The following is a 142,239-nucleotide window of genomic DNA, read 5'->3' as shown; positions in this document are numbered from 1 at the left end:
TCATTTATCTGCAATTTTCGGTTTAAAAAATTGGTCCCTTACTCAGGGCTGTCTGACCTCACACGTCTTCAAATATGGAGAATATGACCTCCCCGGCCAGAAATAACGAAGCACCTTACAGAGGCGTCGAATCAAGGCCTAATTCACGGGTTCAGTGTGGGGTGTCTAGAAAACTCAGACCTCAGACCTCAGACCTAGAAAACTCAGACCCCCCAATTCTGGAAAACTCAGACCTAGAAAACTCAGACCCCCTTCAAACAACAAAACTCGGAAAAAGAAATAAACGTGGTTGGAAAATGGAATTCATTTTTTTATACTGTACGCTATACAGTGTCTGCCTTTTATTATTGCAAGATAACGGGAAAGATAACAACACTCCGTTCCTGTCGTCTCTGACACGAAATTGGCTTTTTATTCGAAGAGAGAATAGAGCAAAATCCAAATCATGATACCCCTAAATATCTCAAGGACTAAAATTGTGTCAGTTTGGTGCTAACAAAAAAATCGATGTTAAGTGTTTGTAATCGACATATTGTGTTAAAAAATCATTTTACACTGTCATGTCGGCTGTGGCTTGAGCGGCGTTGTGTGACGGTCACGCGACATGAACAGCACATGATATTTTGGCGCGGTTTGGTGGTTTCATGTTTCTGTTTTTGCTTTATTCTCTCTTCACGTTTATTTATTTTTCTGAGTTTTGAAGGGGGTCTGAGTTTTCCAGAATTGGGGGGTCTGAGTTTTCTAGGTCTGAGTTTTCCAGAATTGGGGGGTCTGAGTTTTCTAGGTCTGAGGTCTGAGGTCTGAGTTTTCTAGGTCTGAGTTTTCTAGACACCCGTTCAGTGTGGGGAGGGGGGGGGGGGGGGGGGGGCGGCGAAGGGAGGAAATTAAACAGCACCAGAAACAACGCTTAACATTTCAGATTTTCTTGTCAGAATGTCGAGTCTACGGCAAATCGCAAATTTCGTCAATTATCCGGGAGATTACAGACATAAATCTGGGGAGCAGAAGATACGGCTCAAAATCTGGAGATTACAAGCATAAATATGGAGACCGGGAGATACAGTTCAAAATCTGGAGACTCCCGGATTATCCGGGAGAGTTGACAGCCCTGCTTACTGTGTACTTGGGAATATGCCAAGTTTGGTGTCTATATTCGAAACTTGATGAATATTTATTAGACTTGATGTACTCGCGTGCGAATCTTGATATGTGTATTTAAATCTTGTTGCAGACATATGCAAATCTTAACATACGCATACTAATCTTAACATTGACATATGAAAGTTCACACCATCTCGAAGGCGGCGACCTTGCCCTGGTGATGAGGTTTATAAAAAAAGCGAAGCGGCAAATACGTTTCAAAAGGAATGCGGTTTCAAGCCAGGTTTCAAGCCAAAACTCATATCATGAAAGGTGACCATATGAAAACGGCTGAGGGGACCCTGGGACCAAGAAGGAAGAATGGCGGAAGGTTTTGAAAGCGGCCTTTATTTTTAAAAGTTGTTCTCCAGGAACACACCTTTGATGTTCAACACTCTCCTGAAAATTTCTCAACATCATATTATTAAGATGGATGTAAGAGAGAGCGTCGTTTTGTCCGTTGGTCGCTTTATTTTCACCGGACGACCGGTGGGAAGTAAATGAACTGTCATGGCGGAGCAGAGCTTACTGACTCTCGAAGGTTAGTCTTTAATCCATGAAGCATTAATTTCACTATTACGCTTAATCTTCGCTTAAACGGGGGCAAAATTAACATGGCCCATTTTTCCCTTGCTCATTTGATAAGCTAACAAGATATTCGTACAGGCTTTTTAAACCTGCTTCTTTGCCCTGCTCTACACCCCTTAGATATTTATTAACCCCCCCCCCCCCCCGCTTCCGCCATTCAGCTATGCTAGTCATAATATTGTAATCATCTGATGTGTATAAATAGAAACATTATTTTAATCTCAATGACCTGGCATTGAAACTACAAAGTACAGTTCCAGGAAATATCCATACTCCCCACATGGAAGGTTTTTTGTTTTGCACCCCCCTTCCCCCAGGAAATTCCAGTTTAGCTCCATAGTTTGCTTCTAAAATTTTTTACTTTTAAGACCCCCTTCTCCAACGAATTTCAAATGACCTTCCATGGGGTGGGTATGGATTTTTGTATGGAACTGCATAATGCATACTTCAGCATTTTCTGACCTTTATAACATTAGGGCAAAATTACTGGATGCTGATTGGTTGAAACGGAGGGCATATTTTCTTAATTTTCCTTTCACCGAGGGCAAAATTACTTGCTCCTGATTGGTCAAGCAGCAGAAATACTTGCTCCTTATTGGCTTCGTATGCCATTTCAACATTTAGTCAGTTTCTTCATTTTGTGCAGTCGATCAATCACAACAACAACAACTTCTTTCAGTTTTTTTGGAGTTTGACTATTTAAACAGGATTGTTTGTGCCAAAAATACTTGGAAATCAGGTGCCACAGCTAGAAAGGAAATTCCTAAAGGGGAACTTTTGTTTCTTACAAGAAACAGCAAAAGATTATTTGGGACAAAAGCTAAAAACTTGATCGGATTTGTTTCGTTGAAAAACTGAAATCATTCATGGCTGCGACCAAGTACTTTCACCTCGCTATGGCTTTTTCCAACAAACGATAACCAAACAATAATAACAGTTCCCTTTTGATGGGAGGAAGGAGCAGGTTAAATTCAGTGGAAGAAATTACTCTGAAAGTTCCTCCTTTGAACCCACAGTTTGCTATTTTTATCCATCTGTGTTTGTGTGATTTTCAAGTGGTAGAAAGCTTCACAGTGCAGGTGAATCAATAAATTATTGATGCCTAACATTTGGTTTAGTTGTTGTTAGTTTGCTCATGAATTAAACTTGTATGTTCTCTTAATTACTTGTATATAACAATCGACTTTTCTCGTTTTGTCTGTTTTGTATGCTAAGAAACGGGTGAATTGTTTGACTGTTTGTTTTGCTTATGGATGAGTGTTTTTACTCTGGGAAGGGTGTGACTGTTAGTTTTAAGAAAATTTTGCCCTCTATGTTATAAAAACGTAATTGCAATGAGTCCTCGAGTCCTCATAGAATTAAAGATTAATTTTCACAAAGTTTTTGCAAATTGCCCTTATCACTGTGCGACTCAGGCAATTTGCGAAAACTTTGAAAATTGCGCAAAAATTAATCCTTAGTTCTAATTGGCCTCATACGATTGCATAATTTATACAAAGTCATATGGAAACACCACAGATATTCACCATGAGTACCGTATATCACCAAATATTTGGAGGCGATGTTGTTATGTTTAATTGATGACTTGCCAATAATTTATTTCCGAACAAACTAATAACTATTGGTTGCTTTTTTTGTTGCTGTAAGCTTTGAACAAAACAAAACTCACAAGCCATGAAGGTTGTTATAACATGAGAAGTTGGCTATAGTAGGCAATAAAATCTTATTAAATAAATTGACAGCATAATCGTGAACATGATTGATCATTGAAATAAATGTGATGGTCCAGGAATATTTTAAGCCTGGTGAATAAATGAGAATGATGTATTATTCAGTGAATGACACAGGCATACTTGTTTAAAAGGAAATCCGAGTGCTCCTATCAGGAGTCGAACCTTCTGATTACTAGTTTGGATGCTATAACACTGAGCTACAGGAGACTCGTGGGAGCTAAGGCCACTAAACTAGGTTCATGGGACAAACATTCTGCTTACTACTTCACACATTGACATTCCAATCCTAGCAGTATGCAGGATGTTTGTCACATGAACCTAGTTTAATGGCCTTAGCTCCCATGAGTCTCCTGTAGCTCAGTGGTAGAGCATCCGAACTAGTAATCGGAAGGTCTTAGGTTCAACTCCTGATAGGAGCACTCAGATTTCCTTTTTCCGAGTATGCCTGTCATTCACTGAATAATACATCATTATCATTTCTTCACCAGGCTTAAAATATTCCATCACATTAATTTACATGTATTTCATTGCACATATGGCACATATTGATATTTGAATCCTCGCAGTATGCAGGATGTGTGTCCCATGAACCTAGTTTAAAGGCCTTAGCTCCCATGAGTCTCCTGTAGCTTAGTGGTAGAGCATCCGAACTAGTAATCGGAAGGTCTTAGGTTCGACTCCTGATAGGAGCACTCAGATTTCCTTTTTCCGAGTATGCCTATTTTTTTTTTATTAGCTTTACGTGACACACAGAATACAATTATTAATAGTGAACACAGCTTACACTACATGCGATAAATTACACAGTTCTTACAATGTTTACAATAAATGCTTACTGTACTTGCAGTACTAACAATTACACTACTTACAATACTTGCATTATGTACAAAGCACTACAACGCTATCTTACATTACACTGCACCATCTCACTTCCATTTACTTAAAGGATTTCATACATGTAGCAGGGAATTAAATTTCAAGTCATAAATATGTTTGCAATAACTTTTTTTGCAGGTCTTTACAACATAGTTTAATAATTTCCAAAACATTGCATAAATTGCAACAATTCAGTCCTGTGAAAATAAGTTACAATGAGGTAGTTTTGTGATTCAAACCCATTTGTTGCTGGAGCCATGCAAACTCTATTCATACAAGTCATGTGCTTTCTAGTAAGAGCAACCCTAGTTTACCAGGCTTGTGATTGACTTGCACATAAGTTAACTTAATAACAGAAAAATAATGATCTTTCTTCTGTTTACTTTCTGTAGGTATTTGCTACTGGTCTGTACCTTGTGATGTGTGGAGCAGAATTTGGAGAGATTTGATCAATGAGGGAGGACTGTCGACATTACATCAAGACAGACAGGTAGAATTGGTTGCTGGTGTGTCAATCACCCGATGAAACTACTCAAACTGTTCGGTAATTGAACTTAATCGAACTCAATCAAACCGAATCAAACGACTGGGTTTGATTGAGTTCAGCAATCAAACACAATGGAGCCAAAAAAATTGTGTGAGAGTTCGATTGCATTCGATTTCAGAACCCAATTAAACCCAATTGAACTTAATCGAACAGTGCAAACCATCAGTCGAAATAAACAAGAGTTTTGAAAAGTCTTTTTTTATCATGCAAGAACAACAAAGAATTAGGTGAAACAAACATAGATTGATGTTGCTTTACTGAAACATCATTTTATGATCCACTACTGTTATCATTTTTAATCGGATGTATGCCAACTTAGGCTACCGAACTTAATCGAACTCAATCAAACTTCGATTGGGTTCGATCGCTCCAATTTTTTTGGGAGAGTTCTATTGTGTTGGATTGGTTCGAGTAGTTACGTTGGGTAATCAAAACACCTCTTTCTTTCCGAGTAAAGGTGAACAGTCCAAGCTAGTTATCAGGGGTATTTTCAGACTGGTAATTAAGCAATGCATTCCCCATTCCAGAAAACCTCAACAGTCATTTTTTGGGCATCACAGACCTAATGGAGCCCTTGACACAAAAACTGAAGTTTGTAAACTTGTATTGGTCTTCCAAATACCTTCATGTTTGTTGCCTAGTCTCTAATACCATCAGCTTTCTCAAAGAGCTTCGAGTTGGAAAACATACATGTATGTAAGGTGTGAGCATTTTGTTTTACTTCTGTTCTTTAATTACTTCAAATAACAGCAAGAAAGATATAAAAAAAGAATTGTGGTTAAGGATGGTGCCTACAGTACTAATACCGAAGTATTTTTGTGCGGTTTATGACTATGTGGGGTAAGTAGACCTTAGCAAGGGCTATTGGAATCCAAAAAAGAAAATTGGGGGTAACCACGCATTTTTCAGAGGTAATTAAGCAATAATATCTCTAAAAAGCGCCAAAATATAAAGCAATGTATGGGATTTTTTCCTAAATTGAAGCTTAATTATCTCTGAAAAATGCATGGTTACCTCCAATTTTCTTTTGAGATACCAAAAGCATTTGCTAAGTTCTGCTTTCTCCGCATAGTTTTAAACTGTGCAAAAATATTCCTGTATTAGCAGGCACTACCCATAGGAAACCCAAGTATCTCACGATGTGCAGAACGTATGCGCAGTACCAATAATAGGCACAGTCCTTTTAAAAATTCGGATTTAAGAAGCAATTGGAGGTTTTCTCATGGTTTCCGGGATTTTGGAGTTTGCCATCATAAGTTTGCCATGTGATGCCACCATTTGGTAGTGTATAGAGCCATTTCAATTAAGGTTGTCACATCAAAGCCTCAGGCTTATGTGACCAGACCAAAAGGTATTGTGGGGTAATTGCAAATTTGTTTTAGTTCAGAAAGAACTACTGTATTGATAAATTTTGTCATTCAAAGTGTGTGATAATGGACACCATCTGATTGTAAACAATTTTCAGTTGTTTACATGCAGCTCTTGTAACTACTGTACATGCAAATTAATGAGAAAAAAATTGTTTTGTATTTTATTTTTAAAGTGTACAGTGTATATGACAGAACTGTTTAATTTGCTTGATCAAGTCTTCATGTTGTCTTTGTACGAAAATAAAAAATTTCCTTATCAATTTTTCTTCCACTGTGTTTGAGGCATGTAAAGGTATCAAATTTCATTTCCTGTTAGGTGCAATACCTTGCAAGACTGGAGTCTGGCGATATTAGGGCTGCAACGTCAATACAGGAATTCTAGTCTTGCCATTTCTCCATTCCTCAGTTGTTTTTCGTGTGCAGAGGAAGAAAACTGTGTGGACGAAAATGTGAATGGGATTGTTGAATGCTCAGAACGAAACAACTGAGGAATAGAGAAACTGCAAAACTAAGCATTTCTGTATTAATGTCACAGCCCTACTATGCCCATTCTCCTATCTTGTGTGCGGTACCGTACCCAATTGAAAGTCAAATTTGATGTTTTTATACGCCTCAAACGCAGCGAAGAAAAATAATTATTGATAAAGAATTTTCTTTTTGTATACTATACTACTTTTTGTATACTATTACTGTGAAAATTATGCGAAAATCTTTATAGTGTATAGTATTAGGATGAAAATTAGGGCAGAAACTATAGTGTATATTATAAGCATGAAAATTAGTCCAAAAACCAAAGTGTATATTATTAGCATGAAAATTAGTGCAAAAACCATACTGAATAGTATCAGGATGAAAATTAGTCCAAAATCCATAGACAGTGTATAGTATTAGGATGGAAATAAGTCTCAGATCCACAGTGTATTGTATCACGATGAAAATTAGGCCAACATCTATAGCGTATAGTATTACGATTAAAATTAGGTCAAAATCCATAGTGTATAGTATTTTTATGGAAATTATGCCAAAATCTATTGTGTGTAGTATTATGATAAAAATTAGTCCAAAAATCACAGTGCATAGTATGTATTACGATGAAAATAACACCAAAATCCATAGAGTATAGTATTAGAATGAAAATTAGTTCAAAATCCATAGTGTATAGAATTATGATGAAAATTGGTCTAAAAACCGTAGTGTATAGTATCATCATGAAAATTAGGCCAAAATTTATAGTGTTTAGTATTACGATGAAAATTAGGCCAAAATCCAGTGTATAGTTTTAGGATAAAAATTAGTGCGAAATCCATAGTGTATAGTATTACGATGAAAATCAGGCCAAAATCCAGTGTATAGTATTATGATAAAAATTAGTCTAAATTCCATGGTGTATATAGTATTACGATGAAAATGTGTCCAAAATCCATAGTGTATAGTATTAGGATGAAAATTTTTATCCAAAGTGTATAGTATTACATAGTATTAGGATGAGAATTAGTCTAAAAACCATAGTGTATAGTTTTAGGATGAAAATTAGTCTAAAACCGTTCGGTAGTGTATAGTATTATGATGAAAATTAGGTCAAAATCCATAATGTATAGTATTTGCATGAAAATTACGAAAAAATCCATATATTATACTATTAGGATGAAAATAAGGCCAAAATCCATGGTGTAGAGTATTATCATGAAAGTTAGGCCAAAATCCATAGTGTATAAAATTACGATGAAAATTAGGCCAAAATCTATAGTGTATAGTATGACGATTTAAAATTGGTTCAAAAACCGTAGTGTATGGTATTATGATGAAAATAAGGCCAAAATCCATAGTGTAGAGTATTATCATGAAAGTTAGGCCAAAATCCAGTGGGTAGTTGTAGGATAAAAAATAGTGCTTAATCCATAGTGTATAGTACTACAATAAAAATCAGGTTAAAATCCATAGTGTATAGTATTACATAGTATTATGATAAGAATTAGTCTAAAATCCATAGTGTATAGTTTTAGGATGAAAATTAGTCCAAAATCGGTAGGGTATAATATTACGATGACAATGAGGTCAAAATCTATAATGTATAGTATTTGCATGAAAATTACGAAAAAATCCATAGAATATAGTATTAGGATGAAAATAATTGCATAATCCATAGTGTATAGTATTATGATAAAAGTAAGGCCAAAATCCATAGTGTATAGAATTATGATGAAAATTAGGCCAAAATCCATAGTGTATGGTATTGCGATGAAAATTAGTCCAAAAATCATAGTGTAAACTATAATGATGAAAATAGGGCTAAAATCTATAGTTTATAGTATTACAATCCAAATTAAGCCAAAATCCGTAGTGTATAGAATTATGATGAAAATTAGGCCAAAATCCATAGTGTATAGTATTAGGATGAAAATAAGTTCATAATTCATAGTGTAAAGCATTATGATGAGAGTAAGGCCAAAATTCATACTGCATATAATTATTAAGATGAAAATAAGGCCAAAATATACAGTGTATAATATTATGATCAAAATTGAGCCAAAATCCATAGTGTATAGTATAAGTATGAGAATTAGGCCAATATCTGTAGTGTATAGTATTACGATGACAATTAGGTCAAAATCCATAGTGTATAGAATAACAATGAAAATGAGGCCAAAGTCCATAGTGTAAAGTATTAGGATGAAAATTGGTTCAAAAACCATAGTGTATAGTTTTAGGATGAAAATTAGTCCAAAATCCATAGTGTATAGAATTATGATGAAAATTAGTCTAAAACCGAAGTGTATAGTATTATGATGAAAATTAGGCCAAAATTCAGTGTTTAGTATTACGACTAAAATTAGGCCAAAATCCAGTATATAGTTTTAGGATAAAAATTAGTACAAAATCCATAGTTTATGGTATTACGATGAAAATCAGGCGAAAATCCATAGTGTATAGTATTAGTATCAAAAATATTCTAAATTCCATAGTGTATAGTATTATGATGAAAATGTGTCGAAGGTCCATAGTGAGTGTTACGGGGGCTTTGGCAATTTTGGCAAGAAATGTTCGCACAGAATTTATTAGTCATAGTATAATCAAATATATAGCTTGCTTTAGATTTCCGCTAGTCGCCACGGGTAATTGTCCGTGAATCAACCATATTTAATCTTAAAAAGGGAAAAAGGAGTTGGGTCTTCTTGCAAATTATTTATTCGCTTTCGCTGCAAGAAGTTAGTTCGCTTTAAGATATTCACTGTTTCTTGTTCTCTGTAACTTTAGAAAACCAACGGAAGCAGAATGTAAACAACTTGTAGAGCTAAATTAGCATTTCTTTTGTCCCTTGAGGATTCGGAAGTATTGTACTAAACTTAAGCTAACAATCACTTTCTGTAGTTCATTAACTTAAAATTACTTTTATTGGAACTTGTTTCGGTTACTTTAGAAGTAGAGAGCTTCTACACGTTTAATTTAAAAAACTAGCAAATTCAGCTGGCCTGTCATTTCCTACTTGAATTGGTTCTCGTTAGTCGTGTTGATCTACTTAATGAAAAGTTCTTGTTATCTCCGGAAATATTCACTTGCAGCTGCTGTTAGCCGTAGGATTCATAAGATTTTCTAAGTTGTAATTTAGAGTATTCAGAAAGGCGTTTGCCGCCGAAATTAGTTTTTCAAGCTGGACTCACGATCTAGAATTCCGAGCGACAATTTTAATTTAGTTCTCTAGTTAAAAGACCGCGGTTCCGCTCTTAAGAATTTAGTTCGTTAGCTTACAAAGACGCTGTTCCGCTCTTAATAGTTTTTCATTTAGTTCTATTGACTCACGTATAGCACCTTGTAAACAACAATTAATGTACAAGCACATATAAGCCCTTGTTGTACAATGTTCTTTCGAATTACAAGTGAGTCAGAATAAAGCTCTGTTGGACCAAGTTCTCGTTTCCTTACTGAAGTTCTATCCAGTTCGTGGTTTGATCCCTGGTACCGCTTTGAGAAGTGACAGTCTCTCCCTGCGAGCGAGTGCTCCCGTTTGAGTGTAATTTCCCCCTGCGTTCCTGTTAAGGCTTCATTACAGTTCCGTGTATTTCCCGCGAAAGTTGGAAAATCTACTGTCACACTAGGACAATATCTGTAGTGTATAGTATATAGATGAAAATTGGTTCACAAGTCCATAGTTTATAGTATTAGGATGAAGATTATGCCAAAAGCCATAGTGTATAGTATTATGATGACAATTAGGTCAAAATCCATAATGTATAGAATTTGCATGAAAATTACGAAAAAATCCATAGAGTATAGTATTAGGATGAAAATCAGTGCATAATCCATAGTGTATAGTATTATGATGAAAGTAAGGCCAAAATCCATACTGTATATATTTACGGTGAAAATTAGGCCAAAATGTACAGTGTTTAGTATTACGATCAAAATTAAGCCAAAATTCATAGTGTATAGAATTATGATGAAAATTAGGCCAAAATCCATAGTGTATAGTATTAGGATGAAAATAAGTGCATAATTCTTAGTGTATAGTATTATGATGAAAGTAAGGCCAAAATTCATACTGTATATAATTACGATAAAAATAAGGCCAAAATATACAGTTTATAATATTATGATCAAAATTAAGCCAAAATCCATAGTGTATAGTATAAGAATGAAAATTAGGCCAATATCTGTAGTGTATAGCATATAGATGAAAACTAGTTTAAAAGTCCATAGTTTGTAGTATTAGGATGAAGATTATGCCAAAATTCATAGTGTATAATATTACATAGTATTAGGATGAAAATTTGTCTAAAAACCATAGTGTATAGTATTATACATTTTATTAAATCATAAATTATTAAATCATACATTTATAAAATGTATAAAACGTTTAAAAAAAAAATAGTGTATAGTATTACGATGACAATTAGGTCAAAATCCATAATGTATAGTATTTTGCATGAAAATTACAGCAAAATCCATAGACTATAGTATTAGGATGAAAATAAGTGCATAATCCATAGTGTTTAGTATTATGATGAAAGTAAGGCCAAAATCCATAGTGAAAATTAGGCCAAAATCTAAAGTGTATAGTATTACGATGACAATTAGGTCAAAATCCATAGTGTATAGAATTACGATGAAAATTAGGCCAAAGTCCATAGTGCATAGTATTGCGATGAAAATTAGTCCAAAAATCATAGTGTAAACTATAACGATAAAAATAAGACCAAAATCTATAGTGTGTAGAATTACGATGAAAATTGGTTAATAAACCATAGTATATAGTATTAGGATGAAAATTAGTCTAAAAACCATACTGTATAGTATTATGATGAAAATAAGGCCAAAGTCCATAGTGTATAGGATTATCATGAAAATTAGGCCAAAATTCATGGTGTTCAGTATTACGATGAAAACGTGTCCAAAATCTAAAGTGTATAGTATTACGATGACAATTAGGTCAAAATCCATAGTGTATAGAATTACGATGAAAATTAGGCCAAAATCCATAGTTTATAGTATTACGATGAAAATTAGTCTAAAAACCGTAGTGTATAGTATTGTGGTCAAAATTAGGCCAAATTCTATAGTGTATAGTATTGGGATGAAAATTAGTCCAAAAACCATAGGGAGTACAAGGGGCACTATTGCGTTCATTTCTGGACATCAGTGCTGCTAACAGCCAATGTTGGTCTTGAGTTTCCAAATTGTTCAGAGGCAAGGCAATTTTTCTTTAAATTGTGAAAAAATTTGTTTTGTCATTCCGGAAAAGATCTCTACAAGATGCAACCGGGATAGACAGTGCATTAATTTTTTATTAAACTGAACTTGTAATTTAATTGTCACTCTTAAAATGTTTATGTATATTGCTGTAACTATTGCCCAAGGATGAAGGGCTTGGAGGAAGAGGGATATGTGACGGTCTTTAATCTAAATTGTTTCAAATAATGTCCATTTTGGCTTGCACTCAAAGTCGAGGAATAGGCTCATTTCATGTTTAACTTGAGAAAACAAATCTTTTTAAAAATGTACTCTATTTAAAAACAGCTGTTTTGGAACAATTCAGATTTATTTCCTCTTCCACCAAACCCTTCAGTTGTTAATATTTACAAGCCCAAAATTGTGATCATTTTAAAAAGTCAATGTAAACTTGATATGGTATTTCCACAAATGTTGCACTTAACATTGAGTTGTAATATATTTTTTGCTGTTAATAAAAAATATTGCATTCAATACGATCAGTTTCTGGGTGTTGATATTAATTTTTGAGTTTTCTCATAAATACTCAGAGAGGGAATATATTAGGAAAAATCAGATGCATGGAATTATAAATATGCAGACATAAATATGCATGAATGTTGATGTCGTTTCATCAATTATGCATGAATGATGACATCATAACTCATTTACATTTATGAATATTCATTAGCATTAGACTCAGATTCAAACTTGATTTTGATACCGATTATGAATGTGATTCCGAGGATCCTGAGAGCAAACAGCCTAAGAATCAGATTCAGACTCTGTATTGGAGACGAATTTGAATCTGAATCTTATGCCAATGAATATTCATAAATGTAAATGAGTTATAATGTCATCATTCATGCATAATTGATGAATTGACGCCATTAATGAATTTAAAGTTATTCTGATATCATGCATATTTAATATTTTTCGAAAATAATGTATTCCAGAACCCACATCAGTACAGTATAGTAACCAACACCAGCTATAAAACACTTTGTAGTTTTAATTGAACTTTTCCATTGTTTACATGGTACCCTCTGTTTTTTAACTTATATACTACAATTCAGTAAACTCTACGAGGTGGACAACCTCACAACACTGATCTTTACATACGTTTAGAAATTGAAAAAAAGAAAAGATGTGACATTTTTAAATATCAGATAAAAATGAAGACAAGTTCAGAAATGTATTTGCCACATTAACAATTGGCAAAATTGAAACATTTCATAGAAACCTAATCCGATGGAAATGTAGGGCTGTCAACCACACATTTCTTTGGAAATACATTTCTTTGTAGAAAAAAATCACTGTTTCTCGGTTACTGTACTCCTTCCTAAAGTTCAAATCAGATCTCTAAGAAACTTTACATTTTGCTAACTTCAGCAAATTCTCATCTGAACTTACCTTTAAGCTTTATTTGATCAACCACAACCTGCTATTCTGATTTGTGCTCTTTTTGCAATTTTATAGGCTAATGGCAAAATTGCAATGAAATCCTTCAGATTGTAGTGAAAAGATGTCAAAATTTACTCTAAAAAACTTCTAAGGTAGCAACAAGTAATGGAAGGTAAAGCATCACAATTTCTTAAACAGTAAATAGACCTATTCGGCTAACGCAATGTTGTACCCAATTCAAATCCTTTGGGCATAAAACGTTTTGTTCTAAGCATTTCCAAATCATTTTAATGTGAATGCTACACTAAAATGCAAATGCAATAAACAAAGAATCTTAACCCCAGGGGATCTGAATTGGGTACAACACTGGGTTAGCCGAATAGGTCTATGGTTTGAACCCAGGAGTCATGTCATAAGTATGTAAATTACGGTCATCTGGGTGAGCATAGTCCAGAGAAGGACTGTTCTGTTTTAGTGACATTTGTCAGTTAAGCCATGATGTTATTGGCAGTGAAGACAGGTCAAAACGCACCAACCACTTTTTGCAGTCAAGATTCACAGCCAATAACATCACAGCTTAACTAACAAATGACCAATAACATCTTGACTTCGTTGATCAATCAGGTCAACAACCAGAGACATTTATACCACCTACTGACATTCCACAATCTACTTGACTCTGGAAATGACTTCTGCTCAGGTTGTGAAAACGTCAGTCAATGTCACCTCAAACAGTCCTCAGGACTACACTCACCAGGATGATCATAATTTGTGTACAGTACAGTGCAAAAAGAATGCAAACGAGTTTTGCCAACTTTCAGCTATTGTCCAACTGAAAAATCGGCGATATTTTGGGCGAAATTTCGTGATATTTCAGCCGAGATTTCGAACAGACTTTCAAGAGCCGCACAAAAATTTGAGTTAGTTAATCCAAGAACGATATTTTGAAGTAATTTTGTTTGAACCGAAACGAAATTTCGTATAACTAAACGAGAATTCTAAGCCTTGAAACAAAAATCTGCGAGACTTGGGAAGGTCCCTGTATTTCGGATAAAGAAAGTTGTTTACAAGCAAGTAAAGCTTACAGTTACATCGTCTCTGATAATTTGAACTTGCTATTGTGTGTCCACACAACTGGATCTGGAATGACAGAAAATATTTGGGAAGAGTTTTGCAAAAAGTACTGCCATGGGAATCAGCTTTGTCCTCTAAACTTTTGGTGTGGGAAATTGATCAATGATTGAGTAACATACTCGTCCTAATGGCTGTCTCAATATTTTGTGTAAAACGAGTTGCACAGGTAAATAGCTGCTGAAGTTTATCTTAGTGTTGGATGATTTATGTCGTAAATTTGTAAACTCACTCAGATGTGTTGCGATTGGTTTTATGTTGGTTTGTATCAAAGTTATCACCACACTTGCAGAGTTCCTTCGATCCCCAAGATATAAATTGATCTTTGACCGAAGGGAGTTCATAACTTGCAAGGAATACCCAAAAAGAAAGGAAAATTGATTTGGTGTCATTCTCATCACACAGCGCGGGTGACAAGTGAAAGCTGTTACAAGTTATTTATAGCCACCACTTGTGTGGCTTTAACAGCACTTCGAATATCCTGTGTCAAGAGTAAGAACCTGCTTTTGTTCAAAACTGAGATAAAAGACAAATGCTTTAAGCGACATTTTAAAGTAGGTAAAGGTGAAAAAATCTTTCGACCAAGTGAATCTTTGGAGACATGAATCGGATGTAAACACTTCACGACCTGCTTTATTTGCAGCTGAATGTTATCAGACCACCTTGTGTTCAGGTGTGTAAAACGTACCAAGTCTTGGCAAATGGGAACAAAACAGAAAACCAACAGTAAAATAAAAGCGAAGAATCAAGGAGCATAATAATTCCTGTCTTGATCTTTTCGTGTAAAAGTAAAATGAATAACTAATATATAATATTGCTGCTTTTGGTAGTGTTAATAAACAACAGCCTGCCGTACTTATGTAATTAATTTCCTCTGGAAATGTACCATTTTTGAACGTTCATTCAAGAGGCAAATTTTAACTTGAACTTTCAATAAGCAGTCATCGAAATTTCATGATTGTCAACAATATTTCGCTCAAATATTGACGCAGCTTTTCGAAGAGTCGTGCCAATTTTCGTTTTGACTGAGACAATAGATGCTTCGAAAATTTGAAATATTGTTTCACCCAAAATTTTGTTATATTTGGTTGAAAAGCACTGAAAAGTTGCCAAAAGCATAGAAGATCGTTTGCATTCTTTTTGCACAGTACTGTGTTTATGACAATTTCCTAAACAGTAGCCTGTAAGCAGATTTAACAATTATTAAGTTGATACAGTAATTTGGCAACTGTAAAGAGATTTGAATATGGATGTTTCAAGCATCAGCCCTCCATCAGAGCAATTCACTCACTATTTGAATCTCTTTAGGCAGGCCAAATTACCTTATCAACTGAAACGAAACATTTGTTTCTACCCCCTTATAATAATAATAATAATAATAATAATAATAATAATAATAATTTGACGCAGCACCAGTTTTTTCAGAAACTAACTCCCTTATCTGTAAGTAGATTTAGGTTAGTCTTGAAGTTCCTCATCTGTCGCCAAATTTCAGCTTCCTCCTCTGTTCACTTTCACCCAAGAGACATCATCGACTGATCTCATGATGAATCAATGGTAATTTGTGATTTACCGCTCCCTATTTTTATTGCAAAAACAACTGATGGAAACTTTGCTTAGTGATGGTGATAGTTTTATTTTCATCAGCTTTCTTGCTATAAAACAGGCAAACCCAAACATCACCAGATTTCTAAAATTGGATTAATTCTTCACATATCTCAATATGTATGTGACTCAATGAATGAAAACCAAGTCTTTAGGGCTCAAAACATGAGCAATGCAAATATTGGCAAACAACAGCCTAACTCAAAATTACTATCCTATGTTGGTGAGTGGTGAGTGATGTCCCCAATAGCATCAGTGCGAAAGAGATTCAGACATCTCTCTGCTGCCAGAATACATGTAAGTGATCAGCAGACAAGGCAGCTGAAATTCTTACTTGCATTTTAGAGATACAAATATTAAAATAAGGAAAAAAAAGTGCTGAGCTTTTGCACATCCAAAAATGTACTGTGCGTCAACTTGTGGAAAGTAAATAAAATTCAAATTTAATTAAGTACCAAGTTAAGTATGTTCTAGCATGTCAAACTAGCAGTCGGTGTTTGTAATACAATAAAAAGTATATTGATACACATACAACCACAAGGACATAACAATGAATGCAAAAACTCAGCAATTCTGAGCAATAACTTTAAGAAAAGCCTACCTCATGGTGGTCAAGATACAGTCACTTTCAACTTATATCTTACAACTGTAGCTTTCCTCACAATCAAGGTCAACACTTTCATACACAGAGATTTCAATTGAAAGGCCTGCTCAAAAAACTACTGTATGCTAAGTGGTAATCTGACCATGAAATAAGTTGTTCCAAAGAAGTTCTAGTTTGACATAGACTGATTTTCATGAAAGAATTTTAACCATTACAAGGCTTAAAGTTATTATGCTATGACTTAACATTGCTTCCACCTTTTTATTTAGCTAAGATAAGGAAAAAGCCACAGTCTCATTATTCAAATTTAAGCCTCGAAATAAATGAAAAAAAAATGTCACTGAACTATGTTTCTCATCCGATACTATAGTGAATCTGGGAACTTGGCCCAATTTGGAATTCTACAAAGAATTGTTTTTTAGCAAGCCCTTCAACTGAAAAAATGGTGCATAAAGAGCTTATGCCTACTGGTCAAATAAAATTGATCAAAAAGGCAACAACGGTTTACCTTTCTTCCGCTGATTGTAGTTATTATTCTCAAAATCCCATTCACTAGTTATGATCTCTCATTTCCCACTTTCAGTTTCCCATTTCCCTTTCCCTGTTTTGGTAACATCTGACAGATACTGAAAAAGATGATTTAAGCCCCAAAAGTGATGAGTAGCTATTTTCCTCTCACAACATCACCAACTGACCAAACATGTAAGTGATGAGAATAAAGCAAATGATCAACAAAGATGAAATGCAATGATATTTAAACAAATTCTCCCAACAAGTGCCATAAGGAATCATGGAGAGCGGTAAGGAGAGTCTGTATGTTGATACTGGTTACGAAACAACTGAAATCTGGGAAATGGGTTTTCAGGCCAAGTGCTTTGCCAATGTTGTCTGCGCATCTACTACTACTGTATGTGCAGTTGTAACTCTTTTGTTTGTTTGTTTGTTTCTGATTTGTCTTCTTTTTTACAGTGTAAACATTGTAATAAATGTATTCTAAATAAAAATTTAAAAACCATGTTATCTGTGCACATGCCTAATTTGATACATAACTGGTGTATCAATTTTAAGCCCTTGTATTTTCACTAACTGATCCATTTGATGTTTTTGTTAGATTCTTCATGAGGCTTGGTTCATTTTTCTTTGGTGAATTGAAAAGAAACTGCCTGAAAACTATGTTCAGGGCACGAAATTGCGCCTGATACAGTCGCCAATGCGCCTAAGTTTTCCGTGTTAGCGACCAAGATTCGAAAGTTAGTCGCCACATTGGCGACCAGAGCCCTTTGCTATATCCTACTTTTATGTATTGTGCAATAAAATAAAGCTCGAAAAAAAAATCGGTGCGAATGGCGAGGTTTATTTGTAGCAAAACCGTCACGAACTCACCGTCAACATCCACCATCTTGGATAATTTAGACTCTACGTTGTATATTGTGCATTCAAATGTCCCTTTTGCTAACAGTAGATATTGCGGGCTCAGAACATAACCGCATGAGACCTCTGAAATATCCAAGATGGCGGATTTCGTCGCTCGAACTTTCATTAATATTCATGTCGCCGAGTGATTTAAATTTAAAATGAGCGTCGACGAGGATCGGGAAAATTTATTTCAAATATTGGTGCGTGTACAACCGGGACCGAGGATGAGGTTTTGGAATTCGCACGGGTCGTGGAAGAAAAATATGCCGACAAGAAGAAGTTTTTTTGCACCTTGCCGCTCCATGGCCACCTGGGATTACCGAAAGACAAATTGGCAATGTCCCTGGTGCTAGAGGATATTCCTTTACAACAAGAAATAGCAGCCACAATTACTTCTGCTGATGGAAACTGCCTTTTCAATGTTGTTTCGTTGGTTTTGGTGGGCGATGAGACGAAAATGAGTCTTGCGTTTGCTCTTGGCTGTTGAGCTCATTTTGAACTGTGAATTTTGAATAATTTCCAAAAATAAAAATAAAAAACTTATCATGTGATGAAATGTTGGTGATGTTCATTTTTTACTGTGACCAGAATTGTCGTTTGCTATTCTTTAGACGTCAACAAAACGGTCCAGGCATTCCTAATGCTAGGAAAGCTTACAATTTGATATTGTCATCCATGAGAACGCATTTTCAATATTTTTTGTTTTCGTTTCGGAAAAAATGGCTACTAACTTTTTGGACTTGGCGACCACTTTGGAATATTTAGGAGCCAGATGTCTCCTTAAGAAAAAAGTTAATTTCGTGCCCTGATGTTTTAAAGTTTCACTGTTCTACAGGTCTGACCACTTTGAAAAAATCTGCATACTTTGAAATTTGATTTTGACAGATTATGAGACAAAATGTCGAAGTCAGTATTTTACACCCAGTCCACAATCTGTGAGGTCAATGAACACTAGTTAGTGGCATTAGTTGGGAGAATTTGTTAGAACATCAGGATATCTTTGTTGATCAATTTCCTCATTTCCATGTTTGATGAAGTAGTGATACTGTTAGGAGAAAATAGATGCTAATCACCATTAGGGCCCTGGGTGAAAAAAGCAAGCTGCCTGAAGCTCTCTGTGAAGTGTTCAAGTGGCCGATAAATTAATCTTTTATTTTCATTATTATTAACCCCACTAGCCTCGTTACCACATTAAAAATTCCATAGAATTTTAACATTAAGGACGATGCCTTCTTTTGTTACTGCGCATACGTTCTGCGCATCTCGAGATACTTGGGTTTCCTGTGGGTGGTGTCTACTAATACAGGGATATTTTTGCGTGGTTTAAAACTATGCTTAGTAGGAGAACGTAGCAAATGCTATTGGTATCCAAAAAGAAAATTTGGGGTAACCATGCATTTTGTGAAAAAGGCCTATTGAGACATTAGCTTTTCAGACATTGGCTATTTCTTTTTGTACATGTACTAAATTTGTTACACTTTGCACTTTGTTTGCCTTGAACCAGTCCAAAAGTAAAAACCAAAATGAACAAACCCAATAATGTCGATAATGTGAAACTGTAAAGCATCAATGCAATGGCATGGAGAAAGGCTTCAACAGTTCAGGGAATTGTACAACTAGGCCTCAGCCTCTGTACATTAATAATTACACTTTGTCTAGCTACTACTAAATAAACATGCATGTTACTTTCATTAGTACCTCACTTCTGCAATGGTTACCCTGATCCTCTTTATTCAAATGGTGACATAAGTCAGCCTCGACAGCCTTCCTCTGCCTGTACTGTAGTTGCTCTCAATGTGTTTCTTGATCTTACCTGCATCAAAATTAAAGAAAATAATTTATATAATAACAAGTCAATGATACATAAGATCTAAGGGCATTAATGACTGATAGAGACTACAGCATTCACTAACCCTAGGTTAGGGTACAGATGCAGAGGGACTGTACCCCTGGGCAGTGTAAACCTGTACCCACTAGTTAGTCTATGACTACCACAATGTAGCTACTACCCTGTACCTCCCGTCCTCTTAGTTTGGGAAGAGGGGTTGAAAGAAAGCCTGTGCTCATTCTTAACAAAGATGTTGTTCTGGTATACCCTCTTGCAAAGCTTCAACTTGGGAAAACAATGCCACACATCGTTATGCATTTGAATTACTTGCTTACTATTACCTCTGAAAAATGCATGATTACAACCCCAATGTGCAGTTCCAAAAAATATCCATACTCCCCCACGGAAGGTTTTTGTTTTGCACTCCCCCCCTTCACCCCCCGACCAGGAAATTCCAATTTAGCTTCATACTTTCCTGCTAAAATTTTGACTCTGAAGAGCCCCCTCCCCCCTAGGAATTTCTGATTGACCTTCCATAGAGTGGGTATGGATTTTTTCTGGAACTACACACTTTTAGTTTTGGAATTCAATAGCCTTTGATACTTGATAAGATCTGCTTTTCCTACAGTCATAAACTAGGCAAAGGTACCTTTGCATTTAAAGTCAGGCACTGTCTTTAAGAGGTTAAAATAGGACTGAAAAATGGCAGGAACCCACCTGTTCCTCAACAGAAAGTCTGCTGTTTAAGCTTAAATAGGCTTATACTTTATGTACCTATCAATGTGAACCCCAGGGGAAGGGGGAAGGGGAGTACAGGTAAGAAGTGAGGATTTGACCAAAAACAAAAATAATTGCCAAGTTACAATGGGTGGGGAAGCATGAAATGTTGTCTGAAGCCTTGATATAAATCTACCAAATCCAGTCTGATTCGGTATAAGATTATTTGTCAGTTTCGGCTATTTCACAATTCAGATGTACTAAAATAATACATATAAATATTATGGTTGGGATAGCAGGAAATAAGTAGCTACTTTAAGAAATAAAACTACACTTTTCATAAAAACATGATCTGATGTGGATCACATCATCGTCAGTTACAAAGAGATTTATGAAAAAACATTACAATATATGGCAGCAAATAATGCTTGCATAATTGACCAATAATTCAAATAATAGATTCTCCCTTGACCAGATTCCAGCAATAAGGCAGTGCACATAAGCTGGCCTTTCATTCCCTTGATATTATTCAGCAATTGTTATCTTTTTTTTAGTTTATTATGCATGTATTTCTTGTTGCTATATCTTCTAATGGCTTTTGATCACACCTTATGAAAAAGGGTCAGTCTCAACAATATAAGGAAGGAAGGAAGGTAGGAAGTCCAAATTTTAGAGAGCTGTTCCTTTTAACTCTCCATACAATCAATCAGTCTGCAGAGCATGGCAAGTGCACAAACAAGTTTTCAGAAAATTCTCTGTGTATCTCTTTAAGAAAATGTCTCTGTATGCACAAATTCTCATCAGGTTCTGCCACACTCTGCAGACCGGTCAATCAAATCACTTCAGCCAGGGCACAGACATTAATCATGCTTAATCTTGCAGCCAGTCTCTCTGTTGCCAAAATCGAAGAATCCAATACCTGAAGCCCTGAAAAGTTGCATAATCAAATGCTCTACAGAGGGGATGGGCCTTCTTATAAAATCCCCACCTGTTGTCGCAGACACTAACCCCGCCCCCCCCCCCCCCCTCCACTCCACCCCCAGTCCAATCCCTCTCCCACGGGATTTAATTGCTAGGTGCACTAGTAAGGCCTAAAATTTTGGTCAAAAATTGAATGGAAATTTATGCATTTCAATCTGATGCAAGAATTTCACGTAAATTCAAAATTTTTAAAATCGCATACCAATTCCAATAGTTTTAAAATAAAATCAATGGTACGCAAATACTGTGTGTTTTGGTTATGTGCACCGAGCCCCATAAGGCTACATATAAAATGTCCCTTCGTCAAGTAAGCCTCACTTTAACATCCATTTATTAAGGAAGCCATTAACCACGTTAAAATACAAAGCAGAAAGGCTAAACTTACCCGTTTAATAGCCATGCATCAGCATGTTTAGCTCCGTTTGATAGCCGCACTGTCTTGCAGTTCTCCAAACCGAGCTCTGCTAGCTTTCAGCCAACTACATGTACCAGCACACTGCAAGGCAAACTAGGTGTTTCAAGTTTATCCATAAATGTAAACGTACAAAAATATTCCTAACAACGGGAACATAAAATCCCAGTTGTAAAGTTTACTGACCTTGTCTCTGTCACCTCTGGACGAACCAAGCGGTTCCAACTTACAAAGATTCATGGGAAATGACACGCAACTCGCGCGTTGCTCGCGCGAGTGGCAATCACTAATTCGTTCCTATGCGTGAAAGCGCTACTTTATTTTAAGATTGGCCGAGGATTTGCAGGATTCCACATTTTATTTGCTCTAAATTTGTAGCTTGTGGTGATTGGAAGCCGGTCAGCCGTAAATCGTAAATCAGGTAAATCGTGGCCAATCAGTTCACTATGACTGCCGTTCGAAACGGTTGAAATACTTACAATTTGTGTTTACTAATCCTTGAAATCCCTTTCGTTTTGAACTTCTACTCGCTTCGCGATTACAACAAGAGTTATATGTTGCCGTTACAAGTTCAACTGTTATCTGAAAATCTTGTCACCTGGCCTGACTTTCCCGCCTCGCGAATTCGAGGCGATACTGAACAACTGACAACAATATGCAAATTCACGAAATTTTTCATTTCACGAACCGAAGTACAATTGAATCTCTGAATATATATATTTTTTTATTGTCTCTCTTTTACAGCATCGCTAAAAATTTTGGCCAGGTAGTTCCTGGAAATGCTCAAGTCACATTTGTTCTTCAACATCAGTTTACGAAAGTAAGTAGGTTTATTCTACGAAAAGATCAACAAATGATGACACATTAAGCACCAGAACCCTGAACTTTAATATGCATTTTCCATTTCTTTTTATAGCATGTATTTTTTCCATATCTTTCCTTTTTGTGTGGTTATAGGCGTCTGGGAGCGGTCCATGTGAGTGTTTTAAGTTCACCTTGGTTTCAGTATCGTTTTACGCCCCTGTGATTGGCTAGTAAATTTCGCGCCACTTTTTCAACCAATGAGAAGCAAACCCAAAACCAATCGTGCCTTGCTGACACGCAATTTCCCGCGCTTGGCGCCTGTTACAGTAATTTGCGTCGAGTTCTGATTGGTTCAATTTGTTCATTGCGATGTTTGCGTCTGTTGTGATTGGTCAGAGTAAGATTTGATTTATTCCTGTAGCTTGAATTAACGATGTGCGGAGGCACTGGAAATGCGACGTAAATTTAACGCGCCTAGCCATTAGATTTATAAGGCGGTTTTCATTTGAGTATCGTAAAACAAAACTAATTACTTCGGTTAATCAGAACAGACGAAAACAGCGCAATGAACCAATCAGGATTCAAAGCAAACACTCGTAACCGGTACCAAGCGCGGGAAAACGCGTGCTTTGATTTTGTTTCTCATTGGTTGAGAGAGTGACGCTAGTTTTGCGAACCAATCACAGAACGTAGTAGAATTAAACCAATACTCAATTGAGAACTGTCCTAGTAAAGGAGATTGTAAATACTAGAAAGTTTTCCCTTACACTGAGGGCAGATAACTTTCTTGCTACACTTGTGGTGGATAACACCGTCTAAGTATTCGTCTAAGTGGAAGACAAATATCACGTCCGTTTGATCTGGAAGAGTTCTCGCCGGTGACTACAGTGTTTTTACTAGTCACTTATAGGAACTTGACCTTACTAATATAGAATGTGCGGGCCACCTTCGTCAAGGCCCTCACCTGTAGACGAATCTGACCTAGCTAAACCCACGTAGAGTTTAAACGAAAAATGCCGACAATGGTTTTTATTGCACTATCCTTTTTTGTAACTATTGTACTACTTTTGGTACCTGGCAGATATATAATAAAATAATAGAACGGTTTCCAATTGAGTGTCGTAAAACCAGAACCAAATTAATTACTCTGGCCAATCTCAAGAGCATAACGAGTCAATCAGAATTCGAAACAAATACATATAACTGGCGCCAAGGGCGGGAATTAAAACGCGTGCGGCGAAAACACGATTGGTTTTGGTTTGGATTCCCATTGGTTGAGAAAGTGGCGCTAGTTTTGTTAAACAATCACAGAGCGCAGTAATGCAAAACCAAAGCAAACGAGAAATTATTTTCGACTGCTCAATAGAAAACCGTTCTATAGTGAAGATCCAAAATCCAAGGCGACAAAACTGATGCAGCTAACAGCTTTTATTTCTGCAGTGACAATTCCCTTGAAAAGACTTTCAGTCATTAAATACATTTTCAGACACGGCTTTAATACAGGTTTTACGTAAAGATTTATGAATATATCCAATGGAAATAAAAGACTAGTACTTTCCTATACCACGCTCTCTCAATCGCTAACTGCCATCGTCTCGACTCCAGGCGAGATAACCTAAGCCAGAGGACTTCAGAAAGATCCGCCGACCATCATCGCGTTTACACCACCTCTTATCTGCTAGCAGAACGGACGAAACTACGCGAACGTTGCGCATTTCGAACGCGTTCACACAGCCAAAACTTAGAACTAATCGTTTTAAGAACAGTTTCTCGCCGGCCATATTATTTGGAAATTACAACAACTAGATTTGATATTAAGAGTTTTATGCCAAGTTGTATACACACTATTGTAACCCAGTCTCCAATTAGTGATATGTACTTTTGAACATTTGAAAATCATGTTTACCACAATTCGCCTTTTTTTAATGCTATGGTATTTTTCGTTAATAAACCATTTTCGTATTTTCGAAAAATGAAATTCGCTATCAAAAACTTTACTTAGAAGTGGAAAGATAAATTAAACGACGTTTGAACTGTGATTATTTTAGAAACTACGGTGTTAAGTGAAAGATGATCGATGAAGCTTAGCTTTCAAAACCATAAATTCACAGTTCGTACTTTCCCCATGATAATTGCATTCATTGCAAGTCTTTTGAGAGTCTGCGTTGTTTCTTGTTATGTTAGAGTTGCCATCTTTGCAATTGTCTTCTGATGCAGTCACGGCAGACTTATTCCTGGATCTGTAACCTCGGAAATCACTCGCACACTCTTGTTGCAAAGCGAGGTGGTTATCGACTTGAATTTCTTTCGTTCTTGCACAGGGTCGGCACGCGGAATCCGGCACATTCTGCAACGAAGTGTCCTGTGGTTCACACTTTGCCTTTTGAGTTTCTCTCTCTCTTTTGTGAATTTTTTTTCTCTTTTTCCTTTCCTCCTCGTATACCACGGAAATAAAACTTCCAAACCGTATTCGTGGCAAGACGTCCTGGCGACTTTCATGCGAAGGTGTGAAACCCGACTTTATAGATTCACTGTTTTCCCTGCTGAGGTTTCTTGGCAACGAAATCAAAGGAAATGAGAATTTCGTTTCTTCTGACGAACTGTACTTAGAAAAAGATATGTTTCTTTGGTTTAGGTAAGTCAACTCATCCTGTCCATTCAAAATTGTGTCTGTATTAAAACTCTTCCCAACATTAAGTTGATCATTTTTAGGACTGCTCTGGGGAATCTTTCTTCTTGCTTCCCATCCAACATCTAAATTCTCTTTAACCCTCATCAGTGACGGTGAAACGACAAGTCTGCTTTGTTGATCCCTCTTGTTATTTAATCTCAAGAGAGCACTTGACTTCAAGTCCGCTTCCGATTCTTTGTTTTTAACTATGTTCATTTTGCTGGATGCATTGTTCTTTCTGTAGTATATTTTAGGATGAAGATTTAGAAATGGATTTTCCATCTTCTCCTTATCAGTCTGCCATGAAGTATTCAGCCTGCACGCGCTGTTTCTTTCCTGAGTTGTGACTTTGGAGGAACAAAACCTTGGCTCTATCGTTCCTAAAACAAATAAAAAGCAACACTGTTTATTCAGACAACTGCCACCCTTGGAACTTACAAATTCCTGGTAAAAGGTTTGGTAAAGCCTGATAAGCTCCGCTTACTCAGGACTTGGATAGGCTTAAAAATAAATAAATTGTCATAACTTGGCTTATTTGACCAGGGTTCAGGCTTGCTATAAGCCTCGTTCAAATTTTAATACCCGAAAAGAGCACGTTAAAGCTAGTTTAAGCACACAAATTGAAACTCGAAAAAGCTAGGTCAGTCGAGTTTTCTCAGGTGTCTAGGGGAAGCCTGGTTCAAAAACATGGCATTCAAAGTCGGATCATCCTTGTTTTCTTCGGGCAGAACTAACGTTACTTTTCAAAGCTACATGTTTTCGCAGATTCGATTATAAATCTGTCTGTCCCACTGACAGATTTAATTTGGAGATAGATTTATAACATACAGCTTGGATAGCTTTAATTGGTCATATACAGAAGGACGATATTGTTGATGAAGATTGCTGGAAAAAGGCCAAGATTCAGAGGATGGTCGGCAAACCTGGCCGTTCGCGAGGCGGTGTAAATAAGGACTGTTTTTAAAAGGCGATTTTCGCCTTCCAGTCAGCATTTTTTAATAAAACAATGCGTTATGGACAAACGTGAAAAAAATAAGTAGAAAAAAAAGGTCGGGAAAAATTTGCAAGCCAGAAAAAAAAAATAGTTTTGGTGTTGACGACAAGCAAGTTCAAAAAATTCTGAAACCTATTTGTACGCTAAATTTATTTATCACAAGGTACAAGGCTAGCTAAGCCAGTTTTGTAAATTGAGTTTTATAAGATCTTGCACAGCCAATCTGAAATTAATACGGACCAACTCACCGATTTAGTAGCCGATAAACAGCGTCAAGAAAAAAACAGACAAATTACTTTGCACCACGATGATTTTAATTAATTTCATTTCCTTTTCTTTAAGCAAACACCAAAATGTATTTGAACGCTTTAGTCGGCTGCTTTCCTCCCGAAAAGAACAAGAAAAGATTGCATTGTTTGTTGTGAAGAAAACTTTCGATGCTGCGCAAAAGGGAAACGCGGGCAATCCCGAGTGGTTGAGGCTAGACAGTTCCATCTTGCCCGCTCGAACAGTATGTTAGAGCGTGAATCAAAACGGGCCTGCGAACGACTGGCATTTAAAGATGACAAGAAATTAAAATATACAACCGGCTTAAAAAGACCTTAAACTGACTGAGAGAAAGATTTGATTTATTCTACGCGAATCAATTCAATTAACGCGGCACAAAGCTTCTGTGGCCTGAACTGTACACCATAACATGAAGTGAAATTACACTAGAGTAGTAATTGAACAGTTCAAATTAATATTTGTAATGTTTGTAGGTTAGGAAGTAATATAAGTACTATTTCGACGGACTACTTCTTCTTTTGCTTAAGAGAGCGTCATATTCGATTGCACTTGTCAATGATTCCAAAGAACCAACTTTTTATCGTGAATTTGCGAAAACTGAATCGACGATGGTTGGGCTAGAGGCAATCGTAATTATGAAATTAAAGCGGCAGTTGGTGTCGTAACAGTTTCTGACTAAACCCAAGAATTAAAATCCGTGCTTATAATATAGGATTAAACTTCATAAAGATTTCTCACCTTTTCGCATCGTGTTCGCTTCGAAAGAGCGGCGTAAACACTACTTTCGCCAAATATCAAACATGCAAAATTTGTGGGCTGTAGTTAAAATGTTTTGCCAACCAAATTAGTAGCTTGGAAACACCTCTTATGAGCCAAGGTGAGCAAATACGAGTCAACATTAAAATTTTTGATATTGAAATTAATCTGGCTACAGCGAGATTTTGACGATAAGGATGAATAATTACCAAAATAATATGTTCTATTTCAATTTTCGATTTATCGAGAAAATACCATCAGTTTAACGGAAGAAAAACTTAAAAGACATCGATACTTTGTGAATAATCGCGTGAAAGAGCGAAAAAACACGCGTTTAAGGTTTGCATGATTCATAAGTTCATGTTTTTATGATATAATACTGAGCGTATTTTAATCATAAGGATTCCGTATAAAATTAGAAAAATATTGGTTTTGTTTTTGTAAAGTCACCATGGTTTCGAGAGAAATATTTATATTCTTAAAATGGCAATCAAGCTAAGAATTGTCCTAGAAAGAATTTATAGAAAAAAATATATATTTTTTTAATTTTCAGAGAAATCAAAAGATGAAGAAATAGTTAATTTATTTGCACGCCAAATTAATCAGGAAATAAAATCAAGTGAAGTCTTGACAACTCATGGATACAAGAATAATTATACTATTTGGCGAAAACTTGTTGAAATTTCGAGTAGGATCAAGACAGAAATAAACATGATTCAATTGCTTAGGATATTAGTGACATATCTGTGAGTGGCTTTGGTATCCTGGAAACTTGTATTCTCGTGACAAAACCACACATTGTGTACTTCTCTTACCGTACTAGTAAATGCCCTAGAAGAGAACAGTTTGGAAACATATCATTGACGATGAACTTGAACTTTTTTTTAAGTGTCCTTGGTTGTATTCCTACGATTTAATTATTCACTTATTACAACATAAAAGTTAGTGCCAAGGAGCAAACGTCTTTCCGAAAAAATTTTTTCCCAGCGATCACGCACAGGCTTACCACCACTGTTTGCTTACCACTGTTTGAGTGGTAGACTGTGCGATACGTAATCAAACAAGCCTTTGCACAAGTTGCGTAACAATGTTTTACGGGTTTCTTTGCGCTTAAAAATATCAACGTGATGTTATATCCTGTTGTTCTTAACTTATTTTTGAATCGGTGACGTGAATTTCCATGATGCTAAAAATTTCTATGAGTGATAAATCTGTAATTCAACTTTGTTTAGAATAACCACTATAGCTTTTATCAAAAATCAGTTAAATACACGCAATGAGATAATTCCATACTGCTGAATTTCATGGGCACAAACAACAACTAAAAATCTAACCAAAGTTAGTTAAACGCGAATAAACTCACTCGCTGAAAGCAAAATATTACTTGTCTTACCTGAAATACTTTCAGTTTAAATTTCTACTTCGTCGTAAATTAAAGCTTCAAAAAGTTTGTTTTGTATTCAAAATACAAACACGACAGTAGGCGGAGCCACTCCAAGTGGATTCAAGACTTCAATGATTGACGTTTCTACGACACCTCAAAATGTAAAATTTTCCTTAGTAACAATGTGACCCGCTCGTGATATTTTCCTGGCGACCTTGGTGCGATTACGTCCTACATACTAATTGCTTTTTTATTATAATGAACAATATCCTTTGAAGTTGGTAGTTATCCGTGATCACGAAAGGGGGCGCTTTAGAAACATCGTACGAGTTGAGTGCGATATCTTCAAGCACCGAAATATTTTCTTGTTGATGATTTTCTTTCTTATAACCTGGCTGATTACAAATAACCATAAAACAAAACTGATTGTAAGATAACTGAAGAGAAAGATGGTTGAGCGCACGCATTTGGAGGGAACGAGGAAGGGTCAGTTTTGATTTACTAGTACAAAACTACAGCAAAGGACGTCCATTGTAGACTGAAATGATGCCGAATGTTCTTATTAAGGGAGTTTGAAGGCAAAACATGGTGCGCAGAAATAACATAAAATATCACTTCCGGAAGAGATGACGTCTGTGTTTGCAACTTCAACACAATTTCAACCAGTTTTCGGGTTCAATATAACAACAGGGATAATTTTTACTGTGTACTCTAAGCGTGCCTTTATTTCTCTTTTTAAAGCTTTGTTTCTGTAACAAGTTGCTAATCTTTGAACGTACCTTTTAAGTTGGTATGATAGTCTGTCGCTACTCTGTAACTATCCATACACAAACTACCGCAATTACGTCAAAAAGACAACACTTGACGCACTCTACTCATGAAACAATCCAGGCTGAACATAGCGGGCTAATATATTAATCAATTCTCCTCTATATTTATTTGTTAGCGGCTTTCTATTTATAATTGTCTAAAGTCATTGCAAAATTTTACTCTGGTTGCCCAGAAAATGCTGACATTCACGGTTTTTTAAATTTTGAACAAGACAAACTGGAATTTTCCTCGCGATATACACTACAACTGAGAACAGTGCCTTCCTTTGCTACGGCGCATATGTTCTGCGCATCTCTGGAGGGACCAAGAAACTTCAATTTCTTGACACGTACAGCGGTGCCTGCCGAAACCAAGATATTTTTTTGCAGTTCATAACTACGCGAGAAAAGCAGACGTTGGCAAGTGTTGTTGGAATCCGAGAAGAAAGTTAGGGGTAACTGGGGATTTTAGAGAGATCGTGAACTTGTTAAAATACAAAATCGAAAAGGCAAAAAAAAAAAAAAAAAACACAAACTAATCGATTAATTAATAGACATTGTGGCCTCTCATAAAAGACATCTTCCCTAAAGCGCTTTTAATAATCGGACTTATACAAAACTAAAAATATCGAGCTAAGAGCTCGTTTAAATGGTAGGAACTGTTAGCCCGGGTAGGTTTGTCACCCTGCTGCTTGCCCATCCAACGTTTACTATACTGAACATTCATATCCCAAAAGTTGTCGCCCTTGACTTAGTCCCCTACGTACTGAATTGTCTGGTAAAATTATTCTGCTTAATTATCCATAACCTCAGTACCCCTTCATGTCCTCTTTCCTACGGATTTCCTTTCTTACTTCACGTCACTGTTAATCCGTACAAATTTATCTTCTTTCATAGTTTAATCTTAGCCACACACGGAGTTTCCGTAGGCGGTCCAAAGTGTTCGATATGAAAAAAGTTGTTTCGCCTAACCGCGTCACCATGTCTTCAAAATAAGGGTGACCGCATAAGGCTGATGGCCTGGCTAACCGGGACAACTTTGAGGTAACGTTAATGTTCCTTTATGTAGATAGCTTGCAGCACTGTGTAAAGAAATGTATGTTCGCCTGGGGTAGGTCAGTTAGACAGGGCGGATCCGAGACAACTATATTCCATTATAAATAGGCCCTGTAGTAAAGCTCTCCTAAGCCCCCGGGGCTTAATTAATTAATTAATTTTAGACCTCACGAAAATAAAGGGGAAAAGAAAGTGGAGGGGCAAGGGGGGAGGAGAGCGTATTTTAATAAAGTACTTATGTTACTCACGAACAGGACAGTTTTGAGAAAATGAAGGATTATTTCAATTATAATATACGTATAATTAACCAGCTCACTATACTGATTCTCGAAATTAAAATTTCATTTTATTCAGTTATTCTCTCTTTGCCTCTCTCTGTCTCTGTTTCTTTCTCAGTACTTCTCATTATAAATATAAAACATTTAAATGCCGCTTTCGGTAGTATTCTAGCTCAAAGTACTGAATGCTAGCCTACAAAGGAAGAAACAGTGTCGCCAACAATGTTATGAACTCGATTGCGTTGGTGTGTTGTGCTAGAGCGAGACAAATCATCTGTTATGGAAACGCAGAATAAGTTACCCGCGCGTGGGAGCAATCTAAACGAAACACAAAGGAGCGGAAAGAGATGTCTTCAGAATGATAACAACAGTGACGTACATGTATTTACTGTATATGATCAAAAAGGTAGGTAGCTAGTGAAGAAGCTACTCGAGAAAATAAATATTTTGTTTCTGTAGATAAGAGTGATTTGCATACTGCGAAATCGGCATTCATTGTAAGTTTGCATTGTTCAGTCAGTATTGTGCCTTGCAAGCAACAATCAGTTGTATATTTAAAGTTATGTTTACCCTTAATTTTAATTATAGTTTGTTTCAAACAGAAAATGCTGAAATTAACTAAGCTTCTTCAATTGGGAAAGTTGAGAAGCGCTCTACGCGCGAGCAAGGTTTCCCTCTGTTAGCTGGTGTAATCGGTTCTCAATTTCCTCTATGACTGAGGCGGTAAACCATGGACATTGGGATCATTTGCTCGGTTAAAAGCAACATCCAATGTTCCATTTATAGCAAAAACAAAGGAAACAAAGAAACTTTAGGAGAAATGAAAATATCGAGAACAGTTCACAGTCGTTGTTTACAACTTCAATGCAAGAAATTCATAACCTGTTTCCACAACTGATTTGGCGCGTCATTTTGGCGAACATTTGATTTTCTAATTAGAATCTTTTTGTTTACAACTTGTCGGTTGATGACATGAAGTACCTTTTTGAAGTGCTCCGAATTTGCACTCGAATGGGTTACGATGGAAGTACAATATAGCATTTTTATTGAAACATAACCAAGATATTTTGTGCAGATATCTTTGGAAGAGAATTTTAATAAAAAAGGTTAACACTCCCAATAACGTAAGATTCACTACAGCCAACACTCGCCTGGCGGACACCTCGCTATTACGAACACCCCGATTATACGGACAGCAGCTAAATCCCAGGGAAAAATAAAGTACAGACGTTTGACTGAAGTAAATTCCCACTATTACGGACTTTCACTATTAAAGACACGTACTAACTCGAGGTCCCGCGGATGTCCGCAGTAAAGGAAGTTGACCGTTTTATCCGTCCATAGCGACTGTACAATTGACGCTAGAGACTGAGTATTACTGAACAATTTTTTTCCTGCCACATTTTAAATGGGATATTCGTTTTGCTGTTCAAGGACTTAAATCTCTTGAAAGGACGAGTACGAGGGCACCACAGCACTCATTCAAAAACAGCCAAACCTAAACAGATCGTTTAGATGTATCCTTTATCAAAAACCAAAGCTTGCAGTCGAAACAACTGAATTGCATATACAGTAGGATTAAAATTAGAATTACTGAACTGCGGAGTAGGTTAGATCGAAATGTTCGGAAAGCTATCCTGTTGCCCCATGCTATGAATGATAAGGAGCTGGTTTCTTTCGTAAAATGTCGTCGTGGACTTCAATAACATTAAACAATTGACTTGCAGTTTTAATTGCAGGGACAAAAATGTCACTTTGGTTAGTACTAAAACAGGGGGCTAGACCTTTAGGTAAGGCAACCGCAAAATCGGGAAAAATTAATGTTTTCAATGCCAAAGTTTTATGGAATCACTGAATAGTGAGCCAAGGAATGAAACGACCTTTTTAAAAGTCCAGGAAAACACAAGGGAAAGAAGTTTCAATGTGTCTTTGAGATAAGACGCTGTTGCTTTGGGGTATTTTTCTCTTGTCCGGCAGTATTGCGACACAAGTTGCACGGAACATTGCGTAGGCTAATACGCCCTGAAATAAACATGTCTAGCAGTTCAGTTTTCGCGCGTTCGAAATAGTTGCATTGTAGAAATCGGTTCTACTTCGTAAAAAAACTGACTCAAATAAAGTCGTTACTGACGAGACAAGTTCATTTCGACGCATTAGGCAAGGTTTCGCGCAATTCAGTTGTCTTGCAACGGCACGACAAGTTGTAAAAATAGCCGGGTTCCTGAGTTTTAGGCGCTTGATTTAATATAAATGTTTGATAAAAATCTCTGCTAGTATTACGAAATGACGTGTGGGGATACACTTGTCACAACAAAATCTTAGCTAGATAGATAAGCTTTTTTGCTAAGCGTACAAATATGGCTCCACTTTGGATAAACTGGATTGTAGGAACAGAAATTGTGGAAAAGGATTGAGAGTTACTCAACGCAGTTACAGCAAAACGAAAGCTGATGGGCCTACGCGAATGGGGACACGATTATATTTTGCTCAAAGTAAAGACGGAGCGCTTATAATTAAAAAGAAGGACTCATTTGTAAATAGAAATCTAATTTTAATTATAATTATATATAGTTTTAACTTCTTTCTTTGCTTATATGATTGTAATCCTCCAGTTCCGTTATATAAAGATACCACTTTTTGCAACGTTAACTTCTTAAAATAGTCGCCAGATGCGTTTATAAGAAGGCCATAAGTCTGGTAAATTCAACTAGCAGCTGGGTATAAATAACATACAAAGGACTTTTTCTAGAACTTGGAGAGGTCACAATTTGATTTCTATTTGTCTCCCCAGGTGGCGCCGCAGATAGTTCTGGATGAGTTTAGTTTCTATCGATACAAGTTAGAGAATAACTTCTTGAAAGTCGCGTAAATGCAAACAAACGTTGTTTTGAAAATTCTCCCATTGTTGGATACAACTTTCACTGATGATAAAAGTTGATTATGTACATATTTTAGCAAATTGTACGCTTTTTGACACCTTGCTTCACGTCAAGTAAACATCGAGAAAACAACCTTCTTTCTGCGAAACGCATCGCTTGTTTTTTGTCAATTTATAATATTATAATACATCTTCAAGTACTTATTTGCCGTTTTTCAATCTGCGCACATTAATAAACATTTTCAATGGTGGTAGGTCTTTAAAATGTCGGTTCTTGGCATAAGATCTTGACAAAACATTGCCGTTTCAAGCGAAAACTTCTATCCCGGCTTGCAAGCTTGACCCGAATTTGCCGCCAGCCTTCCAACCCCACACTCAGCTGTCAAATGTGTGTTATATATTAGATAAATCACAGTCAATGATGATCAATACCATTTTCTTTAACTACATCCTCTCTTACGTAATTTTGGTTTATGTCGGTAGTATCTCTCGGAAGTATTAGCAGCCCATTCCGGCGAACTGACGGAATACAGTTAGGTCTTTCAAATCGCTCCTTCGAGGACTCCAAAGGGGGAAGGTTATTCGACATTCGTCGCGTTCTTCCGTGAGTCAGAGTAACTGATGTATCGCTTGCAGGTGATCTCGAAGTCCGATCCCGCGGTGAGCGATTTCTAAGTTCAGTCAAAGGTGCGTCACTTAAGGATCTCCAGCGATGCGTCGGACTTGACTCGCCATCGTTGTTATTTAGTTCGGTAGGAAGGCTTCGTCTCTTCGGGCTTTGATGATTTTCATCAGAATCGCGATCAACCCGAATCGACGGGAGCGGTTCATTTGGTCGAGTAACCGAAGCTCGCCTCAACAGCGTTTCATCAAAATGAACATTCGAACTCTTCAAGTCCTCCTCCGCTCTCTTTCTAATGATCTCCAGTACTTCCTTAGTATGTTCTTCCGTTGGTCTGTTACGAAGAGCAGTGTTTTTTATCTCTTCCATATTTCTCATACTTGCCTTGTAATTTTTATATCTCGTAACCTCATAAACGATCCAGCATGACCGCACAAGCACAACGGATGACTCAGTGACCAGTCCAAAAGTCTTGTTTATGACCTAATGCCATGAATACACTTAGAAATTGCGTCAAAACACCTATTACTGGAATACGCTTGACTAACCTTCCGCGGTTGATAACGGCGTAGCCTTCACCGCAACGCCGTTTATTTCCTAGCGACGGTTCGGCTCAATTAGCGCCCCGGAAAAGCTGCGAAACGACTGGCAGCGCAAAGACTAATATCGCTAAACACGGCTAAAAAGGACAGGCCATTAGAACTTTAAAACTGCTAGTCCTAAAGTGTGGCCTCTTAAGCGGCTATTGTTTTGCGGCCTAAGGGGATTTGGTGTAATTAATCATCATTTGCGTACAGAATAAGGTCGATTAAGGGACACAGCACAAAAGACTTATCTCGGATTTGTTTAGCGCTCTACTCTGTAATTGTGACTCTAAGATGAGGTCCTTAATTTACCGGACCGTGCGACAGGAGAAGGAGGTGATCACGAGACTAGTTACCAATAGGCGTACTTTCCGACTGGGATGAAAAGTAGGAGTTAATGTAGGTCAATTATGGAAAAAAGTTGCATTTGACGTAAGCATCCGAGGCCTAGTTTCCGATACGGCTAAATTAGGTGAACTGTATACCGGAAACGATTTCAGCTGAAGGAGACATTGAATATGAAATAGCAATAACGGAAGGGAAAACATTTTGTCGATAGTGCTTAAACCTCCCGGTTTTTCATTGTTTATGGAATCTAGTTACAGTGATCGAGAACTGACGTAATCTGCATTTTTCGCATTTTCTTTTAATGTTTTGAATCTATGTTCAAGGACAATGACAATCCTAGAAAACAGCACCACAAGAATTATAAGAATCCTTTCCAATCGACTGAGCGTAATAACTTTAACAATAAATTGTAATAATTGTTGGTTATCTACTACTAGAGTACGCAACAAAACAAATTCTGCTGAAATATGTTCAAGAATAATGACAATTCTGGAAAACAGCACCACAAAATTATCAGAATCCTTTCAACTGAGCTCAGAATCTAGATTATGGTACTTCTTTCAGACCTTAGTGTCAAGAGTTTTAATTTCGAGTCAGTTTGAGTGAAATTTAACAAAAATTACGTAAGAGTGCCTGCATCAATTAGCGTTAATCAAGAGAAAAACAAAAAGCTGTCTATTGTAATTGAAATAGTTTAGAAGCAATTAGACACAAAAAGGGCAGGCAATGGTTCTGTCTCCTTTGTAAGGTAAAAGCTCCGGTTGTGACAGTTTTCTTTGTGTGATTAAATTTGAGGGCAAAATAGTGGCTCTTATTATTTTTCATTAACGGAAAGACTTGATTATATTCGAGGTGTGCAATCGAAAATCTAAAGTCGCTAACTAAAAGATATCTTTTCCGATCACTGGTTTTCATTCCGAAAGTTAAGTTAGTCATACACAAGGACATTTCAAATTAATCCACAGACTCAAAAGTCACTAGAACGATTGGACACGAAGTTTGACTCAAACAAACCGTCGGTGAATGTGCCAGAATTTTAAATTTTCACGTCAAAGCGTCTACGACCAGTCCTGTAAATTGGGGTCAACGAGTTTACTTTTCTAAATCCCTCGCTTGTTCCAACTCTAAGTGCTTCCATTCATGGATATGTCTACAGACAATGTTTAGATCAGACATCTTGTCTGTATAGAGTGCACGTTTATTATCTTTCTATTTGCAGCTTAGAGATTGTGCAACCGTAAATTGCAGAGAACTGTTACAGGGAATCTACCAAGACTGAAATTACTGAAATCGCTAATATATGCACATCCAGTCCATGCCATAATTGTTGGAGCGATGTGCTGGCGGTCAAAGAACTCGTTTCATTAGCCAGTTAGTGCCATAATTACGTGGACTTTTAGATGCAACTATCATCAAATCGTCTTAGATATAAAAGTTGAGAAAATAACTTGCTTAATGATTACCAGTTTAATCTTATGGTTACCGGTGAGAGTTTGTTGAACACGTTCTTCAACTCGGCTTATATGATGTTAAAATATAACTGGAACTGATCGAAATGACAATACCAGCAAAGAGACAAAATTATTCATCAACTGATTCCCTTTTCTTAGAATTACTTAGTCCTTAAATTTAAGATGACAATAACTCTTCTGTGATGTTGGGATAAACATGGCTGTTAATTGCTCTTTTCTCTTTGGGAAAAACCAGACAAAAAAGTACATTATTGTACTTAGTGAACGCGTTGAGTTAATTAACAAGGCGAATGCATAGTAAAGGACGAATATGAACTGAAGTAAACCTCGTTCCTAGGGAGACCCTAGGAACGAGGTTGGTAAGTCAGCAGCACCCGGCAACAAGACAATAGACCATTTCCGAGTTGCTTTGAACCTCATTATGAAAGCGAGGTTAAGTGCAAAGTTTTTGTTATGAAAATTAATTTTCATTCATTGGCAAACAAAACTAATTTTCATATGAAAAGCTTTCGGGAGGAGGTAATACGAGTCCCCTAAGACGACTTCGTGGGAGGCTACCATTTCTCAAGCTACCTTACCTTCTGTTATCTCTTTTTTTGATTAACTTTCCTTTTCTTTACTTTTCTTTTATTTTTTTTGTAATTAAGATTGCCTTTTTTAATTAAATTGCTTTCCAATATGTTTTGGAGAGTCCCTTCCGGTTCGGTCTCCTTCTTTACTTTTGGCGTCTGGCCATCTGTTATACTCCACAAAAAACCTTCGTTCGCCCTCCGGGGGGGTACTCCTCGGAATTTTTGCTGGTAGTGGTGGTGGGGGGGGGGGGGGGGAGGGTGCGGCTTGGTTCTCCAAACCCGTAACCCCAATTCTGACCAAAATATGTAATTTTTAGTACCCTATAACAGACGAAAACGACTCAGAAACCACACCCTTTGGCACCACAGATACCTATATAGCTTATACAGGGGAGTACACCCCCCCGGCTTTGCTTCAACTTTTCAGTTCCGCACTGAATTGATGTTGGTACCTTTAGAACTGCTTGCATGGTAGCAAACGGATTATCGGAAAATATGCGTACATCAAGTACGCATTTGTGTCAGTAGTTTTTCTCTCAACCAGTCAGTGCGTAGATCAAATGCTCATTCAAAAATATTCTAGTACCAGATGTTCTATCCAAAAGGACTGGGTTATCATGTTCGCTGAGTCCTTGGAAAGTACTTAAACAGGAGTTATACATGTTGAAAATGTTAAGGGCCAATTATTTTTTTCGATTCAGTAAATGTCTTCTAAGCTGGGCTTGCATTAATCGACGCCGAAACATTCTGGTTACACGTTTCAACTCAGTCTACGTAGGCCTGTCGGTTTTTTAAGCTTTTGACGATATCGTTTAACTAATCGATCGCCCCTCCGTAAAGTTTACAAATCCATAGTAAGGGAACCTTTGGTTTTCTTGTGGTCAGCTGGGCCGATTATTTCAGGTCAAAATTTGTAATCTCGGATGATTGCTTTCTGAAAAGGTTTATGAATGCTGAGTACATTTTTAATACACTGACACAGGAACACGGGTTGACCTTGATTCACCATAATAGTGATAAACACTGATTGTTGCTTAGCTACACGGAAACCGTTCTACAACTTCACTAAGCGAGTCGCAACATACCACGGATGTTTCAGGACACTTCATTAATTCAGGACAAAGTGAATTCACTAAGTAATTAACTTAATGATATGGCAACGTTGACGAAAATAGACTTCACCTTTTGTGAAAACTGCCCACATAACTCAGGAATTCTGCAAGACCGTGGTTTATCACCAAGGTTTTAAAGTGTTCTGTAGACGCAAGTCATGAGCGAACTCAAACAACTTAATTCAAACTGCACACTGATATAAGGCGGTGAACACTTATCTAGATCTAATGATGTCAAGGTGTAGACAACACAAATCAAGTCCTAAAGGTATGTGATTGAGTTAACGCGTTTAAAATTAATCCGATACAAACTGTTCCCAGTTTAAATTGTGTTACCGCATATTGTGACAAGAAATTGTAAATGTCGGGCGTTTTAAAGAGAAACGTAACATGAATTGTGTTTCGACCCTTTTTGTTGCTAATTTGAAAAAGTTCCAACTTGAGATAAGATATAAATTAGAAATGAGAGTCTCCTCCATTATGTAATAACAGTTTCAAAAGTTTTCAGAGGTAAACAAAACCATTTTTGTGGAATCCGTCACATATCACATTTTACTGCCTTGGGTAAAACATTTTCACCATGACTAATTAACTTTCACGTAGAATTCACTCGACGAAATTAAAATGCAGTCGCCAATTCTAGTTTCCTAGCCTGCCGGTGGATGAAATAGTTTAAAGTTAGAGCAAGCATCGAGCTCACTTTCCTGTGCATGGTGCCGTTTATTTCGCTGTTGATAGCGGTTTAGTTAAAAAGTGAAGCCGTGGGTGGAATCCTAAAGTATGAAAATTCAAATCATAGAAGGCCTTTATGTGGCAGTTCAGTTTATTACACCGTGGGGTCAAAACCCACAATAATCACAATTCAGACGCGTCAATCAAGCATGTTGTTGGTAAATACTTATCGTTAGTTGTTCATTTTCCAGACGGTTCTAAAATTATTACAATTGTTCTCCAATTTGTGCGCTCTAGTGAGTTTCAAACTTCGTCGTTTTTCGTGATTTTTGCCTAACTCTACGGCTTTGGTTTAGCCAAGAGGGAAGTAGTTGACTCTATGGGTCAGTTATTAAAAGACACTTTAGACGGTGTTTAACAAAACCACGTTCTAAGCCATGTCCAATTTTGCCAACAATCATATCTAAACATTGTCTACTGCCGACGGCAATAAGAAGGCTTGCATCCCAGACTAGAAAACTATTTATCTGCTTAAAATATACCACTTATAAACAGATTTGGAGGCCCACTGATTGTCGTAAGCCGCGTCCTAAGTAAGACTCTGTTTAAATAACTGGCCCTAATTTTTTCATTAAGCTAAATAAAAAAATAAAAAAATAAATAACCTTTGTTTACCCTCGGCAGTGTTTATAGCACAAGTGCTAGTGGGGCCGAGCATTAAACGTCACAAAGAAATCATTTAAATTGAAGCTATTCCACCTTTACTGCAAAACCTCATTGTGTAAATAACTTAACGCTGTTTGATAACATTGCTTACAACCTGGTTACAAGGCTAAAGCAAAAATGACAAACAAATTGCAACAATAAAGCATCACACCCCGCAACGCTCCCACACAACAATCAAACACCTTCAATATTTTGTGCCCTCTTTAATAACATTTTTGTTTCAAAGAGCTTCAGATCTTGGGTGCATTTTCAAAGTAGCTTTTAAAAGTTCTAAAGATAATTCTTTACCTTAAGGAACTGAAGACAGTATCGTTCAGAAACATTCCGCTTCGACAATCGACGCAGGTCAAATTAATCGGAGGCATACATTGCTTCACATTGAATACACACTGAAAAATCCAGAAACTACGGACTTTTGTTTTAAACTTCTCGTGCAAATTTTAACAATCGACTTGGACAGAAGCACTGAACACTGCAAGGGTGCCAGAAAGTTAATTTACTCAAGCTAAGCCTCGGAAATTTCAGCGGCAAATGGCGTTTAGTGAGATGATTCCAGCTTAAGTTTGCCATCATGAGCTGTCAGAAAATAACTTTTTATCTGTTTATATTGCTGCTTCAGATAGCACTTTTTCAATTTAAAACCGAAACAAACTCTAAATAATAGCTGATCAACTGTAAGTTAATATATACTGATAGGCAAAAAGGATTTTTAAACCACCAACAAAAATGTAGAACAATGCCAACGTTCAGCGTTTACTGAAGATCAGATTGTTTAAGTCGGATAGCAGAAACCTTCAAACATGCCGATGTTAGCGACCGTTCGATTTTCAACTTACGCTTGTAAAACTATGCGATAGAGTTCGTGTTCACTAGTATTTTAAAATGTTCAGAATTTCGAATTTAATCCCTGATTATCAACCTTCACTTACAGGTCTGAAATAAGGAATAGTTTGAGAATGATGTATATTATTCAGTAATGACACAGGCAAACTCGGAAAACTAAATTCCGAGTGCTCCTATCAGGAGCCGAACCTAAAACCTTCCGATTACTAGTTCGGATGCTCTACCACTGAGGTCAGTACAAGAGACTCGTGGGAGCTAAGGCCATTAAACTAGGTTCATAGGACAAACATTCTGCATACTGCTAGGATTGGAATGTCAATGTGTGGCATATGCGCAATGAAAGGAAATGTGATATAATATTTTAAGCCAGACAATTTTGGTCTGAAGGTCTGAAACTTGGTATGGATTCTAGAAACAAGGTCTGAAAATGGGTACGAATTGTAGAGGACATGCATGTTTGAAAAAGGTTACCGGAAAGTTACATATTTTGGTCTGAAACAGGGTCAGGGTTAAGAGAACCAATCCGCACACTCCAATCAGTATTTTTAAGTTTGAAATGACACCTAAAGTCGTGAAAATATGAGCCCATGACGAATTTTGTAGTTGTCTCTTTGAGTTCTTTCGAACTTTCAAGAGTGTCGCCACTAAACGTTCACCACATACAAATCTATTTACCCAAGTCAATTAGTACTGAAATATTGACCGAAGTGGGGGCGCACGGAAGGTGCTGAATGTCCGCGGCGAGGTAATTATCCACGCGGCTATTCGTCGAGACTGACTGAAGCGAATGATTGTTTTAGTATCATCCCTAAGTCAGTCAGGATAATCACTTTATTTCTGATAAACTGGGGGAAGAAACTCGCGTGAAATTCAGTGTCGGCAGGTAAAAAGCGGCTGTCATCCCGATTATGAGAAGCCAATTAGAGGGCCGCGAAAAACAGTAACTACGTAATACTAATTACTACATGGAGCGAATGCAACCAATCCCTAGAGGTTCAAATGGACAATGGCGTGGCGGCCATGTTGTGACGTCAAGCCGCACATACGCTGCATAAGGAACGAATGCGATTTACAAAGCTCGAGTAAGTAGTATCATGTTTATTTCATAACACTCAGTAGAAAATACACCAGGTGATCAAAAAAAAAAAGAAGAAAAATAGTTGCACAAACACAACCAGTATTGGGCGAATTTGTTTGAGTACTTTCAAGAAACATAACAAACACAAAATATAGCTTTATTTGGTAAATTCGTATGGGAACGTCGCTCATAGAAGGCCTATATCTCCCTCACTAAAATAAATATACCCATATTTGGCAATATCGCTGACCATTGACGTTTTTGAAAAACCACCCCAAGTGAAATGTGTGCCACAAACGGAGGCCGCGAATATGTGTTTACGTCGGCATGTCAGTTAAAGTGACAGCAAGAGTGTAATGGATATTTCAATTAAGGAGCGATATTTTTCTTAACTTTCATGTGCTCTGCCTAAAACCATGAGTCTTAGCCCTCCCAGAGAGTTTCAGCTCTCCTAATCTCACCCCGTTTCTCTTCCGCTAACATTTCATTCTCTCGTGAGCTTGCAGACCTTACAGAGCGTTTGAATTCAGTTGACATTCGTCCTGCACTTCGTCCGATCCTGCCTGCATGGACTCTCACGTTTTTAGTTTCATTTCTTTTTAATTTTTAATTCTTGCAATGATTATCATACTTAGTTGCAATTATTGTTTGTTTTTGTCTGAGTTGTGGACCGAGCCTGTCCTTCGCCACAAGATAAACCAATCGTTTTTAAGGTGCCTTACTAATTAGACTTTAATTTATGAACATAATAATTTGTCCATCGCTGCTGACTTTTTGTTATTAGTTGCTGCCAACTCAATTACAGCTTGTCGTGCCATTCTTTGTCGGAACACCTTCTCGAAAATGAAAGTCAATTTTTAATTCTTTGGTTTCAAAAGATCTTGGTTTGTTTTACCTCAGAAAACCATCGCAAAATTGGACAGTTTGTTGAAATTTCATACCAGGGCTCAAAAACTGATAAAAATTCTAATTAGAAGCAGAATATTTGAAATTAAAATTACTGGATCAAACTTTAATTACACCATTTTGTAACTTATCCAAAAAAGTTTAGTTACACGGTTGTCAAGGATACTTCTTATTGGTCACGTAACGTAATATACATTATCGCTGAGATCACGAAACTGCTGTATGTTTGCCTTAAAAAGCAACACAAATATCACAGATGGTTTAGTCTACGAAAGCGCAGTGTTGTGATGAGACGAAATCTATCGATGGAGAGTCACTTGGGATAAAAAGTGATAAATTGAAACAGTCATTTCGTCTTGACAACAAACAGTAAAGTTTAGGCGAGCATTTCAACTTGTACTGAAAGGTAAGCCATAATTTTTATTTGCTATGGTTTTTATTCCCCGCAAGCTTTAATTATCGCGACTGAATACTTTGACGACAACTCCGCTTGCTTGCGTGAGCGAGTGCTTCTCGTAATCAGTTTTGAACTGAGTCATGCTTATTCAAACATTTCTGTCAACTTTGTGGCACCAAAAGGTTGTTTCTACCCAAAGAAGTATCTACACATCTTCAGATATTCGGATTTGAATAATTATGCTTAAAAATGTGAAATATCAGCACTGCCTTTACAGCACGACAAGGAATTTTGTGGTTTTTGATTTCTTATACCAGTTCCGCGATTTTCAGGAAAGCAACTCTAGATCGTAATTTTAAATCGATATCGAACAGATTAAACTAGGTTACATCGATATCCTAAGGAATCTACTGTGCAGTCACCCCCAAAATTGAAAAGGATAGCCTGACCAATTTGATTTTATTGGCATGGAAGTCAATGGTAGAACTAATTTCTTTCGACTTCTCATTAATCCATCTATCCCTTCTAAAAAAAATTCCCTCCAGTTAATATTAATTCTGTACACTTCACACGCTGTGAATAATAGAAATGTATAACAAGTCTCGAGACTGCCTCGAGGCAGTCACTGATTAGAATTTCCATGAAAAATATGCAAAAATACCTCATATCAAAGGTTCGTCATATGAGGATTTAATTTCCAATAAAACTCGCTCTAGATCCAGGCTAGCTATTTGTTTGTTAGGCAATTTACGCGTGTGTCGATCGAAACGTAGAATCTGGCATGGAATATTTCAAAACACTCAACCACAAAAGCATTTTTCAGATATAATGAATCCTCAATCGCTGAATGAAACATTTGGCGTTGACAACAACACTGTTTTGATGACTAAGGAAAAACATAAACAGCTGCAAACAAATTTCACTTCAATATTATGTCATGGAGAAATATAGAATATGTTAGTCACGTTGTGTTGATATCAGAACTTTACATGTTCCCATAAGTAGTAAGTAAGTATAAGTCAAAAACAACGGGATGTTTTTTTTTTCTTGTAACTATGACTATACGTGGAAATGCTGTAGCCTTGTCAAAGTTATTCTGCTAGCAGGTGTATTTCGAGTCTATCTTCGGCTTTCAAAGGTCTATAATTTTCGTCCTTTTAGTGAATGTCGTGACTCGGCTAAAATCCGGTAATTAAAACCTCGTATAATGCAATCAATTTTAGTGATAAATTCTTGTTATGCCGGCCACAGGGGATCATTTATATCTATAAAATCATTTCTGTTGCTAATGGGAGACCACGCAATTTAAAACATCTTTTCAGAGAGACAAAAGGAATACTTCCAACATCTAGAAAGGCAACTGGTGACGTCTCGTCATGCGAACAGAACAACAATTTTGAAATTGGAACATGACATTTTACTGTTTTCCATATTTCGGACATCAGTAAATTTGGTGTAACCAGCTTTAAAAGTTTGATTAGCGATTCATGATCAATTTTACTCAAAGTGCAACTGAAGGCTTACTGGTTTCGAAATGTTTTTTTAAAGCATGCAGCTAAACGATTAAGAACAAATTAATTTCAAGAAACTGAAAAATCTACACGAAACCACACATGAAACATGATACCCCAAACTTATAAACACTTGTAAGAATTACGTTTGTGCAATTTTCAGACGTCATGGCTTACTCATTTGCAAGCAACAACAACAACAACAACAACAACACATCCTCTACTTTAAACACGATCTGATTTAAGGCATAAAATGCTTGTGGGATCGTGTAAACTATAAGATGAAAGCTACAAGATAAATTTTTTTATAATGCATATGGTGATATTTAGGCCAGTAAGAGGATAAAAGATAAAACTGTTGAAAACATTTGTGAATTAAATATTAAAACTTAATGTGATCTCACAGATTGGACGTTAAAGTCAAGCTCCTTAGAAAATTTGTCTTTATTCACCTTATTGTAGAAAACTTTAAACGTAAATCTACTGTTCGTTGAGACGGAGTTCCATAAAATAGCGCCTCTTTGGCTAATATAATTGTTTTAAAAATGTGTTTCAAACGGCGGCACACTAATCGTGTTATGGCTCTCGAAGCGTTTATTACCTCACATTATATAGTGTACCAATCTGGTAAAGTTACGTTTATTAAAGGCCACATAGCGTAAAATTGTTTTGTTCACATAAGACGAAAATATTAAAGTTGTTCTCACGGTATAACGATGTAAAAATTAAACTGTTCCAAATTCGCACAAGACCGTCCTGAGATTTTGACAAGGAATGTTTGGGTCCTATTTTCGTGGTTATATTTGGACTGTTTTGTTCTCATTTCGACGGTTTTCGGCATTTCGTATTAAAATCTCATTTCACTTACAGTGAAAAGTGCAAGGCGCCTTATGAGAAAATGGAAACAGTAAAAGATTAAAACAGGACAGACAAGAGAGTATAATTCCCCGAAAGTGTGGGATTTAATATTACTGAAGAGAAAATCGAGGTGATATTCTCTTTTTGTCGAGAAAAGAGCAAGATTTTGTGCAATCATATTTCTATTTTAAGTCTTTTTGTTTTGTTTTTAAAAATGGCCGCTTTATTTTCGATGCACGATACCTTTGCTATCTAAGACGTCAGAATTACTTTTTCGTGGTCTTTTATTTTGTTAAAAAGATATCTCACGGTATAGAACGGTAAGACTATAAAGTAGATTATAAACAATGTTGGCATGAAACAAGCCACGTATCCACCCGAAAGTTCATTAAAGTTAACTATACGACTCTCTTCAAATATTAGTGCGGTCAAAATCGGCACAAACGCAAACATGATTAAATAACGTTGCCGCTTTATCTTTGCAATATTTCATGACAAGCAATTGCCAGTGTGTGTCACGATTCAATATGCTAAATTATCACGCACACTCGCATATTCACTGTTCAAGCTCACTTCATTAAAATCTCGTTGGTTCAGAATATTTTTTAACCTTTTAATGCTAAAGTATTTCAGGGAATACTTGCAAGAAGGAAGTTTGTTTTCAGGCTTCGCGTTCGGAAATTACTTATGTATGCAAATTCAATTCAAAAACCCTTTCGTGGTCAAGTCATGGAAAGTCAAATCATCTTATGTCAATATAAAGCTCTTTTACTATGGGGCTTTTAAGAAAATAATTTGGCAGATACATATCCTGATGGAAAATAAACAGAACATGTTAAAGCCCGAGATTCAGAATTCTGAAAGTTCTCTCTCAAAAAAGCCCTAACAACAGGTTTCATTTATAAATATACAGATTTCTAAAATTCCTTTCAAAAGTCTCTAAATCGAAGGTCTACAAACGATCAGAAACTGTTAAACTGTAACGAATTCATGCTAAAACCTATGAGACGTTTTGACAAAAGAACATTTAAGTCTGTTTTTCCAGAAACGCCCTGCGGAAGCAACAGTATAGTATGTTTTTCTTTCAGGCAAGAAAGACTATTTTCATTGTGAAACCCACCGTCAATATAAATGCAAATATATTTAAGTTCCATGGCAACATGGCCACAACAGTTTCGGCCATATAAAATTTTCAGAAAGAACTCCATGACACCAAATTCAAGATTGAATCAGATACGGCTCCGGGAGATTTGAATCTCCCGACTGGCAAAGAAAAGATGTGGAATACAACTCGCAGTTGTATCTTTCGGAATAGCCAAGATAAAGAGACATACATACTTAATAAGCGAATTCATTAGGGAATTAGGCCAAGTTTATAACCATTAAAAAAAATGTTGCTATTTCACAGGATAAAAAATATTGCTACAGGACAGAAATAGTCGGCCGTGCGACCAGCGATGTTTTTCAACTTTGAACATTTCGACTTTCTCCCGAGAGCCACTTCGAAATAAAGGTGTTAAAAAAACTAATTTCGCGCAGGTGAAATTTTGCCCAGCTGTTTGCAACCGTATTATTCTCGCTGACACATGTCCTGAGGGGCAAATCTTCCCGAAACCATTTTACTTTTTAGCAATGTTTGTAAACAAAACTCCCGTTGCTAACGCGCAACGACTTTGCTATATTGATGACGGTGTAATTGGGGACGCTGTATTTTTGCATTCCTGATAGAAATACCAGAAGTCTATTTAAAAGCCACACAAGAGGAGACAATACTCGACTTTAGGGACATACGTACATGTGCTTGTTCATCTATAAAACGGATGCAGATAAACTATAGTCACGGTATACTTCGGGGAAAAAAAGAAATTAATAACAACAACATGATATCACAGCAAGGCTTAGAATGTCCCTGACTTTTAATAACTGTTGCCAAATGTCAAAAGACTTAAAACAAGGCTTAAACAACAAGCTTCTTAAACTCCCCACAAGGTGGAACCAATTGTGAAGCGAGAACGCGTGGCGAGTCGAAGCTAAAATTATCATATCTCGAGTGTCTCAGGGCTTGTCTGATTGTTTTCTTGAAATTACTACTTGCACGTTACGAAAGGTTAATCTTATGCGCACGTGTTTAGGCCCTTGTTACGAAAGGCTGGGGGGTCTTAGATGAATGCAAGCCTCTCTTTCATAAAGTCGTAATTAAATCACTCCACCGCAGTATTGAATTCATTATTTCCCGTTCCCGTATTGCGGTTAGAGCAACGTGGTCTTAACTGTTGAACGAAAGTGAAAATACACGAGACAGTTTTCTCTCCGGAAACAACTCGCTTGAAGGCGAGTTTATGCTTTTGACATAGAATTCTCTGGTAGGTTATATCCTCGAGGCAAAAACGCCACAAAGGCTTTTATTTTTGTATTTTCAAGCGGTGTTTTCGTAATATATCGTGATGTTACCATAACCACAATGGTGTGTTTGTTACGCTCCACAGGCGAGGCACAAAGTCTTGAAGACTTCTTCTCAATGAAGCAAATTGAAAGCCACGGCAGCGAGTCCAGCTTAAACGGTGCGATGGCGTCAGCAACGCAGAACTACCCGCGTGTTCCGAGAAAGAAAACCTTGGAGCAACAAGCCGTCGTAGACGAGATCCTTCAAGTGGTCGCGGACCAAGGACGGCGTCTTTCGCTTTCGCAGACGGACTATAGCGTTCAGAAGCGGATCGAGTTTGGCTTAAGGCGGGAAAAAAGACTAACCAGCGAGGGATCAAGTTTTGATGACTCAAGCTCCTGTACTAGTACTTCGGATCTTTCTTCGTCTCCACCGCCAACCCGACAAAGTAGTATATCAAGCTTCTCCGACGAAAGTAGCAAAATGTTTGAGTTTAGCAGTCGTCCACGGACTTTGCCTCCGTTAAACCGAAACAGAACACTACAACGGCCCTGTAGAGCAACACCTCCTAAATTCGATTTTGATGAAGAACGAGAAATGATGGACTCGGCAGGCAGATTATCAAGACCAAGGACGGCAAGGGGGCAGCGATCACGCCCCCAACGCGGTTTTACACTGTAGTTCCGCCTGGCCAGACATAGAAATGGTTTATGGAGAGAGATTGTATTTAATATATACTTCAGAAACGCTTCAACGTTGGAGCTGGATCATGTCCACAAAGGAAAAGTTTTAGAAAAATATTGTTCATCAAAACGCGTATGAAAAACACTTCGAAGATACAGGGAACACTCAAGGCAAGCCAACATACAAATGATGTTGCGATCTTTGATAAACACCGCGATGTAGCAAGAAGATTTCTTTCGATCCGAGTAGATTTGTTAACTTAGTGGCAACGTAGAAACAAAACTTGCCGGCCTAAGTCGGCTCAGCAATGAAGGAAAACGGAAAGGAAAAATATTTTGAATTCTGAATAATAAGATACCGATGCCGATGTTAAGAAAATCAATATCTGTGGTCAAAATATCTTTTTAAAATTTACGCCAACAAGAGAGTTAGTTAATGTGGCTAAGATGTTCTATTCACAGAGATCAGCGACTTTTTCTATGACCTCACAACAAAACTAACGAATGTTCGCACAAATCGGTTATTTAATAAATTAAGTAACAGAAAGCCGAGAGTAGAAATACAGGAGCCATAAGCGACGGCGGGTGAGCCGGTTGGCATCCTGAATAATGGTTTACCGTCGAACTCTGCATGAGAGCAATTCTTAATTGTGATCCTTACAAAAAGGGGGCTTATAATAAAAAATGAATTTATTCCAAAGGACAGATAAAAGACATCCGCCTATTACATTGAGAAAAATATATTTATCGATAAGAATAAAATTGTAAATAGCCGTAAGTTTTGATAAGTTCTTAATACTGAGCGAGCCAGAGGCGATATTTGGTAAACAAAAATAAACAGAAAAATGTTAATTTGCTTTGATATTAGAATTATTAGCTTTCCAGAATGTTTCATCAGCGCAATAAATATATAATTCAAACAGCCCATTTACGTGGCAAAATTTAGATAGCTATTGAGATCAATTCACAGCTAGCAAATTAAAATTTTTGGGTTAAAAGGGGCGAGAAGAATAACAACGTTGTGAATAAATTATGGAGAAAAATAAAAAATTGGGAACAAGAAGGAGTTGTGTGTGTTGCTAGCCAAATTTCCACTTATTTGAATATGCTAAATATTTGCTCCATCAAACTCAGACGCAAGTAATTGCTGATGTCTAGAATTTCATCAAAAAATTAACGCGGTTTGTCTGATTGAGCGCGGCGTAACTTGAAGTTCTTAACCTGATCAGTTTACAGTTTGCAGGGCGAGAAACTAGGTTAAGGGAAATATTTACAAACATACAAACCAGGTGCGCTTTTTAAAATTGCCATTATACAAGCTGTAAAAAAACACTTTTAAGCTAGCTGCAAAAAACACTTTAAGGGCGTATTAATGCTAACCTGTCTACACATTGTGGTGGCATAAAACATTGAATTATTAACAAGCTAGTGTTTTGGGCTAACTTGTCCTCTGGAAAAACTGACTCTGAAAAAGGCAATTCTTCACATTGGTTTTGTTAAGCTTTACCGAGAGGAAAATTATCAAAATAATTAAATAAGATTTGAACAGAGACACAATGTTTTAGCGATAAAATATATAACGATCGAGATGTTTCTGCAAGCGTTTACGAAACATTTTGTTTGATAAGGCTTAAAATATTTCGAACCTGTTTTCCATTAGGCTGGCCATCACCTACAAGAAACGGTTAAAGGTTTATTAAATTTTCTTAAAAACTAAAGCCTTTTTCTGCCTTTCTGCCATGAATATTAACTAAACAAAATTTTCACTCTCACAGACAAGTATTGAATAATTTCATTTGGGTTAATGCCATTCCATGTCCATTTACCGACAAATAAATGACAGCTCTTTGGATGAGCAGTATTTTACAAGCGTTTATTGTTTTTTTTCTTATGCTCGTTCTCCGGTACTTTACGAAATGGTTTTTGACAAATTTCTCCGGTTTTGAAATAGCTTGAGCGTGCAAGGATGTAAGAGGGTAATTTGTGCAGATTATTTAATTTACGAGGTATTAGAAATGACTTTTCCAAACCATTTACTTCAATGACAGTATATAAATATTCCAAATGAATGTTATGCCGCTGGTAATAAGGGCGCAGATGGTGAATCCGAGAACTCTCATATCTCAAAGTGACTCTCATATCTCAAAGTGAAACTATGAATTTCCCTCTGAGCGTTAGCCCCAGTAAGGAAGTGGGAAATTCTCGGGTTCACTTTAGCACTTAAACATACATTGGGAGTTAGATCCATCAATTATTGACATCCCAGCCGACTTAAGTATATTTTCGTTCGGAAACAACGAAACAGGAAAGATTCCAGTTTTCAAGACAAAAAATGGACAATGGTCAGTGTTATCGACGCTTTCAATTCCTATTTTGACCGGCCTTGGGCAATTTTCCCTCAAACAAATTAATTTCCCTTCTCCTTTCGAGTTTTGTCTATCACGAAAAAGGCCAATATTATAGAAGTGCTTGAATTTGTTCTTCAAATTAGGTTAAGTTCCGGGGCATATTTAATAATGGCTGATCATAATGAAACAGCATTCCAGTGGGAAGTAATGTTTTAGGCCTGCTATTATAAGATCGAATAAATTAGCCAAAAAGGAACAAAATTTCTGCAGATAACTTTCGGGGATCCGTATCTCAAACAAATTTGCATGAGGGAGGGGGGAGGGGTGACTACGGCGCAAAGTGCGCTCACCAACCCCACCCCCCTTCCCTTATGCGTTTGAAAATGCAGAGCATGTTTTTCTTTTTTCATACATTAACGCAAACAAAACAAAACTTTTTTGCGTCTTTTTCCTAAAATTTATCTAGCAAAATTTTGTTGAAATTTCATTGTTTACGTGACTTGATGTTTGCATAACGAACTGGTTTTGGCATCCATGATGTTTTTCGACATTTTTGTTTACCATACGTTTTTAAGAAAAATTCTGAGTTCCTGATCATTACTCATAATTCTATTTCTTTTAACTCCGCTCTAGCATTTCGTTGGTGGTTTTTGATTGTTTTTAAAGTAAATTTGAACATATTTCTGAGCCTTTGGATCTAAGACGATAGCTAGCTATGGATAAATTTCTACGTCACATGACGTAATAGTCCCATTTTGTGGACCTCAAAGGAAACAGTTTTAGTCGGACGGAATATACACTTTCCAAGTTTCATATCATAGCTTTAAAGCTCTTGACGTTACTGCAAATCAGTACGATTCTAGGTTTGTTCCACTACATTTGAGAAAGAATGGACAACAACAACAACAACAACAACAACAACAACACTTTATTAAAAGCTTCAGTTACAAGCTGGTTATACTACCTACCCGCAAATAGCTGAAGTTAGTTGAGGCGGGTAGGTATGTCTATACTAACCTAAATACAAATAAATTTGGTGTTTACAAATTGATTAAAATAAAAGTTAAATAAGTAGTAAACAAACAAGTGACGCAAAAAGGATTCGCTAGCTGATAGAAATTAAAGGATTGTTACAAATTTACAAGCTTTTCATTTTTTCAAGAATTGAAGAAAAAAACGAGTTTAAGAGCGTAAATTTTCTTTAGAAGTAATATTTTTCTTGGCCTTGTTGAGTTTGTTGCTAGGACAAAGTCCAACAGGTCCTAAGAATACCCTCATGGTGACGAGATCACACACTCACAACAAAGTGCAAATAACGTTGAAATCTATAATTTATACTTCAATTTTTCATATATTCGTTGCTAATGAGAGGATTGTTTCAACAAATAAACAAACGTAGTCAGAGGCATTTTTTTCTAATTTCAACTCACTATATTCCCCAATATTTACGAACTTCCTTGGGTCTTCCCCAGATATTGTTGGCCCCTGCAACCTCTGAGAAAGAGACGAGAACGAAAGGGCAAAGTCTGTGATCATATTTCCTGACAAAATTTACCTCATTTGATCCTGAAAAGGATGAAGGTCAACAGAAAGCTTCGTTTATAGTAAACTAACCCGACCTTCTGAATTTTCCCCTCGATCAAGCAGTAGTTATTTCGCTGTTTAAAGACAGTTCCATACCGAATAAAAGAGGCACTGTCATGGCCGGAGATTTTGCTGTATGTTGGTCAAGATTGCCGAATATCTGACCAAAAATCTCTTCTCTAACTTGAGATCGCTCTTATAGAACACCGGAAGCAAAAAAATGAAATGATTACTCCGAGCAAAACTAAGTTTTTAGCCACTTTTCCAAGATACAGAGGGGAAACTTGAAAAAATTTTCAAGTTGTAATCCATTTCCATCCTATCTATAGTCAGCCAAGGATAAATGATACTAGTTACTGTACACTAGTAGGGTTATTGTTGAAAAAACTGAACCATTATTTTGATGTTTACATCGATACCTGTATATTTTTTGCCTATTCAAAGTAACACTAAAAATAGGTTACACTGCCCCTTTAAATCTAACAAAGCTTGATCTGAAATCTTAAATACTCTACGTTCAGATTTCACCCTTTCAATACGTACGAATTGTAGATCTTTTTTCGTTTGATTCTATTTTTAATTTTACCCGCATGCATGTAAAATAACACGTAGTCGGGTTTAACGTGTGATGTAAGCAGTTAGTCAGTAACACAGAAATATCACAGGTACTGATATCAGAATTATTTTTACCACAAGGTTATAAACCAAATATTAGTTTCTAGGAACAACGGAAGAAAAACACAAAAACACCACCTTTTCCCAATATAATTTCTCCCGGAATGGAAATCTCTGGTAAATTCCTGTCGATTGAAAGAAAATGGAAAAGCAAAACGTTTTCTTTTCAGCATTTAACCCCCAAAGTTATAGCAAGCTTCGGGCTAGATGCCTCAGTAGAAAAACAATTTCTCCAGATTTTCTCGAGAAAAATGAGCCAAGTGTTTTCAGGCGAGGACAAGAATAGAAAGTTATGATGTAAAAGCATACTTGAACGCCTTAGAAACAAAGATGCACAAGAGAATTTCTTTCGTTTTCTTCAGTCACTCAGCTTTTCTATTTTTGTCCAGAAGAAACTATTATGACTATTTGTTTTAAATTCCTTAAAGAGATGGTTTCAAACTATTAAACAAATACTAGATAGTTTTAATTAAGCAGCACGTTGAAAAGCTATTGCACAACTAGAATTTTGTATTATTCAGTGAATGACACAGGCATCCTCGGAAAAAGGAAATCCGAGTGCTCCTACATGTATCAGGAGTCGAACCTAAGAACTTTTTAGTTCGGATGCTCTACCACTGAGCTACAGGAGACTCATGGGAGCTAAGACCATTAAACTAGGTTCATGGGACAAACATCCTGCATACTGCTAGGATTGGAATGCCAGTGAGTGGCATATGCGCAATGGAAATAATGTGATGGAGTGTGAGTGAATAAAAATAGTGTTACACAAAATGGTAGCGTATCTTAACTCGAAGCCATGAGAACTATGTCTCTCTCTTAAGGACACGGTTTCAGACAACCAATAGACCCTTGAATCTGTTTATTACTTTGACCAGATTAAATTCGGCATGTACCCAGTCACTGCTACATGCCCCAATTAAGTTGAATTAACTATAGCTAACCTTTAACAATTCGAGTTACATCTGGCAGTTCTGCTGGATAAGTGTAACGCGGGCTCTGGGAAAGAGTCGGCAAATAAATAGCTCAAATTCGCACAAAATTTGACACAATGTTTTCACCGCATAGCCCACCAAAAATGTTTACGAAAGATGACTATTCATAACTGAAACCGTTAAGAAACGCAACTCTGTTTGGCCATGGCGTAAAAGTGGTCTCACAACTAAGAACATAGCTGTTGGCACAGTTCTCGTTTTTAATACTTCGTTTGAATAACTAAGCTTGCATGCATATGACAAAGGTACACCGATGAGGCATAAAATGTAATTAATAACAAAACCATAATTGCTTGACCAAGGGAGCGAGGCTGTTTCTATCCAAAATTAGTATAAATCTACTGGTGTTCGATCACGAATGCCGTTCTCTGATTGGCTACGCTACTCGCTATCTATTCTGAGATAGATAGCGAGTAGCGGTTTTCAACGAAATGGCGGCCGCTTCGTCGCGTTTTCGACGTGTCTGCGATAAAGAAATTGATCATTTACTTGTTTAGTTTTGACCGACTAGCAGATTTATGCTAAAACAATTAGATAATTCGCTCTCGACCTCTATGCGTGATAGCTGATTCGGCTGCGCCCTCATCAGCTATCACGCGATAGAAATCTCGAGCTCATAATCTAATTGTTAAAGAGACAACAGAGCAATAAATGGCTCAGAAGAAGAGACGGCGTTTACACCATAACGCACTTTACAAACACTATTTTTGGAAAGCAACTACGGCGTGTTTTTAATTTAGCGGTAACACCATCGAACAACAAAACAACAGACGCTACTGCAGGGGTTTCTAAAATTAACTTCTTTTGTCCTTAGCTATTTTCTAGAAACCGCTAACTGCGGAAGAGGGCGTGTAGAATGCAATGACACGGAACAAGCACTTTGGTGATTATTTTGCGCCGCATGACTCAATATAGCGCTCAGTAAAGGCACGCGCGCGGTGTTAAGGTTGTTGTTCTATTTCTGACTGAATTGAACCAAAGGTACCAGTTCACCACAGCTTCTCTCAAACTATCAAGCCATTATTACCCCTGCCTCTGCCCCCTCCGCTTTCCACCCCTCCACTCCACCTTAATCCAGCAGAACAGACCAAAGTATTTGCTATTTTTGTTGACTTTAAGGTTTTCTTTCCGAGCCTTGATAAGACGGAAGTTCCGTCAAAAGTTCCGTGTTTTTAACACGTTATCTTTTGTGATCATTTCCTTTATTCACGTGACCTTTCTGTTTGATCATTGTGGTAATATTATAAGAAAAGCATTAGACACTGTGCATGCACTGCTGGAGCTGGCATTAATGGTTAAAGCAGAAAACAGCATTTCACACTTATTAACCATCCAGTGGCAAGGGAACTTGATTGAAATTGGTTTTTTGTTTCGTCCATATTATTCAGTTTTTTTTTATAGCGGTTTTCAATTGGGCGTCGAAAGTAATTCGCCTTTGCTTTGGGTTTGCACTACTATACGCTCTGTGATTGGTTAACAAAACTCGCGCCACTTTCTCAACCAATGGGGATCCAAACCAAAACCAATCGTGTTTTGTCCGCATGTGTTTTCCCGCGCTTGGCGCCAGTTACATGTATTTGCTTTGAATTCTGATTAGCTCGTTGTGTTGTTTATATCTGTTGCGATTGGCCAGAGTAATTACTTTGGTTTTGGTTTTACGACACTCAATTGGAAACCGCTCTATTTCACCCAGAACATTTTGCTTCTGGAAAGGTCCAAGAGGAGGGGGTTCTTACATTCTGAATTTACGGCGTACATCTATGAAAACAAGTTCAACTTGCGGTCAACAGAAATACTAGTTCTAGTACAATACGATATTAAAACGTCTTGGTTGTAAGACATTACGCAGACTGATCTTCGTATGAAACAGATTTTAAATAACATTTATGGCGCAGTTGCGGTATTGCGGAGTACCAGCTTGTAACTGGAGAGTACTATAAAGAAGTCTAAGGAAAGTAACATAGCTTCAGGTATACTTCAATACAATGCCCAAAGACAAATAAAACAGTCCAGGAAGTAAAATCGTTCCATGCTTTTCTTTAATCTCACAGAGATGTACTCGATATATATTAAGATTCTTACAAATATCCCCATGCATTTTATCAAATAACTAAGCCAGACCAAGGAACAAATACCATTTCGAGCAAAGCCTCTAAAACGAATCAATCAAACCAGGCTGCGTACCAACACCTTTTCCAAAAACCGTGGGTTCGAGCAAACCCATTGCAAACGAAAAGGGCATTTGCTCCCTTGCTACGTTGATAAGAACACACCATTGATCATTGAGATCAATTTGATCTATTTACAAACTTTTAAGGCAAATACTGGAATTCACCTTGCGTTTAATTTACAAAAGTTCCAATTTACATTCAACTGCATTTTCTCTTTTTGTCAGTACACATTTTGCTAAAAAAAACAACATTATTCATCTTGTACGACTTTTCTACTCGACTTAGTTCAAGTAAAATGTAACGTAAAAAACATCCTCTACGAATACTTATTTTCTCATCCGTTGTACACCATCATGAATGGAAAAATGAATGTTTATGAAGAGCGAAATTTGCGCTCGATGTTAAATTTTCATGTTTTCCCCTGTCGGTTGACAATGAACTTAAATAAATAAACAAATATGTGTAGCCCCTCTCAGCAATGATAAGTTGAAATTAACTTAATCGAGCCGAGTTTTCCCAAGATGAGTACACTATATTATAATAAATACCATGAATAAAAAATAAATAAAAAGTGTATAAAAATATTTCTTAAAAAAGAAATAAATTATAAACAACATATTGCGGACTATGATAAAGAAACATACAAAATGTGTAAGATTTTTATGGAAAAAGAATGATTCTGTGACGAAAACTTTCCAGGTAGAAGTTTTAATTGATAGAGCGAACGCCAAAAATTTCGGATTTTTTGAAGTTACTCAACTACTCTACAGAGACGGGTTAGGTAGATGTCAAAGTTACCAGTAAGGAAAGCCATTCAAGAAATGACGGCTTCTGTCAGCTGTTGATTAACTATAGATTTGTATTCATTTCACCATCGTTATTAATCATTTGGCTAAGGGAAATGAAAAGTCTTTTCTAGCAGGGCAGGCAAAGTGCTTCCAAACATTCAAATTCCTGGAAAAACACAAAAAGAAAACATTTTAAAATCAAGACAGTACACTTGTAAACATCCGACAGCATATACAATACGCATTGATGGACACATATTTTGGAGTTTTCAGGTGAGTCTAGGGTATTGACGGTTTCAGTGTCATATGAATGTTTAGTAAGGTAATTTGGCCCCCGTAGAGCTAGAGAGATGCGACTGAGTGTTGACGTTTCGTCATCTTTGAGCGTAACTACCATCCCCCCCCCTCCCCCGCCCCCTCATCAGTGAGTGACATATGACATTATTTAAGGTATTGTTTGCGTCGGGTTTGCATGCAAATTGACTCGCACATTGGAGGCACAAGATACAATCCACTCAGGTTTTATCAACTCTTCGTTTAATATTGGTCTGAATAGAGCATCGATCACCGAAAGAAGGGAACAAAAACACTGTAGCCTCGTCATCCCCAAGAGTGTCCATGATCACGAGGCTTGAAGAGAAATCCTAGTTTAGTTTTTAAAATTCCCAAAAAGGAAAACCACCCACATTAAAGTACTACACTGGTAAGCTCTTATTTGAATAGCCACACTTACAACTTTAATATCCACTGACTCAAACAAGAACCTCCTTTTACGGCATTATAAACAGCACCACAGGAAAGTACTGCTCAGTAGCTTTCATTTGAATGGTCATATCATAGGATTTTATCCACAGACTCAAAAGTTAAAACCACATTGTAAAGCATGATAAACAACACCACCGGAAAGTACTGCTCAGTAGCTTTCATTTGAATGGTTACACTTTAGGATTTCATCCACAGACTTAAAAGTTAGAATCACCGTTTACAGCATAGTAAACAGCACCACAGGAAAATAAGGCTCAGTAGCTTTCATTTGAGTGGTTACACCATAGAAAATTTTTCTATAGAACCACCTTGTACAGCATGATAATGTATGTGAATGATCACATCATGGGATTTTATCCACAGACTCAAAAGTGAGAACCGTCTTAAACATAATGAAAACTCACGTAATGGGACGGTTGTAACGTTTGGTCTGTGAAAGAATTCCAAAGTCTATTGAAAGGAAAGTTATTAAGCAGTTAAGCAGTACTTTCGAATGGTGATTTTTACCACGCTGTACGAGGTTGTTATAACTTAATCATCCGCCCGAACGAAATCCTACATTGTTACGTTTAATACGAACGCTGGAACAGTACTCTCCGGTGGTGCTGATTAAGTCATGCAACTTGGTGTGTGGTTTTTGCTTTGTAGTTTTAATCAGTAATTTCCAGCGGAACTTTGTACTTTAACGTTTCTCAAACCTTAAAAAAAATCTCGTTTTTCTACCTCTTGATGAACAATCCTTCCATCCTGTTCAACTGCTAGACGGCGCCGGCCCTTCACGACCAATAGGCGGCACATGCACCAAAGCGTAGGGCGCGCTTGAAGACGCCGCCGAGCTACTTCTGTAAAGCGGTATCTCAGAGGGATGGACTTGTTCCAACTCAAGAGGTCCTTCAAGTGATATCTGCGCATCAAGTCTGTTGAAATTAATATAAGTTCTGCGCCGAGAGCCCTTGTGCAGTTTCTTAGCGTACGACGGGGGCTTTGTAAGCGAGGAGGCATCACAAGTGATCCGGTCACATTCACTGGCAGACGATATTCTCGCAGATATGATTTCTTCTGGTCGAACGCGCTGAAAGCTTTGGCTCGATTGAGGTCGGAGAACTTCAGAGTGATCGTCGATGCCGGAAAAGTTTTCAACGGGAGATTGGTAATAGTACGCAGCGTCTCTACTCGCGAATCCCGAATGTTTCCGAAGAGGAATAAACAACTTTCTGGACAGACATTGTTGGGGCCAAGAAGCGTTCAAGTTCACCTCCGATTCTGGGCTATCGGTGTTAGTTGATGAGTTTAATTCTACACTTTCTCTAGATTCCTGCGCAATTAAATCCTGAGGGTTATAATGGTGGCGTTCACTTCCTCGTTCTTTGGAAACTTTCCGTTCGCCTGAGAATGCAACATTATCGACCGAAGATTTACGTTGTATATTTCTCGACAACGATATCCTACGGGAACTCAAGCTTCGAGTACGAGGGCGTCCCGAAGGCGGGCGAGGGGCAATGATAGCTTCTGCAAGGTTACTCGCTTTGTCAGCGTCCAGATTTATGCTCGATATTTGGCGCGATAAAGGACGATTGTTATTTTCGTCGCGTTTTCCCGCATCATCGGAGCTTGTAAGTTTTGTGTCTTCGCCCTTGACAACGAATGCTGAATCAATTAAGTCGAGGGTTTCGTCGTCAACGATTTTCAAATCAACTTGCGAAGTTTGGAGAGCTTCTTGATCTTTCACGAAACGTAAAACCAGGTCGCGTTTCGCTCTGGGTACATTCTCCGTAAAATCGTCCAAGACAGGATCATCCTTCGTAGTAGTCATCGTGAAAATATTTCCGTATACAACAACTATGAAAAAAATCCACACTCATCCAAATTCATGAATACAAACACGCTCTCGCAACACAAGTTGTCCCAGGTGCTGACCGATCGGCCAGCTTCGTTCACGTGTAAACAAACGATAAAAAACCTATTTAAGAGATTTCATTAAAAGCTGTTGTCTCTCGTCGTGTCCTTGCCATGCATTAAACAGCTACTCTGATTTCGTTTCCTCGCCGCGGCCGGTTTCCACTGACAGACACATGAATATTAAGACCCCGTTATTGTTCCGGATAGTTTAGAACTCCAACCCAAGAAAACACACGGAAGATACGAAGAGTTGAAGAGGTGAATCCGCTAAAAAGTCTGTCCATAAAAATCCGATACTTATTCCCACAGTTAAACTGGAAAACAAGCACTATAATTTCAGTAATTTTCCACGATGTCTTTCAATGTTTGTGCTTTTGTGTCCGTAGCTAACAAATACGGTCCACTGGCAGACGACTATTGGTTCACAGCGGTAAACAAATGGCTAATAAATATTCAACGACTTGACGATAAGATCAATTCCAAATGCAAACTAATTAGCCCATGTATATTTACTTCGAAAAAATAGTCATTCCAAGCCGAATCGATGTTGCGAAAGGCCAAAGCAAAATTTAAAGACATCATTCGAAAAAGCTGGGGCAACTACTCTTAAACTTTCGAATAGAATTGGCCAGCATAATGCTATCCAAATACGCCTCAATGTAAGCAAGTAATTAGCTTTTTTAATTCAACTTTCAGAATGTACACACTCTAGGCTGGTCTTTGTTTTCTTGAGTACACTCACGAATTGTGAGGCCGTCGGCCTAAACAGAAAAGTCGCACTTTTCAATGCTCTAACAAGCCGCAAATTGCTTAGAAATTGTTGGCGTATTTTAACTCCAACACCGCCAACTTCAACTCGAGAACTTGTTTTATCAAGAGATGGAATCCATTTAGTTTCGAGTTTAGACACAACGTTAAGTGGTTGTAAATTGAATTTGTTGAATCCCTAGTGGTTTTTGCAAACATATAATTATTTTTTCTGGCGCCCTCAGTGAACTGGGACTACGCCATTGACGTCATAAGCTATTGTGCAGCTAATCTCCTTGTACAAAAGTTTAAACCGTCATTGTAAAACCCACAAGAAAAAAAGAAAAAGAAGAACCAAACAGACATGGTTTTGCTCACAATTTACTTGGGAAGCAAGAGTGACAATACACAAAAGACACGGTTTTTTTTGCCGCTAAAGAGTAAAGCATCCGAACTATTGTGGACTTTCCCAACGTTTCAAAACCAGTTACATACAACCTTGCCTCCAGCAACCACATACAAGGAGATTAACAGAAGTATTTCAACTTGTTTACCAAATTATGAATTACACGGAAAAGTTATTTCGATTTGCTCTACTTGTAGTTTGGTGCTGGTAGATTTATTTTCCTTTTATCGCTAGGTTCCCCACGTCCTTCTGACGAAAGCTTGAACTTTTTGCTAAAAACAAAACAGTGCTCTTCCAATGAACGAAATGTTATTGATTTAAGAGCAGCTTGAAAGATAAAACATAAAAATTAATAAGTTACAGTTGTGGAACTAAAACATAAACCAACTGTGAAATAGGTTTTGCTTTGAGGCGCATGGGGTCAGCCCAGAACGAACTCCTTTACTTCAAAGAGATTCACCTCGCAAACAGCACTGCGGGAAACCACTGTACATGGTAGCTCACCCATAAATTGTCTTCGAAATCTGATTGGTTCCGTTTACCCTTTAAACCCTAATATCAAAGAGCAAATTCTCCTATCCTGTCCCCATACTTTCCTTATAAAAGCACTGGGGAGAACTGAAGTTATTAAAATATCAAGAAAATTCACCTTGGATGACCATATCCTTAACTCTCACGACCTCAGGGTTGAATAAGCATTGATGTTACAAGGAGAAACATCGAGAAGACAAGCGTCAATGGTTGCTTACATTCTAGTTTTAAGAGCATCAAACTTTTAATGGGCAACTATCCGACTGATAGTCCCGAGACTATTGTTTTTCTTGGTTGGATTTTTTAATAAACTTGATAAAATTAAACTTGAGTGAGGAAAATATGTGCGAAGTTTTTTGCTGGACGAGTTCTAACAATCCTTATATTTTATCCGCTAACAAACATTATTACCTCATGGGATCAATTTCGATCAATAAGACTTAGTAGTGAGCTTTAGCAGGCGTTTTCGCTCACCACTAAACTTACTCCGAGTCTGATTTGTTTAAGTTGATCATGTGATGCGATAGTGTCCTCCGCGGGGGAAAACTGTCTTATACAAGCAGATAAAAAAACCCTCGAAGCTTCGCTTCTTATGTTTGTTTTAAGAACATCAAATTCCCAGAGGCAACTATCAACCGATAGTTTCTCCAAAGAAACACAGCATTTCTTCCGTTTTATCTGCACTTTGTATGATTGTTTAATGTTCAGCTGTACTATGAAAATTGAGGTTTCTGTGAACTCAAAGCAAAGGAAAACAAAGAAAAGAAAAGATACGGAAAGGAAAGGAAAGGAAAGGAAAAGAAAAGCAAAAGAAATTTGAGAAGAGAAAAGAAATACGGTTCAGGCGTTATGCGCAAAGTACATCGGTGTCTGTTTGTCTTGCCTGCGGGAAAATTACTGACCCTCAAAATATCCTTTTGTTCTCCGAGTGTCTGCATTAAATCAACGATTTCAGCCTGAGCAGGCGTGTTATTCAGGTTTGTGAAAGTGTCTGAGGAAAGCGGAGGCGGCCCTTTTTGTAAGCTGGGAAATTATCAGGGGTAATTATAAACGAACTAAAAGAGTCAATATTGCACTGGACTGACTGCAATATCTCTCATAGCACCGACTACCTCAGTAATTATCTACTAAATACTGTAAAAATTTGCTTATGGGAACCCAGTAGGGTTTAGAGAACCTTCATCAGACAAGGAGCCCCAGAGATTTGAACTCGACTCACTCAGCTATGTAAGAATCAATGTTATATTGAAACATCGAGCTTTTTTCAAATTGCTTAAATGTCAGCTTGAATCTGAAGTGTAACTTTTTGAGGTTTGAAGTAAAACAACAGTTACTCTAAAACGATATCTAGCTGATCATGTCCGAAAGAACAAATATTCCATAAGAATGATGTATTGTTTAGTGAATGACACAGGCATACTCGGAAAAAGGAAATCCAAGTGCTTCTATCAGGAGTCGAACCTAAGACCTTCCGATTACTAGTTTGGATGCTCTACCACTGAGCTACAGGAGACTCGTGGGACTGAGCTAAAGCCATTAAACTAGGTTCATGGGACAAACATCCTGCGCACTGCTAGGATTGGAATGTCAATGTGTGGCATATGCGCAATGGAATAAATGTGATGGTATATTTTAAGCCTGGTGAATGAATGAGAATAATTAAAACTTTTTGTAATTGGACGATAAGCTACTCGGACGAGATCTGTGCATGCGACGTTTGACGCGTTTGTGTGCATTATAGGCGCCAATATACTCTAATTTGCGGTAATTCCATAATCCCGCAGCTCTAGAATTAACCCTTGGTCTGACGCATGCAGTTGTTTTTGTAAATAAAAGCACTAAACCCTTGCCAAAAGGTCCACGCAAAGACAATTAAGAAAAATTAAAAAAGACAAAAACAGAAAAAAAAAAGATGAAACGAAAAACGTCCCAAAAAACATGACAAAAAATTACTATCCCTTGACTAGAAACCGCCAGTCTAGAGACTCTGGATCGATGACCACTTAAACAAGCCGGCGGCACAAGAAATTGCTGCTGTTTTGTCAAGTTTCAAGAGCTCTTAACTGCATGACGTTCAGTAATAAGGAAAATTGCCGCTTCCTTTACAAAAATAAAATAGATAGAATAAAACGGATAAAGGGAACAGCAAAGATAAAATGAAAAAGTGCCTTAAAAACGTCATTTTCAACGTCACTTTAATCAATTTTTTTTTGTTTGATGTGAAAACTGATAAAACAAAATACGAGGGAAATAAAACACTTTTTACAATGGACCACCAGCTTGACCAACCTCCGGTATCGCAGCGGCGGCACCGAATATATTTAGCTCTTCTTCTTTGTAGAGAGGGCTATTAATTTTAACATACTATTTAATTGCAAAGCAGGTAAGCTTATATTTCATCCGCAAGGACGTAAAAACGGAAATTTACCCTTTCCTCAAAACAAGACAAACACAAAACAAAATAAAAAATTACAAACCGCAACAAAATTAATTCTGGAAGTTTCAAACAACTTTCGTGCCAACGTTCAAATATAGTTAACGACTCCCTTAACGGTCTCACTTGAAGCAAGTCCTTAGCTTTTTAATAATAAATAATGTTCTTTGAAATTTAAATTTCTCTGACAAGGAGCTCAGAATATATTTTCGCGGAACAACCAAACGACCTACATTAAGTGTGATATTGTTTGACACGAGATTTCAATTTAAATTGGTTACATCGCTCAAAGTACTAGAGTTTCCACAAAGAAAAATTTGTTCATCCTCCTTAGCTAATTTGTAACTCCTATCAGATGGATTTTTAATAAGAAAGATACCATCTAACATATTTCCACTAAAGGTCGAAAAGTTCTTATAATGCAGTAACCATTAAGTGACGCAGAACGCCTGTCAGTCCTTTTGTGGTTACAGCTGTCAAAATTTTTATGCGTAAACAACAGGAACCAATTTGGAAACGCCGACAGCTGCAGAACCTAGACTGAGTTGTGTCAACTCTAAATTGACCTGCTTTGAGAGAGGAGATTGGAGAATTAGAATGCTAAATCCGGATGGTGCGGATTAACAGTGCTTAAACACAAACTTAACTTGAATAACCGAGAAATTGGAAGAATCCAAGTAACATGTACGCGATTTCTGAAGAGGACAGCTTTCTGCCCGCCATTTTAAGCAGCAACCCAGTTAAGCAGCTCGAACAAGTTCGAGGATATTACGAGCGACAACGCGAGTTTAGTTTGGTACTCGACCGAAATCTCGAGGAGATTAGGATGGCGTACTGCACAAGGCTCTGCGCGGAAAGGAATCGATTGAGCAAATCCTTGTGGGAGTTGGAGGTTCGAAAAAGGCGGTTGCTTCATCAGATAATGGAACCACGAACGAAACGCACCTCTGACTGGAGAGGGAAGTCCGTGTCTGAATCTAAAAAGCAACGCTCGAAACAGAAAGAAAAACGCACATCGGAGAATAAACTGAAGGCTGCAAAGGGTGAGAAAAGGGGCCGGCATCCACACAGTTCGAAACAAAAACCAGAAGCAGATGACGGCGAAAAACAGGAGATTGAAAAGCTGGAAATACCAAAATTTCTACTGCGCTGAGATGCGATATCGATTTTGTATGTATTCTTATAGACCGACTGGGTTGCTAAGACACAGGGAGTGGAATATTCATTATGACAAGAGGTAAATAAGGAAGTTGACGCCTTGAGGAGGACATTCACTTGATAGTAATTCAAAGAAAGTAACTTAATCAGTATGGAGTTGATTCTAAGTACAGCAGTCGAAAAACACGGCGGATTTGAGTCGCCGATAATATGAACAAAATGATGTATTTAAAAATTTTCTTGCGTCGTTTTCAGCTGTTTAATCATTGAATATTTAAAATAGTGCCCACGCTGGGAAATATATTTAAAGACGGCAGGCAAATGTAAATGTAGATCGAAAAAGCCGCCAATTTTAATAAAAAAAAGTTTACTCCATTATTTAGAGTATAAAGGCAAAAAAGGATTTTATTTATTTAACTACCAGCATAAGATAATTGAAACAGAATACGTTGTAGACGGTCAAACAAAAAAAACAGTCCGCTTGTTATAGACGGTTTTTATCGTTAAAAACCATTTTATGACGATAGAATTACTTTGGAAACTACGCTACGAGGGTAGCAATGATCACAAAAAATACAAAATTATCTTGAAAATTGGAGAGCAATTGCCTAAAGTGACGAAAGCAAAGAAATATATACTTTATCAAATTGGTTGATAAGGTGATTTAATTTGACCACCGCAAGAGAGCTGGCGTTTAGCGGTAGCCCTTCGTCAGAGCGAATCCACCGCTCAAAACGTCAGCTCTGGCTTGAATCTCTTTGCGGCGGGGTGGCCAAACTACCAGAGAAGCTTTGGATTATTTCTCCCAGTTAAAGGACAATTCCGTCCTTTTTAAAAAACTTGGCGAATTCAATCACCGTCTCACAAGGAATTGTTCCGAAGAACGACAAAAAGCATCATTGTTTCCAGGCAATATGCGTTGTTTTTTTATTTAAAAAACAAAAAACAAAAACAAAGAAAGACTGCATCATAGCAGTGGAAATGCAATTCAAGAGTCTTGATTGACTTGGCAGTCATGGGATACTGAGCCATTATTAAAAACTGGATATTGTATAGTGCAATTCCAGGGATTTGATTGGCTTAGCGGCCATAGTATATGCGCCATTTTACCATGCCCAAGGAATAGCGACCATTCAATTGTCTTCTGGTTGTTCTTGCAAAACGAAATCAGCAAGATCAACGAATATTTCTTGAATGTTTTAAATGAAACAATTATTCCACTCGCGCTTGTTGGATATGAGATGATTATAGCCAACTTGGGGCTACGCGCCTCGTTGGCTATCTATCATCTCTTATCCAACGCACGCTCGTGGAATAATTGTTAATTATACTTCTCCCGAGAAATAGTAACCATTTTAAAAGTCGTTTTCTGGTCTTTCTCGGAAATGAAATCACCAAGAACTAGGTATGATTATTGCAAACTCCACGCTACGCGCCACAATGGTTATCTATCATGTCATATGCAACCTGCGCTCGAGGAATAATTATTAACTATTAGCAAAAGTGGCTTCAAGAAGCAATTCAAGGTTCGTTCCACAAACCTCAAAGTTAACGTGGAGTTCAATTTTTCTTTTAACGTATCATGCTATTTACCAGAGAAATTGAAAACAAATAGAGATTGCGACAAGATCTAGCAATATTTCTGGTTCTTGTCAATAAAACAATTATTCCACTCGCGCCTGTTGGATATGAGATGATTGTAGCCAACTCGACGCTACTCGCCTTATTGGCTATCTATCATCTCATATCCAACGCGCGCTCGTGGAATAATTGCTAAATATCATAAAAAGTGGTTTATATACATGCATACATGACTTTCATTTGTTTAGACCAGCCACTATAACACATGTAGATTTCCAAGTGGGGCGTAAGCATATTGTATGAAAATTAATAAAAATAAAAATGTCTATGCATAACTCAGAATCAGGAACAAATAGAGCAGACACTCTTCTTAAACTCCCGCAGAGACATCGCTCTTTTGGTCTCTTCAGGAAGGTTGTTCCATAACATAGCACCGTTGTACTTAAAGCTTCGCGTAAGACTAATAGATCTCGGCTTTGGAAGTGCTAGATCAGTTTCAAAATTTCTTAAATGATAACGTTTATTACAGTCTCTAATTCTTATGGAGGAATAACTCAAATTTGGGGCGGACTGTTTATTTAAGATTTTATACAGACTAATTTTAATTGTTTACGTCTGGTATCAACGGTTTTCCAACCTTCTAGGCAAAAATGTCAGTTGATCGAATGTCGTAGTTCGCACTGGTTACTGATCGCCCTGGTAGCTCGAGATTGTATGCGTTGCAGTTTATCCTTTAACGTTTTGCCGCTGGTATCCCAAAGTGGGGAACAATAGTCCAAATGTGGTTGGACTAATGTTGGATATCGTTCAATTTTACTTTTACATGTCACGCTATTGGAGCAATGGAAAAATAACTACAAATTGCGACAACAACACATCTTAAAACTGCAAGTCAGATGCTTTATTTTGTCAAAGGCAGAAGAGTCACTTACAAACAAACGACTTACAAAAAAACTTGGATAAATGAAGTCTTTTAGGACAAATATTTCACTTATGCAGCTAATGACAAACTTGGATAAATGACGTCTTTTGGAGACAAATTAATATTTCAAATAATATAAATGATGACACAGGCCATCAATTCTATGGACCCGAAGTTTCCTTCTCAATAAATACTTATTAGTATTATTTTGCTTTGTTTAATACGCACATCCCCATTCAAATTTTAGGCGCGGTTACATCATATTTGGCGCGGTTACAAAATAAATATAAATATATATAAAAAATATCCTTCTTATAAAGTCACATCGATGACGGCTAAAATACGTTCGCTTCTTCTTAAGTTCTTTTAAAGAGAATCTTTGTTTTAAGTTTTGGTTTTAAATCAAAAAGTTTTTTTCTACTTTAATATCTCCTAAACTAAAAAGAAGTCTGTTTGCAACTGAAAATAATTTACGTTTTAAAAACTTGTCTACAAAAATAACAATTTTACAATTTTCCTCCATGATCAACGAGAACTGAAGGAACAAGCAATAAAAGGTTTATCGTGGGGAAATTTCACTTGAATTAAAACAACATATTTAAGTAAAATGCCCAAATACTGATACCCAGACCACGTGATATACCTCAGCCAACCATGTGACACGATTTTCCGCAGCCAATAGGAGCCTCTGTTACATTATAAGGTGTTTAGAAGCTGTTGTGCTTGATCGTACGATTCTTTGTCCTGAATGACGCGTTAAAAAAAAGAAAAGAAGACAAAACCCTTGTCAATTTTCCACCAAGGCTGGTTGAAAAATACGACCGCCGTTAGCTAAAGCTTTGAGCCAGTGATTTAATCACTATCTACGACTTTTGGCGATCACTTCAGGTCATTTGGGGATCAAACGTATGAAGGGGAATGTACTTCTGAGGTCGGAATCAGGCACAAGAATAGCAAAAAATCGTATACTTTGGTCGTGGAAAACTAACGCAGGTGTTACAAACTGGAAGCAGGGAGCAGGGATGGTGCAGTGACGAGAGCACTCGCCTCCCACCAATGCGGCCCTGGTTCGATTACCGGACTCGGCGTCATCTGTGGGTTGAGTTTGTTGTTGGTTCTCGTCCTTGCTCCGAGAGGTTTATCTCCGGGTACACCGGTTTTCCCCTCTTTTCAAAAACCTACATTTCTATATTTCAGTTCGACCTGGAAAGTGTCCCCAACTAGTGCTCCGCGCAAAATACTGATTTATTTTATTTAGAAGAAATCATTCTGAATACTCACATCTTCCGAGGAAACGGGAGACGATATGGCTTTGTTCAACCACTCGACAGCTTTTGCTACATCGCCTTTTTGTTTGTAACACTGTCAAGGAAGAACAGAATTTCATTCGGACGAATGACGGTGACAGTTGACGAGAGGCGACACTCTCCGAGAACCATCGGGAGTGCACGAGCATAAGAGACCAAATGATAATGTGAGTAAGGATAGCACAGTGGTGAGAGCGCTTGCTTCCCACCAATGTAGCCCGGGTGCGATTCTCTGTCTTAGCTTAATATGTCGGTTGAGTCTATTGTTGGTTCCTTTTCCTTGTTCCGGGGGGTTTTTCACCGGGACACGTTTTCCAAATTCCAATTCCTTTGGAATCTGAGGGTTAATATACCCATAGAGGTGAACAGATGGAAGTGAAACAAATCTCTTTACCGCGGAATCCTCGGGTGTATAATACGAAATGAACATACAAAATTAACAATCCCAGTTGGCTTGATAGCTCAGTTGCTAGACCACTGCACCGGTATCGCAGAGGTCATGGGTTCGAATCCCGTTCAAGTCTGAATTTTTTCAGGCTTTCTTTTCGTAGCTTGGATGGTGTCTCATTTTATTTATTCTTTCATACGCAGTTCATAATATTATTTTCTGATGTTCACTTCCAGTTCATTATTACCTTGCCTATGGTCGAGAAAGCAGCATGCAAATGGATCGCGAATTTTAAAAAGATCACGATATTTTTTTAACTTGCAATACATGTTTCGATGTGACTCACATCTTCATCAGTCACAAAAAGTATTTGAAAAACAGTTTGAATTTATAACAATATATAAAAGCATGGATTGGATAATTAAACATAAATTAATAACAAAGAGAGATTGACAATGCTTAGAGCGTTTTAAGTAATTTCTCGTTTGCTTTGGTTTTGCATTACTACGCTCTGTGATTGGTTAACAAAACTCGCGCCACTTTCTCAACCAATGGGAATCCAAACCAAAACCAATCGTGTTTTGGCCGCACGCGTTTTCCCGCGCTTGGCGCCGGTTACATGCATTTGCTTCGAATTCTGATTGGCTCATTGTGTTGTCTACATCTGTTGCGATTTGTCAGAGTAATTACTTTGGTTTTGGTTTTACGACACTCAATTGGAAACCGCTCTAAAGCGTTAGTGTTAAGTTGATGTAATTAACCTGTTGATTGAGAATGGGCTTTTCCGCTTTTCCCTTTTTCCCTTTTCTCGCTTACCTTGCCTATCCAATATGAATTTGAAAGCCAAAATCCTGGTTTGATTTCTTCACCCTGTAGAAAGAGAACACGTTGAACTCAATTGAACTGTCAGGATGCAACTAACAGAAGCACATTTATCAACGCAAATATTTAGATCGGATTGACACGTTTTTACGGCGAGCCTATCGTTTTGGCTATACAAGTAAGATCAATTTGATATCCGATGTAATTACGAAAAGGGACAGTGATCTTTTCAATAGAATCACAAATGACACTGGTCATGTATGATATAACTTGCTCCCTTCCAAACGTACTAGGGTTCTTAGAGAAAGGGGACATGACTTTATACTTCCCAAAGTAAAACCAGAACGATTTAAACGGGCCTTTGTAAATATATGTCTTTTTAAATTTATTTCTTTATATCTTTAAGTTTAATCTTTTTCAATTTTGTAATGCATATGATTGGTTATTGATTGTAAAGACAAACGTATGTTGTGACTGATTTCTTAATAAGGACTTTATTATTTTTTTTTTCACTTTAAAATCTTTACCTTTAAAAAGTTCTGGAGTGCTTCGTCTATCGTTGATGTCGGTGGTTCAGCGAAAAGTGCTGACGCAGCTTTTCTTTGCCACCAGGCTAGCATAGCGATCTAAAAGTCAGATTTAGGAGAATAATTATAAAATAATGTTGGAATTCGGTACAGCGAACGAGGGATCTGCTGTAATTGGCTACGCTGTAGTGGTCTCCATGCCTAATTATTATATCTTTGGTATTTTTTTGTTTTTGTTTTTATTGTTTGTTTCCATTCTGTTTGTATTTAAGTTAGGCGAAGCTAAATAAATAATAATACTTTTGCTACTTTACAAAAAGTTTTCAATTCATTCCTCAGTTTGGCATCATTCATTCCGAATCAGGTTACATTTAAAGGGAGCAAATGAACGTAAAATTGTTGGAGGTAATGTCTAAATTCCAAATTTTAGTTTGAAAAGTAGAAATAAGATTCAAGTATGCTAAAAATTAGCTATAATTATCGTATATTTTCGCTTTTAAATTCCCGCGCCACCATTTTGGATTTTATGACGTCATACGGTTGCCGCAATCGTCAGTAAGTAGAAGTTCTTTTGTGTGAAACAGTTGAGCAACCGTGTTACGTCAGAAGGCCAACATGGCGGCGCCCGGGAAATTTAAAATCGTGCTTTGTCCAACACAGAAATATTATTTCCATGTTTTCCAGCAAAATTTTATCAGATTGTATTTTCAGCAATTTACTTCAAGAGTGGGGTTTTCCTCTAACACTTTCTGATGACTTTTGCTTCACTTATAAGAGGTGGAGGGTTCAAACTATCTGTTAAAAGGGACAGTATGCCACCTAAACATCACCCTGTTTCTTCCTTAATTTGCACGGTGGACATGTCGATATCATGATCCATTTTATTCTAGAGACAGATTATACATTGTATCCATCTGAGACAGATAATAAGGTGGAGAATCCATCTGTTAATTAATTTTGCTCCTACAGCTGTAAAATGGCTAATAGGCTATACCTCATTTTCAGATTATCATAACGTCTGGAAGACAAGCTTTCAGATGGATAAGCATTTATTCATCTCTAAATTTACACCTAAATGGATTAAATGGCACATTTTGCCAATAATTAATTTTTATTTTGAAGCTGAGGAATGTCGAAAACTTTATCAAGTGGTGGTGACGTTAAACTTCTCAAAAGTACATGTAAGTTATCACTCCCTTTGTGAGAAGAAAACTTAAAAGACGATGTAGTGGTCTCATGAGACGCCTCAATGAAAGCTTGATCATAGACAAATTTTTTAATAATTACTGATGTAACATAATTTTGTGTTCTTTTTGGTTTTGCTGCGCTCTATGATTTGCTAGCAAAACTCAACCACTGAGAAGGAAAACCAAAACCAATCATGCCTTTGTCCAATGCGTTTTTCTGCCCTTGGCGCCAGCTACATTTATTTGCTTCAAGTTTTGATTGGTTCATTGCACTGTTTATGTCCGTTGTGATTGGCCAGTGTAATTACTATGGTTTTGGTTTTACGGTACTCGATTGAAAACTGTTCTATATCATTGTAGATTAAGCAGTCTGTCTATTGTACCAAGGGTGCAACACAAATTTGGCAAAAAGCTAGCCTGTTAGCCTGTTAGCCTGTGAACAGGCTCCCAAGTGGGGTATAGAGCAAAGACAAAAGTTGAGCACGCCCCCATAACGCACTACACTCGCCCGGGAGCCTGTTCGCAGGCTACTAGCCTGTGAGCAAGCTCCCTTCAGGTCAGCCGCAGGAGGTTAGCCCCCACCCCAATCCTCTCATTCGCCGCTCGCACTAACCTCCTGTGGCTGACTGGAAGAGAGCTTGCTCGCAGGCTAGCAATTAACACCATTTAAACAGTACTTACAAATACTGAAGACCACAATCTGGCACATCCAAATAACAAAGTGTTGCAACTATCTACTTGTAGCTGTTTTGCAACTTTTGGATTGAACGCTAACCAAAGGTCAAATTCAAGAACTAATTTCACAAAGAAAAGCTGCTGAGAAACTACACATTGCCAAAAAAAAAATTGAGGTTTACCTCGTAGCACCACCTTCCTAAGAGATGATATGAAGCTGGATCATTCCTGTCTAGTTCAATGGCTTGCGTAATGTGATCCTAAAAAGATCATGCATGGAATATGTTAATCTGGGGTAACACTTTTAAATACAGCGGTACCCCGGTAAGGTGACCACCTACAGGCCGTGAAAACGCGGTCGGATTAACGAGGTTGAAAAACTAAGGAAACAACTGGAATTTCAATTGGTTCGGGGCAGAAAAAATTGTTCGTAATATAAGGTGGTCCTTAGGTGGGGTTTCACCGTAGTTGTTTATAAGATAAAAAAGAGTTATGATGGGAAAGGGACATGGGACAGCAGCATAGAAGGAAGGAGATAAGGAGGGAGGCAGGAGAAAGAGCGAAACAGGAGGGAGAGGGTGGGGGAAAGGGAGGGAGAAGGGGGGAGAGATAAGGAGGGAGGGATAGAGAGGGACAGAGGAAGAGAGAGGGGGAGGGAGGGAGGGAAGGGAAGGGGAGTATAGGAAGGGAGGAATGAAGAAGAGGAAGAGAGAAGGAAGGGAGAGATGGAACGAAGCAGGAAGTACATGTGCATGTAAGGGGTGTAAGAAGAGAGAAGGAGAAGGACAATGAGGAGGGAGAATTAAGAAAGGAAAGGAAGGCAAAGGAAACAAATAAAGGAACCTGGAAGGAGGGGGGAAAGGGGAGAGGAGGCGGAATGAAGGAAGGAAAGGAAGGCAAAGGGAACAAATAAAGAAACTTGGAAGGATGGGGGAAGGGGGGGGGGGGGGAAGGGGAGAGAAGGAAGAACTTGGAGAGGAAGGGGATCAAGCTGTACCTTGTATTTGAATCCAAGCAATATTTGGTTCTGTAAGCTTTCATAGTCTGTTGTACTTCCAAGAATTATTGCATACCTGTGGAACAAAATGGAAACAACATCAAATAAAAATGAATTGCAGAGAAGGAACTTACATGTAATGTACTCTAAATTTATAACATGTATGTTTGTTAATTAAAACTAAAACTACAGCTATAAAACATACAAATCCAATAATTATTGGATACTTTACCATAATTACTATTAGAATTACAACTACTTAATATACAATTGTTTTAATTTCAATGATTCCAGGAAAGCTATAGAAATAAATAAAGTCAATGTCAGAAATAGTTCGTTCACCAAAAAAATTAACGTAATGTCTGAATATATAATGTCACACAAATAGTTTACCATGAATTGAGTCTGATTAGACATTGAGAGATGGTGTTAACTCTCTAATTAGCAACATTTTGTAAACTAAGCAATCAAACTTATTCATGCAGTTATTAAGGACCTTAAGAACTGCATGAATAAGTTTGATTGCTTAGTTTACAAAATGTTGCTAATTAGAGAGTTAACACCATCTCCCAATGTCCAATCGGACTCAATTCATGCTGAACTATTCGTGTGACATTATATATTCTTACATTATCTAATGTTACTTTTTTTGGTGAACAAGCTATTTCTGACATTGACTTTATTTATTTCTATCACTTCGAACTTGACAATGGCGTCATGACGACTCCGAAACGTTGTTCAGTTTCATCATTTGTTTTCACTTGTTTATGTATAACTAAACCTTTACTTATCCAGGAAAGCTCTTCCAACAAAAACAGATTTCTGAATAATCTTACTAATGAGTGAAGTTAATTGTTTTATTAAGACAAAATTATAAATCACTATCCCTACCATACCATTTGTGTGCACTTGCACTTTTCCTGTCCATTTCAATTGCTTCCTCTGCTTTTCCTACACCTAAACATCAGTTGAACATCCACAGTTAGTACATTACAAGAACATAAATAAATGAAAATAACTCTCAATAACAGTTATAAAAAAGACAGCAAACAAAAAGTGTAAAAACTTGTCATTTGTACCTTTATATAACAGGCTCTTTTTGCCTTCCACATCTCCAGTTTTGCCTTTCAATGTGGCAATGTCATAACATGACCTTGCATATCTCCAAGTCAGTTCACAACTTTGTTGATGCTGTGTGAGTGATAAAAATCAGCAATTTGGTTATAACACAGCAGATGACAGACTAGCAAATAGTGTAAAAACAGAGAAATGAATATCTACCTTTTGTAAACACTCCTCTAGGATTCCATGTAGTTTATACTTGACTTCAGCATCATCACTATCGTGAAGTGCGTCCACCTTAGCGATTACTTCTTTGAGGGGGTCAATCTCTGGAGCACTATTTATAAATCAAAAGTACAAACTGTAGGTCAAAGGGTCACTCTCTCACTGATATAATAATAATAATAATAATAATAATAATAATAATAATAATAATAATAATAATGATAGATGAGTTAATCGTTTGTCTCACGATTGAGTCACAAAGATGTGGATCGCGACGTTTCGACCGCTATACTGCTGGTCTTCATCAGGCGATGGTGTCGACTGATTGCGTGACAGTATAAGTAGCACCTTGGTTTGTGTTGATTGGTGCGTTTCGATCCTCTCTTAGGCTGTTGTTGATTGGAGGATTTCGATCCTCGTCGTTCAGAGTAGAAATTGTTCCCTCGGCCGTCCGCCTTGGTACTGATCGGTTGCTGTGTAGTTTGATCGTGGGCATCCACGCTTCCGGAATTTCAATTCCATTATCCCTATTGATGTTGTCAGGGTGAAGTCTTATGTGAATAGCCTCTTTAACCCTACGGGTGTACCAATGTGGGTCTCGGTCAATAAACTTAACCTCATCCCAGAGCGGATAGTGGCCCGTCGCATTGCTGTGTTCTGAAACGGCGGAGGATTGGGTTCGAGCAAGCCGTATGTCTCTATCGTGTTCCTTAATCCTTTCATGCATAGATCTTCCCGTCTCTCCAATATAGACCTTGCCACACTCACAGGGAATCTTGTAGACTACTCCGTCTTGTTTTGCAGGGTTGACAGTGTCCTTAGGTCGCACTAGGTGTGATCTAAGTGTTGTGTCAGATCTGAAAACTGTCCGTATGCCTTGCTGTTGTAGGCAACGGCAAAGAGCCTCTGATAACCCTTTGACGTATGGTAGCACCGCAGTAGATTTAATTTCAGGCGCTGGTTCTTTTGTGGCTGTTTGTTTCTTTGTTTTCGTAATGTTTTTCACAAACGAAAACGGATAACCGTTAGAAACAAGAACTGATGAGAGGTGTTTCTTTTCTTGCGAGATAACTGATGGTTTAGTTATGAGGTGTTTCGATCTATCGTACAGGCACTTGACAATACCGCGTTTTACAGATTGCGGGTGGTGTGAATCATACGCTAGGTATTGGTCAGTGTGTGTAGGCTTTCTGTAAACACTGGTAGAGAGGTAGCCATCCGAATCTCTAGTTACCAACGTGTCAAGAAAGGGTATGGTGTTGTTGGTCTCAGTTTCCATAGTGAAGCGGATCGTTGGTTGTTGACTATTGAGGTGTTGCAGGAAAGTGTCAACTTTGTCTCGACTCAAGATGGTAAAGGTGTCATCCACATAGCGTTTCCAAATCTTAGGCATACAAGGCGTAGAAGTCAAAGCTTATTCTTCAAAATCCTCCATGTAGAGGTTAGCTATGACAGCGGATACTGGGCTCCCCATGGCTGCTCCCTCTTGTTGCTCGTAAATTAATCCATCATACTGGAAGTATGTGGATCTTAGAACGAAATCCAAGAGGTCCGCAATCTGTGCAGGTGTTAAAGTCGTGCGGTTAGCAAGACACGGGTCAGCTTCTAGTTTCCGTAACGCGGCCTGTACGGCGCCTTCGATAGGTATGTTTGTGAACAGTGATTCTACGTCAAAAGACACCATGATCTCGCTCTCTAGTACCCTCTCACCGTTGATAGTGGACACGAAATGAGCTGAGTTGTTAACTGTATACTCTGATTTCCCTGTTAAGGGAGATAACACATCGGCTAGGTGGGAAGACAGATCATAAGCAAAGGTGTTCACACAAGAAACTATAGGTCTCAGAGGTGTATTTACCTTGTGTATCTTAGGAAGGCCATAGATTCTAGGTGGTTGCTTATGTTTGGGCCTGATCTTATTATATACGGACTCTGTCAGGTGCCCACCTCGCTTCAGGTTCAGAAGCTTTTCAGTCAACTTTCGGCTCAAACGGTCCGTTGGGTCTTTATTAAGAAGTCAGTATGGACCCTTCTCAATCAGTGCTTTCAGTTTATCGTCATAGGTGTTTTTGTCTAGCACTACACTGGCACGACCTTTGTCTGCCGGGAGAATCATAATGTTCTTATCCTCTTTTAAACCTTTGAGAGCTTGTTTCATCTCCCTGGTGATATTAGGTTCAGGAGGCTTAGCCTTCTGGAGGATAGAGTTTACGTTTCTCCTGACAGTGTCTGCCTGTTCTGCGTCAAGAGGTCTTATTGCAGATTCAACCTTGGCAACTATCTCAGTGGCTGGGATGCTTGTAGGTGTTACAGCAAAATTTAACCCTTTCTGTAGTAAAGATACCTCAGCGTCGCTTAAGGACCTGGAGGATAAGTTGATAACCCATTTGGATTTGTCAACTTGAGGTGTTAATAATAATAATAATAAAGTCTCAAATCTGGATAGCCGAGCACAAGTGCCCTACTAATAATTGGGGAGACTAAAAAATATACATTATGCAGAAATCTTTTCTAACCCCCAAGCAAGAGGGTTAGGAAGCAAGATTTCTCATTTACTATTAACTTCAAAGCTTGATGGAACTCTTTGAAGTGCTTGGGAATGTTCATGTCAAAGTATATATAGCAAAATTCAATAATGAAAACAAACAAACAACAAACCTTGGCGAAATTTCGTCCTCTGACATTTCATAAAATTCATCTTCCGTCTCGACATCGCTTTCAAGAACAGAAGCTTGATTCCTTAGCGGAACTATTCGTTTAGTTTTGGTTTCGTTGAGGCAAACTTCAAGCCTTACCATGATACAACGAAGTTCCTTTATTTCGTTGGTAAGTTCAGTAAAGCGGACCACAAATTTTTGATCTTGAGCTTGTAAAGGAAACATTTTCCGTGATGCAGCCATTCCCGCACCTATACCTATCCCTAGTCCTAGTCCAATGGACACTCCAACGAGAACATTTCGTCCCAAAGAAAAGTTAAAATCAAATGACGGCAACCAAGACGCCATCTTGGTTTCTCGCGTGATTTACAATTAAGAAGTGATCTGGGAACTAATAAAGTAAAAGCCGCTGGTTGTGAATAAATAGCGGGCTCTGAAGGTTTTTGTTTGGGCAACGGAGTTAAAAATTTGGCATTATTATTCTTGCTTGAAGAAGCAATCGCTATGCCTTACATCCTGATAAGTACGCAGATACGTCTGGTAAGCACCTCACTTACGATTTTAGTCACTGATATTGCGACAAATTCCACATTTTCGCGTCAGCATGCATTCTCATCTATTGAGCTTTGGAAACACCTCAATATGTATTTCATTTTAGCTGCAGGGTTTACATAATTTATTATTTATTAAACGTTCATTTAGGCTATCGGACCAACTCTCTGTGGCGACGAATGGGCAGATCCAGAAGTGATGAAGTACCTGGGTGCAGAGTTGGTGCACACGTTTGGAAATAACTTGTAAGTTTATGATTGGCAATCATTTGTAATGAGTGATAAAAATCTGCGAGTCAGCGAGCCATGCGAGCCAAGGTGTGAGCCATGCGAGCCATGCGAGCCGTGCGAGCCATGCGAGTCACGCGAGTCATGCGAGCCACAGTATAAAATTTAAGAATTTTTATTTGTTGTATTTTAACATTCACATAAGAACAAGAACAAGAGCATCGGAACAAGATGAATAACATCGCAATATTTAATTCTTACAGTGGGACAACGCAAACCATCATATTTCAGTTTTTTGTTACAGTCAACCCAGGTCACGCGTGAACGATATTTTTGAAATTTGAACGGAGTTTTGAAATTTACATGTCAGTTTTGAAAATCGCCAACGAGATTTCAGAGTTCCCGTATAAATTTCCCTAGCTTATTGACGGTGTAAAGCTATGAATTTTTCTTTACACTGCAAAATTGAATATTTCAAGAATAACAATTGTTTCCCAAGTATTTTGAATCTTTTTTTTTTTTTTTCAGTTAATGCGTCTTTTTCGGAACGATTTCCAGAGAAATGTCCAACATTCCATTCACACGTCGGACATTACAAAGAGAAATTCGAATGTTCATTTCATTCTTGGAAATACTGTTCACGCGCGACCAGGGTTGACTGTAATTGACACGTCAGGACTGATTGTCAGTGTCATTCCAATCTTGTAGGGTATGATAAATGAGTGCTCAAAGATGAGCGAAGTCAATATTGTCGCACTAAATTCAATTTGAAAAGAATCAGCGTAACAGAAGCATTTGCCGTCAGCTGGTGGATCGAATGCTATCTCGAAACCAGCCTCTGCCACTCAAGTGGCGAGTTTTGAAGAAAGACTTGTCTAAGGGAAAGGACAACCACATGCAGCAGTCAGCCAACCGACAGAGTTCTGATAACTCTGATTCTCGACTAAAGACCAAACCTGTTAAAATGGCGCGATTTACTCACCATTCTTGACGCCAACACACGGAGATCGAGGTGCTGTTCTTTTCTTTTTTTTTTTTTTCTTGAATGAAGTTCCACGTGGATATCAATGAATGACATGTGTCAATAGATACCTATTCGAGTAGCGGTGCAGCCGTATGTTTTTCTCGGATTTTTTTTTCTGAAGTCTTGAACCTTAATAAATTTTTGCGTAATGTTTTTATTTTTTTGTGCATCTTGGGCGATTTTGAATGGGCAAAATTCTCTCCAAAATTATAACAAAAAAAAAAAAAAAAAAAAAAAACAAAGAAAAAAATTCGTCCAAAATTTTCTCACGCGAATGTAAATAAAACAAATAAAAATTCTTAACATTTGCACTGTGGCTCACATGACTCGCATGACTCGCGTGACTCGCATGGCTCGCACGGTGGCTCGCATGGCTCGCTGGCTCGCAGATTTCGCAGACCCATTTGTAATCCCTGGGGGGGGGGGGGGGTACTCCCATATGTGGGCTATATAGGTATGTGCCGCGGAATAGGCTATGGTTTTTGAGGTTCTCGGTCCTTACATATGGTATCTTTTTTTACCCTTTTGTTACGGTATTCCTGGCGGACCTGGTGTGGTCCTTAGATAGGGTAGCTAAATTGTATTATCTACATGTAATAATGGAGTGTGAAAATGCCCGCCTGGAAAAGGGTAGCAGTTTTCGCCTTCACAGCCCCTTTGCAGTCCTTAAATAGGGTTAGAGTTCAAGAAACTTTGCGGCACACCCCTATCCAAAATTCGCGGGAGTACCCCCCCCCCCCCCCTGGGTTTGTAATATGCAGTTTAAGACAAAAGTTCTTTCACTTACAGACGTCTGTATACGTCATACCCCCAGTCATACAAACGTCTGTAAATTTTTCATTTTTCAACTTACATTTTCTCAGCTGATATTACACCTGATATGCTGAGACTTTGTAGGGTTACTAAAGTAAAAATGCTCTTTCTAGTGCTGGTATACGTTTTTAATTTCAACTTATTTGAATTTTTGGCCGGCATTTTGGAGAAGGGTCTATTCAGTACTTAGAACTTGAAGACATTATTTTCTTTCATTTTAGCAAAGAATACATTTCAGAAGATCCACCTCGTGTTGTGCTGGACAAAATGGACCGGTTAGGTTACAAAGTCATAACAAGCACTGGTGTTGGCCAGACAATAATCTGGACACTATACAAACAAGATGAAGAGACACCAGATAAAGGGAAGGCAGACAGGTGAATAATTTCGTGATACTGTATTATCTCACCCCTTTCTTAAGAATGTCAAAAGCAAATTCACAAGCACACCAAGCTTGCATTATGAGAAAGCCAGGAGTGACCCTTCTCCAAAATGGCGGCAACAGATTTGAATGAGTTAAAATTGAACTGAATGAATAACTGATGCCAGCACTGGAAAGAGCACCTTTACTTAATTAGTAACCTTGCAAAGTTTCAGCGTATTAGGTGCTATATCAGCTCAGGAAATGTAAGATGAAATTTGACAAATTTACAGACGTACAAACGTCTGTAAATTTTTCATTTTTCAACTTGCATTTTCTCAGCTGATATTACACCTGATATGCTGAAACTTTGCAGGGTTACTAATTAAAGTAAAAGTGCTCTTTCTAGTGCTGGTATACGTTTTTAATTTAAACTAATTTGAATTTTCAGCCGCCATTTTTGAGAAGGGCCTGTTGAAGTGGTGCATGGAAAAAGGTCCTAAGTGAGTCACTCTTGATCTCACGTCAAACTCTCCCCTTGTTTGCAAGGAAATGCAAGGTAATTTGGAAGGAGAAGCTAGTAGTTTATCAAAGTCACTTGGGCTACTTTCCAGGCACCCCTTCGATTATTTTAAAGTCAGAAGGTGACCTTTGAGTGCAGGCATGGTATTTAGTTACAGGCAACCATTGAGAATTTTCAAGAGTGCTTAAATAGAAGACTTTGTAAGGGAATAAAATATCGTAGACTCTGAACATAAAAATGAAGCTAAAATCAATTTCAACAGTCCTTTGATAAAATGAATAAAACTTTCTTGTTTCTGGGATATTCTTAAATTGTTTGGGATTATTCCATCGTTTGGGGCTTTCTTTGACACCACCATGATTCCCTCTATAAGTAGTAATCCATCACAGTATTAGTGCTAGATAAGTACTGGAAACCAGTGCCAGCCACCTTAAAAACCTCAGAGGCCTTGAAGGTTGGCAGCTTTAACAACCCTTCATTGTGATTTTTGTAGTAAAAAAAATAACAACAACAAGAAAATCGAAATAAATTTGGCAGAAACACGACTCTAGTAGTGAGCATAAATTTATTGAAAACGCCCTCTTGTGATTGCACTTACTAACATTAATTAAATACAAATAACGCTAATTGACAAATAATAATTTTTAATGGTGACAGATATAATAACAATATCCCTATTAATTTCGTGGTTCCTATTACCATAAAGTTAACTAGCCAATTTAATTTGTCAACAGACAAATAATAACAACGTGATGTTTGGCATAGAGGGGGGATCGGCGTGACAGACGACTCCCATAACATGACCATAAAGCCTTACTTAGCTCCCCAGCGCTATTAACTGTATTAATGAACAACGCTGGATCGGACAAGTTGTAGGCAGGTCCAAAACTAAAGCAATCTAATAGCCTGACTCTCCATGGCACTACGAACTGAAACCTCCCGCCAGCATAGTGCAAAGAGTATTGGCATTTTTAAAACCAGCTCAAGCCTAATATTCCACAGCGCTACAAGCCGACTCTGCCGGCATGTGCTGGATAAAAGCAAATAACGAGCTTCAAGGTTATAGAGCTAAAAATAGCCTAAAAACAAAAAGCTTGGGGAAATCGCTGAGAGATTTAACTGAACGCGAACCTGAGAGGTGAACCCAAAATAATTTATTGGAAAACAACAACAAACCTTTAAAGGGAGGGAAGGGTGGGAATTACAAAATAGAGACACTAAAGGTAGACCTTACAGTAGGTAATACAGCAGGCGAGTGATACTCAGACTTTTACTAGACCTTTTATAGTTAGACATATGTCTTGGACTAAGCCAATGGCAAGTAAAGTACTATCAAATACAAGAGATTCGCGTAGCGCTGAACGAGACATGAATAGAGGTATTTATACCTTTTAGCCATACAAAACGAAGGATATAAATGTAACAGACAGTATTGCAACATGCTAGAAGAATAGGTATTGTACAAGAAGAGTAAAAGTACAATCATGACCAGTTTGCATTACATAATGCTAACTGTTGACACAGTAACAACTGAGCTCAAGAGCGTCACTCTCCATTAACTGCGTTTTACAATTATGTTGGAAAACTTTATTAAAACTATGTTACTTATCAATTTTTATCTCAACAGATGAAGCCTTCCCCTTAAAAGAGACAAAATTGCAAGACACTGCTGGTTTCATCTAAACATGGATATATCAGCTAAAACATGAACTGATTGTACATGTATATTATTTAAATTATTTTGGAATGACTGCTCATTCCATGAGGTTTGCATCCAATTAAGTGAGTGGTGTCTAAAAATTTGGTAAAATGTGGGCAAGATAAAACATTTTAAAAAAATACTGTCAGTAGTGATTAAAGGGGCAGGGCTGATTGACCAGGAGTGAGCTTGCTGTAATTATTATCTTAAAATGGAAAGGGAAAATTAACAATGGTGATGGAAGCAAACAAATATTAATTCAGAGACAAAATAATGGCTAAATACCGTGGACTTCTACAAGAACCATAAAATGTAAGCTGATATTTACTGTACATCATTCAAATCAAAGCTTCGAAAAGAAATATTTGAGCTTAGTCTTTCATTCTAATGGAGCATGGACAAAAACAAAGTCAAACTACCAGTTGGATTGGATTGGATTGGGTAACTATTAAACACTGTGAATTCATCAGTTGAGAATAAAATTTAAAGATATCTATCCTTTATCTTAAATTCATTCTGAGAAAAAATGCTTTGTACATCAATGCATGTCTGTTGGAATACAATAATTATCATTGAAAGAGGCTACAAGGGTATGCACTGTATTGAATGGTGAAAGGAAAGTTCCTTGGAGATGTGTGACACTTGAAAATGTTATCAGATAGGATTGATATTAAAATGAATATCAAAAAGTGTCAAAAATGGTTTTGAAAAAAAACACAGACATTTTGGGTATACCGTATTTTTTCGGCTATGAGGCGCACTCGGTTATAAGATGCACCTTTAACTTTAAAACACGTATGTAACAAGTTTGCAAAATAAAAATTTCACCTAAATACCCAGTTATAAGACGCAACCAGAACTACAGGAAATTTTTTGACCACGTTCACTGTAATTACAACAATCTGCTTCCAAATTTGCTAATTACGGTCGTTTGGTGCTTGTATAAAACAGAAGCGAAAAAGTAACACATTATGAACAACAGCAAAAAAAGTCACAGATGAACAAAAGCGAAAAAGTCACACTTTTTAATTCACTAAAAGTCATCCTTCTTAGGAAACAGTGTTTTACCTTTAGTTATGAATACTGATTGATCCGTTTTTACGTTTATAAACAACACTCAGCTGATGGAACTTTCATTCACCAGCTACAAAACTGCGTAATCTTACTCTGTGAGAATTCGTTCAGCAAACCGTAAATCAGTGATCATGCCAAGCACTCGTCGCCATTCTTATGATCTAAACTTTAAGTTGAAGATCGTAACCCTTCTTCAGTGTGGAGAAAACTGGTGGAGAAAACCACAGTTTTCTTCACGCTGAAGAAGGGTTACATACCCAAAACGTCTGACAGTGTGTTTTTTTTTTAAAAACCATTTTTGACACTTTTTGATATTTATCAATCCTATGCGATATACACTGTGTTGTAAGAGAGAAATCCTCTAGTCATTCTGCTGGCCGCCTCAAATCACAGGGTAAGCTTTTCCAAAGTACCATACTATAGCTATAAATTAAAGCTACTTTTCAGAAAGTTGGCTCAAGGGTATGGAACAGAAGTTTGTTTACAGAGTCTCAGAGAATTTAATTATTCAGTAATTGCACGGTTGAAATATGGGTGTAAGACTGTGACAAGATTTGAAGATCATTGTTATAGCATTTTGCATTGTCGTTGAGTATCAAGTTTTCTTCACCCAAATTTAATAAATCTCCAACATTAGAGTTGGAACTCAGTGGAAAAGGTTAGAACTTGAATGCTTGTTTATTTTGCATTTTTAATAAATGACTGTACATTTGCTTTAACCACTAACAGCGGTTGCAGCAAGGCTCCATCTGTCGTCAGTGTTTTACTTTAAATTTTTGTTTTTGTTTGTTCCTCGTTTTCTTTGCGGATGAAGTAACCATAAATTTCTGTTGAACCGCCAACCTCCAGCACTGCAGTGCACTACAGCCTAACCGCCTAACTTCGTTCGTCACTATCCAGCATCACCAAAGCATTATCGTCATCATCACCAACATTGACCTCAGTATCGTCATTTTCACCACCATCACTATCATGACTTACATCGTCGCTATGAGCATTGCCGTCACTATCATGATCACAAAGCGCATTTAGCCAATGTGTTCCTTCAATGCAGCTGCCACAAAGCTGATGATCCATACATGTATGATGGTATATCAACCCATGCATTGCCAGGAAGATTTAATCTGTGAACCAGGAACACTGAACGTCACTCTTTCACTGTTTTTCTTCTTCCTGCATTTCTCTTATCAGCCGTTTTCTTTCCTCAAACTGGCGAAGTTTCATGAGCACAACACTTTCGAAATCCTTATTGGATAGGTTGCTGTCTGATGAAAACGGTGGCTCCATGAGCTGAAAAGTAAGGTTACTGTGTCAAGAAAAATACCCTTGAGGTAAAAGGACAATAAATTACAGTTGAATCATGCTATCCTGTTAAACACTCAACATACAATCTTTTTACAGTTGACTCCCAATAACTTGAACCCTTGCTAACTCGAACCAATTTTCTTTTCCTTTCAGGTCGTTTTCTATAAAATTTCACCCTTGATAATTCGAACTCCCGATAACTGGAACCTTTTCCAATTTGCCTTGAAGGTTCAAGTTATCAGGAGTTGACTGTACTTCAATAAAATTAATGTTCATCACTTCAAGGCTATCTTACCTTTGATTCAACTGGTGTTCCTTCTGTTGCTGAATTTGAAGTCCCTGATACTGAGTCTGAGTTTGCATCAGCTGTTGGTGTCATGCCTTCTAACCAGGAAATTTGCAGAGGGTTATCAAGAAGACCCTGTTCATTCTCCCGAGCAACTTTCTGTAGCAAGGGAAACCAACATGTAAATTAAGCTGTTAAAAAGTTGTCAAACCTGAATCAAAACTTTCTATAATCATGAGCATATGTCTTAAAATAACTACTAAAAACCCAATTGGCACATAATACTGCTAACAGTAACTTTGTGAATTTACAGTGCATTTCAAAGGTTCTAGTTTTGCCAACACAAAATTCTCATAAAGATCTAGTCGTTGAGACATAAAATTGTAACTACCTTCTATCCACAACAAGTTTGATTGACCAAGCCTAACCTTTTTCAATTTTCTTTTAGCAAAATCTTTAAAATATGCAATAGTTTAGGGACTCACTTACTACCTTAGCAGATTTAAGGATATTTAGAAGTATTTCATATTTCTATGTTGAACTCACTTCTCTTGCCAGTAATCCTGGCAATGCTCATGTCATGTTTGAAATGTCATAATAATAGCACTCAAATGATATACAGCATACACAGCACAAAGTTTGTATTTACAGATTTGGAAACAAATTAATGTCATTCACCTTACGGTCTTAAGGGTTAACAGAATGCACTTCTTTACCAGCCACTGAAACTGGTTCATTCAATTTTCAGAAGCACTCATTCAATGTTTTTTTATTGGTATCTCTTTGGAAATGCCTTAATTAATCGCCTCAGAAATTTGGATTTACATGTAGTTGTGGTTTGTAACACTGTGTAATTCCTTTTGTTTTGCTTTAAAAGTTATCATTCAGACTGCCCCTTAGTTTTATCAAGCACTGAGTTAGGAAACCCCTCTGAAATCTTCACAGGTTAAGCTGTCTTTAGTTAAAGTGTATATGACAGATTTTTTTTTTTTTTATTTGCTTGATCAAATCTTCTCGTTGTTCTCGTATGAAAATCGAAAAAATAAATTCACTATCGATTTTTCTTCCCCTCGTTTGAGGCGGTCAAAGACGTGAAATTTCACTTCCGGGTGTGTACAAAACCGCGCAAGGCAGGAGACAAGGGATAATGGACCTGTGACGAAATAAGGTTGGATTAGATTACTTACTGCACTGGCTAATGACTTGAATTCAACAATGGCACTCCCTTTTTTCTTTGATGATACAATGACATAACTCACTTCACCATACTAGATAGAAAACACCAAACAAAAAACATTTCATGCAAAATTATTTATTTATTTATCATCTTATAATAACCTCAACCCTGGTCTAAGTTTTGCTTTAAACTAAAAACAAATGTCAAGCATTAAAATGTATGATTATGTAAAATAAATATGATTGTGTCACTTGAATAATTACATGTAAATAAATAATGACATCACTAATCCTTCAAATGGCTCAAATCCTCAGTCAGGAGGGTCCCTTGGATGTGGGTCTGAAAAATCTGCGCATATTTTTTTATGTATTTTTTTGGGTCTAAAATGTCCAGTCTTGTATTTTTTTGGGTGCACAATATAAGGTCCATGTATTTTTTTGGGTGCAAAATATTAGGCTCCGTCGGACCCCCCCGTCACGTTTATACTGGGGTAACCCACCTGGGACTTGTTGTAACTTGTCCCAGTGGACAAAAATGATATCTAAAAGTCTTCTTAAATTATTTACCATGGCAAAATTATGAATACATGTAAAAGCCTTGGGTTTACCTGTATATTCCTTCAAAAGTCATGTATCATTCACCTTTTATCACAAAAAAAAAATCATATTTATTTTATTAATAATAATTATCAGAGGAAGGTTAACTGTTGGTACCTTCTCAAACAATGAGTGAAGAATTTCCTGTGTATATCCACCATTTGTGAGATCAGATTTCTTGCTCTTCCATCTCACCTGATGAGGTGATATAAGATTATTTTAGTTAGTAGTATGTACAGGTAATTAACCAAAAATCATACAAAAAATTAATTTTGAATAAAGATACATCTTGTCACCATTTTTGGTGAGAAAAAATTTTTATGTTGTGATAAAAAAAATGTCAAACCAGTTTGATTTTTGGATGGTGTCAGAGGTCCCCTGCAGTGCCATAGACCCAAAAATATATTAACCTTCTTTTGAACAGCATACTACAGGCTTCTTAATTATTAAAACCAGAAACACATATGTTTTGAAATCTGTAACACCCATGCCATATCTTTTCTTTTCATCAAATGTTCATTTCATACCGGTATCTGTAACAAATTTGGAAAATGAATTGTTTTATTGATGTGATGAAGTTTCTGTGCGTGCAAACATTCGGTCTTTGTTTAAAATGGTGGTGTTTTCAAAATTTAATATCATGGTACTTTTAATAGCAAAAATGAATATTCACACCCTGTGAGTGTGCATTACATGTATTGTTGCAACTCCCTTACTAGTCTCTCATTAAACCGACGGTACTGGTAACTGAACATCTTTACAATGCACTGTAATGCAGAAAAAACCCAAGTTTGTTGCAGCCGCCCATGCCCCAGCCTTCACCTGCCATACCACTGTCTTTGGAAGCTAAAAGTTTGCTTGCGCACCAAAGGGTCAAGGTGTAAGGTTTGTTTGCATCCATATCTATATCATAGCTTGTAATGTTCAATTGACCTTTAATTTTGGAGTAGCGTCTTCAGAGGTGACTTTCTCCTGACCAGTTTCAGCCTCCTTTATTAACTGATCTTTAAGAAGCTGCTGTTGTTCTTGCAGAAGCTTTGATCCTTCCTCTCTTAGTCTTTCTATCTATAATTAGTAACAAACAGTGAGTAAAAGTACTCTGGCTTGTCATGCTACAATTGCTCTTTGAATTGCTTTACTGTTATAGACTCTGCCCATACTAATAATTATTTGCAACTCAAACTGAAGGAAGGAAAGCACATTAAATGGCAAAAAGCCTATTCTTAATCAACAAGTTAAACATGTTTAAAGACCTCTTGTCGTGTGGTAATTGTGTAATATTATTGTCGTGTATTCTAAGTATTTGTTATAATAATTAACCTATCACTCTCTGAGATGTACATTGTATAAAATAATGCAGTTTTACTGTATTCATTTTAACTGGTGATTTTTGTTTTATGTATGATGATTAATTTGTATTAGAAATTTAAATTTTACTTAGTATGCCATTTGATGTTTTTTAATTTGTGTTAGTTATTTTAATCATTTAGTGTGAAATACCTGTAAACTAGTTGGTGAGCCTAGCTTGTTGGTCTCACAAAAGTTAAATATACAGTATTTTCACAATAAACTGCTATCTATCCATCTATCTATGGCATTTGAACATGACAAAATGTTTTGCGAACTAGACAATAATGAATTAAATTAAACTTCTCACCTCTGCCTGCAAATTCTTTGCAGCCACTTCATCATTTTCTTTATTAACCCTTGCTGCATCCTCTCTTTCCTCAAGATCTACAATGTCAAATTTAGATGTAACAGCAGTTTATTAGACCATGATATTAAGACATTATTATGCCCTTGACTGATCAAACAATTGAAAAAGCTACATTGCGTGCCACTGCATGCCATACTACTGCTAATCCTTTACAATAATATTATTATACATGTAAAATTTAGGATGATGGAGTACTAGCTATTACTGACGACTGGATGATAGGAGTACTGGCACACTGTACCTTGTTTGAACTTCTTTCTCTTTGCATCTAGGGCCTGTGTACGCAGTCTAGCTCTTTCTTTAGCCTTCAGTACCGCATCATAGGCAGCCTTGGCTTTTGCATCAGTTAGTACTTCTAAAGCCTTTGACAGTTCATGAAACAGTTCTGCTGCTTCTTTGTTATCTGGGTTTTTGTCTGGATGACATTTCAGGGCCTTTTTTCGATAAGCTTTTGTGATCTACGTTAAAATAGTCAGAACACAAAATTAGGAGGGGCAACAGATTGCAGCACAGTGATGTTGATTGAAGGAGCATGTACAGTTTGTATGGTTGCTTCTTTGGTTCAACAATAGTTGCTATAAAAATACCATAATGTTGGTTGAAGTGTCGATGGTCCATCTGTTGGAAGTGGTTTTGAAAAATAAGTACTAAATGGTGTTTACATGAGGTCTAGGATCTATGCATTTAAAGTGGCTAACAACGATTTCCAGCAGTTTATTCAGTTATGATTTAATTGATCATTACAATTTTTTGAACATTTAAAGTGGCTCTGAACTCCTCCCTTTTTAAATTTTTCAACTTTTGCAACAAGCTGCGTCCTGACATGTTGATTAAAATTCGAAATGGAGCTTTTGCTCTTTTATAGATCATCTTTATGGCCTTTTCAACCACTTTTCATCCTTCCTTGTTACCTTTACGGTACCATTAAATTGAAATAAAACTAAATAAGAGTTAATACATTTAAAAATTAAAGCTTCGTGTGCAACCTACTGTAGTTCCAGTTCAATACAAGACACCACACTAACCAAAATTCAGAGCAACTTGTAAACGAATAACTTCTCTAATTAATAAAATATCAGTTCGCAGAGCGATGACCATTAAAGCTTACCTCCTTTTCGGTGCTTTCCCTTGAAACTCCCAGAATTTCGTAGTAAGTTAATTTGGCCGCCATCTTGAAATTCCTAGTTCCCACTCCCCTCGCGAACCCGCTGACTCCACCATATGGTACCCAGTCTCCTCTCTTCGAACAGTTCAAAATGGACGTCCTCATGGAAGAGGGTGTCCATTTTATTTTGTACTTACAGAAATCTTGGGGCCGATGGGAAAAGGAGATGCTTCTCCTTTCAAAAGTTGGAGATCCTAGGAATTCTTTTCTGATCTATTTTCCAGTTGTGTATCATCTGAATCGCAATTTAGGAGTAAGTGTTCTGTGGACAGCAGTCATTTCCGAGTGGCTGAATCTTGTTCTGAAATGGTAAGCGGACAAAACTACAGATTTTAATAGGTTTCATGACTTCAAAGATGGGGCTTTCTGTTACTGTTGTTATTTCCCTTGCTTGGTAGTCGGATCTAGGATTCAAAAAAAGGGATTTGGTCTGGGATGGTAGCAGGGACGGGGGAGGGGGGGGGGGGGGAGGGGGGCTGATGCAATAGAAAATCTTATTCCAGGCACTACGATCTTGCTCACTGAAACAGAAGTTTATTGATGTTTGCAATATGGCTTGTGCTTTTGTGGAAATTAACCCTCATCAATTAAACCTTTTGTGTCCTTTTAGGATCTTGAGAGGGGAGAGGCCATACTGGTGGGTACATGAGTCAACAAAGTGGCAAAATGTAACTCTTCAGCAGTATGAACTGACTTGTGAGACAGGACCAGGTTAGTTATTGATTAACTTAATTAAAAAAATGTTACAGTCCAACCTCTTTATTATAGACACCAAAGGGACAGGAATAAGTGTCCGTATTATAGAGGTGTCCATTTTAGAGAAGTACTGGCTTTATATGGATTTCAGTTTCTCAGGGACCAAGTGAACTGTCCATAATAGAGAGGTGTCCATATTATAGAGGTGTCCGTAAGGAGAGGTTCCACTGTATCTTAAAAAATATAGCACTTATATCACATCCTTGAATAAAACCTCTAAATTTTAATTTTTACTCATATTTGAATATTATTTCCTCAATTAAGTGCCCAACCTCGATCAAACGCTTTACCTTTGATTACCCCTTGTTGTCATGACAACTGAATGGAATTTACTCCATGCCTGTCGTCACTGGTACAGACTATAATTTGTCCATAATTCTCACCAGTTTTGTTGATATTGAATTTAAAGTACAACACAATTTACAATGTAAAACTTTGTTTATTTTTTAAACAGACTTAAAGAGCTATCTGCTCTAGTTTCCTCTGGGAGACTGCTCCAGAGAAAAGCTCCATTAAGTAGAAAAAGCTGCATTTTAGGTACAGTCAGTTTGTGGGTTGGTAAGATCAATTTATGGGCAGCATTGAGAAAATCATAGGATGCAATCATCTCAGCGAACATGTCAGAAAGATAACCTGGGGTAATACTCCTAAAAACCATACTGGCCTTTTGCTTTGCCCTTCTAGTTAGCCAGGTGCATGCAGTTGAAGCTTGTATGTAGGTGTACTATTATCGCTTTTGACTCAAAATAATATAATGTATTTTTATTTTTCCTCAGGATCCCCATCAGGTCATGCTATGGTCACATCTGCTGTGTCATGTTTGTTGCTGTTCTGGGTAATGAACTCGCTAAAAGAAACCATTTTACGTCGAGCACATTTTTGGAAGAGATTCTTTATCACTGTTACAGTGTGGAGTGTGCTGTTTACTATTCTTGTTCTTGTGTCTGTATCGAGGGTGTTTATAGCTACGCACTTCCCTCATCAAGTTTTCCTTGGTACTGTAATTGGGATAATAGTGGCATCTGTTGTAAAAAGCTACAATTCAGTACTCGTGAATGTTTCACGTTCTGCCATCTACTGTGCAATTTGCTCTCTGGCTCTCATTGGGACAACATTGCTGGCTTATTTCACTCTGTCATTACTCGTGTATGATCCGTCAACATCAGTGAGGAAAGCTCAGAAATGGTGTGTTAAGGCATCTTATATACATCTTGATACAACACCATTTTATGCTTTGGTCCGTGATGCTGGAGTGACTATAGGGATCGGAATTTCTGTAAGCATGGTTGTGTCATCTGTTAGAGGAAGAATGAATTGGAGGGGTTTGAGCCCTTCTCAAATGTCACTGCTCTCTCAAAGTCTCAAAATTATTCTCTCAATATTGCTGTTGCAACTTTTAGAGGTTATATCTTTGCCAAAATCAACCCCTTTGTTATTTTACATAGCTGGGTACATTCGATGTTCTCTCATTCCTATCATTGTAATTTTTCTTGTCCCAAACATTGTGATGTGAATTGACAAAATTATTATTACTCTAAGTTGTAGTTTAAATTTGTTTTTGGTATCAAGTTTTTCAAACTAGGTTAAGTTCAATTTTTTTCCTAAATGTCAGATTCATTTCCATAATCTGAAACAAAGGAAAATCAAAATAAAATTGGTTTGAAAATATTTTACAGATTGAAACCACAGCATAATATATATTTGGTACATTTGAGCCCCTGGTTGGATATAACTGATAAATATCAATATATTTGGATCCAATAAAAATAAATATTTTTCTCAGGTTCCTTGTGTGTTTGTACTGATTAATCCTTCAGCTGGATTTCTCTGACAGAACTTTACACAAAGCTTCTTGTAAGACAACCAGATGACAGCTTCAAACAAGACTTATTATTAAAAACTGGATCATTGTATTACGCAACTCTAGGAATTTGATTCGCTTAGCAACCATGGTACGTGAGCCATTGTACCATGCCGGAGAATTAGAAACCATTAAATTGTCTTCTGGTTGTTCTTGCAAAACGAATAGCAAGATCTAGCAATATTTCTTGGTTGTTTTCCAATCACGCTTGTTGGATATGAGATGATTATAGCCATCTCGATGCTTAACAGGCCTCGTTGGCCCATATCATCATCTCAAATTCAACACATACTTGTGGAATAATATTGTTAATTATGTCAAGAACCCTTTGGCTCCTGATTATATTTATCACTACTACTTCTGCAACTACTGCTATGACAAGGATGACTATATGACTACCAGTAGCAGATCCAGACCTTCCGGTGGGGTCCACTCTCAAGCGCTCAACTTTCTTCTCTTCATAAAATGAAATATCTCAACATCTGAGCCCATGGGCCTCGATTTTGGTCTAAAAAATAAGGCAGGGCCTCCACCCCCCCTGGGCCCCTCCTCTAGATCCTATCTGCACCTGCCAATCAAACTGCAACTGCTAGATCTATTCAAATCATGGAATCAATCGTGGAGTTTTCTGCATTAAAAAGGCAATTTCCGTATTTTGGATGCATGCGAAATGAGGCAAGAGCTCTCGTCCCAATTTCCTCACAGTCAAACAGTGAAAACGCACAGACGTAAAAGCTTGCTGCGCAGGCCAGGCTATTCAAATCAGCTTTTCTTATACCCTTCCTCAGTCGAACAATCAATCCATAATAAAGGTTAACGTGTTTCAAAAATGAAGATTTTTTCCTTTCCTATTCCATGTACCTTTACAACATCCTGCTTCCAAAGCAACTTCACTCACACAGGGCACCCAGACATTTGGGAAGCAACCTCACTCACAGGCAACTCAGACCTTTGGGCTTTGAATGCAATCTCATTCCCGTCACTTGCACATTTTATTAGACAAGATCAGGTCAACATATTTCCTCCTCCCACTTCTACCTTCGCTGCAATCCCGTTTTGCACGCAATTAAATCATATTGCGTGACACATCATGAATTCGAATTCTTAATAGCGTGACACGCAAAGCAGGAGGCTTGGAACGGAGTGCTATTCGATCCAGTACCTGCTCGAACGCCTTGTACTGATCGAGAAGAACGAACACACGCGAAATGGATGTGAGTCTTCTGATAATATGCACATGTATATAGCTTTCTTTGGACCTAGAGAAACTATTGTTTTTAAACTTACTGTGATGTTTAATACTCAGGTCCACAAGGGTGACAACGAAAGAAAAAAACTCTGGGATGAGCTGAGCATTGGTGTAGAAACATCGCGATTAGTGGTTGTGCATTTGACGAAAGGCAACGAAGGTGGGATACTGCATGTTAAGTAGCGTGGATTATGACCTTGGAAAGCGTAGATGTCGTTAATACTCTAATCACAGTAAAAGTTAATCAACTGACTGTATATCAAGCGGATTTTGAGGCCAGATAATTGTTTTACGGATGATATGCGTGCCATTTTGCAGTTTTTAGCGCGTGAATTGAAGTGAGCTTGTAAATGCATGTTAATAGATTTCAATTCAGCTATAATTGAACAAATTAAATGCTCGTCCGGTGTAAATTGTAAGCGTATTTATAGTAACTTTTGTTATTTCTACAAAGAAACAAGGCTAGTCAAGTTGTACCCTTTAAGTGAAATTGAATTAAAACCGACGTATTTTCATTTTCACGTTGTGTTCTATGAAATTATTGCTGAAAGGGCAATTTTTCTCGTGAATCGAAATTTGGTCAGTAGCCTTGTACCGTGATCATCTGCGGTTGGAACAAAATGAGAATGACGTGTTTGATTCTTCAGCTAAATGTCTTTTATTAAGTTTTTAATATTATTGTTATTATTATTATTACTATTATTTTCATTATTATTATTATTATTATTATTATTATTATTATTATTATTTATTTATTTATTTATTTTTATTTTTTTAAATTTTAGTATTATAATTCATTATGCGCAGTAAAACTATCTGTATGCACAGTATAAGAAAGCACCACAGGGCGCGTAGCGTAATCTGTGAGCCAAGCGAAACTTAAAATAGCACAAGAATAAATCAATAAAATTATCATTATCATTATCATTATCATTATCATTATCATTATCATTATCATTATCATTATCATTATCATTATCATTATCATTATCATTATCATTATTATTATTATTATTATTATTCAACATGGGAAACACACCAAGTAGAGTCCCAGAATCAAAAAAGTTTTGGGACAAATAAACTTATTGGCAAAAAAACATCCAAAAATTGTTGTCCAAAAAAAACCAACCATTTTATCATCCACACAATTTCAATGATGTATATTCAAGTAAGTGTGCAAAATTATTACCAACGTTTTAAGCATTTTACAGCAAGTACAACAGGAAAATACTGCTCAGTGGTTTTGATGTGAATGGTTGGCCAGACTTCAAGATTTCATCCACAGACTTTTGGAAGGACATAGCAAGACTCAAAATTTGACTCTGTACCTGAGAGAGTTTTTACGCTGTTGTCAGTGACATAATTTGTTTTCTTCAGGCTTTGGTTTTAATATCCGTGGAGGAGTGGATCACCCTCACGTTGGCTCTGACCCAGGAATATTCATAACCACAGTCAAAGCTGACAGTGTAGCAGGCAGAGATGGAAGACTGAAACCAGGCGACAGAATATTGGCGGTATGTACGGGCCTGCCTTATTACCAAAACGGGAAAAAGAAACTAATGATTGAGGATAATGATGACGGGGATGATGATGATGATGATGATGATGATGATGATGATGTATCATTTATAAAATATACCGGTAGTTATAGTCAAGTCTTCAAAAAGTGAACACCATTAAAACCAAGTTTCTAGAGTCCATTTATAGACTCAGAAACCACCTTCCCAATAGGCCTCAATATGAAAATTGCTTCCCAAGGAGCTTAAAACTGATTTGAGAGTACAAGAGGTGTTCACTTACAGTATGTGTAGGTGTTACATGTCCATTGGTGACTTGGTCATAAACAAAGGTTATCTAGTCGTCATATACTCAATTTTATTTTTCTTGATTTTTTTTCTTTTTAAATCACAGCTGAATGATATAAGACTTGACTGTGTAACACACGATGTTGCTGTAAATGAATTCCGCAAAGCAGATGAATCTGTTTCACTTCTGGTAGAGAAGAATGCAGAGGCTCAACTTCTGGTCAGTTCATTTGTTGCAGTGCAGAATTTATTATAATTTATTATTGTGAAGGAATTTATGATTATGATTTCCACTATTGAGTCATTCTGAGTCATATTGAGTCATATTTCTGTTGTGTTCACAAAAATATTGATTTATTCCTTAAAACCTTGTGTATGATGTACTAAGTGAAATTAGTCGTGAAGGAGCCGTTTTTTGTTACATAACAAAGCAATTTGGGGAGTAATTACAAGTGCAGTTTATAGATGTATTTTAAAAAAAAAAAATCATATTTCTGAACCTATTAGCTTATTGTCAGTTTTTCCGTTATGTACAAATGAAAAAACAGTTTCATAAGTTGATAACCTTACTGGCCTAATAGTCAAACTTTGTATTCCATGACAGTTGGTTCATACATGTACCTCCACATCTCTGCATGGAATCCTTAAGTATCATAGTTCAGCTAATTAGGCAGTACTGTGCTGTACGTTTCTGTGGTACCTCTACTGTTCCTGGTTACATATGTGAATAAAATCCTTAATTCTGGCCAATCCGTGAAAACCATAATATTGAGCAGCACATTTCGTGGTCCTTATCATTATTATTATTTATTTATTTAATTATTTATTTATTTATTTATTTATTTATTGATTCATGACAAAATGAAATAAACATTTCACTTTGTACATTTATTCCATAGTTGCAACAAACTCCCAATTCACCAGGCAGTTCCAGGGTAGATGGGCCAGAGAGACTTGATTCCGTTGATGAAGAACCATCTCAGTCTATTACCAGCCCTTTCAGACGGTTTTATGAATCCAAGCTAGGTGCTTTGTCAGTTGGATTAGCTGTTGGTAGTCTAGCTGTGTTCATCGCTCTAAAGATTTACAGAGCAACTAAATCATAACAAAACTCTTATCTTAGCACATGTAGTTGTTTCCATTTCTAATCTTCAGAAAAGGGAGGGGAGGGGAGGGACACTCAAGTGTACTAGTGGCAGGGTTGCCAAAAAGGCTAAGTTATTAGACCCAAAACAATTCCTTGCAGACTAAAATGACCCAAAACAGCCCAACTGCTCAAAATTTGACCTGGAAAAGTCCATAATCTTCTCTGTATAGGACCCTAATTCTCTCCACCCAAACAAAAATTCCAGGCAAAAGTTTCAAACCCAAGAAGGGGTCTTTGTACCCCCTTGTCACTAATAAACCAGAGTAACCCCCACCCCCCTCCCCAGGATTCTAACTAAGCTCTGAAGACTCAACAATTAACAAGCGTTTTGTTACATTATCAATCAGACAGCATATAGGAATGAGGGAGTGCTGTCAGCTAAGGGATATGGTTATGATTTACAAACCGCAAGAGAGGATAAATGGACCGTCTGTAATGTTCACGGACCGAACGAACTGTACAGGCTGATATCTTATTATCACGAACCGTTACAGTGCGGGTGAATTGGACAAACCTCCCTTGACTTTCAAGAAAAGGACTGTAGTCCTCGTGTATGTTGGGACTCCTGAAGCGTATGTAAGTTTGTGATAGTAAAAATCCGTGGTCTTTTACAGACAGTCTTCTCCAGGGCGGATAGATCTATCCGCCCTGGTTTTCTCTGCCTGTCGCCGCTAATTTACTTGTTACTCATGACCGTATTACGATCATTAAATGTTGAAAAAAAAGTTGCTTGGCAGGATTTGAATGAACAACCAAATTCTCCCAAAAGCATTAACCAAAATGTGTGTCGATAAGTTTAAGAGAATTGATGTTTTAAGCTTAGCAGTGAAAGGGTTCAAATGGTTGCAGTTTGTGGAAGTTCGAGTCGTGAACGTAGCATATTTCTAGTCTTTTTAATGGAAGGGGAAGGGCCTTTATCGATGTACCAACCCAGTGCGCTTTGAAACCAGTTTTATAAGTTATAAACGATGAACGTATCTTAGTCTTTTAATTTTAATCTGAAGAATCTCAAAATTTACGAATTTGTGTTAAACAGTTTCCAACAACCTGATCCAGGTTACGTGCCATCGAAAAAAGTTCGTCAAAATGTTAAAAAGGTGGATTCCTCATCTCCCGTTCTTGTTTATAGGCTTTGCAATAATTTAAGCACGTTTAACTAATTTTTCCGTACCTTTGTTAGTCATTTTTAATGCTCTTGTAATAAATTTAGATCAGGAGCAGTATTTTATATGAATAGGCTTATATTCTTCGATATACAACAGAAGTTACCGGCACCCTACAATGAATGAATAAAACTTGCAAAAGTATTTTGATTTTTCAATGATGTAAAATTGTTAATAGAATAGAACGGGAGGGAGGGAGGAGCGGGAATGGGGTGTAAGTGAAGCGGAAGGGGGGATGGAATGTAAGCGGAGGGGAGGCGAGGGGTTGGGATGCGAGGGAAAAGGACAAAATGAGATAGCTTTACTAACCATGCACCTAAAAATGTTAATATTGTAACATCGGCCATACAAGTGTAAGGAAAGTCTGGAATAAAACAATAAAGAACTGCTATGGGAAGACGGGGAATAAACTCTGTTAAGATTCGCTACGGAAACTGCCCTCAAGCAGGAAACATGTGAGTGATATGAATCCTACGAACAGTCAGATTAAAACCTCGTCGAATTAAATTCGATGCACTTTAGTTTGCAACATGCTGAAAACTTAGAAAACATTACTTACTCAGTTAAAAACACGTAAAAATATTTTGACCGAACTTAATTAAGTTTGTATACGATTATGATAAAATTAATTTAATAATTGGTCAAATGTATCTCGCATTAAGTTGATGCATAAATGTTCTATAGACAAAAATCTACAGACACCTGCAAAGCAACAAGGTGTTATGACGATTATCTCATGGACCCATTACTGAAATTGAGTGTGTATTGAGGATATGTCGCTCCGAAATTCATGCTTGTTTTTAACAACAGAAAGGAATTCATAGTTCTCCGATCTCTTGAAGAACCGTTAGGCTAGTCCAGTGGGAATTTTATCGAGAAAAGACTATTTATTTTAGTGCTCTTAATAAAGCGGCAAACATTAATGTTTCATATGGTCTCTTTCGTGGTGTTTCTTACAGCATATTTCGCGCGAACCCATGTTAGGCTACAGCAGCTGAACGCTTGAAAATTTACAGCGTTTCCGAAAAGAAGAACCGACCTTCTACTGTTTGAAACGCGATTACGGCCACGCTGATTTTTTCTGTTGTCCCGTCACGTCCCGCAACATCCCGCACGAAATATTGACTGGGGTCGAAAAAGCCGGAAACGACTTTTTTGAAGCCCAGTTTGTAATTTTTGGCTTCTGTAATACTATCAGATATTTTTAAACCTCAGTTAACAAATTGTGGCTTTTCGCCCTATTCTTTCCTTTTAAAGCTGCGCTCGATTCCTTAATTTGTTTTGAAAAACAAAAGTTATATTGTCGGCAAATAAAAAACTCGCATAAATTTTTCATCACTCTAATGTTCAATCAGCCTTTACTCAACTTTACCCTTGACAATGGCGCCAAGATGTCGCCGAAACGTAGGACTCTTCCATCGTTAGTTTTTGCCTGTATATGAAAACCTTTTTTAAATCATTAAAATACGTCTAGCCGTCTTGTTCAAAGGTGCCAGGTGCAAAATTAACACTTCGTTGCCTCTTAGATCAACACATGCAAAAAAAAACTAATTTAAGGAGATCTAAAGTTGGATTATTCGTCAAACAGCAAAAAGAAGTTAATTTAACATAGTATGAATACGGCCGAGAGGTCAACATCAGAGTTAAAACTTAATTGAGGTTTTACATGTAGTTTAAATTTCGTTTTATTCGTTTAACCTCTAAATTAATACTGAAAGGGGTGCCAAAGTTCCGTTATTGCTTAACCTATTTAATATAGGGTAATTATAACTCATCGTTGACTCAGGATGCTATAGCAATGGCCTTGGTTCCCTCAGCAAAAGATTTCTCGCTAAGAAATGCCCCTCCCTTTCTTTCCCGCCCCCAAAACCGAGCACGAGGGTCCGTCACGCACACTTCGTCCCCAACTGTTATTTTCGTATACTGGATTTCCCCAGTTCATTCTCACGCCTCTGCTGATTTTAAAGAGCTAGGCTGAGACGGCACTGAACAGCATGGAGAACATTAAAAACAAGTTTAATGATAATAACAATAATACTTACCGTACTTTTATACCATGGTTTTTATTATTGATGAGCACATTCAAATTCTGGTTACTGTCAACACGAAATCGTGTTGGACTCCAAAGCAGTTTTTACGAAAACGATTTAAATTCCATCACTTATTCTCCTTAAGTCAATCAAGATAGTAAACAATCGACAATTAAACTTTCAGGGGCAACCAGCGGTTTATTTTGGTCGATATCTGTTCGAATGGCCTTAATTATTCAGGCCGGAGCCCTCAATAGTTCGTTTTGGTGAAATATCTGTTCGAAAAGACATTATCCTTCTCAGAAATTCTGCGGATTTAATTGTGAAGAAAACCTAGCGTTTTCTTGAGCGAAAGCTCACCTCAAACATTCGCGAGTCATAAATAATATCAGCAGTTTTCTTCTCCAAAATGTCTCCTCAAAATTTCGTAACACTGGTAAACTTATTCTCTTCATTTTCGAAGGGGAAAATATGTCTTGCAAAAGCCCGCTTGCCCGTGTGTGTGGGATTGCAGAAAGGACTTAAGTTACTCCAAATATAATAGAACTAAAGTAACAGCTAGTCAGGATAAAATATGAAATAGCATAATACGTTTGCCTGAAAATTAACCAGATGCATTAATTTATTATAAGCAATGGTCGACTGTAGTCAGGCCCTACTTCATGTAAATTAAAATGTTAGTCTCTTACGTAACAACTTAAGGTCCGTTTAAATGGTTTCAACATTCGACCAAAATTCGTTCAACAAAAGTTGAACGGATGTTGGGCAAATGTTGGAAAAATGTTGAACGGAGTGTTCAAACGGCTTCAACACCATTCAACATTTTTGAGAACAAAGGAAATGTTGTATGGACGTTGAATGAAAGTTTGAACCTATTTAAATTTGGTTCAAAACGCTTGCAACATTTTTTTGCACCTTCAACAATGTTGAACGACATGTTTAAACGCCCCCAACATTTGATTCAACAAACTGTTGAACGCATGCGCATGCTGAACAAAATGCTGAAATCGTTTAATCGGGCTTTTATATATTAGTTACATCTCGTTTGTTTGTTCGCTTGGATTTTTTTTTTCTTTTTTCTTACCTTTTTCTTCCTAAGTTTGGCTATTGTTTGTTATTGTAGTGTGATGTAACATGCTTCTGTGATGTAACATGCTTCGTGTTTTAGTAAAGTCTTTGTCTGTAGGTGTGAGAACATAGGACACAACATTTTAAGTACTTTGTTTATAACAAATGTTCTCGTTGGGGAGCTCTATATTTGTGACCTGAGTTATATATAGTAGAAAAATTGTCGTAAATTGTTGAAAAGAAAAACCGATGCTGAGTATGCAAATCACAAACCAAATGTTGAATTATGTATGTTAAATGTAGTGTTTAATTCCAGTCAATTCAGTTTTTTAATCGCTGGCCCACTGAATTTCAGTAGTGAAGCCTCTTGGACGTATAACTGTACTCACGAATTAATTACAAAAGGGCGGAACGGCGGCTTCAAAGAAATGTCCCTCCCTTTCCTTCTCGCCCTCAAACCGAGCACGAGGTTCTGTCACGCAACCTCGTCCGCTACTGATATTTTCGTATGATGGATTTTCCCAGTTCCTTCTCAGACCTCTGCTCACTTTTTAGAGCTAGACTGAAACGGCAACGGCATGGAGAACATAAAAACAAATAAAGTTTAATGAGAATAACATTAATATAGTTAACATACTTTTATACCCTGATGGTTTTTATTATTGATGAGCACATTCAAATTCTACTATTGCGAACACGAAATCGTGTCGGGCACCAAAACAGCTTTTAGGAAAACGTTTAAACGAGCCTTTAGTTACAGAACTTCTGGTTTGTTTGTTCGCTCGGCTTCTTTTTTTATTTTTATTTTTTTTTTATTTTTTCGCACTTTTTCCTTTCTATGTTTAGCTGTTGTTTGTTACTGTAGTGTTACGTAACATGTTTCATGTTTTAGTAAAGTGTGTAAATCATTAAAAAAAAAACTAACAAGGTCTGGGAACATAGGGGACACCAATTTTAAGTATTTTGTTTATAACAAATATTCTCGTTGGGTGCCTTTATATTTTGAGACCTGAGTTATATTTAGTTGAAAAATTGTCGTAAATTATTGAAAAGAAAAATTGACGCTGAGTATGCAAATAAAAAACCAAATGTTGAATTATGCATGTGAGAGCGGTTTTCAATTCAGTGTCGTAATCCAATCACAGAGCGTAGTAATGCAAAACCAAAGCAAACAACTAATTACTTTCGACACTCAATTGAAAACCGCTCTAATCGGTGGCCCACTGAATATCAGTGGTGAAGCCTGTTTCTTGGACAGGAATGTTTGGCATGTTCGTCACCATTGTCCTTGTTACCACTTACCTGTCGACGGTAAACTGTCAGCGTTTTAAAAGAGATGACTCTGGTTTAAACTATGCTAACTTCGTGGAAAATCCCTTCTCAAAGCTGAACGAATCCTCTTTAGCTACGGTACAGGTGTCAAGTCTTGGTGAGTGCGCTCTAGAGTGCATTTATCACCGCGAGTGTTTTTCGATTAACTTCGGGACTCAAAACCGAGGAAGACATGCCTGTGAGCTGATAAATACAGACAAGTTCAAAAAGCCCGACATGTTTACTGTCAGCCAGGATTTTCACCACTACAACATCAAGGTGAGATCATAATCTTCACGTTATCCATCACCTGTCAAGTAGAAGAAAAACCCCCGCAGTTTTTTTTACGCAAGTTAAGCAGTTGCGAGCAGAAAGCCTGAAAAACAGTTCAGCTTCGAACGGGATTCGAAACCTTGACGAGTCAAAAGCCGTTCAAGGCTGAATTTTTTTCCTGACTTTCTTTTCGCAACTGCTTTAGTTGCGTAAATAACTGCGAGGGTCTTTCCTCTATTTACACTGTCACTTGCAGTTTAAATACCTTTTTTATATATTCATATTCATTTATTCATCCTCCACGGGTTTATTACAAGGTCACGATTGGACTAGCTCCCAATTGGCTTGATAAATAAAAAGTTTAAGCTTTGACTTCACCATCAATCATCCCGTTTATTTGTGAAAGAAATGAGATGTTATGCGTTTTATATCCTGTTTGTTGTATAAATGATAGACTTTCTCAGTCTGTGAGAAAGGCATATGTGGGTAAAAGAAAATCTGCGTTCTCTAAACAGGAGTCGAACCCACAACAGTCTGACTTTCCGATTACAGTAACTAGTTTGGATGCTCTACCACTGAGCTAAAACTTGGTTCATATGACAAACAACCTGCACACTGCCAGGACTGGAATGTCGATGAGTGCTACATGTGAAAGAAATGTGATGCTTTGTTGGCTGGTGAATAATGATAAGATGTAATTTTTTTAGTCAACTCGTTTCCAGCGTTTCTCCTTTGAACGAGCTTGTTTTTCAGTCAGGGACACAGACATACTCGGAAAAAGAAATTCCGTTTTCTTCTAAAAGGAGTCCAACCTATAACCTTCCGATTACTAGTTCGGATACCCCCTTTACAGGAGACTCGTGAGGTATGCAGGAGCCTCATAGGTTCGATTCCTGTTGGGACTTCTCGCGATCATACTTTCTTTTTCAGAGTATGCCTACGTCACTGACTGAAAAATTTATCTATCATTCCGTACATTGTCGTAAAATTTGTGATTGAAGAGCATGGTTGAGTTTTTTTTTTATTTTTTTATCCTAATATCATTACTAATTCTAGTGTTCTTTCTTGCTGTTCTTGTGTCTAGACACCGTGTATGTCCATCCCATGTAGAAACGGTGGAACATGTCACCCAGTTTACGAGACGGGGGATTATAAATGCGTCCGTACACTAACTTTTGTTGGCAGGCACTGTGAAAAGTGTAAGTATTAGTTCAATGCGTTTATAAGTTTGTGTGCCAAAACCTGCTTTACCAGTCTTTTTAGGTAACTTCTAATCAAGCTTACCAGGAAATTCTCATAAAACCAGGCTTACCAGCTTCTTAACCAGAATTGATTTCAAACCAACAGCCTGGTAAGCCTGGTTGAACCAGACTTGACCAGGCTAATCAAACTTTTTACCCGGCGTTTGTTGCAAGTGAAACGCAAGGGAAAGACCCTTGCACGATTGAAAGCACTTGGGTTAGTTGGCTTGTTGATAAAAACCCGTCTTGTGATTACTCCCTGTCCAGTAACTCTTGGACTTGTCGCCGAAGTTGTTGAAATTACAGTTCAAATGCAGATTCCACGTATTCGATTCCACGTGCATACTCGTGCACACTTGATTTGGGCTGGAGTGCCAAGAGAGTTTGCTGTCCTTAATATACCGAGCCTTTTCGATACGTTTAATCAAGGCAGCACCTCCTCCGGTTGTTGTGAAGTTTAGCCTGCTGCATGAGAATCGCTAATCCTTCACGTATAGACTGCCGAGCTCGAGGTCTGCCGGTATTGGACCGGGATCGGCCAACGTGCCAAGAACGTGGAAGCGTTCCTTGCTCGGCGAATCATATTTGGCACATTCACGCGTTGAATAAAACACGTATCAGAATGCACACCAAGTTCAACCAGTAACAACAGCGTTAGAGTTTGCGCCGGCGTAGATCATCTAGCGAAGTTCACGATAATGATGATGAATGCTCTGAATTCTGAAGGATCGTTTAACATCAAGTAATAACTAGTTAAACATACCAAGATATTGGAGTGCAAAACTCAATTATAAAATAATTTTGTTTGGAAAGAAACGTTAAATACTCGGGAAAGTGCTGTTTCATTAGAGTTGTAAAAACCCCGAATTTCATCAAAAACGTTTTGCTTTATGGCTTGCTTTCAGCTCTACTTTGTTTTATATCGCAGTGAAACTCTACTTGATTTTAGTATAAATCTAGTAGCGTTCTATCACGAGTGCTGCTCTCGTATCAGTCGTATTGTCTACGCTACTTACTATGGATAGTGATTAGAGGTGAGCGTAACAGTGTGCGGTTGTCAACAAAATGGCAGCCGCTTCTTCGCGTTTTCAAAGTGTCTGTGAGCAGGATTTTAAACGAGTAGTAGATTTATACTGAAACAATTAGATTATTTGCTCTCGATTTCTATCGCCTTGATAGTTGTCTCGGGCTTTGCCTTCATAAACTATCACGCGATAGAAATTTCGAGCTCATAATCTAATTGTTAATTATCCTTAAGCGTTGGGAGGGGTAGGGAAAGGGCGGAAGAAGGGAGGCAAGTGATATCTAAGTAGAAGCCATCAAACATCGTATGCGTACATTCAAACACTCGTTAATAATTCATAAGCCCATTGACCTATCAAATGGTAGAAAATACATCACGTGCAGTGACTTTGTATCGATAAACTTCCTCCTTATTAGTATGCGGTGTTTTATCAGCCGATTCCTCATTAGTATGCGGTGTTTTTCTCGTGTGCTAATTTCCAACGTTCACAAAAGCATAATTGTTATGAACTCTGTTGACACACGCTTTTCCAGGAACGTTTTTGAAGCCGTTCAAAAAACTCGCAGCACGTGCTTTCACGGGTCTAAAACCACTCGGCTGCACCTCGTGGCTTTAAATCCCGATAAAACACTCCTGCTCGTATTTTAAATTATTTGGTTTGGCATTTCTTTGCTCACGGTATTTTTTCCTAATTATTTTTTATGGAAAATTTATTGGCAAATTTTTATCCTCATATTAGTTTTACATTCTTACATAATTTTTCTAGTCTCATGATTAATCACTTTGCATTATTATTATATTATTCTTTTAACTTTGTTACAGTCAATGATCGTGTCATTGCCCGGTGGACGAATAACCGTTATCAAGCTGGCAAAGTTACGTCTACTGAAAATGAACAGGTTACCGTCTTGTTTGACAGCGGCAGCAAGGCGATTTACAGCATCCGGGATATTTCAGCAACGATTCTAGATGAAGAACCCCACCAAGTACAGTTGGGACAACACGTCGTGGCTACTTGGAAAGGAGGCAATGAATACTTCATAGGTTATGTATCTGAGAAAGATTCTAATAGTAACCGTTTCAAGGTTGCATTTGATAATAACAACGAAGATTTCTACGATGCAAAGGAACTGAGGTTATTTCCTGAACACCGCTCTGTTCATAGTGGTAAGCGATGAGTGCAAGTCACTGTCACACTTACGACCCCCACGCTATCCTAAATAACAACATCTTTCAACTGTTTTTGCTGAATGTAATACAACAAAAAAAGGGGTGACAGAACTTAAGAATTGGTTCATGCTTAGCGTGCGTATATCGAGTTATGGATGCACGCGGGAAGTTTGGAGAGCACGAGAGAAGCGTAAGAGTTGCTCAAGGCGTAGCCGAGAGAAACTCTATTTCTTGAGTGCTCTCCAAACTTCCCAAGTGCATCCATAACGCAGTATACGCATAGCTAAAAGCATGAACCAATTCTTTTATAACATAGTGAAAATAAAGTAAATGATTCTTGGAAAACAGGTTTTGTTGCTGATTAATTACAAAATTCTCTGTACAAAAAAAAGGTGAAAGTGGTTTCTCAAATCGGTTTAATCTTAACGTTTCATTAAACTTCGACAAGCCCTTATAAATGTACATTTTTTTATGGTGTTGTCTCTCTGTAAAAAGTTTTTCATAACACAGCACGCGCATGCTTCCCCCATCTGACTTGTATATGGATGGACGCACGGCCGTGCGTATGTTGAGAAATGTTCCATGATGACGCCAATAAGAATTAGATTAGGATGCACGCGCGCTATGTTACAAAGTCCCGCGTTATGCATGAGAACAACATATCTGCCTCAATCCTTCCTTAAGATTTCTGCTTTACAAGTACAATTTTGATGTAATTGGTTTGGTGCGACCAACTCCAACACCTATCGTTGGTCTGTTCAGTACTTTTGATAGCGCATGCTCTTTGCTGTCCAGTTACATCATAGAAAAAGATTTGTTTGACCAAATTAATTCAATAATACAGAAACAAAAAGGGCGCCTCAGGTTTGGGAGTGACTCACACTTTTAAATGATTAACTCCATTTGCGTGTTTAGCAATTAATACCACGAGGCTTTATTTTCCCTGCTTAAACATACACAACATAGCCAAAAATGTTACTACTTTTGCCATGCAGTTTTATACGTTTATTGTCCACTGATACTGTTCGCTTTCGTTCGGTTACGAAAACGTCCTGTTAGCGTCATATGAGCTATTGTTTAACCTATTCTTTGGTAGGAAGGATGGATGGATGGATGGATAGATGGTGATGATGATGATGACGATGATGATGATGATGATGATGATGATGATGATGATGATGATCAACATAACGAAATACCCGTTTTAGCCTACTCACTCCGTCAGCACCATCACATTAGTTAATCTGTTTGCTGTGTTTATTTCAGTAGGTGCCAGAGTATTTGCACGCTTTACAAACGGTCTTTACTATCGCGGGTTCCTTACAAATGCCACCTCCACAACCGTATTCATCAGCTATGACGACGGAGACGTCATCACTCTAAAGAAGAATGACGTGGCGGCAGTAATACTTGACAAGCTGCCGTGTTACCATGAGATCTACCCCGGTCTGCGAATCATTGGTTATTGGCCCGGACGAACCCGTTACTACCCTGGCAATGTAACATCCAAGAAAAATATTAGTAGAGGAGACTGTTACCAGAAAGCTGAATATGACGTTTTGCTTGATGACGGGGACAGAAGAGTACAGGATTTCCATCAGATCCGCATATTGCCATAGCCTCATGGCTAGTACGCAATTATTAAAACTGGGACGACAATTTAAAGATCAAAATTTGCAATTCTCTTCCAACATCCGTCTCAAATTCTCCCATCCTTGCTACTTTCAAAGAACGATTGCATGGTTTACTGCTTTCTTTCCAGTGATGAGCACACACTTATAAGCCCAATCTTTGTTTTGCTGCGCCTTTCTAGTCTCTCCTTATTTTACCTTAAAATCATATCAAGAGGAGACCTCACTGTACAAGTCTTTGGCTTCGTGGGGCTCCTCCACACTCACCATTTATTGTACAATCTTGTAAACTCGTAAAATCTTGTAAAAGTCGCTTTTCTCTTTGTTTGTAATTTATGTAAAAATGTACTTAATTTAAGAAAGAAATTAATCATATAGGACTAGTGCAATTTTATAATTATGAATTAGTGGTTGTAAATACAAAAAAATGTATGATGATTAATTTACATTTTGGGTTTCATTGATCTGAGGCTTCAGGGAACGGCTCATATGAGCACTTTTTCAATTGTTTACGATTTCTACCGTATTTAATGCTAGTAGGTTTCAAAATAGTTTCTGCAGTTTTAACACAATTTTGTAAATAATTGATAATTAAGTTGGAACTTTTTAGCGATGTAATGGATTTAGGTAAACAAAAGTATTGTTTAAAATGAATTTACACCTTGTATGAATACAGTTCACCTACCTTGAAACGCAATTAAACGCTGACGGCTTTATGATTAATCACAACTATAACAACATTCTCGAATATGATTTGAGCATTAACAGGACAGTGTACGCGTCATGCCTAAGTTATCAGACAGTACACGTCATTACATTTACGTTATTACGCGCTGTAATAGGACAGTTGTAAATCACTCGTATGATTGATTACAGAACAAACTAGACTCCACTCAGTCCTATTACCATTATTTATATATTCCATGTGTTACTCTCTGCCTGGTTGTTCGAAAGCCGATTAACGCTTATCACTGATAAAAGGTTAACCGAGGCTTTCATCTCGCTTGCTGGAAATATTTCTAAAAGCTTTATATTTTAAGGTAAAATTAAAGCAAAGTCAAATCAAAACTGAAGACCAAAGATAGTTCGGAAATATCTTTATCGATTAGACAGTTCAAAAAAAACCTGAATTAGCCTAGTTGTGCTTTGAACAACTGGGCCCTGATTTCAAAAGTTAGGTAGTCGAAGTGAGTAAATAGCCATTGATAATTCAGAAAGCCTTCAGATGACTCTGGAAGTGTGTCGGTCGAGACTTTCAGATTCTAGTACGAGTACAAGTTTTACAAGTACAGAAAGAGTGCGCACAAGTGCACGCGTCAACTAGTGCTTTTTTGGCAGGAAAACGATATAGCTGTCGTCATTTTGCTTCGAGTTTTTGTGAAAACGGCATGGTGGCGAAACAAGTCCGGATACTCAAAACGTAGGTGATCTCGTCCATCTTCAGTACAGGTACGTAACACAACCCGCTAGTGGATGTAATAAAAATACAAGCGGAAGGATACACTGATATGGCTAATAACAACTACAACGTGACAATAAATAAAGAGCATATAACTAATAATTAAAATTAACGGGACAAGAAAAGTAAAAATATAGCTAAAGGAACGGAACAGAAAATACATTCTGAGTAAAGACAAACAAAACTTAATAACTCGTAAGAGGCTAACGTGAAAAAGGTGAACATAAACATAAGTAAGATTTATTTATTAGTTTGCCCTTAAAATATCATACAGTGGCTAAAGAATTTGCACGTTTGGCAATATTGATCCCAGTCCACTGGCAAAGTTTTAGGTAGGACACTTCAATGTGGCGTACATGACATGAAAACCCAAATAACACGCCCGAGCCGGGGCCGGTCGCCATTTTTGTAAAAATGCGAAGCACTGACAGCTCTTAAGGGTTTTGACAATGCTAGACAAAGCAGATAATGGAAATTAAGGGATGCTTTGTGATGAGGAAAGTATTCCTATTCTTCAACTCAAATGAGGTATAGCTCTCTTCACAATAGGCCAGTTCCGAGTTGCTGTGAACCTCATTATGAAAGCGAGGCTAAGTGCAAAGTTTTTATTATGAAAATTAGCTTTCATTCATATGCAAACAAAACTAATTTTCATATGAAAAGCTTTTGCACTTAGCCTCGCTTTCATAATGAGGTTCACAGCAACTCGGAACTGGCCTATTGTGAACACTTGGAAAAAATTAAGAAACAGAAAATGTGGTCATTTAAGTCTTATATTTTGCTTTTTTTGCTAGGCTGAGAATGATGAATAATTTACTATCAAGTTAACTTGATTTGTAAAAATCAAGGTGTCTCTCACAGGACTGTTCAAGTTTAAGGAGGGAGTTTCCAAAATACAGGAACTGCTGTCTTTGCGAAAAGGGATCAACCTTCATTTACAAGAAATTAAAATTATGGATTTATCCCGAGGAAACAAAAAAGCAATTTGTGTTTTCATTTCTGGCAGTGACAACAAACAACTGGGCTGGATTCCAACGGAAACTATAAGTGAAGTGCAGAAGATGGGTCAAATGGAAGACTTAAAAATCAGTCTAATACCTTTCAAGGAGAAAGAAATTTCATTTCATTTCAGTAAAATTGATTGTGTCATAAAAATCTCCTCAGCTGAGTTGTAATTCGTCAGCTTCCCTGCTTTTTATACTACTTGTTTAAAAAACATTGGCACAGACTGTTAGAACATTTTTTAATTCTGGAGTCAATAACAATAAATCATGCTATGTCATGTGATACCGATTATGCTCACCTGTCTATTAAAACATAGTGTTATTGTATCAAAAAAAAAAATAATTCCTCGCGAGGTCAGACAAAGGGAAGGTTGCTAGGCAGCAACAGGTTGGAAGACAAACAGGCGTCAGACGCAAATTGGCATACATCGGGAAAGTTTTACGTTCAGTGCCGGATCAAATTTCAACTGCAATGTTCATCAATATTCACTGGATGGAAATATCTCTGCAGAATCTTTTCCCTTTCTTCCAGAAATCTTTTTTTTTTTTTTGTGAAAGATTGCATTGAAGAAATTACACGTTTTGTTGCCGCGGTAAAATAATTTTCCGAGGGAAATAGATTTATCGAACATGACAGCGCTGCACGCCCGTTGACATTTCGTCGTGTCCGAAATAGATTTCAACCGCAAACTAGCCTGTGGAACTACGAAAACACAAAACACCATGCTCATCAAAATAGTTGCTATGTTCAGAAACGTTTTAATCTCCTCATTTGATGCTACAATACGAGTAAAGAGGACTTTCCACCCAGCCCTAGATTTGCGAGGTTTTGCGAGTAACGTATTTCTAGTATTAATAAAATGAAATATCCTTCCTGTGTTTATTGCGTTCGACAAAGAACGCATTCCTAATCCAGGCGAAATCGAGATTTTTCGACTGCGTATTCGTCGACACCAGTTTGGCCCCCCCCCCCGAAGAATATTATGCAGGGGCGAATGACGTCATTTCCATCAACCATGTGCTTTGTTTCTAGCGGGAGTCCTCGCGGGAGTCGAGTTTCTCGTATTGCCTCGCGTGTTGGTGTGCTTCCTTCTTGAGTTCGATCTTCTGCTTGCTCTTCAAATTCTGGACTGTGCTTCCTTGCTGTGTGGACTGTTATCAGATAAGTTGCGTTGTTTACGTTTGAAGTTAGAGTTACTGGCATTTGGAATCTTGCGAAAGTATTGCGAAAGCTTTTCGATGTTCAGTTCCTTCGTTTCAGCGGGAGTCGAGTTTCACGTTGTTGCATCGCATTTGGTGTGCTTCCTTAGGATGGTTTCGCTGTTTAAGTTTGAAAGAAGACTTGCGGATTAGATTTAGATTTATCAACGCCTTCACGAAATGTGTACGACTGCGAAGACACAGGAATAAGTTCGGCATAGTGTTGTTTACCCGTTTCACTACAAGAAACCAACGCTGCCCGGCTTGCGCTGACTAAATCAAGAGACAAGTTGCGTAGTTTCAGTTTCGGAGATGTGTAGCTCGGCAAATAATTTACCTACCAAGTTTTGTAAATCGGCAAATGGCCATAATTTGTGATCACCAAAGCAAAAAGTTGCCGAGTTGTGTACATCGGCAAATGGCCATGATTTATTTCGAGAAAAGCAACATTCCTAATGCGAGTGAAACGAACAGGTGCAGTTGCAATGGCAGACACTTTATCGAGTCATTTGATTATAAGTACCACTCGGTGGAACCCAGTTTTGTCAGCGTTGGTTTCTTGTAGTGAAACGGCCACAGTTTGATTCCGTTTTACGGGGAACAACTCTACGAGACAGCCAACTTTGTATTGCGTTTTTAATATTGTTGGAGCGATGTGCGGACATGTACGCTCGAGCTGGAAAGTGTTCGCTCTTCAAGCGTTTTCTCGGTTCCTTGCCGATTACAACCGAAAATATTGTGCGTTTTTAATCAAGGAAATGCTCTTTTCGAAGATTTGATTCAAAAGATTAAAGCATAATTATGTGCGGCGTACTGGTTTAGCGAGGTTAAATTCGATGGCGCGTGTTTCCATTCTCAGCTTGTGAAACAGCGGCCGAAAAGTCGCAATATTTTAGTTTCGCTTCCTTCACTGTTAAAACTGGGTTTAGTGAACAAGTTATCCACCTGAGTTATCCTGTCATCTGTCAGTAGAAGACACGGTTACAATCTGAATCAGTTGATAGAAAATGAAGAAAACGGGAAATTGCCTTTTGAGATGATCTCAATAATATTTATGCAAATTTGTAACGCTACGCCGAAGATGTCTCGCGGAGGCTGTCAATGTCTCCTCAAAGGCAATGGCAATTTAACGGGCACGTTGATGTTTTCCCGGTTCCTTGCCGAATTCGACCGCAAATGTTGTGCGTTTTTAATAAGTAAATGCTTTTTTCGAAGTTTTCATTCAAAAGATTCAAGAACAATCAAATAATTATAATCTCGCGTAGCGTACTGCTTGCGTAGCAAATATATTTTTATATTTTATTCTTTAATTTAGTATATTTAGCTATTTATTTAGTGATTTATTTTTTATTTCTTATATAATTATCTATCTTTTAGCTCCTTTTCCTCTATTAACGCAGGTTAACGTGTAGCTCAACTCCCGCTAGAAACGAAGGAAATGAACATATCGATATGCTTTCGCAAGATTCCAAATGCCTGTAACTCTAACTTCAAACGTAAACAACGCATCTTACCTGATAACAGTCCACACAGCAAGGATGCACAGTCCAGAATTCGACAAGCAAGCACACCAAACGCGAAGAGAAGGTCAAACTCGACAAGCAAGCCACCAAATATATACTATATTATAAACACTGGGTTATTGATTTATAACATTTTTTGCGATTTTATTAAACATGTGAAAAATATCTGGCACTTAATGTAATATTCTTTTCCCAAATGGTCGAACGCATCTCGCTAATCTCTGATTATTACTAGTACTACAGTTAGATTGACTTATCTATTCATAATTGTTTTGTTTACATTAGTTTCTTTCTTCACTAAATTATTATTCTGCTAACCATTTATGTTGCTATAATAAATATTATATTATTATTATGATGATGATGATGATGATGATGATTATTATTATTATTATTATCATACAGCCACCTAATGGGATAGTTTGGTGTCTGAATGCTATATAATTAACAAAGAACAGGACTCCATATCCGTACTTGAGTTTGTCCAATTAGGAAAAAATTCAATTCCTAAATTTAAATAAGATTTGGCTTCATTCAATTTTGGAGCTCATCTGAAATTTTTCAATTATTTTTTTCGTAATTGGACAAGATAGAGCCTTATTATATGTACAAGACATACAACGATTGCAAGGCATCTTTTGCATGTATGTTATTAAAGCATATTATAATAATTTTCCCCTAACCCGCCTTTACTCGCACAAACACGCAACTGATAGGCAAGCTCAATTTTTCCTTAACTCGCCTTTACTAGACTAAACTCGCATTAGCTCGCAAAATCTCCCGGCGAGTTAAGGTCCCAGAGTAGGCCTCTACTTAGTAAACAATATTTCTACCCCAACACAAAATATATGCTAAAAAGAAAGACTTGGCTGCACTTGGTAGTGTCGAAAACGAAGACCGAAGACCCACTCGAAAACGAAGACACATTCGAAAACGAAGACCCACTCAAAAAAAAGAAGAAGAAGAAGAAGAAGAAAGAGATGCAAATACATAAATACCACTTTCTTGTCAACGTTTGTGTCTTAATTTTCGTAACTAAAACCCTACCAAACGATTGAAAAAAACAAAAGGAAAGAAATAGATGCAAATGTGATTTCTGCTGTCTTGTCAACATTCCCACCCCATGATGTCTTCCATTGTACGTAAGATGAGCTGCCTGGTTCTTTGATTTCTAAAGGCGGTGAGGGTAAAAGGAGGCATGAGTTTGCGGAATGGCATGTGGCATGACCTGCGGCATGGCATAATTATGCGAAATACGATACTTGCGGAATGACTCAAAGAAATAAATTAACTGAAGAGCGCGTCCTGTTTTCGCGCCAATTTTATAATTTTAGATGTTGTGGACTCCAAGCTGAATATTTAAAAACAACTAGACGACAGAAAGAGGATTAGAAAATACAAGGCCGGGATAAATCATGTCCGCCGATCGCATGGTTAGGAAGGAGTGAGGGTAAAGAAAGCTATGAATTTTCGTGGTCAAGGGACTGAGTAAATTTAAGTTTCATGTTCGCTTTTCACCTTTTGACTTCCATGTAATTGACAAGTTCAACTTGCGTACGTATCTCGCCGATAATGTAAGGTGAGAAAAAAAAACCTATTTTTGTCATGAGTTTGTTACAAATTTTTTATTCGTTACAATATGTAACCGTTAAATGTTCACAGCGTCTGGTAAAACTATTCTGGGACAAAGCGAAGGCCAAACGCATTTTTAAGTTCAATAACAGTTTCATAAAAGAATAGCGACGAAACTTCCCAGCTTTTCCTGAAAGCTTACCTGGCCGGTTTGACAGCGAGCTGGAATAACTTACAAATGCAATTTCCAAAAGCGGCAAAATTTGTTAAACATCGCATCGAGGAATATTTACCCCCTTAAATTAAAAAATTGGCGACAAATATTTGTGATTTGAAACGGCGGGCGAAGAAAGCGCTTTCGGTGTAGGTCACAGGTCAAGTTGTAAGTTGTAAGTTTCATTGACCCGACCGGCGGGGGAGGGTAGCGGGGTATTTTTCCTCACGACCCACATATTTTATTAGACGTTAACACAACTATAGCTCGTTATATCTATGAAATAAAATTCTGGGATAATAATGTGGAATAAGATAACAAATGCGATACGTGGTAAAAAAAAAAAATTACCCGGTGGGGGTGCCGTGGCACCGGTGACTATAGACCACTTCATAATGTTTCAGCGCTTTAATACCCGAGCCGAGGTCTCACCCAAACTGACTTTAAAATTTTTTTTTAAGTCGGAAAAAGGTAACATATACTTTTAATATTACTTCTTTTTTTCTTTAACGAGACGTATATTAACATGATGAAGGAGATATTTTTTTTCCAGAAAAGGCGATAAACCATCTGCGAACGACCGTACGCGTCCGAAAATAGGCCGCCCAACGACCTCAACGTCTACAATATTTTTCAAAATTACGGATAAACCTCAGGCGTTCAATCAGCCAATCTTTAGGACGTGTTTAGGTATTAAAGGAAGGAACTATAAACTTGAAAATTCTCAGCTTGCTCCTGCCCTTCTGATAAATGCAAAAAGTGTCCGAGAACAGGCACGTGTACTCATATTTCCTTGAATGTGAGAACACTAAACAGTATTCCAGTCATCGATTTCTTCACCCGCACTTCTTCCTAACCACCGATCCGACATGTTCTATCCCAGCTGCAGGCTTGTATTTTCTAATCAGCTCATCTGTTGCATTTTCCGCAACATCGAAAAAGCTAATGCTCATATATTAAAATTGGCGCCAAAAAGAGACCCACTCTTTAGTTAATTTATTTCTTTGAGTCATTCCGCAAGTATCGTATTTCGCATAATTATGCCATGCCGCAGGTCATGCCACATGCCATTCCGCAAACTCATGCCGCCTTTTTAAAAGGCGAGTGAGTTTCCGGGATACTACTGAATATTTCATTCCGTCTACCTATTTTTTTTTTAAGTCTCGGTTTTTGTTATATATCCTACACTCAGCTGATTGGGTCTATGCAACCGTTGTTTGTTCGAGTGGGTCTTCGTTTTCGAGCGGGTCTTCGTTTTCGAGCGTGTCTTCGTTTTCGAGCGTGTCTTCGTTTTCGAGTGTGTCTTCGTTTTCGAGTGGGTCTTCGTTTTCGAGCGTGTCTTCGTTTTCGAGTGTGTCTTCGTTTTCGAGTGGGTTTTCTTCGTTTTCGAGTCGGGCTTCGTTTTCGAGTGTGTCTTCGTTTTCGAGTGGGTCTTCGTTTTCGAGCGGGTCTTCGGTCTTCGTTTTCGGGGTCTTCGTTGTCGACACTACCAGCTGCACTTTATATAAAATTTGTCGAACTCAGGATTGAAGCTACTTGACAAAGTTGGAGCATTAGTGATGTTTGAATATGAAAATGATATGGACAATGTGTCTGATCAATATGCTAAATCGTGGGGTTTGATCAATGCCACGTAACCTGTTGAACAATTATGATTAAAATATTTGGAACAGCAGCCTTCTAAAAACTTCCTTACATTAACGTACTGCCGAGATCACGTCGACAATTAATATCAAATGGAATTATCGAAACCTTTATTAACCTTACCACGAAAAAAAGAAATGATCAGATACAGTAAATACCTATAAATAACATATTAATGCCTGGTAATAAGACATACGTATGCATCATACTCTAAAGAGGGCATGCTTACACATGTCTTGTTTTTTCTTTCCAATCTAATAAAAATTCTCTATATAAGTAGAATAATTCCGTGCGAATTTTATAAATTGAGTTTATTTCACAGAGTTAACTTGAGCGCTGTCGAAAATCATGAAGTTCGTTTTTATCTTCGTTGCTCTGGTTTGTGCCAACTTTTATTTCTGCCAAGCGGGAAACACTTCTGGAAACCAGGTATGATTGTTGTCTCACAGCAAATTTTTTCAACAAAGCTTTAACCCTCAGTAAACAGTAAGCCATGTATTTCAGATTTCAGAATTTATTTTTTCGTACGAGCCGGATAAGATTGTGAACGGGTTTTCTTTCGCGGTGAACTTGAAAATTGAATTGTTCAAAGTTTCATGTGAAGAAATCGATCTAATATTTAGTCAAACATAAGATTCTTGAGAAATTGGAAAGTTCACAATAACAGTTCATTGGCCCATAAATTAATTAATGTATCGCTATTGTTACTCAGTCGCGGCGTCAAAGTAAAGTCACTTTGTCTCCCTTAGCTCAGGAAGTTCGCCCAATATTCCGTTAAGCTTTTATTCTATTAGAAAACTGCGCATTTTATGAAGCATTTTCACTTTAAATAATTTCTTGTTCAATCACTTCTTGTTGAATCATTTCTGTTTTAATTTTTCCCGAGAAAAAAAAAACTGTAGCTAAAGAAAAACGGAGTGATTATTTATGTTCGCCTACTGAGATTTTATCATCGGTCTAAATTCAGAAAACTGCAATGAAAATGTCACAATTGTCAGAAGTAAAAGCAAGGGCGCTTCCTTGAACGTCAGTGAAATAGCCGCGTTGTTCTCAGGATTTAAGGTCTAAACATTTAAGTTTTGCTAGAAGTGCGACTTGTCTGAGTTATGATCAGTCAAAAAATTTTTCTTTGAGAATAATCCATTTCAATCTCGCCTTTTGTTCCACAGAAAGTTTGCGCATCGCCTATTAACATCAACGTTCAGGATTTCAAACCCAGAAAGTTGAAACAAAAGAAACAACAACAACAGAAAGTTTGCGCATCGCCGTGTGCACCTATTAACATCAACGTTCACGGAAATCAAGGCATTAAGGTACAGAGAAGATCATTGTGTTTTACCAGTACATTCTTTTGTTTTTCTTCTGTGTTGGTACAGGCTGTGATAATCTACGCTTTGCTGTACAGAACGAATATTGTAATATTCACAGACATCAAATGTAATTATTTAGGGTGAAGAGGGCAAGAGAGGAGATAGCGGATCAAAAGGCGATAAAGGCACACCTTGCAATTGTTCTTTGCAGGTAAGATACGATTTTCATTCGCAGTGTACGCTCAGAGTTTGCGCATTTTCAGAGCATACAGTCTCAAGATTGGCTAGGCTTACAACAGGAATCTTGTAGAATACAAGCGTTTCAAAGAGAGTTTAGCACATCGTAGCACTAAGCAGCGAACGTTCGGTCGGTTTTGAATTCTTAAGTCCATAGCCAACCTTTTAAGAGTAGACGCGGTTTCAAGAGGATAGACAATCTTCAATTCACAACCCAGTCAAAGAGTTTCTAATGATTTCAGAGTTAATTACCGTGAAACAGGGCAAATGAAATTTCAACCAAAACGAAGAAATTCTAATTTCTGTGATAGTAATATCGATGAACATTTCTTTATGACAATTTCAGCTGATACGTTATTCAAACTTTTTGTTCATCAGCGAGCTTATATCATATGATAACAATATTTTTCTTCTTCCTTTTTTTACTGGTGAAAGGACACAAGCAAGCCATCAGCTCACATCGAAGCTGTCAATAGAAAGGCCATAACCTATCAAGTGAATACAGGTATTTTCCTTGCCATTTTTTTTATTTCAAGATTTAACCTTACATGGATTGCGGCCTAGTCAGTTGGCTAGAGTCAAAAAAGCTGAAATCAGTTCGAAAATCCTTCCTAATGGCTAATTCCAAATTACTCAGAGAATAAATTAATTCCCAAAATGCTTGTATTCAATGATTTCTGACTAAAAATGAATGGATTTGACGAATATTTCCGAGAAGGACAAACTACTGAAGACATAAATCTGACTTTCAAACACCAGGCTGTACCTGATTGGTCACAGTTTATATTGAAACAATATTGCTAAGTTCATGTTAGAATTGCCGGCTTTTTGTTATCACTAGTTAATACATTGAGTACTCGAAAATTGTGAACACTTATATCAAACTTTAGAGAGGTAGAGACAAAAAAATACAACTAAAACCCGCTTGGTTCCGTCCCGCCTCAGTCCTCTTGTCACTCTTAAATTCAACGAAGTGCGCATGAGTGTTGTCGGGCTGAAGAAATCCGTCATTGTTTGTTTGTTTACTGTCTCTGTGATTTGAGCTCTTACCACAATGCCTGGCTAGAAAAATTAACATATCAAAGTTAAACCAAAGTGTTGAGGGGTCAGTTTGTACAATTCATTTTTGTTTAAAATGTGATGTGTTAAATTATTAATGTAAACTTACGTTTTCTAACTTTCTAGTGATCAAAGACTGGTCTGTCAGCGCCCCTCACAGCCATCTTGCAGGCGGTATGACGTACAGTGACGGAAAACTGACTGTGCCCATCTCTGGACGGTACTACATCTACGAACAAATTTACTACCATTCCCCTGGGAGAGTCGAAATTCGTGTAAATAATTACGTTGTCACCTTCATTAATCCTACATACCCAGGAACAGGTCAGGGTACCTTGTACACTGGCGGGGTGTTTAATCTGAAGGCTGGTGACAGTATCACGTTACATGCTTCACACCGCACCAAAACCTACATGTGGTCCGCACACAGCTACTTTGGCGCGTTTTTGGTTTGAACCAGTAACCGCTCCATGGCGAGAAATATATAGACGTCGCCAACAGCAACTGCACCATCGCCTTTAATACAAAATAAGGGAAAGAATAGCTTTAAGGTCGCTTGATTTAATAATTGTGGTTACGCTGTTTTGTAGAAGATTTTTTTTGTTTCAAAATCGTCTCAGGGTATACTCGCTTAACGCATGTCTGTAACAAAGAGTTTATATTAAAATAAAGAAGGATGGTTTGACATCTTTGTGGCTGCTAAATGAATGAAAATATGTTAACTCGGTAAGAAAGAAAAACTCGCCTCTAGTTAGGCGGATTTAAGCCGCCAGCTTCCTTCTTCCAAAAAGAAAGCCTGGTCAAGAGAAAACATTCAATCCGAAAATTGCTCCTTTTTAACTCGTGAATGCGCGCATGCGCAATGAACGAGTTATAGCGATGGCTGACTGTTGACTTGGTTGGTTGGTTGGTCGGTTCTGTCGTTAACTTTCGGGCGTGCGCAGTGTAGATTCAATTAGTGGAAAAAACACGCGAACATTTTTTGTTCTCGGCGCATCAGGATATTCTTATTCAATATGTAGAGAATAATTTGACGATCATTTAGTGCAAGAATGGAGATTTTTCAGGTTAAATCTGGGCAAAGTTACAAGTTTTTTCAGTTTCTCAGAAAGTCCAGAGTCGTAAACTCAATTAGTGAAAAAAGAAAACGTGAAAATTTTCACGACGCATCAGAATTCTCTTATTCATTTTGTAGAGAATAATTTGACAATCATTTTAGTGTAAGAATGGAGATTTTTCGTTGAATCTGAGCAAAGTTATAGGTTTTTTCGTTTTTTCCACAAAGTGCGGTGTCTTTTAAAAATTAAAAATAATTTAATTTAGAAATAATTGAATTGAAAATAATTTAATTTAAAAGTAATTGTCGGCATGGACTTTGAATAAACAAGACGCTTTTTAGAGCTTTTATCTTTAGCACTAGTGGCCTTGTTTATTGTAGGCCTCACCGATTTTTTAACCTATCCTCCCTTCGCGATTGAACTAACTGAATCGTTTTAGTCAGAAAGAATGCGTGATACTGCGTTGCGCAACTTGAAATTTTGCCGCCCAAAAATATTTCCCGCCAGAAAATGTCTTCAGCTGAAAGAAGGCCTCTTATTAACTGAAAAGTTCACTGCTAATCATAACTTTTTGCATACATGAAAACTCGACATCTTTCATCATATTTTTCCTTCTCGTACAACTAGTTTTGCTGTCAGTTTTCACGCGAAAGCGGAACGTGCCATGTCACGCATCAATGACGTCGTAAACAAAATTATGCAAATTTCTGATGAAATGAACACTTTAAGATCTTGCCAGCTTTCATAGAGGTTTCAAAGGGAAAAAATGTTTCATTTTCGCAATTTACAGCTTGTAATTTATGGGAAGCAAAAGGACGCGGTCGATAAATAATTCTTATTTAGCAAGAGCTTGACATATATCATTATTTTTCCAAAGGAAAAATTTCACTTATTTATCTCGGGCATGAAATGTAATGCGATACTTTGTTGAACAGATTTCCCCTTGTGAGATCGGCTTGAAAAACACAAACCTACCTGGAAGTTAAAAAAAGCATGCCCTACAGTAATTTTGCAATTTTAATTCCCAAAAAAGCTTCACTTGCTCATCGGGCAAGTGATGATCAGAATCCACTAGCCCGATCGCAAAATCCAGTAGCCCCGGACTATCGGACACGAATTTGCATGACGTAGCTGCACATGACGTGCTTCTATGAACTTTGAATAACAAAAAAACTTGATTTTTTTTTAATCGGCGCATCAGAATAATCTTATTTAATCTGTAGAGAATAATTTGACGATCATTTTTATAGTACAAGAATGGTTATTTTTCGTTACATAATCGGGTAAAAATATAATTTCTTTTAGCTTTCAAGGAAGTTTCCGTAGCCGTCTAAATTTCAATTACTGATGTGTCATCTCGTTCACGAGTTGGCTCACAGGAGCCTTTGATTCATATTTCCAGAAGTTTTTCTAATTTCTTGAAAAGGAAAACTCCCCATGCAGTTAAACAATTTGTTTGGATGTATTCAAATAATACTGCAGACAATTGTAATCCCCAAGTTCACTGTACCATGAAACAATATCAGCAATTTAGAGGAGAATTCCTACTAAATTTTAAACTTAAGTCTTCTGAAATGGGTAGAGATGCATAAAAAAAAACTGCCAACACTGATGAAAACTTTTAATGGTATCAGCTAAAATACGTTTTCTTTTCTTTTGGAGAAAGGAGTCAATGCTTCAGTCTGGCCCTAATTACATTTGTCCAACGCATCAGGCTGATGAGACAGAAATTTTCTACTAATTGTTTTCTTGTGAAAGCCAGCAGCTTGTAAAGACCCGGTTTCGTTGTTAATGTTTCCGTAAATCTTGTTCGTTATGACAGCGGGATTGAATGATACAGGATGACTGTAGCTGTACATAATCATCCGTTTCAAATATTTTCGCGTAAAGGCGATAAGTAGCTATCATAAATTAATGAATGCCTTTGTGCAAAAACTCCCTCGAACTTATGCGGTGATGAAACTTTATCTTCTTGAAACACCGATCCAAGAACGAAAGAAAATAGAAACAACAGCTGAAATTCCATTATTTCCCGGTTGAAATCTAGTGGTGTCCGTTCAACAGCAAAACTAACAACAAACTGTCTGAAATGGTCGGGTTTGTCGGAGAAAACCTTAATATACTTAATACGAATATGTAAGGCAAGTTGTTTCTGTAAGTGATGGGTATTTTATTCTGATAAAATATTTTTTTAACCATCCAAAAAGTGGAGGGAGGGGGGACTAAAGCCCCCAGCCCCTCCCCCTCCGCAGTCCCTGACTCATATTTCAAATGCTCAAAATTACATCACCTAAAAACTCCGTTTGTTAACTATTCTTTAACTGAATGGTAAACCAAATATGCGCCTATAATCCGGTTTTTCACCCTAAGTTACACTGCGCTTTCAAAAAAAATCTATACTGCAAATTTTTATGAAGGTTGCGACACTTTTCAAGGTATACATGTTTCGGATGAAACTTCATCCATGCATCTTCAGTACAGGTACGTGACACAACCCGCTAGTCAGTAGTGGGTGTAACAGTCAATTACAGCGTGACAATAAATAAACGGGCTTATTACGGCGTGACGATAATGAAGGAACGGAACAGAAAATACTTACTGAGTATAGACAAACGAAACTAAATAGCCAGTAAACGATTATACAGTGGAACCGTACCTCCAGTTCTGACGAACCTCTGTATAACGAAGTCCTCGGTTTAGAGAACGATTTTCTCCAGCCCGGCCTTTTAAAATGTGTGGAATAGAACCGCGATATAACGAACACTCGAAATAACGAACCAATTTCTCCAGTCCCTTGGCACTGCTGAGTGCGGGTTTTACGTCGGTTGTAATTGCTCTATCCACCGTTACGGCTGTTTACACGACATTGAAACGAAAAAAATTATAAATGATCAGTCCATTAAAATTGGAACAGTTTCGATACAGTGGAACCTCGATTTCACGAAGCGGCCAAGGGGCAAGGGAAATTGGTTCGTTATATCGAGGTTCTGTTCCATACATTTAATTTAAAAGGCCGGGCTGGAGAATATCGTTCGTTATACCGAGGACTTGGTTATATAGAGGTCGGTTAAATTGAGGTCCCGCTGTAATTTTTGCCAAAGGAAATACTCGAGTCTTGACCCGTTCCGTTTTAGAGGGGCGGGATGAATAGGGGTATGTAAATCCGCCGATCGACTAAAATTAATGGCTGAATCCGTCGATCCGCTCAAAAAATCAACTAAATCCGAATCCGAAAATTGTTTGCCGCGTTGGATGATGCGCGAGATACAAAGCGACTTCAGTTGTTGGAGTTGCCTTGCGCGTGATATTGTGTTTTAGCGATGAGGATGACTATCAACGAAATATTTATGTAACCAACGTCTGTATCGAAACAAAATCTTGCAGATAGGAGAAAAAAGAGCAAACTTGTACTTCCTAACAACCAAAATCCGGGCCCCAAAACTGGATAAAACCGCGATCCGCTGTGATCATAGGATCCGCAGATCCGTTATTATTTGCTCTGAATCCAGAATCCGGGCTAAAATATTTACCAAATCCACCGATCCGTAACTCGCCTATTCACCTCCTTCTTTTTATGGTCTGAAAAAGGAACGGGTCAAGAGTCGAATATTTCCTAGCGTTAGATACTTAACATACCCACAGCGGGGTATTAAAAAATATCGATTTGTAGTATAAACAACCTGCGATCAGGAGTCATCCGGCGTTCTTTTCTAAGGGGGAGCGCAAAAGTGTGGCAGCGCGAGAGTCGGGCGGTCGGAAGACCTACCGACCGCCGACTCTCGCGCTGCCACACTTTCAGGCTCCCCCGAAAAAAAGAACGCCTGATCGCAGGTTATATACAAAACCCAGTAGTTACAGACAAAAGTATGCCTGCGTTAGTGCAATTTATTCCCTTACCCATCACCCCTCACCTCTCCCTCCCCCCCCAAAAAAATAGACCTGCTGCTCCCTGCCGTCGTTACGCAATCTGCGCAATCAAAAACCGTGCTTCAGTTAGCCATGTCCAACTTCAATGTAGCAGACGGATATCAGCGAAATTCAAGCAAGCAAAGGGAGGATGGAAGACAATTAATACAGAGTGAAGTAAAGCCTCATTGTGGAGATACCATCTTGGATCTGGGCTGCGGCACTGGTGAGCTGTCTGCGTATCTTGCCGAGCAAGGCAAAGTAGTAGGTGTTGATCCGGACATCAGTCGCATAAAAGTGGCCCAGGAATCTTACAAAGACGTAAAAAATCTCTCGTTTGTCGTAGGAAGCAGCTGTGACTTTCCAGGAATGGGTTCGGAAACTTACGACATCATTACCTGCAATGCTGTGCTTCACTGGGTGTCGGATAAAGAGGAGGCATTCAGGAACATGTTCAGCAGCCTGAAGCCAGACGGCAAGATTGCCGTGCGGTATTGCGATCGCTTGCCCACTGTCTATGATCGTGTTTATCGGGAACTGAACCCAGAAAATTTAGACCCTCTACTGAACATGTTCAAATGCAAAACCAGGCCAGTTATTGAAGTGATGTGTACAGCAGCTGGATTCAACATTCTCAAAAGTTACGACATTAAAGGCAGAGATCGTGTGTACGAAAATGGTGACAGCCTGCGCTCTTTTTTCTGGGCGACTACACACGGCGTGTTCGATCCACAGCTGGTGACGGAAGGCAGATTGGCAAGTTTCTGTGCTCGATATTCAAGCGGGGAAGCTGGTGAAATCAGGTTAAGCCCTGGAGAGAACGATTTCTACTCCGTACTGACTGCAGTTAAACCGGCGTCGAAAGTAAACAAAGCCTACGACTTGCTTGTGAAATAAACAATGAAAAATTTTCTATAGTGCCTGATTCACGCAGGGTGTCCTCTTAAATAAGCGCCTATGTCGATCCTATAAAATAAGGGATATTTCATGGCACTGACATTGAATGGAACTCTATAAACGTGAGATAAATTAAACATTTGATTACGCGTTCATGTCGAAGTGCTGTCGGAAGCGACAAACTGATACGGTGTACCTGCATCACTCGGCCGCCGCGAATTTACAAGGTCAAATGCCTGCAAATAATTAGCGTCTGCCTTCCTGGGTGCAATGAAGACATTGTCCAAAGGCAATGACTCTGACAATGATTTTTACAGACACTCTGAATTACGACCAATTTTTTTCAATACTAGTCCTGATTTGTCACTATATTAAAATTAATTATAATATTTCACAAAATGGTAATTCCCTGGAGGCTTATTGTTTTGTCAACAAGGGGCAATCAACCGAAAAACAATAACAATCGACATCAATCGGCGATTAATATCGATTGATCTCCGATATCGATTTCTATCGATTGATTACCCCTGGTGCAAGCAAAGAAAGTGTTACGAAACACCACCTTGATCAGGAAACAGCTCTCTCAAATGAATTCTCGTGGGAGGCAATCAGTTACATGAATTACATTAGCCTCTCTCACAGACGCTCTTTTGGCTCGTCACGCAATCACTGGGGAGGAAAAATTGCGTGACGAGCCAAAAGAGCGTCACGTCAACGAGGGAGGCTAGAATTTACTCAACTGTGCTTGGACCTTCGCCTGGCGCAAATGGTTTTTATAAGGGGTGGTGAATGGGGGACCCGTGGGGAGTCTTCTGCACTTTCTAGTTGGAATATCGAACTAAGGCAATTCTGAATTTTTAAATGAATCATTTCCCCAGATCTCTTCGTTTAGAAGCTATATTTTCTTGCGATAAAGAATCCGAACAGGACAGACCGAGCTAGCTCACACATTATCCATAATCAAAGCCCTGTAGAACCGATGCGGGACCGGAACACAGAAATGGACTGTAAAACCTGCTTTCATTTTCATCTTGAGTGCCCCTGAGCAAGTAACGCAACACTCGGACAATCTTTTGAAAACCATTAGCCCAGTCGACATTTCACTGGAATGACCTTGAAAAAGATCTTAATCAATCCCGTGAGTGGCAAGTATGGAACGGAACTTCGCTCACGTCAGCGTGAGGTTTTCGCTGTGAAAAAGAAAAAAGAAAAGAAAGAAAGAGTCCTGGAAGGACCTTGAGAAAGTCAAGTTGATATGGGACGAGGTGAAAAGGAAAGGAAATAACTAAGAAGGAATGGAAGGCGGCTGCAGTGCACGCCCTACAGAGTATGTCCCCCTTGGGACGAAGGGGATTTGGATCATATCTCTTAGGGTACCTCGGTCGATCAGTATCGATCGATGCATCGGTCGATCGACACTCGACCGACGCGCGACCGACATGTCGATCGACTGTCGACCGCCACTCGATGAAAAGCTACCGATACATTACCGACATTTCACCGTCATTACACCGACACTTGATCGTTGTTCTGTCGTTAGCCGTCCGATATATTGGCCGCAACTCGACCCACATATCGACTGATATATCGGTCGATACGTAGTCGATCAACCCTCGACCAACACGAGATGCACATCTTGATCGGCTCAAGAGTGTCTCGATCGACATATCGATCTATACTCGATCGACATCCCACCAACACGCCACCGACATTAACTATCAAATATCGACCGAGAGTCGACCGCTGGGCTACCGATACAGACCATTGACCATTCGGTGGTCCCCATGCTATACTACAGCCTGGGGGGGGGGGGGGGGGCGCTCAAGGAGGAGTGCTTATCAGAAAGATTTCTCGGAAAATACGTCGTTTAAAACAGAGATAACAGCATAAAAAGACAAAGTAGAGTAAGATTTTTGCAGATAAGTTCGGGGGAGGATACTCCCTATAGTGGACTATATGGAGAGGCTCCGCCCAAAAAGGGGACCTTTTTCCGACGAACAAAAGATAATTAAAATTATGTAACGCGTAAGAACAAATCAGATGACTCGTTTTGATTGTTAGATTTGTACTTTTAGTTCAGTCGAGCAAGCAGTCAGAGAATGTCGAAAAATGTTTTTATGCTTGAACAGTGAGCCGAAATGTAAAAGTTTACCCGTGATTAAACCGTTTTAAAATCGTCCCTTCTGCGTGGTTTTCTCTGTAGTACATCAGGCTGTACATAGGTGACCACAGCTATATAAAAGGGTAGGTTTTCACGAGTTGGGGTAGAAAATAAGTGCCTTTCGAAATATCTTGAACAGACACAACAAATGAGTTTTCAAGTGAGAGAACTGAAATTAAATGCAAAGAAGCCTTAGGGCAAGTCACAAACATGAAAACCTACTTCTTGCCTTCGTAAATGTTGCGCAGTAGGTCACTCGTTACTCGATTGAGTGTTGATCGATCGCTGGTCGAGTAGCGATAATAAAAGCACTGAACTATCCGCAGTGTGTTGACGTTCACGTTATCGGTCGACTCTCGCTCGACTATCGAAAGCTATCGAAGACTACCAAAGCACATATTCAAAAAGAAAATTCAAGCATTACTATTTGTCACTTTAGAAACTCTGGAAAGTTATGCTGACACTAGCACTCTTACTTCTGAAATAAAAAAAGTCATCTAAATTATTTCAATCATAAATCATAATATTTTCCTTCACTCTTCTTCACTTTTCATTACTTTTTTAACAAATAATGTATTCAAAATTGCTTTTATTTAACGCGTTCAATTAGTAATGTATCAGTCAATTCCAACAGTGCCCTTTCCGCCCCCGCCCCCCCTCCGGGCCGGCCCCCGGGAAAGAGGAACTGGCAAATGCCCCACCGCCGGTACAAAATAGTTGTTCAAATGCCCCGGGGTAGGGGCTCAAACATGTCAAAAATGTTTTATTTTCTTCGTTTCTCGTCTTTCTTTCAGTAAAATCTAAGCTAATTCAAGCCAAATTAAGTCCTAGCTGGGTCTTGTTCCCGTAGTTAGGGCAAAAATAGATCATTCTTCAGCTCTAGCATCCCAATTTATGTCCTATCTAGACGTATTCAATAAGAAACGTACTGTATTTGCCGATGAATCTGTCATTAAGGAAGCGACTATGCTGTAGGGTGAAAAAAGTGAGAAGGTCAAATGCCCTGGAAAATTGGGTGGAAGGCTAATGCCCGACCCCCGGGATGGGCAGTGTGGGAAAATGCCCCAATATTGCCCGGCGGGGGGGGGGGGGGGTTGGGCACGGTTGGAATTGACTGATGCATAATTCGGGTATGTATGTCCTTAACACCGCCTGCCTAGATTAGCTCGCTATTTGCAGGCGTTGTTCATTCATTGTAAGTAACTTTTTGGAAAACTTAATAAACTTGAAACTTGAGCTTGAAACTATCGAATGATACACGACCGAGATTCCGCCGATAGTTGATCGATATGCCACCGGTAGTTGACCGATAAGCTACCGATATAGACACGGTCGATGCCACGGCCGACTCGACCTATACAGCGGTCGACTCTCGGTCGACAGTCAATCGACATGTCGGTCGCGTGTCTCGGTCAAGTGTCGATCGAGTAACGATCGATATATCGGTCGATGCATCGGTCGATATATCAACGTGATATCTGTAACATCACGGAATCACTTCTTCATGCAAAAGCCTGTTGTTGAGTTTAATCAGCCTTTCGGCTAAAAAAAATATCTTTTCAACGACAATGTTCAACCGAAATGTCGCAGAGAGTTATCAACAAATTTCAAGCCGCCAAAGAGAAACCGGCAGACAATTAATACAAGACGAATTAAACCTTCAACAGGGAGACGCCATCTTGGATCTGGGCTGTGGCACTGGTGAGCTGTCTGCTTATCTTGCAGAGCTTGTAGGACAACAAGGAAAAGTGTTGGGTGTTGATTCAGATATGGACCGCATAAAGGTGGCTCAGGAATCTCACAAAGGAGTAAACAATCTCTCGTTTGTCGTAGGCAGCACTTCAAACTTTCCAAATATGGGAACAGAGACTTATGACATTGTTTATTGTAGCTCTGTGCTTCACTGGGTTACAGATAAAAGGAAGGCATTCAGGAACATGTGCAGCAGCCTGAAACCAGGCGGGAAAATTGTCATGCTGTACTGTGATCGCTTGCCTACTGTCTATGACCGTGTTTATCACGAGTTGAACCCAGAAAATGTGGACGCTCTCCTAAACATGTATAAATTCGAAACCAGGCCAGTTATTGAAGAGATATGCACTGCTGCAGGATTCAATATTCTCAAAAGTTATGAAGTTAAAGCGAGAGATCGTGAATTCGAAGATGGCAACAGCCTTCGTTCTTTCTTCTGGGCAACTACACACGGCGTGTTCGATCCACAGTTCGTGACGGAAGACAGATTGGCAAGGTTTTGTGCTCGATATTCAAGCGGGGAAGCTGGTGAAATTAGGTTAAGCCCTGGAGAGAACGACTTTTACTGTGCATTGATCGCAATTAAACCTTGTACAGCGAAAACTGGGGCGTCAAACCTCAAACACTGAGACCTGAGAACTCATCTTAGTTTTTGAACCACGAAATCTGAGCCGGCTGCTTAGTGATGAAAACTGTCGAAACACGATAGTTACGCGTGAAGGATTGCTTTTGCTTCAAAATAATGTTTTTTAGATAAAATATGTGTTCATGTGTTGCTAGAATACTGAAGGTATACAATTTGTCTTTGACAAACTTCGTTAATATTCAAAGAAACTAGTTAAAATCTGTCGATGTCAAATTGCTTGCCCCCTCGGAAATCAAGCTCCGTGCACAATCTGCGAGCCAGCGAGGCATGCGAGGCATGCGAGTCAGACGTGCGAGGCACTCAGGTTAGCCTAAAAAAACACTCCGGTTAGCCTAAAAAGCACTCCGGTTAGCCTAAATAGCACTCCGGTTAGCTAAAATAGCTCCCCGGTTAGCTTAACGGTTAGCAGTTTATGTTGGGGGTTGTTCATGCCTCGCATGCCTCGCTTGTTTTGTTCATGCCTCGCATGCCTCGCACGTCTGCCTCGCATGCCTCGCATGCCTCGCATGCCTCGCTGGCTCGCATATTGTATACACTCAAATCAAGTCTGTTTCCGTCATTATAATAATTATGAAAACCGTCATCAGGGCGTAATCGTTTACGAACTATAAATGCAAAGCGATTAAGCTCGAGTCTTCTTTGTGAAAAAAAGGGCCTCAGGAAATGAAAGCTACCAAATCGAGATAAAGAAAACAAACTGTTAGGAAAGGGGCCAAAAATAAGGTCAATTTCATGGGAGATGATCTCGGAAATGTGATTGCGTGACACTAGGGTAAGTTTAAAATTGAAAATGTATCCTGTATTTGACGAAGAGACGGTTTTGATATCAGTCTGCATTTTATACCCAGTCTGCAGTCTGCATTTTATACCTAGTCTGCAGTCTGCATTTTATACCCAGTCTGCAGTCTGCAGTCTGCATTTTATGCTTCATGCGTGGTCGCTTGTTATAACACTTTGCCTTGCAGTAATTATAAGTATTTCTGATAATATTGGAAAGTATTGTAAACATCTACGCGCACGGAGTCAGGAAGAGTCAATTATTTAGGACAAAACCCGGGCAATACCAACCTCTTGTCGGAAATTTGGAGCCTGGATATTACTTTTTAATTAGATTGGATTAGATAGTTTTCAGTAAACACGCCAGAGGAATTAAACAGTACCGAATAAATTGAACAGTTGTCATCCTACATGTAAGAACGAGCGATTGCCATTTCAAAACTGTACTAAGAGAAGTCGCTTATTTTTCTTCGTGAGGAAAGCCCTTCAAAATAAATCTTTCAAAATCAAGAACCTGATGGAAAAACACATTTGTGATTCCTGGTAAAAACTCTAACCCCCCCCCCCCCCCCCCGTCCCCCTTCCCCCGGTTAGGTGCATGCATGATCGTTTTTAAAATGGCCCTACCTCTAAAATATGCACCCCTCTTCCCCTCCTCCCTTCCCGCCACCACCCCCACCACATCCACTAAACAAAGGCCGGTCCAGGATGTCACTATTTTACTAGCGGTTCATTCATGTTATTGATTTCTTTTGACAAACAAACAAAAATTATTAAACATGAATATTAACTTCTTCATTTGTGTGCACTAAGCCTACTGTAGCATTCAAGAAGAATCTAACATTCATTACCATTTCGGGATTTCGGTCACCGAGTGTTGTTTGTTTTGACCGGTCACGCAGTGCGATGTTATGGGTTTTGATAATTTTAGATAGGTAATGCCATGTATAGATACGGAAATACCTTAATAAATTGTTGTTTTCAATACCTCGCCATTATTTAAAGGCCTGGATAGCAGCAGTATGTATTTTAAAATAAAAAAACGTGTATCTTTTCTCATCATTATTCATCTTCCGTTACGCAATACTGATTTAGGTAGCGCGCTCATACCGTACTCTAACAACTGGTCCAAATCCAAAGAAACCTTTAAAATGTCCAATAGCAGAAATACTAACAAGGCAGAGGGTTACCAGCGAAATTCGGGCTTTCAGAGAGAAGACGGAAAGCGATTTATACATCATGAAGTTACGCCTTGTCGTGGAGACGCTGTTTTGGATTTAGGATGCGGAACTGGCGAGCTGTCTGTTTATCTTGCTGAGCTCGTAGGACAAAACGGCAAGGTAATAGGCGTTGATCCGGACATCGATAGGCTAAAGTTGACTCAGGTATCTCATCAAGAGGTTAACAATGCTACTTTTGTCGAAGGAAGTACGGATGGCTTCCCAGGGATGGGCTCTGAGACTTACGATATCATCTTCTCAAACTATGTGCTTCATTGGGTGCCCGATAAAGAGAAAGCTTTTAAGAACATGTTCAGCAGCCTTAAACCAAACGGGAAAATCGCTTTACAGTATAACGACCACGTTCCCACTTTGAATATCCGAGCTTATCATGAGTTTAACTCCGAAAACCTGGATCGTATTTTGGACGCGTATTACCTAAAACCCAGGCCGGTCATCGAAGACATGTGTACAGCCGCAGGATTTAGCATTCTGAAGAGTTGGGAAGTGTGCAGGAGCGACCGCGAGCTTGACAATGGTGAAAGCCTATGTTCGTTTCTCTGGGTGACTACCAACGGAGCGTTCGATCCACGTCTTGTGACGGAAGAAATAAGCAAATTAGCAAATAAGCAATTTAATTTCGTACCCACTTACATTTATTTTTAATCAGTCAATACCTAATCAGCTAAAAATCTCAGTAGTTTCTCCAGTCTATAAAACAAGTGATAAGGACGTATTTCAAAACTACAGACCAATTGCAGTCCTTCCTTGTTTCTGTAAAGTTCTTGAGCGACTTATGTACAGGAGATTAATATCTTATTTAAACAAACATCATATTCTCTCTGATCATCAGTATGGCTTCCGAGCAAAGCGCTCAACTCAACAAGCAATTATAGAACTTGTCGATAAGATTACCTCAGCAATAGAAAATAACGAATATACAATTGGTATATTTCTAGATTTATCAAAAGCGTTTGACACAGTTGATCATGAAATCTTAATCGGTAAATTGGAACACTACGGAATAAGAGGAACACCGTTATCATGGTTTCAAAATTATCTAACAAATAGGCAACAAATAGTTAAGTATAACAATGTATTATCAAAACCTAACACAATAAGATGCGGAGTCCCACAAGGATCTGTATTAGGGCCACTATTGTTCCTTATATATATAAATGACATTCATAAAAGTTCTAATTTATTTCATTATATTCTGTTTGCAGATGACACAAATCTTTTCTTTAAGCACAAAAATGTAAATCAACTATTGCAAATTGCTAATGAAGAAATTAGTAAAGTATCCGATTGGTTATGCTCAAACAAACTAACCCTAAATACCAGTAAAACGACTTTTATGATTTTTAAGACAAAGGGAAAAAAATTAGATATGCACTTAGGCGTTAAAATCAATCAACGAGAAATAGAGCAGGTAAAATGGACAAAATTCCTAGGTGTTAGAATAGATGATAAAATGACTTGGAAAAATCACATTAACTACATAAGTAATAAGACATCAAAATTGTCTGGTATTATAGCCAAATTAAGACACTATGTAAACAAAATTACTTTAAAAAATGTTTACTTCACAATGATATATCCATATTTTACCTATTGTAATATTGTATGGGGTAGTAATTATGCATCCACACTAAAATGTCTTCACAAGGTACAGAAAAAAATTATTCGTCTCATAACTTTCTCAAGATACCAAGACTCAACTACTGCATTGTTCAAACAACTAAAAATACTAGACATATTCCAGCTTAATACTTTTCTAACTAGTCTTTTTATGTACTCACAAAGAGCAGACATGTTACCAAATACTTTTAAAAACTATTTTGTACAAAACAAACAATTTCATCAGTATAATACAAGATCTTCAGCAAAGTTACATATTCGGTATACTAGAACAAATTATGGAAAATTCTCTCTGAAAGCTAGAGGTGCTAAATTATGGAATAATCTCCCTGATGAGGTGAAAGATGCTAAATCCTACTTTTCATTTAAGCGGAAAGTGAAGCAGATCTATTGCTCAGACATCAGTACATAAAGTTTAAATTACCGACATCGCCATCACAATCTTTTACTACTATAATCCTAATATTAATCTTAATATTAATTAGGTACGTATATATATTTGACAGCTATCAAATTATATAACAATAGAAAATATTAAGAAATAGGGGATCCCCTAAAGAAAAGTTTGCAAAAACTTGCTGGGATCTCCTGCCAACAATATATATGTAAAATGTAGAAAACCTATTGATTGTATATTGATTGGGGCAAATAAAAAATGAATGAAATGAAATGAAATGAAAGATTAGAAAGATTTTGTGGTCGTAATTCAGACGGTAAAAATGCTCCAATCACATTTTTTACCGATAAACGCGACTCGCATTGTGCACTGATTGCAGCTAAAGCTCTGAAGCAGCAATAACATGCAGCTACATGCAGTTAGAATAGGAAAAAAGGGCAACTGACGTGCCTGACTAAAGTATTGCATGATAAAATGTTAACTTCAATTAATTCAATGAATAATTTCACGAAATATATCACATGTAACGCAAATAGGATTAAGGTTATGTAATGAAAAGGAACGCGTGTAATTGTGTAATAAGAATTAATTTTAGGAGCATTACAATAGTGTAGGCTTGTGATTTTACTGTACTTGTAATCGTAGGCAAAGTATTGTTGCACAAATAGAGCTGATAAATCTTAGTACAATTGTAATGTAAGGTCAGATCGAGTCAAAACAATCGAGAATCGATCAGAACAGAATTGTGAATCGCGCGAATAGAGAATAGTGAACTATAGATTGGGTATTCGAAGTCTGAAATGTCAGCCGTCTCCTCCCCCTAACCCGCAGGGGGCGCGGGAGTCTGAAGCTGTCTCCTCTCCCGCGCCCCTGCGGGTTAGGAGGAGGAGACGGCTGACATTTCAGACTAGTCTCTCTCTCCCGCGCCCCCTGCGGTTTAGGGGGAGGAGATGGCTGACATTTCAGACTAGTCTCTCTCTTCCGTGCCCCTGCGGGTTAGGGGGAGGAGACGGCTGACATTTCAGACTAGTCTCTCTCTCCCGCGCCCCCTGCAGGTTAGGGGGAGGAGACGGCTGACATTTCAGACTAGGGTATTCGAGATTATCGGATTGCTGATATGCTGGAATAAAACTTCAGAAAAGTTCAAAACGAAAGATACAGTGCTCTTTAGTTTGTGAACTGGCGAGTGTCCTCAACAGTCAGAACAATATCGATTCTGTCCTTTTTCTCAGATTAACCAATGTGTTCATTGTCTGAACACGTGACGAACGTATGGAAGCCGGCATAAAACATAGACAAAATATATAACTGAGAGAATTTTTACCTATACCCGGGATTCACTGCTCACTGTATCGAATCTGAAGCGACCCTAGACAGTGTCCGATCCGCCAAAGAGAATACGGTTCACAATTAATACAAGACGAATTAAATCCTGAACCTGGAGACTGAATAGACGAATTGACCCCTTTGAATACAAAGGACCACATGACACACAATCATACAGAATGAACTCTGTGTTGTGAATACTTTTCGTTGCAAGATCTCTCGTAGTAGAGACTGATCTGATAAGGCGAGGGAGATACCCGAGAACGCGCGAAAACAGTTGATCTCCCGCACATCACTTGTCAGACTTGTACTGGCCAGGAGGCATTAATCGGTTGACGTAGAGCTCCATTGGGTTACACCATCCTGAATATGTTTCATGGTTACGGCCCACTGATTCCATTCGAAATGCCGTGACTCAAATAATCAATTTTAATTTACCAGAATGTTTATGCTGTTTGAAATGTAGCATCTCAGTTATATTGGCTTAATACCGCCTTCCCAACTTCGCTATCCTCTCATACTGTCCGCCGACATGTTCATGATCAGCACTTTTTCAGAACAGGTCGTAAACAATCAGTTGGTTCCAGTATTTATAATCACGGACGGAAGTGTATTGTGACAACTTGACAGTACGACAACGAAATTTCTGCTTTCATTTTCTCCTTGAAGGTAACGCAACACTCGGACTGTTGCTCCTTGTTGAAGCTCCACGAAGTGTAATTAACTGCAATCAAGTTAAATAGCCTCTCCTAAAAAGATCAGCGTATCTTTTCAATAGCAATGCTCAACCGAAAGGCCGCGGCAGAGAGTTATCAGCAAATCTCAAGATACCAAAGGGAATTCGGCGAACGATTTATACAAGACGAATTAAATCCCCAACTTCAACGTGGAGACGCCATCTTGGATCTGGGCTGCGGCACTGGTGAGCTCTCTGCTTATCTTGCAGAGCTTGTAGGACAACAAGGAAAAGTGTTGGGTGTTGATCCTGATATCGACCGCATAAAAGTGGCCCAGGAATCTCACAAGGGAGTAAAAAATCTCTCGTTTGTTGAAGGAAGCACTTCAAACTTTCCAAACATGGGTTCGGAGAGTTACAACATCGTGTTTTCCAACTTTGTTCTCCACTGGGTTCAGAATAAAGAGGAGGCATTCAGGAACATGTTCAGCAGCCTGAAACCAGACGGAAAAATTGTCATTTGCTATGAAGATCACTTCACTCCCCTCATAGATCGCGTTTTTCGCGAACTGAACCCAGAAAATTTTGACCGTCTCACAAACATGCATAAATTCGAAACGAGGCCTGATATTGAAGAGATGTGCACTGCTGCAGGATTCAACATTCTCAAAAGTTACCATGTTAAAATGAGAGAAATGGTGTTCGAAAATGGCGACAGTCTGCGTTCTTTTTACTGGGCGACTACACACGGCGTGTTCGATCCACAGTTCGTGACGGAAGACAGATTGGCAAGCTTTTGTGCTCGATATTCAAGCGGGGAAGCTGGTGAAATCAGGTTAAGCCCTGGAGAGGACGACTTTATTTCCGTGTTGAGTGCAGTTAAGCCTTCGAAAATTAAAGAATAGCGGTCAAATAACGGTTTAATTCAGTAAATTTGCTGACTGAGTTTTTGATAAGTCTCTTTCATAACACCTCTCATAATAAGTCTCTAGTACTCTCTATGTATCTATCACACACAATATCCAGAAGGGTGCGATTATTGTTAAATCGGAGAATAGCAAAAAATGAGTTTTGAGATACGATTCTTCCGATTCTCCGATTTTTCTACTTGGCGCGATTCTCCGATTATTCCGATTCTTCCGATTATACGACTCTTCCCGAAACAAGCGCACTACACATGAATATATCTCGTTCTTAAGGCAAAATCGTACAGTCGGAAGAATCGTAGAATCGGACAATCACTTCTAAAGTCTCTTTAAGGTAAAATCGTAGAATCGGAAGAATCGCGGAATCGGATAACCATTCCTAAAGTGTCTTATGGTAAAATCGTAGAATCGGAAGAATCGTAGAATCGGATAATCATTTCTAAAGTCTCTTAAGCTAAAATCGTAGAATCGGAAGAATCGGAGACTTCAATCGTAAAATAGGTAAAAACCTTAGTGGTAAATCGTAGAATAGTACGCCTAAATCGGACATACTATTCTCCGATTTAACCATAATCGCACTGCTCTCACAATATCACAGAGCCTGCAGAAGCTAGCAATAAAGCCTGTAGATACAAGCTCTTCAACCTATAGATGCTGTAGAGCAGACAAGGGCGAACGGCTAATTTCCTTTTTCAGCTTTAAACTGAGAAATGTACGAAAACAGCACCGACTTTTAAGTGCGTTACACGGTCAAGATTTGCATATCAGAACGTTATGAACGTGTTCATCAAGCCAGCCCACCCAAGCATGCGAGCAAGCTCGCTTTCCCCTCCCCCCCCCCCCCCCCTTACCCCTGAGAGCTTGCTCGCAGGCTAGCCCGCCCAACCAAAATAAAAAATTGTCATAACCCATTGCGATCGCTTGCCTACTGGCTTTGATTATGTTTATCGCGAGCTTAACCCAGAGAATTTGGACCGTATTGTAATAATAAACACGTGAATGTAAATACGAAATCAGGCCTGTTATTGAAAACGTGTGATGGTAACAGCTAGAATTGAACCATTACGCGAGCTATCTGACTGTGAACTTCATAATAAACTTCGGTAAAATATGGACAGTGTAACTAGATAGTTAAAGTCTAGTTTCTATCCTGCCGTGTGACAAAATCTTTCAGGCACAATCAGTGCAAGGAGTACTGAAAGGTCACGGCTTTCTACTTCCGCTAGCTTCGCTACGGTAGCCATTAGCAATGAAAAGAACTGAGTAAGAAACGTATGAAAACAGCACCAACTTCAATTGCCTAACAAATTTGTATATTAAAAACGATCTAGTCATGTATAAGCCAGCCTCTGTTCCTGTCGACTGATTCTTTTTACTTGCTTCAGTTGTAACGACTTCCCAACGTTTACTTCGTTGAGTTCATATTGTCGCCGAGATGTAGATGATGCACCTCTTTCACAGAGCTTGTACACGTATTAGGTTCCGGTATTCATGATTGTATGGTTAAGAGGACTGTCAACTTGATAAGGCCATGACCAGAGGTTTCACCACGTAGTTAGGGTAGCAATAAATGATGTTATTTGTTTTTGTTTTTTTCCAGTTCCGGTAATTAAGATCATGATTGCACAATAACCAATAATTTATGCGTCTGTACCCATTTTGGCATTTTAAACACTCGGAATCAGGGCTGTCACTAAGATTTCAAGTTGCTGGATAAATACAACAAGTAGGCGGGGAATCAAACAGCTAGGAATTTCTTTTGGTTCTATTTTTCTTATATTTTCCTATGAAAACAGCCGGGGGCTAAGTTCTTAGTAAACGGGGGAAATCCCCGGTCCCCGCCTCTTAATGACAGCCCTGGGAACGTGTTTAATACTTGTTACTCGGCCTTCAAAATCGAATCATAATAGCCTTGATCATTAATAGCTCCATTAAACAACAATGTTCAACCGAACGGCGGCAGAAAGTTATCAGCAAGTGTCAAGATACCGAAGGGAATTCGGCGAACGATTTATACAAGACGAATTAAATCCTCAACTTAAACATGGAGACGCCAGTGAGCTCTCTGCTTATCTTGCAGAGCTTGTAGGACATCAAGCCGAAAGTGTTGGGTGTTGATCCTGATATCGAGCGCATAAAAGTGGCTCAGGAATCTCACAAAGGGGTAAAAAATCTTTCGTTTATTGAAGGAAGCACTTCAAATTTTCCAAATATGGGTTCGGAGAGTTACAACATCGTGATTTCCAACTTTGTCCTTCACTGGATTCCAGACAAAGACGAGGCATTCAGGAACATGTTCAGCAGCCTGAAACCAGACGGAAAAACTTGTCCTAAGTTATAACGATTGCTTCCCCGTCGCCGAAGATCGTGTTTATCGCGAGCTTAACCCAGAAAATTTGGACCGTATACTAAACATGTATAAATTCGAAACCAGACCAGCTATTGAAGAGATGTACACTGCTGCAGGATTCAATATTCTCAAAAGTTGTGAAGTTAAAGAGACAGAAGTGGTGTTCGAAAATGGCGACAGTCTGCTTTCATTTTTCTCTGCGACTACACACGGCGTGTTCGATTCACAGTTCGTGACGGAAGACAGGCTGGCAAGCTTTTGTGCTCGATATTCAAGCGGAAAAGCTGGTGAAATCAGGTTAAGCCCTGGAGAGAATCACATTTACTGTGCATTGATTGCAGTTAAACCGGCGAAAGGTTGATACCAGCCAAATAACAATGTAATTCAGAAACTTTGCTGAACTTCATTGTCTTTGGATCATTCCAAACACGAGTATGCCCCCTGCTGTGTGCGTCTCAATGGCTCTCGGCCTTAAACACATGTACGTAACACAAAGTTTTGGAGCCCACAGATTCTGTAGAACCTATAGATCCTGTACATAGCATGTACAGTTTCCTATAGAACGTATAGATCCTTTATCTCGGAACCTGATAATATTGCATAAATCCTATAGAACGGGCTTTTAATAAGTTTGTTTTCTGGTGCGGGCCATTTTATTAATTTTTTATATAGTTTATTTTTGTGTTTAAAAGAAAGCTGAATCCCTTTAGTCAGCCACGCTTTTTCAAATGATTTAGTAAGTCTACTTGTATATGTTTTTATTGGTAATTTTTTATTATATAAATTGTATAGCTTATTATAAAAAATATCATACGATTATTCGTGTGGATCATTGTTTTCAATTACTTCTGTCCATTAATCTTTTTTCGGTAGCTCATTCAGTAGGTTATCAATACAATCAGGTGTTATTTGTCTAGCTTGCGTTACTCCTTGTGTATTGTTTCCCATTATATCTTGCTTAATCGTGAAGACGGGAAAATGATCTGAAATATCAGTGATCAATATACCTCTCAGGCTACTATCTGTCATGATATTCAGCGGTATTATTACATTTTATTGTTGCCTAGTAACACTCGGTACATGTGCAGTGTCGTATTACAAGAACCATGTGCTTTAGCCTTACCAGACTATTTGTTAATATGTTATCAATCAATGTTGCACTCCTATCTATTATCCTAGTTGGCTTAGTTATGAGTGGATACAGGGAAGACAAAAACAATTGACACATATACATGAACCTATCAACCGTCAGCACTTGATTCATTTTAAGCAAATCAATGTTTATGTCGCCCATCACGTAAAACGATTTATTTTCTATTTTATTTTCTAATTATTTTACAGTTAACAATTTTTCCAGCTTATCTTCAAATTCTTTCATTTTACTGTTTGGTGGACGATACAGGACACCTACTACTACCGATTCTTTCTTATTATTTATTTTTAGCTCAACGAGTAACGTTTCTAAAACGCCTTCAACAGGAAGTTCCGGTATAAAAGGGGCCTGGCCAGGCCATTCTCACCTTCAGTTGTCAATCACTCATCAGAGCGTAAATAACTGACGAACAACATGTGCCTTTCTCATCGGCTTTTACCGATAAAATTGGCTTAGTTTTCAAAATAACCCTTGTTAAACAAATTAGAACTTGATATCTTATATTGCTGTGGTGATTCCGGGTGATATTGTAAATTTTTGAGGGATATTTTTCACAGGACGCTTGTGTCAACAACTTGACACGACTGAACAGCGCCCGCAAATGTTTGGAATGAAGGAGGGGCTTGCCCTTTTATAGCAGAACTTCTTGTTTCATGAAAAGCGAATAGGTCTTCTCTCAATCTGAAATTAATTCCGTCTTTGATGTACATTCCTACACCTCCGCCAGATTTATTTTTGCAACTTGCTGTTAGTAATTTATAATTATGAATATTGTACATGTTTGTACAATTTTCAGTAAGCCAGGTTTGTTAATCCTATTAGAGAGAAATAATATTTTAATGTTGTCAAATAGTCATATAGTTCGTCAAATTTGTTTTTGATGCTTCTAATATTCATATGCAATAAAGAAAGTTCATCGCAATTTTTATGTCCTTCGTTCGGGTGTCTCGAAAACGAAGACCTCTAAAATGAAGACCCTAAGACCCTAAGACCCCGAAAACGCGAAAACGAAGACCCCCAAAATTTCTAAGTGTAAGTACAAATAAAATAAAATAACATAAAAATACATTAATTTATACCTCAAGGGAAATTTAATTCCTTCCTGTGGTGCTACCATGGTTATCCGCCATCTTGAGCTGAGTTGGAATACTGACCGGAAGTGTGTTTCCCGCTCCACTGGACCGGAAGCGCGTTTCCGAACGTCTCAGTTGCGCTGCTGGGTTTTTATTTAATTACCAACTACAAAGAAACGAGTGTTAAATTCCTCCTTCTGGGAATTACAGCCACGCAATCTTGAGAGCAAAAGAAATGAAGCCTAGGCTTTCTATTATGAAAGTTTCTGTAATGATTTTAAGGTTCTTCAATCCCGCCTTACATTTATACATTTATCTCTATAGCAAAACCAGCCGTGAACAGCTACTAAGCCATAGTTCGCGGGAAAAAATACAGGGAAATGTATGGAAAGTTCAAAACACGACTGGACGCTTTCTGGCACAGCTTACATCCCTCCAATTTTTTTCCTAAAATCCTTTTCCTAGTACCAAAAGTTCCCAATTCACGAATATTTCAGAAGCGATGTTTTATGAAAATTATTTAACATCAGATTTCCATACAAACACTGTTATTTCAAGCCTGTTTGCCTACTCGTCAAAATGGCGTCGAAAACCGTGATAAGGCCTATTTTACAGGGAGGCTGATGAATTTTGTTAAAAATAGGAATCGACACTCGGGATTGAACTTCAAAATCATTACACCAACTTTCATAGAAGAAAGCCTTGGCTTCATTTCTTTTGCTCTCACGATCGCGTGGTTGTAGTTCCGAGAAGGAAGGATTTAACACTCGTTTCTTTTGCTAGTTGGTTATTAAATAAAAACCCTGCAGCGCAACTGAGCCGTTCGGAAACGCGCTTCCGGTCCAGTGGAGCGGGAAACACACTTCCGGTCAGTATTCCAAGAAACGCGGTTGCTCAGCTCAAGATGGCGGATAACCATGGTAGGACCACAGGAAGGAATTAAATTTCACTTGAGGTATGAAATAATGTATTTTTATGTTATTTTATTTTTTCATACTTGGAAATTTTGGGGGTCTTCGTTTTCGAGTTTTCGGGGTCTTAGGGTCTTAGGGCCTTCGTTTTAGAGGTCTTCGTTTTCGAGACACCCCCTTCGTTCTGTAATACACTACTGATACTTTCTTCAGTGTACTAACGGCATTTGTCACCCGAAATTCGTTTCAATAGATAATTTGTATCAGGGTCAATGTCAAGATCTGTATGTATTCCATGGTCTTTATGT

At 38.0% G+C, this 142,239-nt stretch overlaps 12 protein-coding genes, 2 long non-coding RNA genes and 2 pseudogenes across 20 annotated transcripts in view; 8 read left to right on the top strand and 8 right to left on the bottom strand.

Annotated features, from left to right (window-relative positions):
- The window catches only part of LOC146478450 (uncharacterized), a 2,979-nt gene extending 2,859 nt beyond the window's left edge, over window positions 1–120 (bottom strand). The window contains exon 1 of the mRNA XM_085111981.1: window positions 1–120. This exon is cut by the window's left edge and continues 2,859 nt beyond it. The gene's annotated coding sequence lies outside the window, so the exon portion shown is untranslated.
- A 765-nt stretch (window positions 121–885) lies between these two features.
- Window positions 886–15,148, top strand: LOC146478449 (uncharacterized). The gene is made up of 3 exons (XR_014865120.1): window positions 886–1,681; window positions 4,730–4,827; window positions 13,437–15,148. It is a non-coding gene; the product is annotated as an uncharacterized LOC146478449 (long non-coding RNA).
- Window positions 15,149–15,319: 171 nt separating this feature from the next.
- On the bottom strand, window positions 15,320–22,080 carry LOC146478448 (uncharacterized). Of its 2 annotated transcripts, none has more exons than XR_014865121.1 (3): window positions 22,029–22,080; window positions 19,804–19,930; window positions 15,320–17,296 (listed from the first exon to the last, which is right to left on the bottom strand). It is a non-coding gene; the product is annotated as an uncharacterized LOC146478448 (long non-coding RNA). The 2 variants fall into 2 exon arrangements; XR_014865122.1 differs by having other exon boundaries at window positions 15,320–17,327; window positions 19,816–19,930.
- Window positions 22,081–24,269: 2,189 nt separating this feature from the next.
- On the bottom strand, window positions 24,270–29,003 carry LOC146478447 (uncharacterized). Of its 2 annotated transcripts, none has more exons than XM_085111992.1 (2): window positions 28,962–29,003; window positions 24,270–25,910 (listed from the first exon to the last, which is right to left on the bottom strand). In XM_085111992.1, the coding sequence occupies exon 2, from the start codon at window positions 25,810–25,812 to the stop codon at window positions 24,919–24,921; it is 894 nt and encodes a 297-aa protein (XP_084968118.1). In that variant the 5' UTR covers window positions 25,813–25,910; window positions 28,962–29,003; the 3' UTR covers window positions 24,270–24,918. The 2 variants fall into 2 exon arrangements, with proteins under 2 accessions (XP_084968118.1, XP_084968117.1); XM_085111991.1 differs by lacking the exon at window positions 28,962–29,003 and adding an exon at window positions 27,551–27,861.
- Window positions 29,004–33,278: 4,275 nt separating this feature from the next.
- On the bottom strand, window positions 33,279–35,469 carry LOC146478446 (uncharacterized). The gene has a single exon (XM_085112012.1). It carries the CDS (start codon window positions 34,971–34,973, stop codon window positions 34,389–34,391), a length of 585 nt encoding a protein of 194 aa, XP_084968138.1. The 5' UTR covers window positions 34,974–35,469; the 3' UTR covers window positions 33,279–34,388.
- A 3,316-nt stretch (window positions 35,470–38,785) lies between these two features.
- LOC146478445 (uncharacterized) lies at window positions 38,786–49,795 on the top strand. Of its 3 annotated transcripts, none has more exons than XM_085112006.1 (2): window positions 38,786–38,951; window positions 48,161–49,795. In XM_085112006.1, exons 1-2 carry the CDS (start codon window positions 38,912–38,914, stop codon window positions 48,736–48,738), a joined length of 618 nt encoding a protein of 205 aa, XP_084968132.1. In that variant the 5' UTR covers window positions 38,786–38,911; the 3' UTR covers window positions 48,739–49,795. The 3 variants fall into 3 exon arrangements, 1 of the variants encoding a protein (XP_084968132.1); XR_014865119.1 differs by lacking the exon at window positions 38,786–38,951 and adding an exon at window positions 42,859–43,314 and having other exon boundaries at window positions 48,161–48,299; XR_014865118.1 differs by lacking the exon at window positions 38,786–38,951 and adding an exon at window positions 43,331–48,037 and having other exon boundaries at window positions 48,161–48,298.
- Window positions 49,796–56,364: 6,569 nt separating this feature from the next.
- Window positions 56,365–61,183, bottom strand: LOC146478444 (uncharacterized). Its single transcript, XM_085111989.1, has 2 exons — window positions 58,790–61,183; window positions 56,365–57,467 (listed from the first exon to the last, which is right to left on the bottom strand). The coding sequence occupies exon 1, from the start codon at window positions 59,877–59,879 to the stop codon at window positions 58,818–58,820; it is 1,062 nt and encodes a 353-aa protein (XP_084968115.1). The 5' UTR covers window positions 59,880–61,183; the 3' UTR covers window positions 56,365–57,467; window positions 58,790–58,817.
- Window positions 61,184–67,701: 6,518 nt separating this feature from the next.
- On the bottom strand, window positions 67,702–78,035 carry LOC146478442 (regulator of microtubule dynamics protein 1-like). The gene is made up of 10 exons (XM_085111988.1): window positions 77,593–78,035; window positions 74,929–75,046; window positions 74,727–74,838; window positions 74,544–74,604; window positions 73,648–73,723; window positions 72,833–72,910; window positions 70,789–70,887; window positions 70,256–70,309; window positions 69,026–69,106; window positions 67,702–68,488 (listed from the first exon to the last, which is right to left on the bottom strand). Exons 1-10 carry the CDS (start codon window positions 77,937–77,939, stop codon window positions 68,441–68,443), a joined length of 1,074 nt encoding a protein of 357 aa, XP_084968114.1. The 5' UTR covers window positions 77,940–78,035; the 3' UTR covers window positions 67,702–68,440.
- LOC146478443 (uncharacterized) lies at window positions 75,153–77,541 on the bottom strand (annotated as a pseudogene).
- LOC146478441 (GTP cyclohydrolase 1 feedback regulatory protein-like) lies at window positions 77,990–82,795 on the top strand. 2 transcript variants are annotated; one of them, XM_085112015.1, is made up of 4 exons: window positions 77,990–78,131; window positions 78,294–78,388; window positions 80,429–80,584; window positions 82,719–82,795. In XM_085112015.1, exons 1-4 carry the CDS (start codon window positions 78,096–78,098, stop codon window positions 82,720–82,722), a joined length of 291 nt encoding a protein of 96 aa, XP_084968141.1. In that variant the 5' UTR covers window positions 77,990–78,095; the 3' UTR covers window positions 82,723–82,795. The 2 variants fall into 2 exon arrangements, with proteins under 2 accessions (XP_084968141.1, XP_084968142.1); XM_085112016.1 differs by lacking the exon at window positions 82,719–82,795 and having other exon boundaries at window positions 80,429–80,588.
- A 1,383-nt stretch (window positions 82,796–84,178) lies between these two features.
- Window positions 84,179–90,157, bottom strand: LOC146478440 (dnaJ homolog subfamily C member 17-like). The gene is made up of 8 exons (XM_085111993.1): window positions 90,054–90,157; window positions 89,187–89,403; window positions 88,886–88,962; window positions 88,162–88,293; window positions 87,346–87,423; window positions 86,643–86,723; window positions 85,465–85,614; window positions 84,179–85,154 (listed from the first exon to the last, which is right to left on the bottom strand). Exons 1-8 carry the CDS (start codon window positions 90,114–90,116, stop codon window positions 85,020–85,022), a joined length of 933 nt encoding a protein of 310 aa, XP_084968119.1. The 5' UTR covers window positions 90,117–90,157; the 3' UTR covers window positions 84,179–85,019.
- Window positions 90,107–92,653, top strand: LOC146478439 (glucose-6-phosphatase 2-like). The gene is made up of 3 exons (XM_085111990.1): window positions 90,107–90,419; window positions 90,721–90,821; window positions 91,643–92,653. The coding sequence occupies exons 1-3, from the start codon at window positions 90,202–90,204 to the stop codon at window positions 92,377–92,379; spliced, it is 1,056 nt and encodes a 351-aa protein (XP_084968116.1). The 5' UTR covers window positions 90,107–90,201; the 3' UTR covers window positions 92,380–92,653.
- Window positions 92,654–93,890: 1,237 nt separating this feature from the next.
- On the top strand, window positions 93,891–98,235 carry LOC146478438 (disks large homolog 1-like). The gene is made up of 5 exons (XM_085112013.1): window positions 93,891–93,941; window positions 94,034–94,136; window positions 95,354–95,490; window positions 95,888–96,001; window positions 96,681–98,235. The coding sequence occupies exons 1-5, from the start codon at window positions 93,936–93,938 to the stop codon at window positions 96,885–96,887; spliced, it is 567 nt and encodes a 188-aa protein (XP_084968139.1). The 5' UTR covers window positions 93,891–93,935; the 3' UTR covers window positions 96,888–98,235.
- Window positions 98,236–102,408: 4,173 nt separating this feature from the next.
- Window positions 102,409–109,663, top strand: LOC146478437 (uncharacterized). Its single transcript, XM_085111986.1, has 4 exons — window positions 102,409–102,779; window positions 103,858–103,972; window positions 105,861–106,205; window positions 107,475–109,663. The coding sequence occupies exons 1-4, from the start codon at window positions 102,450–102,452 to the stop codon at window positions 107,825–107,827; spliced, it is 1,143 nt and encodes a 380-aa protein (XP_084968112.1). The 5' UTR covers window positions 102,409–102,449; the 3' UTR covers window positions 107,828–109,663.
- A 93-nt stretch (window positions 109,664–109,756) lies between these two features.
- On the top strand, window positions 109,757–119,885 carry LOC146478436 (lymphotoxin-alpha-like). 2 transcript variants are annotated; one of them, XM_085112009.1, is made up of 6 exons: window positions 109,757–109,826; window positions 116,778–116,884; window positions 117,706–117,768; window positions 117,905–117,976; window positions 118,438–118,507; window positions 119,188–119,885. In XM_085112009.1, the coding sequence occupies exons 2-6, from the start codon at window positions 116,804–116,806 to the stop codon at window positions 119,514–119,516; spliced, it is 615 nt and encodes a 204-aa protein (XP_084968135.1). In that variant the 5' UTR covers window positions 109,757–109,826; window positions 116,778–116,803; the 3' UTR covers window positions 119,517–119,885. The 2 variants fall into 2 exon arrangements, with proteins under 2 accessions (XP_084968135.1, XP_084968136.1); XM_085112010.1 differs by lacking the exons at window positions 109,757–109,826; window positions 117,905–117,976 and having other exon boundaries at window positions 116,729–116,884; window positions 119,188–119,884.
- An 18,419-nt stretch (window positions 119,886–138,304) lies between these two features.
- LOC146478435 (juvenile hormone acid O-methyltransferase-like) lies at window positions 138,305–139,492 on the top strand (annotated as a pseudogene).
- Window positions 139,493–142,239: the final 2,747 nt, after the last annotated feature.

This window comes from Pavona decussata, unplaced genomic scaffold, assembly GCF_977016875.1.
Source record: "Pavona decussata unplaced genomic scaffold, jaPavDecu1.1 SCAFFOLD_64, whole genome shotgun sequence".
In the NCBI taxonomy this organism is placed as follows: Eukaryota; Metazoa; Cnidaria; class Anthozoa; order Scleractinia; family Agariciidae; genus Pavona; species Pavona decussata.
This window is presented reverse-complemented; position numbering and strand designations above follow the sequence as displayed.

Excerpts from the sequence above, each read along its gene's own strand:
- LOC146478446 (XM_085112012.1), bottom strand. The coding sequence starts at position 34,973 with ATGAGAAATATGGAAGAGATAAAAAACACTGCTCTTCGTAACAGACCA.
- LOC146478445 (XM_085112006.1), top strand. The coding sequence starts at position 38,912 with ATGATGTCAAGGTGTAGACAACACAAATCAAGTCCTAAAG. Across the intron at positions 38,952-48,160 it reads ACACAAATCAAGTCCTAAAG|GCGAGGCACAAAGTCTTGAA; the intron begins GTATGTGATTGA and ends TACGCTCCACAG.
- LOC146478444 (XM_085111989.1), bottom strand. The coding sequence starts at position 59,879 with ATGACTACTACGAAGGATGATCCTGTCTTGGACGATTTTACGGAGAAT.
- LOC146478442 (XM_085111988.1), bottom strand. The coding sequence starts at position 77,939 with ATGGCGTCTTGGTTGCCGTCATTTGATTTTAACTTTTCTTTGGGACGA. Across the intron at positions 70,310-70,788 it reads CACTCCAGAACTTTTTAAAG|GGTGAAGAAATCAAACCAGG; the intron begins GTAAAGATTTTA and ends CTCTTTCTACAG. Across the intron at positions 68,489-69,025 it reads CTCCCGTTTCCTCGGAAGAT|GACAAAGAATCGTACGATCA; the intron begins GTGAGTATTCAG and ends CGCGTCATTCAG.
- LOC146478441 (XM_085112015.1), top strand. The coding sequence starts at position 78,096 with ATGCCTTACATCCTGATAAGTACGCAGATACGTCTG. Across the intron at positions 78,132-78,293 it reads TAAGTACGCAGATACGTCTG|GCTATCGGACCAACTCTCTG; the intron begins GTAAGCACCTCA and ends ACGTTCATTTAG. Across the intron at positions 78,389-80,428 it reads CACACGTTTGGAAATAACTT|CAAAGAATACATTTCAGAAG; the intron begins GTAAGTTTATGA and ends CTTTCATTTTAG.
- LOC146478440 (XM_085111993.1), bottom strand. The coding sequence starts at position 90,116 with ATGGCGGCCAAATTAACTTACTACGAAATTCTGGGAGTTTCAAGGGAA. Across the intron at positions 89,404-90,053 it reads GGGAAAGCACCGAAAAGGAG|ATCACAAAAGCTTATCGAAA; the intron begins GTAAGCTTTAAT and ends ATTTTAACGTAG. Across the intron at positions 85,155-85,464 it reads GAACACCAGTTGAATCAAAG|CTCATGGAGCCACCGTTTTC; the intron begins GTAAGATAGCCT and ends CTTACTTTTCAG.
- LOC146478439 (XM_085111990.1), top strand. The coding sequence starts at position 90,202 with ATGGACGTCCTCATGGAAGAGGGTGTCCATTTTATTTTGTACTTACAG. Across the intron at positions 90,420-90,720 it reads CTGAATCTTGTTCTGAAATG|GATCTTGAGAGGGGAGAGGC; the intron begins GTAAGCGGACAA and ends GTGTCCTTTTAG. Across the intron at positions 90,822-91,642 it reads GACTTGTGAGACAGGACCAG|GATCCCCATCAGGTCATGCT; the intron begins GTTAGTTATTGA and ends ATTTTTCCTCAG.
- LOC146478438 (XM_085112013.1), top strand. Across the intron at positions 94,137-95,353 it reads TTTGACGAAAGGCAACGAAG|GCTTTGGTTTTAATATCCGT; the intron begins GTGGGATACTGC and ends TGTTTTCTTCAG. Across the intron at positions 95,491-95,887 it reads CAGGCGACAGAATATTGGCG|CTGAATGATATAAGACTTGA; the intron begins GTATGTACGGGC and ends TTTAAATCACAG.
- LOC146478437 (XM_085111986.1), top strand. The coding sequence starts at position 102,450 with ATGTTTGGCATGTTCGTCACCATTGTCCTTGTTACCACTTACCTGTCG. Across the intron at positions 102,780-103,857 it reads TTCACCACTACAACATCAAG|ACACCGTGTATGTCCATCCC; the intron begins GTGAGATCATAA and ends TCTTGTGTCTAG. Across the intron at positions 103,973-105,860 it reads TGGCAGGCACTGTGAAAAGT|TCAATGATCGTGTCATTGCC; the intron begins GTAAGTATTAGT and ends ACTTTGTTACAG.
- LOC146478436 (XM_085112009.1), top strand. The coding sequence starts at position 116,804 with ATGAAGTTCGTTTTTATCTTCGTTGCTCTGGTTTGTGCCAACTTTTAT. Across the intron at positions 117,769-117,904 it reads ACGGAAATCAAGGCATTAAG|GGTGAAGAGGGCAAGAGAGG; the intron begins GTACAGAGAAGA and ends GTAATTATTTAG. Across the intron at positions 118,508-119,187 it reads AACCTATCAAGTGAATACAG|TGATCAAAGACTGGTCTGTC; the intron begins GTATTTTCCTTG and ends CTAACTTTCTAG.